At 46.2% G+C, this 142,743-nt stretch overlaps 4 protein-coding genes and 4 pseudogenes across 9 annotated transcripts; 5 read left to right on the top strand and 3 right to left on the bottom strand.

Annotated features, from left to right (window-relative positions):
- Positions 1-3,950: 3,950 nt before the first annotated feature.
- Positions 3,951-4,902, bottom strand: LOC137758768 (olfactory receptor 10H1-like; annotated as a pseudogene).
- A 24,493-nt stretch (positions 4,903-29,395) lies between these two features.
- On the top strand, positions 29,396-30,221 carry LOC137758767 (large ribosomal subunit protein uL18 pseudogene; annotated as a pseudogene).
- Positions 30,222-54,402: 24,181 nt separating this feature from the next.
- On the top strand, positions 54,403-55,343 carry LOC137758766 (olfactory receptor 1f45-like; annotated as a pseudogene).
- An 8,481-nt stretch (positions 55,344-63,824) lies between these two features.
- LOC137759045 (small nuclear ribonucleoprotein E-like) lies at positions 63,825-64,482 on the bottom strand (annotated as a pseudogene).
- A 7,315-nt stretch (positions 64,483-71,797) lies between these two features.
- TPM4 (tropomyosin 4) lies at positions 71,798-93,428 on the top strand. Of its 4 annotated transcripts, none has more exons than XM_068536812.1 (9): positions 71,798-71,965; positions 76,951-77,076; positions 81,394-81,527; positions 84,094-84,211; positions 84,777-84,847; positions 85,804-85,879; positions 87,667-87,729; positions 87,816-87,885; positions 88,899-91,948. In XM_068536812.1, the coding sequence occupies exons 1-9, from the start codon at positions 71,852-71,854 to the stop codon at positions 88,979-88,981; spliced, it is 855 nt and encodes a 284-aa protein (XP_068392913.1). In that variant the 5' UTR covers positions 71,798-71,851; the 3' UTR covers positions 88,982-91,948. The 4 variants fall into 4 exon arrangements, with proteins under 4 accessions (XP_068392913.1, XP_068392911.1, XP_068392914.1 ...); XM_068536810.1 differs by lacking the exon at positions 88,899-91,948 and adding an exon at positions 91,989-93,428 and having other exon boundaries at positions 71,805-71,965; XM_068536813.1 differs by lacking the exons at positions 71,798-71,965; positions 76,951-77,076 and adding an exon at positions 77,347-77,617 and having other exon boundaries at positions 88,899-91,936.
- Positions 93,429-97,175: 3,747 nt separating this feature from the next.
- RAB8A (RAB8A, member RAS oncogene family) lies at positions 97,176-115,807 on the top strand. Its single transcript, XM_068536809.1, is given in 9 exon segments — positions 97,176-97,310; positions 97,312-97,516; positions 102,197-102,257; positions 104,140-104,200; positions 108,286-108,363; positions 109,875-109,964; positions 110,543-110,608; positions 112,134-112,184; positions 114,454-115,807. Coding segments are annotated over 9 exon segments (840 nt in total). The 3' UTR covers positions 114,547-115,807.
- Positions 115,808-121,412: 5,605 nt separating this feature from the next.
- HSH2D (hematopoietic SH2 domain containing) lies at positions 121,413-127,942 on the top strand. Of its 2 annotated transcripts, none has more exons than XM_068534772.1 (5): positions 121,413-121,462; positions 123,285-123,374; positions 124,379-124,544; positions 125,075-125,209; positions 127,385-127,942. In XM_068534772.1, the coding sequence occupies exons 1-5, from the start codon at positions 121,413-121,415 to the stop codon at positions 127,940-127,942; spliced, it is 999 nt and encodes a 332-aa protein (XP_068390873.1). The 2 variants fall into 2 exon arrangements, with proteins under 2 accessions (XP_068390873.1, XP_068390871.1); XM_068534770.1 differs by having other exon boundaries at positions 121,413-121,537.
- Positions 127,943-129,796: 1,854 nt separating this feature from the next.
- On the bottom strand, positions 129,797-135,549 carry CIB3 (calcium and integrin binding family member 3). Of its 2 annotated transcripts, XM_068534768.1 has the most exons (6): positions 135,499-135,549; positions 135,249-135,283; positions 133,189-133,300; positions 132,067-132,214; positions 131,045-131,240; positions 129,797-129,818 (listed from the first exon to the last, which is right to left on the bottom strand). In XM_068534768.1, the coding sequence occupies exons 1-6, from the start codon at positions 135,547-135,549 to the stop codon at positions 129,797-129,799; spliced, it is 564 nt and encodes a 187-aa protein (XP_068390869.1). The 2 variants fall into 2 exon arrangements, with proteins under 2 accessions (XP_068390869.1, XP_068390870.1); XM_068534769.1 differs by lacking the exons at positions 133,189-133,300; positions 135,249-135,283.
- Between the last annotated feature and the right edge of the window lie 7,194 nt (positions 135,550-142,743).

Genomic DNA, 142,743 nt, shown 5'->3' with positions numbered 1-142,743 from the left:
ACTCACATCAGAGAGACGCAGGTTCAAATCCTGGCACATCCAGTTTCTTGCTATGTGATATTCATGAAGCGAATTAACTACTCTGAACCTCTATCTCAAATGGGGAATCTAATACTAACAGTACCTCACCTTAAATACCATCTTCAGCTCAAGATAAAGAGAACTTTGGGGGTAGTGTTTTGGAACTTCAAAGGGAAAGAAGGCAATTCACATGAAGTTGGAAAAGCAAATGTTGGGTAAACAAATATTTGCTGGGCCAAGCAGAGACAATGGGACACAAGGTGAACTCTGATCTCTAGGCCCTTTTTGTTTCCCCCACCACACCTGGCCCATATTCTTTGCAGCTATATCTGGTGATAGCTCTATTCCAGGACTTTACCTAAAGCTCTATACAAGCCCTTTACCTAAATGTATTCAGGGTGGAAACATGTATGAGATAATCACATAGAGAAAATACGATTCAATGATTCCTATCTGTTACAGGACACTTTGTCAGGTAACATTAAACCTGGAATCTGTTCTCCTACCAGAAACCAGGGTGGTCTAATTACTCCCATTACCATAAACCCATACGGCAAAGAGAAATAGAAGACGTAAGGCCTCCACCCTCCTCTAGGCAGCAACAGGTAGGTATAGCACAACTTTTGTGAGGCTACAAAAGACTAAGTCAGATTACAGCAGAGGAGAGCAAAGAACCCTAAATTTCAGCATTGCACAAATCTGTGCAATAGCAGTTAGAAACGCTAATAAGCAAACTCAGAAAAAGTCAAGGAAACCTCCACGTTTCAAGTGTGAATCTTGAGCAGCTGCAGAGAGACAGAGAAGTCTCTATAGTTAGGTCAAGGAACAAAGTCTCACCATGAGAAATCAGCTGCCGTATTAGAGACTGACATAGCACATGCGCCATTGGGGAACTCTTTGATGAACCACAATAATGAGTGCAGAGCCTAGGATGAAGGTGTATCCCATGGTCCTTCTGGCTTCATGATCCTCCATAGGGATGAGGGGGGATTTAAGGTTGACTATACTTCATAGTACTTATAATTTGTTGAAAATACGTGTATTCAAGAGAATAACAAATACTGTAACATCACTTATATGTAGAATCTAAAAAAGGTAAACTCATAAAAACAGAGAATAGAATGGTGATCACCAGGACTGAAGGGTGGAGAATTGAGGAGATGTTTTTAAGGGCACAGATTTGTAGCCAGTAGATAAATAAGACCTGCAGGCCTAATGCAGAGCCAGTAATTATAGACAATAATGCTGTATTATAAATTTCAAAGCTGATAAGACACTAGATCATAATTGTTCCCACCATAAAAAACATAATTATATGATATGATAGAGATGTGAGCTAACCCTACGGTGGTAATCATACTGCAATACATAAAGATATCACATCAGCACATTGTACACCTTAAATTTACACAATGTTATATGTCAATTATAGCTCATTTTTTAAAAGTTTCCTTGATAAATTTGAATTGTTTCAGACACAGTTATTTTAAAATAGCAATTTATAATACTAATGGACATTAGTTTATGGTGATATTGTTGTATGCAACAACATATATAATTAAAATGCACAGCAATAAACTATTCAAATTAGCCGAAGTTTAAAAAAAAGAAAATATGTGTATTCATGTTTGAGTAGTAACTATACATCATTTGTCCTAAAGTTGAGTCCAGTCTTTCTCTATAAATTGAGCAGTAAAACATCTCATGTTAACGTGAAGTGTGAGAACGTGGAAACAATTTCAGTCAAAACTGGGGAACCCAGAGCATTCTCCTTTGCAGAATATACTGCATGTTTCCTGCTACCCCTCACATACATTGTCTCATTACAGCCTACAACAGAGTATCAGGGCAAATAAACTCACATCTACTCTATCTGACAGAAGAGAAACTGAAGCTTAAAATAGTTGCAGACTCATCCAAGATCACAGAATTTAGTAGAGCCAAGCTTCCAATGTAGGTCTTTTCTGATTCTCAGGTCTCTCCACACAACATTTTCCTACAATGGGTTTTGTGGATCCATCATCCAGGGAGGACTAGCCCAGTTTCAAATCAAACACTCCAGCACCTTGAGAGCCTTTTAAACCACAGGTGGGTACTGCAACCCGCCATATACTGACCCATGCATCCTTGGGACATTGATGTAATATCTCTGTAGATTCAGGACTACTTCATGATTTCAAAATAAGTTTTGGTCTTGAAGGAATTCCTGAGTAACTCATGCACATTGAGCCAGGATACTCTGCTCCCTTGGCAGCAAAACCAATCTGGACAAGAATACAAGCTAGGCTCTTTCATTTTCTTCATTAAAGGCCAACTTGGCCTCTGATCCAACTGGTATCCAAATGGAAAAAGAACCTGGAAAGTGATTTGGCACCAACAAGGAGTCAGGCACCCAATGTCCTCTGCAAACTTATTATATTCCTTAGGCTATCAGCTTCCTGCAAACTTATTATATTCCTTAGGCTATCAGCTTCCTGAGGTCAGGAAATCTGTCCATCTTGCTCACTATCACACCCAGCACCAACATGGTACTTGGAAGATACAATTTATTAACAGATATTTCTTAAGGGGACCAATGTAATCCCCACAATACTGAAGAAGCCAGAATGTTGGCTATAAAGTTTACTGTGAGAAGACTCGTTGCCCTCCAAAGCAGAGGGAAACAGTTTGTGGAAAGCTGTGTTTGAAGTCAGAATGACCTGAGTTTAAGTCTTGCCGCCCATTTTCCCACCTAATTAAATGGATATCTTATAGATATATTCCACATTTCTGTAACTAATAGAATGTTTAGACTGGTGACATTTAAGATTGGAAAACATTAGATATATCCATTAATAAAGAACTGTTAGACAAATCTTGGTTCATTTATACATGGAACACAAGACAACTATTTAAGCCATTCAATCCTTGAACTTCATCAGCATCCTTTTTCCCTGGGGATCCCATCTAGTATCAGGGCTTTATGTACTTTGGGCACACAGGTGATCCTCAAATTCTTATCTTTATCCCTATCCAACTGACTACTGAATATCTCCAAGTGTATATCTAGGAGGCATCTCAAACTTAATGTATAAAAACCTTGGATGTTCTTGTTGGCATTATTATCTTTTCTCTACCTCTCCTCTCTCTCTCTCTCTCTCTCTCTCTCTCTCTCTCTCTCTCTCTCTCTCACACACACACACACACACACACACTTCATTCTCCCACAGTATTTTTTTTATCTCAGAAAACAGCAACTCAAATGTCAATCCCTTAGAGTCTTAGCTGCTCAAATATCATAAAGCCCTTCCCTAAACATACTACACAAATAGAACACCCTTGGCCATGTCCTTTCTCTCTTGATTTGCTTTACTTGACTCCCATGTGCTTATTACAAACTGGCATATATCTGTTTGTTGGATATTGTCTGTCTCTGCCCACTAGAACGTTGCTTTGGGGAGGTCAGGGACTCTTGGTCCATATTGTTCACTGTGGTATTCCTACACAGCATATGGTAGGCCCCCAAATATCTGTTGAACTAATTAATTTAGAAGAATGTTGGTAAATGAAAGTAACTGTGAGGTTCAATTTTTGTTCATCCAATGGGATGAGCAAAATTTTTTCAGGTTTTTTAATACTGTTGGAATGGGTGTGGGGTGCTGTATGTCCTTAGGCAAGTACTTTATTGGGTGAATTTTATGATACGTGAATTGTATCTCAATAAAGCTATTTGATTAAAAAATAAAACTAATGTCAAACACACAGACCATGAGAGGAAGAAGAAAGGAAAGTTAACATTTATTAAGCACCTAATATGTGATAACTCTTGTTGCACACACCCACAAATCTTTACACCAATCTTACAAGGTAGATTTTATTAACCCCATTGTACAGATGAGGGTATGGTCATACTTCTAACATATTTCTGAAACCACCTCCACACTGGTCACTCAGATGCTGGAGGGATAGAGTTTGCTGAGGAAGGTCTTCTTCATGGCGTTCTTCAGCTCCTTGTTCCTGAGGCTGAAGATGATGGGGCTGAGGAAGGGAGTGAGGACTGTGTAGGTGGTGCCCATCAGGGTGTCTCCTTCCAGAGACTGGGGACCCTTGGGCTTGAGGTAGATGACAGAGGCAAAGCCATAGTGCACGACCACCATGGTGAGGTGGGACGCACACGTGGAGAAGGCCTTGTGCCGGCCCTCGGCTGAGGGGGTCCTCAAGATGGCGGCCACGATGAAGGCATAAGAGAGGAGGATGAGAAGACAGCAACCCAGCAGGACAATGACACACACCAGGCCTACGACCGTGGCCGCGGTGGAGACGTTCCCATAGGCCAACTTCAGAAGAGGCGGCACATGGCAGCCAAAATAGTGGATCTCATTAAACCCACAGAAAATGAGTTGGAAAATGGCTGATGTCACCACTAGCCCAAAGACTGAGCCACCAACCCAGGACCAGGCCACCAGGCAGGCACAGCCACAGGGACTCATGAGCACATTGTAGCTCAGGGGGTGGCAGATGGCCACGTAGCGGTCGTAGCCCATGACGGTGAGCAGGAAGGAGTGGGTGAAGCCAATTGTGAAGAAGAAGAACATCTGGCTGGCACAGGCCATGAGGGCGATGGAGCGGTCGGTGGAGAGCAGGTCGGCCAGCACGCAGGGGATGATTGCAAAGGTGTAGAGGACCTCGGAGATGGAGAGGGCATACAGGAAGAGGTACATGGACGTGTGGAGGCTGGGCTCCCTCCAGATGGTGGCCATGATAAGCAGGTTCCCCAGCAGCGTGAACAGGTACATCAGCAGGAAGAGCAGGAAGAACATCAGCTGAAGGTGGGGGAAGGTGGAGAAGCCGATGGATGAATTCAGACACTGACGTATAGTTTAGCCTCAAAATAACAGCCATACCTGTTGAGAGAGAGAGGGAGGGATTCCCATGGGTAGGAGCTCAGAGTCTCTAATGAGCCCTCTTCAGGACTTCCTGGAGAGGCTCCTTCACCACTTCAAGCCATGGTTAGTCCATCTGCAAAGTAGTGTTCAAGGGATTTCCCTGGTGGTGCAATGGGTAAGAATCTGCCTGCCAATGCAGGGGACGCGGGTTCGATCCCTGGTCTGAGAAGATCCAACATGCTGTGGAGCAACTAAGCCTGTGGACCACAACTACTGAGCCTGTGCTCTAGAGCCCACGAGTCACAACTACTGAAGGCGGCGCACCCTAGAGCCTGTGCTCCGAAACAAGAGAAGCCACCGCAATGAGAAGCCCGCGGGAGGCAAGGAACAGTAGCCCCTGCTCGCCGCAACCAGAGGAAGCCCACATGCAGCAACGAAGACCCAATGCAGCCAAAAAAAATAAATAAATAGTGTTCATAATAATAGTGTGCCTTGAAGTTTAAATAGGATCATGCATCTTAAGGTGCATAGCACAGGTCCTGGTACATAGTGTGAATTAAATAGATTATTTTTATTATTACCATTTTTTTAAAATTAATCAATTTATTTATGGCTGTGTTGGGTCTTCGTTTCTGTGCGAGGGCTTTCTCTAGTTGTGGCAAGCGGGGACCACTCTTCATCGTGGTGCGCGGGCCTCTGACTATCGTGGCCTCTCTTGCTGCGGAGCACAGGCTCCAGACGCGCAGGCTCAGTAATTGTGGCTCACGGGCCTAGTTGCTCCGCGGCATGTGGGATCTTCCCAGACCAGGGCTCGAACCCGTGTCCCCTGCATTGGCAGGCAGATTCTCAACCACTGTGCCACCAGGGAAGCCCTATTACTATTTTTAAATCCCAGTGATAGGCAGTGATGGTCTCCCTTCTCCACATGTGGACTGACTCTCCACTTCAGAGCTCACCATTGCCTCTAGGCATTTTTCCATAAAGAAATGTAAAATTAAAGAAAAAGGCAACAATCCAATCTTTTGAAAGAAATTATTATGTTGGGATCCCTAATAAAAATTTTTAATTGGAAAAATCTCTTGCTTATTGGAGTTCCATCTTCGCAAATCCTGTGCTCACCACACTCATTATGCTGCCTATACTCTGGGCTATCTGCAAGGCTTAGTATTAAGTGGAGGCTTTTTCCCCATTTTTATACAGAACGCTACCATGTTATCCACATGAATTCAAAAAATTTGAGAAGTTGCTTTAAAACAGTGTTTTTAAAAAAAACCCTGCATTACGTTGGTCCCTCAATCTTTTTGAGCCTTTGTTTTCTCATCCCTAAAAGGAAATTGATCCTAATAATCCCTAGCTGACAAGCATTCAAGATTATGCACATAATGTGTCTTCCATGGCATCTGAAATCAAGAAGTTAAGATTGACCACCTAGAAGGGTGGGGTAGGGAGGATGGGAGGGAGACGCAAGAAGGAGGAGATATGGGGATATATGTATATGTTTAGCTGATTCACTTTGTTATAAAGCAGAAACTAACACACGATTGTAAAGCAATTATACTCCAATAAAGAGGTTAAAAAAAAAAAAGATTACATTCTATTGGAGGAAAACAGTCAGTAAACGAATACACAAATTAAAAAAAAAAAAAAGATTGACGACAGGTATAAATGACCAGAATCAGATTCTCTTACAATATAGCAACCTATGGTTTTTTGTCTCTTTTAATTGAGGAACTTAATGCATTTACCTTTTGGTAATTACTGTTGTTTTCAGACTTAATTGTGTCACTTCATTTAATACCTGAGCTAACATATATGTTAATATACCTAGCTAATATATACGTATACTTATATATGTATATTTAACATATACAAACACACAAAAACATGCACACAGTCCTATTCATTACACCAAATACACCCAAAGGCAAAAAAAACAAACAAACAACAAAAAAAACACCTAAAAACATGGAATTGTTATTGAAAAGGACCTTGTGTAAGGCCATAAAGGAAGTCTAGGTAAATTCCCAAGTGCCAATATTGCAAAGACCCAGGGTAGCTCTGGCAGGTACCCGCATCTCACTGGAGGAAGTGATGGTGAGCTTGCCCTGCTGGAGAGAGGGGCTGAGGAGGGCTTTTGAGTTCTCTCCTGGGCCCACTGCCCTGGCTGCTGGGCAGGTCAAGGCTGCTAAAGTTGTAGCCCAGCCAGATCTCCAAGCCCAGGAAAGGAGAAGGAGAAAGTGTGATGGTCTTAAGAGTTAAAGTTGGAATTGGGAAGATGGCGGAAGAGTAAGACGTGGAGATCACCTTCCTCCCCACAGATACATCAGAAATACATCTACACGTGGAACTGCTCCTATAGAACACCCACTGAACGCTGGCGGAAGACCTCAGACCTCCCAAAAGGCAAGAAACTCCCCACGTACCTGGGTAGGGCAAAAGAAAAAAGAAACAACAGAGACAAGAGAATAGGGATGGGGCCTGCACCAGTGGGAGGGAGCTGTGAAGGAGGAAAGGTTTCCACACACTAGGAAGCCCCTTCGCTGGCGGAGATGGGGGGTGGTGGGGGGAAGCTTCGGAGCCATGGAGGAGAGCGCAGCAACAGCGGTGCGGAGGGCAAAGGGGAGAGATTCCCGCACAGAGGATCGGTGCCGACCAGCACTCACCAGCCCGCGAGGCTTGTCTGCTCCCCCGCCAGGGCGGGCGGGGCTGGGAGCTGAGGCTCGGGCTTCAGTCGGATCGCAGGGAGAGGACTGGGGTTGGCGGCGTGAACACAGCCTGAAGGCGGCTAGTGCGCCACAGCTAGCCGGGAGGGAGTCCAGGAAAAAGTTTGGACCTGCCTAAGAGGCAAGAGACCATTGTTTCAGGGTGCGAAAGGAGAGGGGATTCAGAGTGCCGCCTAAACGAGCTCCAGAGACGGGCGCGAGCCGCGGCTTTCAGCGCGGACCCCAGAGACAGGCGCGAGCCGCGGTTATCAGCGCGGACCCCAGAGACGGGCATGAGACGCTAAGGCTGCTGCTGCCGCCACCAAGAAGCCTGTGTGCGAGCACAGGTCACTCTCCACACCTCCCCTCCTGGGAGCCTGTGCAGCCGCCACTGCCAGGCTCCCGTGATCCAGGGACAACTTCCCCGGGAGAACGCACGGCGCGCCTCAGGCTGCTGCAACGTCACGCTGGCCTCTGCCGCCGCAGGCTCGCCCCTCACCCGTACCCCTCCCTCCCCCTGGCCTGAGTGAGCCAGAGCCCCCGATTCAGCTGCTCCTTTAACCCCATCCTGTGTGAGTGAAGAACAGACGCCCTCAGGTGACCTACACGCAGAGGCGGGTCCAAATCCAAAGCTGAAACCCGGGAGCTGTGCAAACAAAGAAGAGAAAGGGAAATCTCTCCCAGCAGCCTCAGAAGCAGCGGATTAAAGCTCCACAAACAACTTGATGTGCCTGCATCTGTGGAATACCTGAATAGACAACGAATCATCCCAAATTGAGGAGGTGGACTTTGGGAGCAAGATATATTTTTTCCCCTTTTCCTCTTTTTGTGAGTGTGTATGTGTATGCTTCTGTGTGAGATTTTGTCTGTATAGCTTTGCTTTCACCATTTGTCCTAGGGTTCTGTCCGTCTGTATTTTTTTTTACTTAAAAAAATTTTTTTTTCTTAATAATTATTTTTTATTTTTTTATTTTAATAACTTTATTTTATTTTATCTTACTTTATTTTATTTTATCCTCTTTCTTTTTTTCTTTCTATTTTTTCTCCCTTTTATTCTGAGCCACGTGGATGAAAGGCTCTTGGTGCTCCAGCCAGGCATCAGGGCTGTGCCTCTGAGGTGGGAGAGCCAACTTCAGGACACTGGTCCACAAGAGACCTCCCAGCTCCACGTAATACCAAATGACGAAAATCTCCCAGAGATCTCCATCTCAACACCAACCCCAGCTTCACTCAATGACCAGCAAGCTACAGTGCTGGACACCCTATGCCAAACAACTAGCAAGACAGGAACACAGCCCCATCCATTAGCAGAGAGGCTGCCTAAAATCATAGTGAGGCCACAGACAACCCAAAACACACCACCAGATGTGGACCTGCCCACCAGAAAGACAAGATCCAGCCTCATCCACCAGAACACAGGTGCTAGTCCCCTCCACCAGGAAGCCTACACAACCCACTGAACCAACCTTAGCCACTGGGGACAGATACCAAAAACAACAGGAACTACGAACCTGCAGCCTGCAAAAAGGAGACCCCAAACACAGTAAGATAAGCAAAATGAGAAGACAGAAAAACACACAGCAGATGAAGGAGCAAGGTAAAAACACACCAGACCTAACAAATGAAGAGGAAATAGGCAGTCTACCTGAAAAAGAATTCAAAATAATGATAGTAAAGATGATCCAAAATCTTGGAAATAGAATAGACAAAATGCAAGAAACATTTAACAAGGACCTAGAAGAACTAAACAGGAACTAAGTAATGATGAAAAACACAATAAATGAAATTCAAAATACTCTAGAAGGGATCAATAGCAGAATAACTGAGGCAGAAGAACGGATAAGTGACCTGGAAGCAAAATAGTGGAAATAATTACTGCAGAGCAGAATAAAGAAAGAAGAATGAAAAGAACTGAGGACAGTCTCAGAGACCTCTGGGACAACATTAAATGAACCAACATTCAAATTATAGGGGTCCCAGAAAAAGAAAGGACTGAGAAAATATTTGAAGAGATTATAGTTGAAAACTTCCCTAATATGGTAAAGAAATAGTTAGTCAAGTCCAGGAAGCACAGAGAGTCCCATATAGGATAAATCCAAGGAGAAACACGCCAAGACACATATTAATCAAACTATCAAAAATTAAATATAAATAAAACATATTGAAAGCAGCAAGGGAAAAACAACAAATAACACACAAGGGAATCCTCATAAGGTTAACAGCTGATCTTTCAGCAGAAACTGCAAGCCAGAAGGGAGTGGCAGAACATATTTAAAGTGATGAAGGAGAAAAACCTACAACCAAGATTACTCTACCCATCAAGGATCTCATTCAGATTTGATGGAGAAATTAAAACCTTTACAGACAAGCAAAAGCTGAGAGAGTTCAGCACCACAAAACCAGCTTTACAACAAATGCTAAAGGAACTTCTCTAGGCAAGAAACACAAGAGAAGGAAAACACCTACAATAACAAACCCAAAACATTTAAGACAATGAGAATAGGAACATACATATCAATAATTACCTTAAATGTAAATGGATTAAATGCTCCCACCAAAAGACACAGACTGGCTGAATGGATACAAAAACAAGACCCATATATATGCTGTCTACAAGAGACCCACTTCAGACCTAGGGACACATACAGACTGAAAGTGAGGGGATGGAAAAAGATATTCCATGCAAATGGAAATCAAAGGAAAGCTAGAGTAGCAATTCTCATATCAGACAAAATAGACTTTAAAATAAAGACTATTACAAGAGACAAAGAAGGACACTATATAATGATCAAGGGATCGATTCAAGAAGAAGATATAACAATTATAAATATTTGTGCACCCAACATAGGAGCACCTCAATACATAAGGCAAATACTAACAGCCATAAAAGGAGAAATCGACAGTAACACAGTCATAGTGGGGGACTTTAACACCCCACTTTCACCAATGGACAGATCATCCAAAATGAAAATAAATAAGGAAACACAAGCTTTAAATCATACATTAAACAAGATGGACTTAATTGATATTTATAGGACATTCCATCCAAAAACAACAGAATACACATTTTTCTCAAGTGCTCATGGAACATTCTCCAGGATAGATCACATCTTGGGTCACAAATCAAGCCTTGGTAAATTTAAGAAAATTGAAATCGTATCAAGTATCTTTTCCAACCACAATGCTATGAGACTAGATATCAATTACAGGGAAAGATCTGTAGAAAATACAAACACATGGAGGCTACACAATACACTACTTAATAACGAAATGATAACTGAAGAAATCAAAGGGGAAATCAAAAAACACCTAGAAACAAATGACAATGGAGACACGCCAAGCCAAAACCTATGGGATGCAGCAAAAGCAGTTCTAAGAGGGAAGTTTATAGCAATACAAGCCTACCTCAAGAAACAGGAAACATGTCGAATAAACAACCTAACCTTGCACCTAAAGCAATTAGAGAAAGAAGAACAAAAAAACCCCAAAGTTAGCAGAAGGAAAGAAATCATAAAGAGCAGATCAGAAATAAATGAAAAAGAAATGAAGGAAACAATAGCAAAGATCAACAAAACTAAAAGCTAGTTCTTTGAGAAGATAAACAAAATTGATAAACCATTAGCCAGACTCATCAAGTTTTTTTAATGAAGTCAAAATCATAAATCTTTTTATTTATTTTTATGTCTTACTTTAAAAATTCTCTCCTTTCCCAACATTATAAGACTATTTTCCTATACTGCGCTCTGATTATTTTAGGATATATTTTGGGGATATAGTGTGAGGCATAATTTTTCCCATGTGGCCTTCCAGTGTCCCTGTAATCTGCCATGAGTCTTAGCTTTATATTTTTCATTTTCTCACTTCGTCATGCTATATTCTGGCAGAATTGATCTTCCAGCTTACCGATTCTCTCTTGTGTTCAGCTTGCTATTGCTCCCATCAATCAATTGTAGATTTTTCATTTGCATTACTTGTTGTTGGTTCTTTTATCATAAATAACTATCTTGTTTCATGGATATGACCTTGTCCTTTATCATTCTGAAGCTATTAAACGTACTTATTTTAAGATCATTTTCAGATTATCTATTATCACTATCTCTTGAATGTAATTTTTTCCATATGTTGGATTGGTTTTCACTCATGAAATTGCCTTTTTACTTGTTTTATAATTCTGGGTTGGTCACTCATTTTGGTGATGAGAATCTCATAGATTCATTCAGCACTGTGATGGTCTCTTTGTAGAGTGGCTTGTGGAAATGACTTCCCATCTTGAGGAGCATGGCTTCAGCCTGGCTTTGTAATGACACAATAAGCAGCCCTTACCTATTACTGTGAATCACTACCCTGCAATTCTTTCTTTCAGGGGTGACTATATAACTCCTTATTTTTCCTCTGTCATTACTACTTCTTTGTTTACACAAAAGTTTCTGAACATCAGAAGAACTTTTGAGCATGGATATTCATGTTGAGTAATGGATTCCTGAAGTTCTTAGAAGCTCCACAACACAACAACAACAAAAAACTAGATAAACTAAAAATCATCATTTATTTAAAGCTATTGAAAAGTGGTGGGTGCAAAAAGTTTAAACTAAATTACAAAGAGGGATAATCCTTTCATAGGTGAGCAAAGACTAGCAGCCACTTTTATACCTAAGACTGGCAGGAGTAATCAGGTAGAGAAGTTGGTTTGCTATAGGTGGAGAGATTTTGCTGAGACAAGGGAAAATTTTCCAATGTTTAAAGGTAATGTGTATGCTGTCATGACTGTTACTATTGATTGGAATCTGGGATAACCACAAACACAAAAACAAAAGTCCCTCAGTATGGCAATTTTCTCCCAAGAAAATTTTGCTGAGTAAGGAACAGTGAGAGTGGAGATGAAAAGCAAACACAAACTCACAGTGGAGATGAATCTGAAAGTGAGCTGAAATCAATTAACATTTTAACCCAACCCCCTGACACCTCAAATCCTCATAGGATCAAATGGATCATCTGCTCAGAAGTAGCTGGAAAGTTTGGAGTCAGGATAAACAGTATAGAGATCTCTCATGGCCTTATTTTAAAACACAGGTGAAATGTTCATAGCAGCATTATTTACAATTGCCAAGATATGGAAGCAACCTAAGTGTCCATCAACAGATGGATGGGTCTGATACTGTATATACATACAATGGAATACTACTCAGCCATAAAAAAGAATGAAATTCTGCCATTGGCAGCAACATGGATGGACTTGGAGGGCATTATGCTAAGTGAAAATAAGTCAGACAGAGAAAGACAAATACTGTATGACATCACTTATATGTGGAACCTAAAAACTACAACAAAATAGTAAACATAACAAAAAAGAAACAGAGTCACAGATATAGAGAACAAACTAGTGGTTACCAGTGGGGAGAGGGAAGTGGGGAAGAGGAATATAAGGGTAGGGGATTAAGAGGTACACACCATTAGGTATAAAATAAGCTACAAGGATATATTGTACAACACAGGAAATATAGCCAATATTTTATAATAACTATAAATGGAGTACAATCTTTAAAAATTGTGAATCACTATATTGTAACCTGTAACTTATATAAATTGTACAGCAGATATACTTAAATAAAAGAAAAAAACACAGGTGAAATGAAACTAAATAAAACTGGCCCAGCACAGTTTTGTTAGATTCAGTGGATCAGCCTTCTATGCTAGTCTCCCTGACAGAGGGAAAAAAGCATCATCTCTAGAAAAAAAAAAAACAAAGTTAGAAGAAATATTGTATAGTTCACTTTCTACTTCTCTTTTATTATAAATATCCAGCATGGAATAAAATGTATGAGACAATGAAGCAGGAAAACATGACCCATAATCAAGAAAGAAAAAGTCAGTATGACAGATCTATATATGACTGAGACGTTGGACTTAGCAGACAAGGATAATCCTATAAATGTTAAAGAATTTAGAAGTAAAATGGACAAAATGAGTAAAGAGATGGTGGATTTCAGCAGAGAAATTAAAGCTCTGAAAATGAACCAAATGGAAATTCTAGTAGGGAAAAAAACTGCAGTATCTGAAATAATTTATTGAATGAACTTAGCAGCAGAAGAAATAATCAACAAACTTAAAAGTCAAGAGAAAATATCTAACCTAAAGGAGAGAGATAAAAAATAAAACTGAGCAGAGAACCATAGACATTTGGAACATTAAAAAACAGTTTAATATACATGTAACTGAAGCTCCAGAAGGATGACAGAGAGATAATAGGGCAGAAGCAATATTTGATGATATTGAAAGAAATGGGTCTAGAACTGATGAAAGACAACCCACAGACAGAAGAATCTCAGTGAAACCCAAGCAGAATAAATGCATGGAAAGCCACATTGGGCAAGTTATAATCAAGATGCTGAAAAAACAGATGAAGAGAAAATCTTGAAAATGGCCAAAGTAAAAAGATACATTACATTGAAGAAAATAATCATAAGAATGACCAACCTCTCATCAGAATCAATGAAAGTCAGAAGACAATGAAATATTTGATGTACTGAAAGGAAAAATAACTGTCTACCTAGAATTCTATTCCAGCAAAAAATAGCCTTCAAAAATGAAAGTAAAGGACTTCCCTGGTGTTACAGTGGTTAAGATTCCGTGCTTCCACTACAGGGGATGTGGGCTCGATCCCTGGTCAGGGAACTAAGATCCCACATGCCATGCATGGTGTGGCCAAAAAAGAAAGAAAAGAAAGAAAGAAAGAAAGAAAGAAAGAAAGAAAGAAAGAAAGAAAGAAAGAAAGAAAGAAAGAAAGAAAGGAAGGAAGGAAGGAAGGAAGGAAGGAAGGAAGGAAGGAAGGAAGGAAGGAAGGAAGGAAGGAAGGAAGGAAGGAAGAAAGAAAGAAAAGACATTTTCAGACAAGTAAATACAGAGAAAATTCATCTCTAGCAGACCAGCACTCAATAAATACTAAACAGAATTCTTCAGGCTGAAAAAAAAAAAAAAAAGACAGCAGATGAAAGCCCAGATCTTCAGGAAAGAATGAAGAATATTCAAGAGTAAATGATTCATTAAATAAAAAGTGTTGTTTTTTCTTAATTAAAGACCATGTCTGTTCATTTGGGAAAATAAGGAGGCTTCCAGAAGCATTGGGAGAGCATAATCATTCAAATTACTCCCTTTCATGCCCCTTTCTTCCAGGTATTTTTTTTCATATTATTATTATTACTTTTTTAATCAGTCATCAATTTTATACACATCACTGTATACATGTCAATCCCAATCGCCCAGTTCAGCACACCACCATCCCTACCCCACCACAGTTTTCCCCCCTTGGTGTCCATGCGTTTGTTCTCTACATCTGTGTCTCAACTTCTGCCCTGCAAACCGGTTCATCTGTACCATTTTTCTAGGTTCCACATACGTGTGTTAATATACGATATTTGTTTTTCTCTTTCTGACTTACTTCACTCTGTATGACAGTCTCTAGATCCATCCACGTCTCAACAAATGACTCAATTTTGTTCCTTTTTAAGGCTGAGCAATATTCCATTGTATATATGTACCACAACTTCTTTATCCATTCGTCTGTCGATGGGCATTTAGGTTGCTTCCATGACCTGGCTATTGTAAATAGTGCTGTGATGAACATTGGGGTGCATGTGTCTTTATGAATTACGGTTTTCTCTGGGTATATGCCCAGTAGTGGGATTGCTGGGTCATATGGTAATTCTATTTTTAGTTTCTCAAGGAACCTCCATACTGTTCTCCATAGTGGCTGTATCAATTTACATTCCCACCAACAGTGCAAGAGGGTTCCCTTTTCTCCACACCCTCTCCAGCATTTGTTGTTTGTAGATTTTCTGATGATGCCCATTCTAACTGGTGTGAGGTGATAACCTCACTGTAGTTTTGATTTGCATCTCTCTTATAATTAGTGATATTGAGCATATTTTCATGTGTTTCTTGGCCATCTGTATGTCTTCTTTGGAGAAATGTCTATTTAGGTCTACTGCCCATTTTTGGATTGGGTTGTTTGTTTCTTTAATATTGAGCTGAATGAGCTGTTTATATAATTTGGAGATTAATCCTTTGTCCATTGATTCATTTGCAAATATTTTCTCCCATTCTGAGGGTTGTCTTTTCGTCTTGTTTATGGTTTCCTTTGCTGTGCAAAAGCTTTCAAGTTTCATTAGGTCCCATTTGTTTATTTTTGTTTTTATTTCCATTTCTCTAGGAGGTGGATCAAAAAAGATCTTGCTGTGATTTATGTCAAAGAGTGTTCTTCCTATGTTTTCCTCTAAGAGTTTTATAGTGTCCGGTCTTACACTTAGGTCTCGAATCCATTTTGAGTTTATTTTTGTGTATGGTGTTAGGGAGTGTTCTAATTTCATTCTTTTACATGTAGCTGTCCAGGCTTCCCAGCACCACTTATTGAAGAGACTGTCTTTTCTCCATTGTATATCTTTGCCTCCTTTGTCATAGATTAGTTGACCATAGGTGCGTAGGTTTATCTCTGGGCTTTCTATCTTGTTCCATTGATCTATGTTTCTCTTTTTGTGCCAGTACCATATTGTCTTGATTACTGTAGCTTTGTAGTATAGTCTGAAGTCAAGGAGTCTGATTCTTCCAGCTCCGTTCTTTTCCCTCAAGACTGCTTTGGCTATTCTGGGTCTTTTGTGTCTCCATACAAAATTTAAGACGGTTTGTTCTAGTTCCGTAAAAAATGCCATTGGTAATTTGATAGGGATTGCATTGAATCTGTAGATTGCTTTGGGTAGTATAGTCATTTTCACAATATTGATTCTTCCAATCCAAGAACATGGTATATCTCTCCACCTGTTCGTATCATCTTTAATTTCTTTCATCAGTGTCTTATAGTTTTCTACATACAGGTCTTTTGTCTCCCTAGGTAGGTTTATTCCTAGGTATTTTATTCTTTTTGTTGCAATGGTAAATGGGAGTGTTTCCTTAATTTCTCTTTCAGATTTTTCATCATTAGTGTATAGGAATGCAAGAGATTTCTGTGCATTCATTTTGTATCCTGCAACTTTACCAAATTCATTGATTAGGTCCAGTAGTTTTCTGGTGGCATTTTTAGGATTCTCTATGTATAGTATCATGTCATCTGCAAACAGTGACAGTTTTACTTCTTCTTTTCCAATTTGTATTCCTTTTATTTCTTTTTCTTCTCTGATTGCTGTGGCTAGGACTTCCAAAACTATCTTGAATATTAGTGGTGAGAGTGGACATCTTTGTCTCATTCCTGATCTTAGAGGAAATGCTTCCAGTTTTTCACTGCTGAGAATGATGTTTGCTGTGGGTTTGTTGTATATGGCCTTTATTATGTTGAGGTAGGTTCCCTCTATGCCCACTTTCTGAAGAGTTTTTATCATAAATGAGTGTTGAATTTTGTCAAAACTTTCTGCATCTATTGAGATGATCATATGGTTTTTATTCTTCAACTTGTTAATATGGTGTATCACATTGATTGATTTGCGTATATTGAAGAATCCTTGCATCCCTGGGATAAATCCCACTTGATCGTGGTGTATGATCCTTTTAATGTGTTGTTGGATTCTGTTTACTAGTATTATGTTGAGGATTTTTGCATCTATATTCATCAGTGATATTGGTCTGTAATTTTCTTTTTTTGTAATGTCTTTGTCTGGTTTTGGTATCAGGGTGATGGTGGCCTCATAGAATGAGTTTGGGAGTGTTCCTTCCTCTGCAATTTTTTGGAAGAGTTTGAGAAGGATGGGTGTTAGCTCTTCTCTAAATGTTTGATAGAATTCACCTGTGAAGCCATCTGGTCCTGGACTTCTGTTTGTTGGAAGATTTTTAATCACAGTTTCAATTTCATTACTTGTGATTGGTCTGTTCATATTTTCTATTTCTTCCTGGTTCAGTCTTGGAAGGTTATACCTTTCTAAGAATTTGTCCATTTCTTCCAGGTTGTCCATTTTATTGGCATGGAGTTGCTTGTAGTAGTCTCTTAGGATGCTTTGTATTTCTGTGGTGTCTGTTGTAACGTCTCCTTTTTCATTTCTAATTTTATTGATTTGAGTCCTCTCCCTCTTTTTCTTGATGAGTCTGACTAATGGTTTATCAATTTTGTTTATCTTCTCGAAGAACCAGCTTTTAGTTTTATTGATCTTTGTTATTGTTTTCTTTGTTTCTATTTCATTTATTTCTGCTCTGATCTTTATGATTTCTTTCCTTCTGCTAACTTTGGGTTATATTTGTTCTTCTTTCTCTAGTTCCTTTAGGTGTAAGGTTAGATTGTTTACTTGAGATTTTTCTTGTTTCTTGAGGTAGGCTTGTATAGCTATAAACTTCCCTCTTAGAACTGCTTTTGCTGCATCCCATAGGTTTTGGATCGTCGTGTGTTCATTGTCATTTGTCTCTAGGTATTTTTTGATTTCCTCTTTGATTTCTTCAGTCATCTCTTGGTTATTTACTAACGTATTGTTTAGCCTCCATGTGTTTGTCTTTTTTACGTTTTTTTCCCTGTAATTCATTTCTAATCTCATAGCGTTGTGGTCAGAAAAGATGCTTGATATGATTTCAATTTTCTTAAATTTACTGAGGCTTGATTTGTGACCCAAGGTGTGATCTATCCTGGAGAATGTTCCATGCACACTTGAGAAGAAAGTGTAATCTGCTGTTTTTGGATGGAATGTCCTATAAATATCAATTAAGTCTATCTGGTCTATTGTGTCATTTAAAGCTTCTGTTTCCTTATTTATTTTCATTTTGGATGATCTGTCCATTGGTGTAAGTGAGGTGTTAAAGTCCCCCACTATTATTGTGTTACTGTCGATTTCCTCCTTTATAGCTGTTAGCAGTCGCCTTATGTATTGAGGTGCTCCTATGTTGGGTGCATATATATTTATAATTGTTATATCTTCCTCTTGGATTGATCCCTTGATCATTATGTAGTGTCCTTCCTTGTCTCTTGTAACATTCTTTATTTTAAAGTCTATTTTATCGGATATGAGTATAGCTACTCCAGCTTTCTTTTGATTTCCATTTGCATGGAATATATTTTTCCAACCCCTCACTTTCAGTCTGTATGTGTCCCTAGATCTGAAGTGGGTCTCTTGTAGACAGCATATATATGGGTCTTGTTTCTGTATCCATTCAGCAAGCCTGTGTCTTTTGGTTGGAGCATTCAATCCATTCACGTTTAAGGTAATTATCAATATGTATGTTCCTATGACCATTTTCTTAATTGTTTTGGGTTTGTTTTTGTAGGTCCTTTTCTTCTCTTGTGTTTCCCACTTAGAGACGTTCCTTTAGTTTTTGTTGTAGAGCTGGTTTGGTGGTGCTGAATTTTCTTAGCTTTTGCTTGTCTGTAAAGCTTTTGATTTCTCCATCGAATCTAAAGGAGATCCTTGCCGGGTAGAGGAATCTTGGTTGTAGGTTCTTCCCTTTCATCACTTTAAGTATATCATGCCACTCCCTTCTGGCTTGTAGAGTTTCTGCTGAGAAATCAGCTGTTAACCTTATGGGAGTTCCCTTGTATGTTATTCATCATTTTTCCCTTGCTGCTTTCAATAATTTGTCTTTGTCTTTAATTTTTGCCAATTTTATTAATATGTGTCTCAGCGTGTTTCTCCTTGGATTTATCCTGTACGGGACTCTCTGTGCTTCCTGGACTTGGGTGGCTATTTCCTTTCCCATGTTGGGGAAGTTTTCGACTATAATCTCTTCAAATATTTTCTCTGGTCCTTTCTCTCTCTCTTCTCCTTCTGGGACCCCTATAATGCGAATGTTGTTGCGTTTAATGTTGTCCCAGAGGTCTCTTAAGCTGTCTTCATTTCTTTTCATTCCTTTTTCTTTAGTCTGTTCTGCAGCAGTGAATTCCACCATTCTGTCTTCCAGGTCACTTATCCGTTCTTCTGCCTCAGTTGTTCTGCTATTGATTCCTTCTAGTGTAGTTTTCATTTCAGTTATTGTATTGTTCATCTCTGTTTGTTCTTTAATTCTTCTAGGTCTTTGTTAAACATTTCTTGCATCTTCTCGATCTTTGCCTCCATTCTTGTTCCGAGGTCCTGGATCCTCTTCACTATCATTATTCTGAATTCTTTTTCTGGAAGGTTGCCTATCTCCACTTCATTTAGTTGTTTTTCTGGGGTTTTACCTTGTTCCTTCATCTGGTATATAGCCCTCTGCCTTTTCATCTTGTCTATCTTTCTGTTAGTGTGGGTTTTGTTCCACAGGCTGCAGGATTGTAGTTTTTATTGCTTCTGCTGTCTGCCCTCTAGTGGTTGAGGCTATCAAGAGGCTTGATGGGAGGCTCTGGTGGTGGGTAGCGCTGACTCTCCAGGTATTTTTTATTTTAATTTTAAATTCTGCATTATATCAGAACTTCTGTCCTTTTAGCAAAAGCCAAAAGGAAAATACTAGAAGAAATATGTATTTTCTCCCTTAGCATCTACGAGTTGTGCTAAATATTCTTTTAGTGACAAAAGAGAAGTAATACAAAAGATTTCTGAAGCGGCAGCACAGTAGTGTTTTCATGTAACTTTTTTTCGGTGTTTGTAATAATTTCCATTTGATCGTTATTTTGTGTTTTTGAAAATCAAATTTCTACTTATGTATTCCAATCAATCACTTATAAAAGTTTGTCAGAAAATCTTTTCATCCAATAATTTTGTTGCCTTTGTTTCAACCTAAACTTATTTGTCTTAGGAAACAATAGCGCAACTGACTCAAAGATAACCTCCCTAATGTGAAGGTGAAGGAAGTGAATGCCTCACCTAATGGAGTGAAAAATATCTAAACACATTCTTTTTTTTTTTTTTTGGCTGCATCGGGTCTTCGTTGCTGCACATGGGCTTTCTCTAGTTGTGGTAAGCAAGGGCTACTCTTCGTTGCAGTGCGTGGGCTTCGCATTGCAGTGGCTTCTCTTGTTGCGGAGCATGGGCTCTAGGCATGCAGGCTTCAGTAGTTGTGGCATGCGGGCTCAGTAGTTGTGGCTTGCAGGCTCTAGAGCACAGGCTCAGTAGTTGTGGTGCACAGGCTTAGTTACTCCATGGCATGTGGGATCTTCCAAGACCAGGGATCGTACCAGTGTCCCCTGCATTGGCAGGTGGATTCTTAACCACTGTGCCACCAGGGAAGTTCCTCTAAATACATCCTTGAAAGATAACAACATAAAAAAGTCAAGCAAAATTTAAAGAAAGCGTAGTTTTGTTTTCCTTTTTAAGTTATCACAGCTTTGAAGACTTTAATATTGAGAATTCCTGGGTTACTATGTGTTTCAGGTGTTCTAAACCTTCAACATTGTCTTGAATATGAATTGTGCCTTTTCTCTAAATGTGGATATATATGTGTGTGTGTGTGTGTATATGTTTAAAATGAACAATAAAAGTATTTTTTTCCTTAAAAAAAAAAGCCATGTCTGTTCAAAGCAGAAATAATAATAATGTTATTATGGGGGTTTTCTCATACAAAGAAATAGAATCTTTGACAACAATAACACAATAGCTGAAAGGGATATAAATTAAATTATACTGCTTTAAGATATTAACTTTATACAATATGTGGTATAAAATTAATCTAAGGACTAATGTGATAAATGAAGGATACCTATTGTATTCACAATAGCAATCTCTTCAAAAATAAATCCAAGAGGGGGAGAGTGGGGGCGGGGGGGCAGTGGTGGTGAGATGAACTGGGAGATTGGGATTGACATATATACACTAATATGTATAAAATAACTAATAAGAATCTGCTGTATAAAAAATTAAATTAAATTAAATTTTAAAAAAAGAACATTTAAATAAATAAATAATAAATCCAAGAGATACAGTTCAAAACTCAAAAGAGGAGATAAAATAGAAAACTTTAAACATGTTTAATTAATTGAAAAAAGGCATGAAAGTAAATAATAATAGATGATACAAATAGAAAACAAAGAGCAAAATGTTCGACCTAATGCATATTTTTTGCAGGTTTACATGAGTATTCAGTAAAATAGACCCATATGATGGGTCATAAATCAAGTCTCAATAAATTCCAAATGATTGAAATCACTCATAGTATGATCTCTATGACAGAATTAAATTAGAAGTTAATAAAATGGATAATTAGAAAAATCTTCAAATCTGTGGAAATTAAATAACACATTGTTTAAAAACAAAACTAAACAGAAACAACCCATGTGTCAGAAAAAGAATCATAAGTAAAATAATTTTTAATTTAATTATAATGAAAACACAGTATATCAAAATTTGTTAGATTCCCATTAAAGCAGTGCTTATATGGAAATTTATAGCTTTAAATGAATACATGGAAAAATAAGAAAGGTTTAAAAATAACGATCTAAGCTCCCACATTTAAAAAAAATAGATCAAATTAAGCTTAAATTAAGTAGAGACAGTAAATAGTAAAGATAAGAGCACAAATCAATATAGTATGTAGGAGACAAACAATAAAGAAAATCTATAAAGCTAAAAATTGGTTTCTTTTTTTTTCTTTTCTTTTCTTTTTTTTTTTCTGTGCTGTATCGCGTCTTAGTTGCACTGTGCAGGCTCTTCATTGAGGTGCGCTGGACCTTTCCTTGCAGTGCAGGCTCTTTGTTACACCACACAAGCTTCTCTCTAGTAATGGCATGTGAGTTTTCTTTCTCTAGTTGTGGCACGCGGGCTCCAGGGTGCATAGGTTCTGTAGTTTGCAGCATCGGTCTCTCTCATTGGGGCGCACGAGCTCCATAGTTATGGTGAGCGGGCTTAGTTGCCCCACACACCCGGCATACGGGATCTTAGTTCCCTGACCAGGGATCGAACCCACGTCCCCTGTATTAGAAGGCGGATTCTTTAGCACAGGACCACCAGGGAAGTCCCCAAATTTGGTTTCTTTAAAAGATTAATAAGATAAATAACTCAACAATATACTGACCAAGAAAAAAAAGAGAAAACACAAATTACCAATAACAGTAATGAAAGAGAGGCCATCATTACAGATCCTACAGACATTAAAAAGTGTATAGGCTGTATAATATTAACAACTATCTGCCAATAACATTGATAAGTAGATAAAATTTATTTATTTATTTGTTTGTTTGTTTGTTTATATTGAAGTATAGTTGATCTACAATGTTGTGTTACTTTCTGGTGTACAGCAAAGTGATTCAGTTATATATATTCATTTTTCAGATTCTTTTCCATCATGGTTTATTACACGATATTGAGCATAATTTCCTGTGCTATACAGTAGGACCTTGTTGTTTATCTATTTTATATATAATAGTTTGTATCTGCTAATCCCAAACTCCTAATTATCTCTCCCCTACCCCCTTTCCCCTTTGGTAACCATAAGTTTGTTTTGTATGTCTGTGAATCTGTTTCTGTTTTGTAAGTAAATTCATTTGTGTCATATTTAAATTCCACATATAAGTGATACCATATGGCATTTGTCTTTCTCTTTCTGACTTACTACACTTAATATAACAATCTCTAGGTCCATCCATGTAGCTGCAAATGCCATTATTTCATTCTTTTTATGGCTGAGTAATATTCCACTATGTATATGTGCCATATCTTTTTTATCCATTCATCTGTCAATGGGCATTTAGGTTGCTTCCATGTCTTGGCTACTGTAAATAGTGCTGCTATGAACATTGCGGTGCACGTATCTTTTCAGATTACAGTTTTCTCTGGATATATGTCCAGGAGTGGGATTGCTGGATCATATGGCAGTTTTATTTTTAGTTTTTTAAGGAACTTCCATACTGTTTTTCATAGTGGCTGCACCAATTTACGTTCCTACCAACAATGTAGGAGGGTCCCCTTTTTGCTGCACCTTCTCCAGTATTTGTTATTTGTAGACTTTTTAATGATGGCCATTCTAACCAGTATGAGGTGGTACCTCATTGTAGTTTTGATTTGCATTTCTCTAATAATTAGCGATGTTGAGCATCTTTTCATGTGCCTATTTGCTATCTGTATGTTTTTGGTAAAATTTATTTTAAAACTTTTTTCTGAAACTGACATAAGAAGAAATAGAAAATTTGAATTGCTCTATATGTACTAGAGAAATTGAATTTATAATTTAAAACCACTCCACAAATACTCCAGACCTAGATAGTTTTGCCAGTAAATTCTTCCAAATATATGAGGAAGAAACAATACCAATCTGACACAAATTCATCCAGTGATGATTTTAAAAAGGAACAATTACTTACTCATTTTTTGAAACCAGAAAAACCCTGATACCAAAACCTGACAAGGACATTACTAGAAAATAAAATTTAAAAATCAATATTTCTCATGAACATAGATGAAAAATTTTAAGAAAATAATAAGAAGCACAATCTAGTCATATATTAAAAGACTAATGTACCATGACCATGTGAGGTTTATTTCAGGAATGAAAGTTTGGTTTGATATTTGAAAGTTAATCTCTATAATTCACCACATTGAAAGAATGAATGAGAAACACATGTGATTATCTCAACAGATGTAGGGAAAGCATTTGACAAAATTCAATACCCATTCTTCTTTAAAAAACAAAACAAAACAAAAACAAACAAATCTCAACAAACTAGGAATAGAAGGGAACTTCTTCAATCTGATAAAGGATAGATTTTTTAAAAAACATAACTAACATCAAACTTAATGGTGAAAAATTTACCCTTAAGATTGGGAAGAAGGCAAGAATGTCTGCTCTCATCATTTATATTTTAACATTGTTCTGGAGGTTCTAGACAATGCAATAGAAATGAAAAAGAAATATAGTCATTAAAAATTTTAAACTGTCTTAGTTTGCAGACAACCTGATTGTTTATATAGAAAACAAAACAAAAAAATCTACAAACTACCGGAACTAATAAGTGAATATAGCAAAGTTGTAGGAGACAAGGTTAATATATTCAAACATCAATTGTATGTCCTCTTCTGGCAGCAAACAATTGGGGGGAAAAAACTTTGCTTATCAAAAGACACAATAGGACATTTAAAAAAGAACACTACTTAACATCAAAAATATAAAATACTAGCAATAAATCTAATGAAATATGTGCAAGACCACTACATTGAAAACTACAAAGCTTTTTTGAATAAAATATTTTTAAAATAAATGAGGAGATATAACATGTTCATGGATAAGAAGACTCAAAGTGGTTAAAATGACAATTCTCTCAAAATTAATTTATAGAGCCAAAGAAACCCCAACCTAAATCCCACCAGGATTTTAATAGAAATTCACAAACTGAACCTAAAATGTGTATAGAAATTCCAATGAGCTTGAATAAGCTGAGACAATCTTGAAAAAAGGAACAAAGTTTTTTTTCCCAAGGAACTGTGAAAACACACTACCTAATTGCAAGGCTTACTACAAATTTACAAAAGTTAAGACTGTGTCTCAAAAATATTAGGATGGACAAATATAGCAAACAACAGAATAGAGAGTCCAGAGATAGCCCCACACATGTACGGTCAATTGTTCTTCTACAAAGGCTCTGTGGTTAAGAAGAAAGGAAAGTCTTTTCAACAAAGTGGCTAGACTTTGAAAGAAACAAGACACAAAAAAGTACATAACAATTCCATTTATTTAAGTTTCAAAAAAAAGCAAAAATCTGATCTACAATGGTAAAAACCATAACAGTTGTTGTTCTGGTGATGGTAGGATGGGGTTGACTGGAAAGAGACAAGAGGGAAGTTTCTGGGGTGATGGGATTGTTCTATATCTCGATTGGGGTGATAATAACATAGGTAAATGCATTTGTCTAATCTTATCAAACTTAAGTGCTGTTCATTTTACTGTAAATAAATTTTACCTCGATAAAAAGAAATTTAAAAGATGGAGGAAAGGACAATGGGAACTGCAGGTCAAAGACAAAGAAACATAAAACAAAATAACACATTTGTACTTGAACAAACTCTTTGTTCAAAGTGTTTGGAGCTGTCCGGGGAAGGAGTGAGGATGAGGTGGCTATGAGACAAGAACCAGCAGTGATTGATCCCATCACTGAGAAGTTTTTCAAATATAGTAGATCAATTCATTCCTCAACCCCATTCACAATGATTCCTGACTCTTCCATAATGTGTATTCCAAAGCAATGGCTGGGGGCGATAGTGTTTCAAAATCAATTACAGTAGGTCATTTGGGAAGATTCTCTGGGGCATATTTCCCCACTGGGCATCTAGCCAGGCCCAGCTATTTCTTTCCTCAAGCATTAGAGCTGGGCAGTGCCCACCCACACACTGAAGCTTGCCAGGAGAATCTGAAAATAATTGCAATCAAGGGATGAAAAAAAAAAAAAATGAAGCAGAGTTTTGCTCCAAAACACAAATGGAAAACCACAAAATTGAAATCAATAAACGTTTAAAGAAAGGACTACCAAGTGAAATGTATCAACTTCGTTCATTGTTGTCTATAGTATTTATAAAAATTCCATTACAGCCCACTCATATAAAAACCTGCACACAAATATTCACAGCAGCCTTATTTGTAACAGTCAAAAACTGGAAATAACCCAAATGCCCTTCAACAGGTAAATGGGCAAACAAATTCTGGTATATCCATACAATGGTATACTACCCTGTATTCGTTTGCTAGGGCTGCCTTAACAAAGTACCACACAGTGGGTGGCTTAAACAATATAAATTTATTTTCTCAGAGTTCTGAAGGCCAGAAGTCTGCGATCAAAGTGTTGGCAGGGTTGGTTTCTTTCAAGGGCCATGAGGGAAGTACCTGTTCCAGGCCTCTAACCTTGGTCTGTAGATGTCTTCTCCCTGCATCTTCACATCATCTTCCTTCAGTGTGTACCTCTGTGTCCAAATTTCCTCTCCTTATAAGGACCACCAGTCATATTGGATTAAGGCCCATCCTAATGACCTCACTGTAACTCGATTACCTCAGTAGCGACCTTATCTCCAAATAAGGTCATATTCTGAGGTGTTGGAGGTTATGACACCTACATATGAATTGGGCGGGGGAGTGGGGGGTAAGGGAAATGACAAAATTCAACCCATAACACATCCAGTAATTTTAAAAAAGAACGAAATACCATGATACATGCAACAACTTGGACGGATCTTCAAGGCATTATGCTGAGTGCTAAAAACTAATCACAGAAGGTTACATGCTGTATGGTTCCATTTCTATGACACCTTCAAAATGACAAAAATTATAGAGATGGAGAACAGATTAGTGATTTTTAGAGATTTGTGGGGAGGGGGGGTAGGTGTGACTACACAGGGGAACAGTTCTGTATCTTGGTTGTGGTGGTGGCTACACAAATCCACATGTGGTAAAATTGCATACAACTATACACACACATTGTACCACTGTGAATTTCCTGGTTGCAGTCTTACACCACACGTATGTAAGAGTGAATACTGAGTGAATCTGAGTAAAGGGTACACAGGATTTTATGTACTATTTTTGAAACTTCTTGTGCGTCTATAGCTATTTCAAAATAAAAATTTTTTTAACTCACTTTAGTAATAAAGACTCATTCTCAGGTTAAAAAAATTATTATAGTGAAAATTATTTGTTTTTTGTTTTTCAGCTTCATGTGAAAATCTATGGATGCTCAAAGTATCCAGCTGAGGGTTAAATAAGTAATCTACTCATGACAGAAAATGATTTCAAGAGAAAAATTGTAATGATCATTTCCTCTTTTATAGAGAAAATAGATACATTTAACGTAAGTGCATTTTAATTTGCCTTATAGGAGGTGGCATGCCTGGTGGAGTGCATTACCCATATTTAACTAAACCAACCTTTATGTAATGGACAAGTAGCTTTAAAAAGTTCTTGAAAAAAATCCACAGAATGAAATTAATTTTAACAATGCAAACACCATGCTTAAGAAAATGACTGAGGGACTTCCCTGGTGGTGCAGTGTTTAAGAATCCACCTGCCAATGCAGGGGACACGGGTTCGAGCCCTGGTCCGGGAAGATCCCACATGCTGTGGAGCAACTAAGCCCGTGCACCACAACTACTGAGCCTGTGCTCTAGAGCCCGCGAGCCACAACTACTGAGCCCTCATGCCACAACTACTGAAGCCTGAGTGCCTAGAGCCCGTGCTCCACAACAAGAGAAGCCACCGCAATGAGAAACCTGCACACTGCAACAAAGAGTAGCCCCCGCTCACCACAACTAGAGTAAGCCCGTGCGCAGCAATGAAGACCCAATGCAGCCAAAAATAAATAAATTTTTTTTTAAAAAAGAAAAGAAAATGACTGAGCTAGGACCCTTCACTGGGAAAAATGTGAAGAAAAATTAATGCAATCAACTGCTTTGGCAAATTTCATATTCTAGGAATGACTCTACCAATACCTGCCATCCCACATGTTTTTCCTACAGTATGATGTGGACAATCCCTCATCGAGAAGAGAGGTCTAAGTTCCCTTGTCTTGAATCTGTGGGAGCCTATGACTATTCAGAGAGGTACTATGTGACTTCCAAGGCTGGGTCACTAAAAGTAGTACAGCTTCCACCTGGTCTTGTTGGGATGCACAGTCTTGGAACCCAGTTGCTATGATGTGAAGAAGTAAAGCTGTCACACGGAGGCACCACCTATTGGTGTTCCAGCCCAGCCTCAGCTGAGGTCCAGCCAATAACCAGAATAAACTGTACCTTCAAATGATTCTAGCTCTCAGCTTTTGAGTGGAAGAGATGAACTAACCATGACAAGCCCTGCTCAAGTTGAAATCCAAAAGCAAACAAAGACAATTTTATTTCTCCCTTTTTTATTTGAGTGCCTTTTATTTCTTTTTCCTGCCTAATTGCTCTGGCAAGGACTTCCAGTACTATGTTGAATAGGAGTAGTGAGAGTGGGCATCCTTGTTTTGTTTCTGATCTTAGAGGAAATATTTTCTACTTTTCACTGTTGAGAATTATATTAGCCATGGGCTTGTCATATATGTCCTTTATTATATCAAGGTACATTCCTTCTATTACCTAACTTGTTGAGAGTTTTTATCATGAAAGGATATTGTTTTTTGTCAAACACTTTTTCTGCATCTATTGAGATGATCATGTGATTTTTATCCTTCATTCTTTTGAAGTCATTTACCACATTTACTGATTTGCATATGTTAAAACTTCCTTGCATCTTAGGGATAAATCCCACTTGATTATGGTATATGATCCTTTTAATGTGCTGTTGACTTCGGTTTGCTAGTATTTTGTTGAAGATTTTTGCATCTATATTCATCAGGGATAGTTGGAATATTACTCAGCCATAAAAGAAAATCCTGCCATTTGTGACAACATAGATGAACCTGGAGAACATTATGCTAAGTGCAATAAACCAGACGGAGAAAGACAAATACTGTATGACTTCAATCATATGCTGAATCTAAAAAAATATCATACTATAGAAATAGAGTGGAACGGTGGTTGCCAGATTGGAAGGGAGAGGAAAGGGGAGATGTTGGTCAAAGGGTACAACTTTCAGTTATAAGATGAATAAGTTCCAGTGTGGTGACTGTAGTTAATACTACTATACTATATACCTGCAATTTGCTAAAAGAATAGGTCTTAAGCGTTCTCACCACCAAATAAAAGGTAACTATGTGAAGTGATGAAAGTGTTAATTAACTTGCTTGTGGTAATCATTTCACAATGTATACATTTATCAAATCATCCTGTTGTACACCCTAAATATATACAATTTTATTTGTCAATTATATGTCAATAAAGCTGGAAGGAAAAGAATTCTAGCTTTAAAAATAAGAAAGAGGAGTGGCGGCTAGGGCTTCTGTTCTCCAGGATGGGTTTGTTAAAGTTGTCAAGAATAAGGCCTACTTTAGGTGATACCAAGTGAAATTTAGAAAACGATGAGAGGGCAAAACCGACTACTATGCTTGGAAACGATTAGTAATCCAAGATAAAATTAAGTACAACACAACCAAATACAGAATGATAGTTCGTGTAACTAACAGAGATATCATTTGTCAGATTGCTTATGCCCATATAGAAGGAGATATGATAGTTTGTGCAGCTTATGGCGTGAAGGTTGGCCTGACAAATTATGCTGCAGCATATTGTTCTGGCCTGCTGCTGGCACGCAGGATTCTTAATAGGTTTGGTATGGACAAAATTTATGAAGGCCAAATCGAGGTGACTGGCGATGAATACAATGTGGAAAGCATTGATGGTCAACCTGGTGCCTTCACCTGTTACTTGGATGCAGGGCTTGCCAGGACTACTACTGGGAATAAAGCTTTTGGGGCCCTGAAGGGAGCTGTCGATGGAGGCTTGTCTATCCCTCACAGTACCAAACGGTTCCCTGGTTATGATTCAGAAAGCAAAGAATTCAACGCTGACGTACACCGAAAGCACATCATGGGGCCGAACGTTGCAGATTATATGCATTACCTGATTGAAGAAGATGAAGATGCTTACAAAAAACAATTCTCTCAATACATAAAGAACAACGTAACTCCAGACATGATGGAGGAGATGTACAAGAAAGCTCATGCTGCAATACGAGAGAATCCAGTGTATGAGAAGAAGCCTAAGAAAGAAGTTAAAAAGAAGAGGTGAAACCGTCCCAAAATGTCACTTGCACAGGAGAACGATCGGGTAGCTCAGAAGAAGGCAAGCTTCCTTAGAGCTCAGGAATGGACTGCTGAGAGTTAATAAACCAAACCACAATTTCTAGGAAGATTTTTCAGATAAAGACAGTAATAAACTTATTGAACGAGTGAAAAAAAAAATAAGAAAGAGAAAAAAATAAATAAATAAAAATAAGAAAGAGATTCATAAGTAAAATAAATGTTGGGGACTTCCCTGGTGGCACAGTGGTTAAGAATCCACGTGCCAATGCAGGGGACATGGTTTCCAGCCCTGGTTCAGGAAGATCCCACATGCCATGGAGCAACTAAGCCCATGCGCCACAACTACTGAGCCCTTGTGCCACAATTACTGAAGCCCATGCACCTAGAGCCCGTGCTCCGCAGCAAGAGAAGCCACCGCAGTGAGAAGCCCATGCACCACAACAAAGAGTAGCCCCCACTCACCGCAGCTGAAGAAAGCCTGCACACAGCAACAAACACCCAACATGCCAAAAATAAATAAATAAAATAAAAATTAAAAAATAAGTAAAATAAATGTTGTTGTTGTTTTAATCCACTAACTTTTGGGGTTATTTGTTACACAGCAATTGGTAACTGAAACAGCTGGGACAGAAGTCAGCCCCCACCCCACTCCCAAAAAAACCTCAAAAACATCAAAAAGACAATCAGATATGCAGGTTTTTATGCAGTACATTAGCCATGATATATGCCTTGAGGTATAAGCTAAGAATACTATGAAGCCCCCATAATTATAAATCCATCTAAATAAGATTTATTTCATTCTTCCTTTTGTAAATTAATATTTACAGGATATGGTTTATAAAATATTTAATATGATCTCTGTAGTAGAGGTACATAATTTATGAGTAAGCATAAATATGTGGTTCAAATGCTTTTACTTGTAAAAGTCTGTGTCAAAGAATTGTAGAGACCCTATCTAAGGATGGGAGCCATGGTGGGATTTTGACCAGGAGAAGGACACTATTGATTTGCCACCAATGACCCAGAAGCGCCAAAGGAATTCTGCCATTTCTAGGGCCCTTGAGGCAGTTTGTCCCCAAGATAAGTGCCTCAGAGATAAGGGTCTCTCACTGCTGCAGGCTTAGCAGAAGTGGAGGAAAAGAAAAAAGAAAGAAAGAATGAGTGTTGCTCTCTTTCCCCAAGAGGCTACATCCAGGAGTGGTTTCATTTGCAGCAAACATTATTTGGCATCTGTAACCCTAACAAGGCATTTGGGGGCTCAGGCCAGCATGCAGGGGCTGGGGTATAAATGCTAAAGGTCTTTCCTGAGAGACCTCAGACCTGCTTTCCCATCACTCAAAGCCCAAGACCCCGTTCTCCATGCAACCCAGCTTGCCACTCAGCAGATATCTCCAGATCCAGAAGGCAGAGATATATGTTCCACCTTCGGCTTACTGCCTGATATCACAGCTCACCTGCCAGGTAAGTGGGGAGAGAGGTAGAACAGGAGGAAACATAAAGAAAGAGCAGGAGTTCTGGAGTCTGCCAGATTTTAGTCCAGCAGGACTTAAAAAAAAACCCTTGAGGAAATAACAGCTAAAATCTTCCCAAATATGGCAAGAGACAAAGCCTAGAAACTGAGCTCAGTGAACCCCAAATAGAATAAACCTAAAGAAATCCAAGCCAAGATACATCATAATTAAACTTCTGGAAACTAAAGATAAAGAAAAACTCTTGAGACTAGTCAGAAAAATTATGCCTTATCTATAGGCGGAAAGCAATTAGAGTGAGAGTGGATTTCTCATCAGAAACCATGAGGCAACACTCAAGGAAATGGCACGATATTTGTTCAGATGCTGAAAGAAAAGAACTGTCAATCCAGCAAAATATCCTTCAGGAATAAAGGGGAAATTAAGACATTCTCAGATGAAGGAAAACTAAGAAAATTTATCTCTAGCAGACCTACTCTAAAAGAATATCTAAATGAAGTTCTCTGAACCCAAAGGAAAATGCATTCTGTATATGTGTGCATGCTGTACACGTGTATTCACAGAGATACATTTAGACAGAGGTACCCTCAGATGAGGGAACTTCATCTGAGTACCCTCATCAAAGGGTACCAACCCCACTTGTTTGCACCAGCAAGAATGAAAAAATAACATGCTGCTAAGTAGTTAAGATAGATGCTGCACCACTATGGAAAACAGCATGGAGGTTCCTAGAAAAACTAGAAATATAATTACCATATGACACAGCAATCCCACTCCTGGGCATATAGCCAGACAAAACCACAGTTCAAAAAGATACATGCACCCCTATGTTCATAGCAGCACTATTCACAAAAACTAAGACGTGGAAACAACCTAAATGTCCATCAGCAGATGAATGGAGAAAGAAGACGTTGTACGTGTATACGATGGAATACTACTCAGCCATAAAAAAGAACAAAATAATGCCATTTGCAGCAACATGCATGGAACTAGAGATTATCCTACTAAGTGAAGTGAGTCAGAAAGAGAAAGACAAATACCATATGATATCACTTATATGTGGAATCTAAAATATGACACACATGAACATACCTATGAAAGAGAAACAGACTCACAGACATAGAGAACAGACCTGTGGTTGCCGGTGTTGGGGGGAGGCAGCGACTGGGAGTTTTGGGGTTAGCAGATGCAAACTATTACATATAGAATGGATAAACAACAAAGTCCTGCTGTATAGCACAGAGAACTATATTCAGTATCCTGAGATAAACCATAATGGAAAATAATATTAAAAAGAATGTATATATATATGTATAACTGAATCACTTTGTGGTACATGAGAAATGAACACAACATTGTAAATCAACTATACTTCAATAAAAATTTTAAAAGATAGGGGAATTCCCTGGCAGTCCAGTGGCTGGGACTCTTAAGACTCGGTGCTTTCACTGCCATGAGCCCAGGTTCAATCCCTGGTTGGGGAACTAAGATCCCGCAAGCCACTTGCAGCATGGCCAAAAAAAAAAAAAAGATAGATGCTACAAGGTCTTTGTAATGAAAATCATGCAAACTTTTGACAGGTAGGATTCCCAACTTTCACTCAGGGCATCAGTTCTTATTTTAATTATGATTCTAACAATTGTAGTTCTCTTAAACAAGTTACTGATATTCCTGGAGCCTCAAGTCTCCTCGTTTGTAAAGTGAGTGTGTTTGTATAAAAGCTCCAGAGTTAGAGATCAGATATAAAAGTCCCTAACACTGTACAGCACACATAAAACACACAATACATAATAGCATTATTATGATGCCCATTGTTACCTGCTTCCCCAGCCTAGAGAAAAGAAAATAACAAATTAGAAAATATGTAAATGAAAAAACAAAGGAAAGATTTTGTCAAAGGAAACTTGGAACATCAAAAAGAAAGAACCTGGTAAGAGGGACCTCCCTGGTGGTCTAGTGGCTAAGACTCCACACTCCCAATGCAGGGGGCCCAGATTCGATCCCTGGTCAGGGAACTAGATCCCACATGCCACAACTAAGAGTTTGCATGCCTCAAACTGAACGGGGCGATGAAACTTCCGTGTGCTGCAATTAAGACTCGGCACAGCCAAATAAATAAATATTCAAAAAAAGAACCTGGTAAGAATAATATGAGGAAATATAATATACTTTCCTTCTCCCCATGGGTCATCTAAGTTGTTTGATGGTCGATGCAAAAATTATGACACTGTCTAACGCGGTTCTAAATGCATGTACAGGAAATATTTAATACAACATTAAAATCAGTAATCACTTTGCAATGGAAGCATACTCCCAGCCCACAGAGCTTTTCAAAGATGCTCATGCCATCATTACCAAGGCATTTCTCAATTCCTAATGGTGGGGGTATTCTGTGAAACCTCCTGGGGGCTTAGAGCAATGATGCGGAGTGGGAAGGTTGCACGTAATAAATATACTTTAACTTTTCTGTTTCCCTGTGTTCTTTGATTCTTACCTTTATGTCATACCAAGTTCCTGAATTTCAGTCTTATTAAATGTACATCACAGTGGTGTCCAAGTTTCTGTTAACCAAACTATTAGGATGATTCCTAGCTACTTGAACTCAGAATTTCTGATAATTGCATTCATATAAATAAATGCAGGCTCATCCAACACTATCTTCTCTCTTCTTCCTTGATACAGAACATGTAGACTTGCTCCCCACACATATTCCCCGGGTTTCTGTAATATAAATTAGTAAAAGTTTGTGACTATTTTGGTGTGAAACCATATTCTCCCAGATCAGAGACATCAGCAAGATGTCTCTTGTTATCCATATATATTTGGTTTCTGTGTTTCAATAAACAGAGTTTTGGTGTGACTTTGGAAATCAAAAAACACCATGGTATCAGAATCTATTGAGTTTCTGAGTCTTGGATAAGCGGAATAATGCCCTCCCCCAAAGATGCCCACACTGTAATCCCCAAAGCCTGTGAATATACTAGGTTACATGACAAAGAGGAATTAAGATTGAAGATGAAATTGTTTGCAAACCAGCTGACCTTAAAATGAGGAGATTATCCTGGATTATCCAGATGGACCCAAATGTAATCAAAAGTGTCCTTAAAAATTTGAGAACTGTTGAATTTGGGTGATAGGCATATCGAGGCTCATTATAAAACTCTCTCAGTGTTTGTATCCATTAGAAAGTTTTGTAATAAAAAATTAAATATATTTTTAAATGTTCGATGTCATGAAAGACTAAGAAAAGTTGAGGAACCAACAAAAGGTTTGGATGAAAGGAGACAAAAGAAACATGATAACTAGATGCACCTGATCCTGGACCAGATCTTGGATCAGAGAAAAAAATATTGCTATAAATTATAGACATTTGGGGGACAGTTGGAGACATTGGAATCTAGATTATCTATTAGACAAAAAAATTGTGTCAATGATTAATTTTTAGGACTTGATAAATTTACTGTAGTTTTCAAGAGAATACCCTTGTTCTTTGGAAATATGCAGTAAAAGTATTTAGGGATAAAGGGGCATTATGTCTGAAACACCCTCAAGTGGTTCAAGGGGGAAAAAATGTATATATATAGAGATGGAGCAATTTTAAAGTGTGAAGAAAAAAAAAAGGTTAACAATTGGAGAAACTGGAAAAAGGATGCAAAGGGTTTCTGGGTAATATTCTCACAACTGTTCTGCAGGTTGAAATTATTTTAATTTTATATTATTTATATTTTACGTATTTTAAATTATTATTTTAAAAGTGATCATTTCGTGGATGTATTTGTATGTCAAAACTTATCTAATTGTACACTCTAAATTTGTGTCATTTATTGTATGTAGATGATACCTCAATCAAACTCGTTTAGAAATAAAATTAAATGAATAAATAAAAGAATGCAGAGGGAACTTCTGCAAAGGCAGACAGGCGTGTGAAAGGAAGGCAGTGTCGGGAGGGAAGGACACTTCCTTCTAGTTAGAGGTTGGGTTTCATGGAGATGGAACAACTATGGGAGAAGAGTCAGGGTAGCTGGGAAGCCATCATGGCTGTAGGTTCACTTTTCTGCAGCACCACGTAGGGGATGATCTGCACCCTCACAGGGTGTGTTTCCCAGTTCGGACGCTGGGGGGCGCCAGTACACTGCTGCGCATGTACGTTTTCCAGAAGTCTTGGAAAATGCTCCAAGAACTGGAAGAAAAAATTTTAAACCGCACAGTTTGATGATGGAAAACATAAAAGCAAGGCTGAAAAATCAAAATCAATAAATATTTGAATGAACTGTCTTTTAAACTAGCAGGATGTCAACTTCATTCATTCTTGTCTTTAACATTCCTGCAAAATGTCATTAAGTTGGAAAGTTATTTGTGGGTTCAGAGGGCTGCGTTCGCAAGAATTCCTGCAGATGTACGATAATGCTGGGGAATTGTGCTGTATAGTGGCCCTGAATGTAGGAAAACTGAAGAACTTCCATTTACATTCATTTTTATCTTCCAAAAACTTTTTAAATAACAGTAATTAGAGAACGGACAAAAGACATGAACACTTGTACACTTCACCAAAGAGGATATACAAAGAAGGACCTGAAAGATGTTCAACATTATTAGCCATTAGGGAAATAAAAATTAAGGCCACAATAAGATGCCACTACACACCTATCAGAATGGCTAAAATAAAAACACTGACAAGAGCAAGTGTTAACGAGGATGCAGGGTAACCAGAACTCTCCTACTTTACTGGCGGGGATGCAAAATGGTACGGAAAAGAGTTTGACAGCTTCTTATAGACTTACACTTACCATATAACCCAGCAATCTTACTCCTAGGTATTTACCCTGGAGAAATGAATACCTGTGTACATGAATATTCAGAACAGCTTTATTTGTAATAGCCAAACGCTGGAAACAACTTCAATGCCCTTAAACTGGTGAATGTCTGTACAAACAGCAGTTCATCCATACAGTGGAATGCTACTCAGTACTAAAAAGGAACGGACTATTGATAACATATGACAGCCTGGATGGTTCTCTAGGGCATTTGCTGAGTAAAAGAAACCAATCTCAAAAGGTCGCATGCCGTATAATATTATTTACATAACATTCTCGGAATGACAGAATTGTGGGGGCTATGATTGCCAGATTATGGTTGCCAAGAGTTAGGAAAGGGTGGGAGTGTTGACTACAAAGGGGCAGCATGAGGGAGTTTCTCTGCATGATGGAACTGTTCTGTATCCTGACTGTGGTGTGGTTACATGAATCTACACAAGTGACAAAATTTCACAGAGTGTTTCAAAGCAATTGAGTGAATATTATAATTGGTGAACTCCAAATAAGGTTTTTAGTTAATAGTGTCGATGTTAATGTCCTGGTTTTTATAATTGTCTATAATCATGTAACTATACATAATATTTATATATAAATACATAATGCAAATTATATTTAAATACATTATATATAAATATATATAATCATATAATTGTAAGAAGTTTTTATTGGGGGAAGCTGAGTGAAGGATACACTGGACCTCTCTGTATTATGCTTTCCACTTCATGTGGGTCTAAAATTATTTCAAAATAAAAAGGTTTTAAAAAATAAAACTAGGGCTTCCCTGGTGGCACAGTGGTTAAGAATCTGCCTGCCAATGCAGGGGACACGGGTTTGATCCCTGGTCCGGGAAGACCCCACATGCCACGGAGCAATTAAGCCCTTGCGCCACAACTACTAAGCCTGTGCTCTAGAGCCTGCAAGCCGCAGCTACTGAGCCTGCGCACCACAACTTCTGAAGCCCGTGCACCTAGAGCCCATGCTCCTCAAAAAGAGAAGCCAAGTCAATGAGAAGCCTGGGCACTGCAACAAAGAGTAGCCACGGCTCGCCCCAACTAGAGAAAGCCCACAGGCAGCAACGAAGACCCAATGCAGCCAAAATAAATAAATAAATATTTTAAAAAATAATATGAACTTTACTAACATTCTCTATTTTGCTAGAGTGACTCTAAGCTTTCAGCTGATTTTGGTATGCATAACGCAGTTTCCATGTGCCAAGATTGGTAGACCTACAGGTTGTATTATCTATGTTTCTCTCAATCAGTCATCAAAAATAACTCCTGTGACATAAAAGACAACAGGTTGATCCTAATGCCAATCAAAAAATGTTGGCGGAGACACATTGACCCCTAAAATGTCTATCCTCTATGTTAGACAAAGAAATCAGTTGTGATTAGAAATAGCCAAACATTCTTCAACTGTCAAAAAGCATATTTGTGATAAGGATTTCTATCCATGACCCTTAATCATGAACTCTGCCTCAGGGTAACTTGAAGTATTAGCTACTATTAGTGTTACTGTTAGGGTGGTTTGGAAACAACCAAAAGTTTATTTCATCCTAATATCTTCTCCTTTTAACTTAAATTTGGGAGACATGTTTTATGTTGATAATGCTACTACCGTGGTGTGATATTTAGCTTTTAAATAAATATATGTATAGTGGGGGTATGTGCTCAAATATGTTTTACCAATAGATATGCAAGTTCTAAAATATTTGGAACATAAAAGATGCTCAAAATGATTATTCATCATGGAAATGCAAGTCAAAACCACAGTAAGATACCACTTCACCCCCATTAAGATGGTCATAATAAAAAAGACAGATGACAAGTGTTAGTGAGAATATGGAGAAATTGGAACCCTTGTGCACGGCTGGTGGAAAAGGAAATTGGTACAGCCACTGTGGCAAACAGAATTAAAAATAGAATTAACATATGACCCAGCAATTCTGCTTCTGTGTATATATACCCAAAGGAAGTGAAAGCAGTGTCGTGAAGAGATATTTGTACACCCATGTTCATAGCAGCATTATTTTTTTTTAAGTGGGGTATAGTTGTTTTACAATGTTGTGTTAGTTTCTACTGTACAAGCAAAGTCGAGTTTCCTGTGCTATAGAGCAGGTTCTCATTAGTTATCTATTTTATACATATTAGTGTATATATGTCAATCCCAATCTCCCAATTCATCCCACCCCCTTTTCCCCCCTTGGTGTCCATACGTTTGTTCTCTATGTCTGTCTCTATTTCTTAGCAGCATTATTTACAATAGCTAAAATGTGGAAGAAATTGCTACATGACCCAGCAATCCTGGTCCTAGGAATGTACCCAAAAGAACTGAAAACGGGGGCTCCAACGATACTTGTAAGCCAGTGTTCATAGCAGCACAATTCACAGTAGCCCAAAGGTGGAAACCGTTCCCGGTGAATTTAAGGTTCTTTCTTCATCGCAAAAGAATTTGGAGACAAAGCAGAAAGGTAAAGAAAGTTAGGTGAGAGTTTATTTAAGCAAGGATATGCTCTCAGAGGGAGAGTGGGCAGGCAGGTGAGGAGCTGGGTTTCTTTGGCAAGCCAGTTTGTATGCCAGGGGCATACAAATGAAGAGGCAGAATATTCACTGGGGAAGGAGGAGTTTGGGGGTCGTATTCCCTGATTTTCATCCCAGCTCCATCTTCCCAAGGGGAAGAGGGATTTTTGTCCCTTATTTAGCTTAGATCAGAAGTGTTGTGGTGTTGGGCTTCCCTGGTGGCGCAGTGGTTGAGAAACTGGCCTGCCAGTGCAGGGGACATGGGTTCGAGCCCTGGTCTGGGAAGATCCCACATGCCGCAGAGAGACTAGGCCCGTGAGCCACAATTACTGAGCCTGAGCGTCTGGAGCTTGTGCTCCACAACAAGAGAGGCCGCGATAGTGAGAGGCCCGCGCACCGCGATGAAGAGTGGCCCCCACTTGCCGCAACTGGAGAAAGCCCTGGCACAGAAACGAAGACCCAACACAGCCATAAATAAATAAATAAATAAATAAATAAAATTTAAAAAAAAAAAAAAAGTGTTGTGGTGTTGGTGCAGGATGGGTACATCTTATCCGTAAGGTTAATTTTATTGTGATGAGAGTATAATGAGCAAAAGGTTACATTCGGACGCAGGAGATTCCCTCTTTCCCCCTTTCTTTGTTTGCTACCCAGACACTTATCACCCAAAATGTGTGCTTTCCTGTCAGTCTGGAGGTTCCTGCTTTCCTTTGTCTGGATATTGATCCCCGATGTTTACAAGATATGTGATTTCCTGCCACCTGGCCCCTGCCCCCATTTCTCTGCTCATAACTAGCTAACTCTCTGCTGTAACAAAACTACCCAACATCCATCAGTGGGTGAACGGATAAACGAAGTGTGGTCCATTCATACAATGGAATACTACTCAGCCATAAAAAGGAATGAAGGGAACCTTCAAGATGGTGGAGGAGTAAGACGTGGAGATGACCTTCCTCCCCACAAATACACCAAAAATACATCTACATGTGGAACAACTCCTACAGAACACCTACTGAACACTGGCAGAAGACCTCAGACCTCCCAAAAGGCAAGAAAGTCCCCACGTACCTGGGTAGGGCAAAAGAAAAAAGAAAAGACAGAGACAAAAGAATAGGGACGGGACCTGCACCAGTGGGAGGGAGCCAGGAAGGAGGAAAGGTTTCCACACACTAGGAAGGCCCTTCGCAGGCGGAGACTGCGGGTGGCAGAGGGGGGAAGCTTCGGAGTCACAGAGGAGAGCGCAGACACAGGGGTGCGGAGGGCAAAGCGGAGAGATTCCCGCACAGAGGATCGGTGCCGACCAGCACTCACCAGCGCGAGAGGCTCGTCTGCTCACCTGCCGGGGCGGGCGGGGGCCGGGAGCTGAGGCTCAGGCTTCGGTCGGATCGCAGGGAGAGGACTGGGGTTGGCGGCGTGAACACAGCCTGCAGGGGCTAGTGCGCCACAGCTAGCCGGGAGGGAGTCCAGGAAAAGGTCTGGAGCTGCCGAACAGGCAAGAGACTTTTGCTTGCCTCTTTGTTTCCTGGTGTGCGAGGAGAGGGGATTCAGAGCACCGCCTAAACGAGCTCCAGAGACGGGCGCGAGCCGCGGCTATCAGCGCGGACCCCAGAGACGGGCATGAGACGCTAAGGCTGCTGCTGCCGCCACCAAGAAACCTGTGTGCAAGCACAGGTCACTCTCCACACCTCCCCTCCGGGGAGCCTGTGCAGCCTGCCACTGCCAGGGTCCCGTGATCCAGGGACAACTTCCCCGGGAGAACGCATGCGCGCCTCAGGCTGGTGCAATGTCACGCCAGCCTCTGCTGCTGCAGGCTCATACCGCATTCCAGTTATGACTACCTTACCCCTCCCAACCCCTGGCCTGAGTGGGCAAGAGTACCCTAATCGGCCTCTGCTTTAACCCCTGCCTGTCTAGGTGGGGAACAGATGCCTGAGGGCAACCTACATGCAGAGGTGAAGTCAAATCCAAAGCTGAACCCCAGGAGTTGTGCGAACAAAGAAGAGAAAGGGAAATTTCTCCGTGCAGCCTCAGGAGCAGCGGATTAAATCCCCACAATAAACTTGATGTACCCTGCATCTGTGAAATACCTGACTAGACACTGAATCATCCCAAAATTGAGGCCATGGACTTTGGGAGCAAATGCAGACTTGGGGTTTGCTATCTGCGTATGACTTGTTTCTGATTTTTATGTTTATCTTTGTTTAGCTTTTAGTACTTGTTGTCATTGGTGGATTTGTTTATTGGTTTGGTTGCACTCTTCTTTTTTTATTTTTTTATTTCAATAATTTTTTAAAATATTTTAATTTTTTTTTCGTTCTTTTTTACTCCCTTTTCTTCTGAGCCGTGTGGCTGACAGGATCTTGATGCTCCGGCCTGGTGTCAGGCCTGAGCCTCTGAGGTGTGAGAGCCAAGTTCAGGACATTGGACCACCAGAGACCTCCTGGCCCCAAGTAATATCAATTGGTGAGAGCTCTCCCAGAGGTCTCCGTCTCAACACTAAGACCCAGCTCCACTCAATGGCCATCAAGTTCCAGTGCTGGACACCCCATGCCAAACAACTAGCAAGACAGGAACACAACCCCACCCATTAGCAGAGAGGCTGCCTAAAATCATACTAAGTTCACAGACACCCCAAAACACACCACCGGATGTGGCCCTGCCCACCAGAAAGACAAGATCCAGCCTCATCCACCAGAACACAGGCACCAGTCACCTCCACGAGGAAGCCTCCATAATCCACTGAACAAGCCTCACCCACTGGGGGCAGAAACCCAAAACAACAGGAACTACGAAGGTGCAGCCTGTGAAAAGGAGACCCCAAACACAGTAAGTTAAACAAAATGAGAAGACAGAGAAACATGCAGCAGATGAAGGAGCAAGGTAAAAACCCACCAGACCTAACACATGAAGAGGAAATAGGCAGTCTACCTGAAAAAGAATTGAAAGTAATGATAGTAAAGATGATCCAAAATCTTGGATATAGAATAGAGAATATACAAGAAACGTTTAACCTAGAAGAACTAAAGAGCAAACAAACAATGATGAACAACACAATAAATGAAATTTAAAATTCTCTAGAAGGAATCAATAGCAGAATAACTAGGCAGAAGAACGGATAAGTGACCTGGAAGATAAAATAGTGGAAATAACTACCACAGAGCAGAATAAAGAAAAAAGAATGAAAAGAACTGAGGACAGTCTCAGAGACCTCTGGGACAACATTAAATGCACCAACATTCAAATTATAGGGGTCCCAGAAGAAGAAGAAAAAAGAAAGGGTCTGAGAAAATATTTAAAGTGATTATAGTTGAAAACTTCCCTAACATGGGAAAGGAAAGAGTCAATCAAGTCCAGGAAGTGCAGAGAGTCCCATACAGGATAAATCCAAGGAGAAACACACCAACACACATATTAATTAAACTATCAAAAATTAAATACAAAGAAAAAATATTAAAAGCAGCAAGGGAAAAGCAACAAATAACATACAAGGGAATCCCCATAAGGTTAACAGCTGATCTTTCAGCAGAAACTCTGCAAGCCAGAAGGGACTGGCAGGACATATTTAAAGTGATGAAAGGGAAAAACCTACAAGCAAGATGACTCTACCCAGCAAGGATCTCATTCAGATTTGATGGAGAAATTAAAACCTTTACAGATAAGCAAAAGTTAAGAGAATTCAGCACCACCAAATCAGCTTTACAACAAATGCTAAAGGAACTTCTCTAGGCAGGAAGCACAAGAGAAGGAAAAGACCTACAAAAACAAACCCAAAACAATTAAGAAAATGGTAAGAGGAACATACATATCAATAATTACCTTAAATGTGAATGAATTAAATGCTCCAACCAAAAGACATAGACTGGCTGAATGAATACAAAAACAAGATCCGTACATGCTTTCTACAAGAGACCCACTTCAGACCTAGGGACACATACAGACTGAGAGGGGATAGAAAAAGATATTCCATGCAAATGGAAATCAGAAGAAAGCTGGAGTAGCAATACTCATATCAGATAAAATAGATTTTAAAATAAAGAATGTTACAAGAGACAAGGAAGGATGCTACAGAACGATCAAGGGATCAATCTAAGAAGAAGAAATAACAATTATAACTATATATGCACCCAACATAGGAACACCTCAATACATAAGGCAAATGCTAACAGCTATAAAAGAGGAAATCAACAGTAACACAATCATAGTAGGGGACTTTAACACTCCACTTTCACCAATGGACAGATCATCCAAAATGAAAATAAATAAGGAAACACAAGCTTTAAATGACACATGATGGACTTAATTGATATTTATAAGACATTCCATCTAAAAACAACAGAATACACTGTCTTCTCAAGTGCTCATGGAACATTCTTGAGGATAGATCATATCTTGGGTCACATATCAAGCCTTGGTAAATTTAAGAAAATTGAAATTGTAACAAGTACCTTTTTGAAATTGTAACAGGTGTCTTTTCTGTCCACAACGCTATGAGACTAGATATCAATTACAGGGAAAAAAAACTGTAAAAAATACAAACACATGGAAGCTAAATGATATGCTATTAAATAACCAAGAGATCACTGAAGAAGTCAACAAGGAAATCAAAAATACCTAGAAACAAATGACAATAAAACACGACGACCCAAAACCTATGGGATGCAGCAAAAGCAGCTCGAACAAGGAAGTTTATAGCAATACAATCCTACCTCAAGAAACAAGAAAAATCTCAAATAAACAACCTAAGCTTACACCTAAAACAATTAGAGAAAGAAGAACAAAAAAAAACCCAAAGTTAGCAGAAGGAAACAAATCATAAAGATCATATCAGAAATAAATGAAAAAGAAATGAAGGAAACAATAACAAAGATCAATAAAACTAAAAGCTGCTTCTTTGAGAAAATAAACAAAATTAATAAACCATTAGCCAGACTCATCCAAAAAAAAAGGGAGAAGACTCAAATAAACAGTATTAGAAAAGAAAAAGGAGAAGTTACAGCTGACACCACAGAAATACAAAGGATCATAAGATACTACTACAAGGAACTATATGCCAAGAAAATGGACAATCTGGAAGAAATGGACAAATTCTTAAAAAAGCACAACCTTCTGAGCCTGAACCAGGAAGAAATAGAAAATATAAACAGACCAATTACAAGCACTGAAATTGAGACTATGATTTAAAATCTTCCAACAAACAAAAGCCCAGGACCAGATGGCTTCACAGGTGAATTCTATCAAACATTTAGAGAAGAGCTAACACCTATCCTTCTCAAACTCTTCCAAAATATAACAGAGGGAGGAACACTCCAAAACTCATTCTATGAGGCCACCATCACCCTGATACCAAAACCAGACAAAGATGCCACAAAAAAAGAAAACTACAGGCCAATAACACTGATGAACATGGATGCAAAAATCCTCAACAAAATACTAGCAAACAGAATCCAACAGCACATTAAAAGGATCATGCATCATGATCAAGTGGGATTTATCCCAGGAATGCAAGGATTCTTCAATATACACAAATCAATCAATGTGATAAACCATATTAACAAACTGAAGGAGAAAAACCATATGATCACCTCAATAGATGCAGAAAAAGCTTTCGACAAAATTCAACACCCATTTATGATAAAAAACTCCCCAGAAAGTAGGCATAGAGGGTACCTACCTCAACATAGTAAAGGCCATATATGACAAACCCACAGCCAACATTGTCCTCAATGGTGAAAAACTGAAACCATTTCCTCTAAGATCAGGAACAAGACAAGGTTGCCCACTCTCACCACTATTATTCAACATAGTTTTGGAAGTGTTAGCCACAGCAATCAGAGAAGAAAAAGAAATAAAAGGAGTCCAAATTGGAAAAGAAGAAGTAAAACTGTCACTGTTTGCAGATGACATGATACTATACATAGAGAATCCTAAAGATGCTATCAGAAAACTACTAGAGCTAATCAATGAATTTGGTAAAGTAGCAGGATACAAAATTAATGCACAGAAATCTCTGGCATTCCTATACACTAATGATGAAAAATCTGAAAGTGAAATTAAGGAAACACTCCCATTTACCATTGCAACAAAAAGAATAAAATACCTAGGAATAAACCTACCTAAGGAGACAAAAGACCTGCATGCTGAAAACTATAAGACACTGATGAAAGAAATTAAAGATGAAACAAACAGATGGAGAGATATACCATGTTCTTGGATTGGAAGAATCAACATTGTGAAAATGACTGTACTACCCAAAGCAATCTACAGATTCAATGCAATCCTTAACAAACTACCAATGTCATTTTTCAGAGAACTAGAACAAAAAATTTACAATTTGTATGGAAACACAAAAGATCCCGAGTAGCCAAAGCAATCTTGAGAAAGAAAAATGGAGCTGGAGAATCAGGCTCCCTGACTTCAAACTATACGTCAAAACTACAGCCATCAAGAGAGTATGGTACTGGCACAAAAACAGAAACATAGATCAATGGAACAGGATAGAAAGCCCAGAGATAAACCCATGCACATATGGCCACCTTATCTTTGATAAAGGAGGCAAGCATATACAGTGGAGAAAAGACAGCCTCTTCAATAAGTGGTTCTGGGAAAACTGGACAGCTACATGTAAAAGAATGAAATTAGAACACTCCCTAACACCATACACAAAAGTAAACTCAAAATGGATTAAAGACCTAATTGTAAGGCCAGACACTATCAAACTCTTAGAGGAAAACATAGGCAGAACACTCTATGACATAAATCACAGCAAGATTGTTTTTGACCCACCTCCTAGGGAAATGGAAATAAAAACAAAAATAAACAAATGGGACCTAATGAAGCTTAAAAGCTTTTGCACAGCAAAGGAAACCATAAACAAGACAAAAAGACAACCCTCAGAATGGGAGAAAATATTTGCAAATGAAGCAACTGGCAAAAGATTAATCTCCAAAATATACAAGCAGCTCATGCAGCTCAATATCAAAAAAACAAACAACCCAATCCAAAAATGGGCAGAAGAACTAAATCGACATTTCTCCAAAGAAGATATACAGATTGCCAACACACACATGAAAGGATGCTCAACATCACTAATCATTAGAGAAATGCAAATCAAAACTACAATGAGGTATCACCTCACACCAGTCAGAATGGCCATCATCAAAAAATCCACAAACAATAAATGCTGGAGAGGGTCTGGAGAAAAGGGAACTCTCTTGCACTGTTGGTGGGAATGTAAATTGATACAGCCAGTACGGAGAACAGTATGGAGGTTCCTTAAAGACTAAAAATAGGGCTTCCCTGGTGGCGCAGTGGTTGAGAGTCCGCCTGCCGATGCAGGGGACACGGGTTCGAGCCCTGGTCTGGGAGGATCCCACATGCCGCGGAGCGGCTGGGCCCGTGAGCCACAATTGCTGAGCCTGCGCGTCTGGAGCCTGTGCCCCGCAACAAGAGAGGCCGCGATAGCGAGAGGCCCGCGCACCGCGATGAAGAGTGGCCCCCGCTTGCCACAACTGGAGAAAGCCCTCGCACAGAAACGAAGACCCAACACAGCCATAAATATAAAAAATAAATTAAAAAAAAAAAAAAAAAAAAACTAAAAATAGAACTACCATATGACCCAGCAATCCCACTACTGGGCATATACCCTGAGAAAACCATAATTCAAAAAGAGACATGTACCACAATGTTCATTGCAGCACTATTTACAATATCCAGGACATGGAAATGTCCATCGACAGATGAATGGCTAAAGGAGATGTGGCACATATATACAATGGAATATTACTCAGCCATAAAAAGGAATGAAATTGAGTTATTTGTAGTGAGGTGGATGGACCTAGAGTCTGTCATACAGAGTGAAGTAAGTCAGAAAGAGAAAAACAAATACCATATGCTAACACATATATATGGAATCTAAAAAAAAAAAAATGGTTCTGAAGAACCTAGGGACAGGACAGGAATAAAGATGCAGACATAGAGAATGGACTTGAGGACACGGGGAAGGGGAAGGGGAAGCTGGGATGAAGTGAGAGAGTGGCATGGACATATATACACTACCAAATGTAAAATAGATAGCTAGTGGGAAGCAGCCGCATAGCACAGGGAGATCAGCTCGGTGCTTTGTGACCACCTAGAGGGGTGGGATAAGGAGGTTGTAAGGGAGATGCAAGAGGGAAGGGGATATGGGGATATATGTATACATATAGCTGATTCACTTTGTTATACAGCAGAAACTAACACAACATTGTAAAGCAATTATACTCCAATAAAGATGTTAAAAAAAAAAAAGAAGGAATGAAGCATTGGCACATGCTACAATGTAGATGAACCTCAAAAACATTATGCTGAGTGAAGGAAGTCAGTCACAGAAGGTCACACATTGTATGATTCCTTTTATATGAAATGTCCAGAATAGATAAATTCATAGAGACGGATTCGAGGCTGGGGGACGGGAAACGGGGAGTGACTGCTGATGGGCATGATGTTTCCTTGTAGGAGGGTGAGAATGCTTTGGAAGAAACAGAGGTGGCGGCTGCCCTACATTGTGAATGTGCTAAATGCCACTGAATTGTTCACTTTTAAATGGTTAATTTTAAGTCATGTGAATCTCACCTCAATTAAGAAGTAATGTTTGCAAAACATTGCTCCCAGCAGTAGGGAGCCAGAGACACAATCCAGTGGTTAGGCAGGTCCCCCAGAGCTGGGGGAATTCCTCTGGGCCAGGCCCTGCAGAGAGGTCCCCCAAAGAGGCCCAGAGTCCCCATGACCCTGAGCTCAGGAGTAAAGGGAAAAGCCCAGAACAAGATGTGGTCGCCCTTCTCCCCAAAGAGACAAGCCAGCAGGGACAGAGTGTGGAGCGGAAAATTAGCTGGTGACCTAACAAGACATGAGGGACTGAGCCTGAGGTGCAAGGATGGAGGGGTAAATTGGGTTCTGCCAGGTCTCGTGCTCCCTTCTGTGGGGCCAAAGACCTTCCTCCACGTTGCACGCAGCCCAGGAAACTCTCCCAGAAAAAACTGTGTCACCTCCTGCCAAATATCTCCAAGGCCAGAGGGGACACCTTCCATAGGTGAGTGGGGAGAGAGGGAAGCAGACAGGAGAAGAAAATAGCAAGCTGGGGTCTGCTCATCGCCAGCCAGGCCTGCTGTGTGACCTTGGGGAAGTGACTTTGCCTCTCTGAACCTCAGTTCATTTGTCTGTATAACGAGTACAAATAAAACGGGAAGCACCCTGTGTGTGCAAGCCCTGTTAAGAGGTTCCAGCTTCTGGGTCCTGCATGGCAGAATTTTAGGAGCTTTGGAACAAGAAAGACTGTGAGGTACTGGGTAGTGGATTATTCTCTCCAAGACTCCTCATCCTATAAATGGAGGTAAGAGTGCCTATCTTAGAAGATTAAGTAAGAGGAAGCATGTAGAACGCCTTGTCATGGTGTCAGGTGCACAGGAAGCATGTAAGAAATGTTAGCTGTTAGTAGCAGGGCGATAGGGAGCCAATGCAGGATTTAAAGCAAAGGAAAGTTTGGTCATTTCACCCTGGTGGCGGCCATCGCAGAGGTTGAACCAGAAGAGCAAGCCTGGAGCCAGAGAGACCAGAGAAGAGATGGGTTTGAAATCTCAGAGTGACAAGATGAGAATCTGGTAGGGCGCTGGGAAGGAGGGGAGGGGTAAGGAAGAAGAGAGGGGGCAAGGTAAAACTGTCAGGATGCAGCGAATGGGGCTGAAGGAGATTGGCTGCCACCAGATCTCTGGCCCAGGTGACCAGGCAATCAGCAGGGTCACTGCTAAGCTCAGGTACAGCAGAGGAACAAGATTGAGGGTAGACACCGAGCTAGGTTTGATAAAGGGTAGAACCAATCTGGGGGGGGCTCGGCAAAGATGAACACCCAAGAGGTGTATCTGTACCCTCAGGATGGAAGCTCGAGGGACACAGTGATCCTGACCAGAGAATGGGGTGGTATCCATCATTTACTTGCCCACCCATCCGGCCCTCTCTCTCCTAGTGAGTTCCTTGAGGATAGGTGGGGACGATGTGTGTGTGTGTGTGTGTGTGTGTGTGCACGTGCACACAATATTTCAGGCACGCAAAAAAGCACAGATCATAATTCAAGTTGGAACACAGCTATATTCATCATTCAACTTAAGAAGTAAAACGTCAAGTACAACTCTCCACTCCCATGCCCTCGTTTTCCTCCGTCTCTCCCCACCCCCCGCCCCGAGATAGCCAACATCCTACATCAAGTGTTTATCAATCCCATGCACATTTTTCGTCTTTACTACACAGGATGTGTCCACCAACAATATACTGTATAGAATTGTGCTGCATGTTTTTAAACTTTACATAAATGGCAATATTCTGGACACATACTTCTATGATTGTTTTCTCAACCTTGTGAGATTCGTCCAGGTTGGTGCAAGCCATTCCACATTTGTTCCATTTCTGTGACTAGAAGCATCTACCAAATTGGAGCATCATATTTGATGGATGCACCCCTATCATGGATGGATGCTTCTCTTTCCAAACCTCCTTGAACATGCCTCACGGTGCACCTTCAAGAGAATTCCTCTGTGGTGGAATCGCTGGGTTGGGAGGGGGACTCTGTCATCATCTCAGAATTCCTGTCCACAGCTTGGGGAATGCCTCAGTGAAGATGCCCAAAAAGGGGTCAATGAATCAACAAGGAAGTGAGACAGGGAGTGTAGACTTCCTGGGCAGGGGAGGAGAGAAACAGGGCAGCAGGCAGAGGGACCCAGAGAGAAGGTTCCTCTCCAGGTCCAGAGAACACAAGTCATTAGAGGACAGAGGACTGAGCAGCCACTGTGTGCTGAACTATAGGAGAGGGAAGGATTTGAGACGGTCTTGAAAGCTGGAGCAAAGTCCTGAAGGAAGAACATTTGAGGCAGAGGAAACAGCAAGTGCAAAGGTCCTGAGGTAGAACCAATCTTGGACAAAGAGACCTGCGTGGCTGGGAGACAGTGATATAAATGGAAATGGGGGAGGTGAGCAGGATCTAGACTTTGTAGAATTCGACATTTTTTTTTCACTTTTTTTTTTTTTTAAAGATTCCATATACAGTTGATACCATGCAGTATTTGTCTTTCCCTGTCTGGCTTATTTCACTTAGCATAAGGCCCTCAAGGTATATCCATGTTGTTGCAAATGGCAGGATTTCCTTCTTTCTCATGGTTGAATAATATTCATATATATATTATATGAATATTATATAAAACCACAGCTTCTTTATCCATTCATTGCATATATATAAAACCACATCTTCTTTATCCATTCTTCCATTGTTTCCATATCTCAACTATTGTAAACAATGCTGCAATGAACATGAGGATGCAGGTATCTCTTCAATGTCCCATTTTTATTTCCTTTGGATATAAGGAAATAAAAGAAGTGGAATTGCCAGATCATATGGTAGTTCTATTTTTAATATTTGAGGAAACTCCATTTGTTTTCCATAGCAGTTGCACCAGGATTTGGAATTTTACTCCAAATATTACTGGGAGGAAAGTACTATGTGAAGGACAAGATCGCATTTACTTTTGTAAAAGCTCCTCCTACCTGATTAATGGAAATATTATCATAGGGGCCAGAAGTAGAAATAAGAGCTATATGAATATCTGGGGGAAAGAGTATTCTAAGCAGAGGGAACAGCAAGTGCAAAGGCCCTGAGGCAGGAGCATCTCTGGATTATTCAAGGACCATCAAAGAAACCAGAATGAGCACAGGAGATGAGATCAGAAATGAGAAGGGAGGGACAGATTTGAAGGTGATTGTCACTAGGTCTCTTGCAGCTTTAAAAAAATAACGCTTTTCTGTTAATGTCAATAGCATTGTGCAAGGTGCTGAGTCCTCTCTTAGTTTCTACTAAACTAACAGAATTAAAATTAAAAGCAAAGTCCTAGCTCTCATAACCCTGTCTGAGATTTTTATATATTCAATACCTCTCTGTGCGATTAAGTCCTAGGAATGGTTTAATTGTCCTATTTATTGGATCAGCTTAATTTTATTAATATTTGTTCCACAGAGCTTCATGGATATACTTCGATCAACTTCTAGGATTCAATAAGCTTATCTTGTCCTCAAACAACAAGTTCATTTTCATAAGAGTTAGTAGAGGACCCCCTAAGAGTTTCCATCCCACGCCTGGGATTGATATTTATTTTCTTGGTTTTCAAATGGCATATCATTTCTATAATTATCTTACATTTCTCTTTCATCATTTTCTTTATTTGCAAGTGTTCAATACTTTTTATTTATTTCTTTCTGGAAAGTATAAATTTGTTTTCTTTTTTTTAATTTTTTATGTTATATTAGAGTATAGTTGATTTACAATGTTGTGTTAATTTCAGGTGTACAGCAAAGTGATTCAGTTATACATACATCCATTCTTTTTCAGATTCTTTTCCCATGTACGTTATTACAAAGTATTGAGTAGAGTTCCCTGTGCTATACAGTAGGTCCTTGTTGATTATCTATTTTTTTAATTAATTTATTTTGGCTGTGCTGGGTCTTCATTGCGGTGCGTGGGCTCTAGGGTGCACTGGCTCAGTAGCTGCATCGCGTGGGCTTAGTTGGGTATGTGGGATCTTTGTTCGCTGATCGAACCCGGAGCCCCTGCATTGGGAGCTCGGAGTCTTAACCACTGGACCACCAGGGAAGTCCCGATTATCTCTTTTATATACAGTAGCGTGTATATGTTAACCCCAGTTTCCTAATTTATCCTTCCCCCTCCCCTTTGGTAACAATACTTTTTATATATCAAATTATTGTCAGCTTTAACAACTGAAACATTCCTTTCTTGTAAGACTGAATGAAGTATTGATATCCCTGTTAGGACTGCATTTATTAAGTCCAAATCCTTAAAAAAAAAAAAAAAAAGCACACACATAATTATTTTCTAATGTTAACTCCTTTCTCGTAATTTTTATTGAGAAGAATTTACAAGACTTGACATGATTTTCAGGCTGCTCTTACAAGCTCCAGCCCCTCAGGCTGTCCATCTGGATCCAAATACTCTTCTTGTTTTCACTATTTCAATCCCCAGCTTTTTAGATATGTTGGTTTATTCTCTCTGTGTTTATTGGATGCATGGTGGCATACAGAAAATTTTACAGAAAATGTTTAAGGGGTTTCATTTGAATTATATCTTTTTTGAATCACCCAGAGATAACTGAACAAAGAGACTTAAATGAAACCAAATTAAAATATCCAGGAAGTTTTGTAACTTTTGCCTGAAATCCCAAATTTATATTATATCTGTATAAAAGTCAAGAAGGTCTTCATGTGACTATTTTTCATTGAGAAGGCATTTCTAAAACACCATCTGATCATCTCAGACATCATTTGACCACGTTTCAGAGTCAGTAAATGTAATTCTGTTTTTTACTTTTTTCCAATTTTATTTCAAATGTTCTGAAATAAATCACAACCTCATGTGATCAACAAACTTAAACTACCTTCACAGTCTTGAATTTCACTTTATAAATAAATTGCTGGGAAAAAAAAGTTAGTGACACTGATGAAACTTCATTGGTAATGGCTGAAATTTTACTGACCTGATGTAGTTTTCCAAAAAGGTATTTTCTCTTTCCAGTAAATGGGTTTTACCATAAGCAGGTGCATGAGTCAGAATGGCAATGTCATGCCTACATCAAAATTACATTTTTTGAAATTCTATTAATTTTTTCATATCTAAAAAGTCTCAATTACTTTTAACCATACACTAGAGTGTTTTAAAAGTCCTGTATTCCTTTCTAAATGCTTTCTGTCTGCTTTACCAACATATAATACTTTGACATAAATTTTTCCCATAACTTTCTGTTGTTCAAACACTTTTTAGTGTCTCACTGAATAATGATGTTTTTTTCATTTTTCCTCATTGACCACTACAAATTTTCTTTGTTTGAGCCCAAAATGAACAAAACATGATTGCTATTCAGATGAAATATTTAAGTATGAGCACTTCCAACTTTAATGAACGGTTTTGAATAGCACTTGGACCCAATATTTATATCACCTGTTACCATAAACTACCCATATTTTTTTTTTATTGTTTTTCATTCCAAAATTAAGTGTTACATTTTACAGTGAGTCTTACACAGTAACAAAACTGTTCCAGGTTGCTCAACTTCTGCAAGTATCAGATGTTCCAACACTGCTATTCACCGTGAATATCATTTCTTTTCTATTCTTCCACTAATACAGCAATATTTAAAGGGAACATTATCCAAGCTTTGTTGCCTTTTCATTCAGGATGCTTTCTTTTCATGTTTATTGTAAACTTTTGATTTTATAATTATGAGAATATTGCACACTGACAACTTAGACAAAAACTCCAATGCACAAACAATAAAAACCAAAGTAAATCTTAACTATTTAAAACCAGGACCAACCTCAAAATTTGAGGGTAATGATAAATTGGTACTTCTCCTATAGCACAGATAATTTTATAAGCACACAACCACACTGCTCACAGTGACAGTAGCCAAACTGACAAAAAGTTTTGCAGATGTTTCTCAGATGTTGTCCATGTATCAAAGCTCATTACAACATTCAACAACAGTAAACTTGAAAGTGTGTCTATATTATAATTTGTATTGTTAATTAATTTTACTATTCTTTGGATGTTCTTTAAGAGTATATTCCAGTCTCTGCCAAATCTTTCTAGATTTTAGCAATGGGACTAGTGTGCTGGTGCATACTGACTGTATACTAGCCTTGGATTAGCAATAGGAGGTCAAGGTTGCTCTTGACATGCAAGGACAGGCAATGTTTTTGAGGAGTATGAGATCTAATGGAGCAGAGAAAGCGGAGTTGTAGCAGGAGGGGTATTTGGGACAAAGAAGGGATTCCTTAAAAATAGAAGATTTTTTGGAATCCTTGCGTTTTAGTTTGAAATCTCCCCCAAAGCATGTTCTGAGTCAAGAACTTGAGTGCAAATAGTTTATTTGGGAAATAATCCCAGGAGACCCAATGAGTGTTTGGAGAAAGGAGGTGTGGATAAGTAGGTTCCCACTCTTGGCAACTGAGGGGTCATCTTTCTAGGGATCCTTGAGAGAACACACCCCAGAACTGCTTCACTCAGAAGCGATGAAGCAGGGGCGTTCACCCAACAAGGCCTGTCCCTCACTGGCCAAAAGTCACTCTTGGGGTGCCAACCCCCAGCACTTCCATGTTACCCTGTGTGCAGGCTGAGCCTGCTCTGGTGACCAGATGAAGCCTTGGGGCATAGAGATGCACGTGATGGAGCTGAGAAATGGTCAGTGTGCTTGGGAACTCTCCACCAAGCTCCAGGTGACATCCTGCAGGTGGGCTGTGGGGAATGAATGGTGTGTTCACTGTTGGAAATGATGCAGCAAATGGTGGGGGAGGGTCCTGTTGCAGGAGGGAGTGGGAAGAACTGATGAATGGCTGAACTAACAAGAGGGGATGAGATCCAGGGTGCGAAGGAGAGGCTGGCCTTGGCCAGGACCCTGGACAGCTCCTCCGTGTCATTTTTGATTGATTCAGGATGGCCTTTGAAGGGGCAAATCTCACCCTGGTCTCTGAGTTCCTGTTCCTGGGCTTCTCGGAGGACCCCAAGCAACAGCAGCTGCTGTTCGTACTCTTCCCGAGCATGTACCTGGTCACAGAACTGGGGAACCTGCTCATTATCCTGGCCATCGCCATCGACGTCCAGCTCCCATGTACTTCTTCCTGGCCAACCTGGACTTTGTGGACATTTACTTCACCTCCACCACCATCTGCAAGATGTTGGCCAGTCACGTGTCAGGGCACAAAGGGATTCCTTAGGCTGGCTGCCTGACCCAGATGTTCTTCTTCATGTGGTTCGCCCATATCGGCAGCTTCCTGCTGACCGCCATGACCTACGACCGCCATGTGGCCATCTGTCACCCTCTTCACTATGCCACGTCTGTGATACCACAGCTCTGTAGCCTCCTGGTGGCAGCATCCTGCACTGCAACCTTTGGGAATGCCTTGACCCACACGATATTCCTGACCCGCCTCTCATTCTGCACCCACAACCAGGTCCCCCATTTCTTCTGTGACCTCAGCCCTCTGCTGAAGCTCGCATGCTCTGACACCTTTCTCAACAATGCAATGGTGTACACCGTGGGCGCCCTACCCATCATCAACCCCTTCGTGGGCATCTTGGTGTCCTACACGCACATCTTTGCTGCTGCGTTGAGGATCCCGTCCACCAGAGGCAAGTGGAAGGCTTTCTCCACCTGTGGCTCTCATCTCTCTGTGGTGTCCCTGTTCTACGGCACACTCATCAGGGTTTATTTCAGCCCCATGTCCTCCCACACGGCCCAGAAGGACACAACCGCTACAGTGATGTACACCGTGGTCACTCCCATGCTGAACCCCTTCATCTACAGTCTACACAACAACGACATGAAGGGCGCCTTGGAGGCCCTCATCAGCAGGAGGCCAGTTTTTATTCGGTGACCACAGCATTGGAATGTCTGTCCAAATACAGCGCCCATCTGTTCTGAACTTCCGGGCACAGTGCCAGTCTTAGATAGTTCCTTCATATCACTCTTGGTTCATTTGTTTATTACCTCATCCAACCAACAGATATTTATTGAACATCTGTCACATTTTACTATTTACTGTTTACTATTTACAGTCTTTCAAGAGTCTGGCAGGGGACAAACAAAATCCCTGATCTTGTGGCACTTAAACTGCAGCCTAAAGAACACATAATGGTTAAAAGGAAGTACTCTGGAAACCAGAGAGACCAGGATTCAAGCCCCACGTTGGGTTAAGGGTCAGGTTAAGCTGCTATAAGAAAGAGACCCAAGACAAAAGCTCAGAAGTCATAAGATTTTTCAGACTGAACTCGGATTTTTTAGCAACATAGTTGCTTCAGAAAACTTAGTAGACATCTGGTCTAGTTGCTTCTAGCTAGTTCCATTGCTAGAACATTCAGTGTTCTTTTCTAGCCAGAGTTCTTGTGTCTATTTAATTTGCAGTATTTGCTTCATTGAACTATCTACATCTTTGTCATTCTCCATTAATGGTCATCTGAAACAATAGCCTTGGGCAGGAGGCAAGATCCTTGTTTATACTGTTTTGGGAGCGAGGAAGTTGTTGGCTCTTCCAAACTTGTGATGTTCCTGACTTTGAAAAGTGGCCAATTCTTGTGTAAGAGCATCTCTTTCTTGTGATTCCTTGCTGAAAGCAGCAAGGAGCAGCCAACTTACAGTGACATTCTAACTCTTTCCAATCACTTCTAGAAACACAGGCTTAGTAGACATATGATCTAGCTTTCAGGTAGGTGATCGCAGGTGATGACATTACCAAATGTTGTTCTTTGGCATAATGAGGGTCAGTTATCCAGTCTGCAATATATGTGACCTTACCAGCAGGTTCATTAAGCTAATGCACCTAATTTTTTATTTTTGTGATTGCAACACCCCATTTCTGATACTAATTTTTGTATTAGGTAGGATGAATAGCCTACTTGCTGTATTAGGTCTTCTATAACAAAATACCACAAACTATATGGCTTAAATAACAGAAATTTATTGTCTTACAGTTCTGGAGACAAGTCTGAAATCAAGGCATTAGCAGGTTGGTGTCTTCTGAGGCTATAAGGGAGAGTCTGTCCCATGCCTCTCCCCTCACTCCTGGTGGTTTACTGGCTATCTTTGGTGTCCCTTGACTTGTAGGTATCTGCCTTCATCTTTACAAGGCATCCTCCCTGTGGGCATGTCTATCTCCAAATGTCCCCTTTTTATAAGGAAACCAGTTACCTTGGATTAGGAACTCATCCTATTCTAATATGGCCCCATCTTATCTATTATATGCAAAAATTCAGACACATTCTGAATACTAGGGGGTTAGGATTTCAACACATAAATTTGGGAAAGGGATGTAATTCAATCCATAACATTTGCTAAAAAAAAAAAAGACTAAATGAATAATGGGGACCCCCCTGGTGGCACAGTGGTTAAGAATCCGCCTGCCAATGCAGGGAACACGGGTTCGAGCCCTGGTCTGGGAAGATCCCACATGCCACAGAGCAGCTGAGCCTGCGTGCCACAGCTACTGAAGCCCTTGCACTTAGAGCCCGTGCTCCGCAACAAGAGAAGCCATTGCAATGAGAAGCCCGCGCACCGCAACAAAGAGTAGCCCTGGCTTGCCGCAACTAGAGAAAGACCGCAGGCAGCAACAAAGACCCAACACAGCTAAAAATAAATAAATAATTTAAAAAAAATAAAATGAAAGAGTAATGGCTCAAGCAAAGTAGAAGTGTATTCCCCTCTCATGTAACAGTCAGAGTTCTATATCAGTGGGTGACTCTGCTCCTTTCAATCAATCAGAAACCTAGGTTCCCAATGTCTTATTTCTTGTCTATTTCCCTGAACATTATTATTGTCTGTGAGGTTGAAGCTGTGAACTCTGGATTAAAAAGAAGAAGAAGAAAGAAATCAGCGAGCACAGGGGAAGAAAGTCCCTGATCTTGAAGTGTCATGTACTTTTCACATTCCACACTGGGTAATACCTAGCTGCAAGAGAGGCTGGGAAATACGGCATAGGTGGCCAGCCATGTTGCTAGGCTGTGATTCTGTCATTACAGAAAAAGGGGAGTGTAGATTTTTGTGGAGAGCTGGCAGTCCACATTCTATCCCTCCAGGCACCAAATACATGAAAGCATGCTTCTCCCCACCCATAGAATCCACTTATACCCTGCCCTGAAGAAGATAACTTGAAGTCCCATCCAGTGATGCTTTCAGCTCAGAGTCCAAAATCTCTGCCTGATACACAGTCTTCTTCAGCAGAACAGAATGTTTATCCCATGATCTAATAATTTTTAAACTAAAAGTTTATTTATCTGGCCCTCCCTTCACCCAAAGTACAATATGAGACCAGCTACTGGTCCATCATAATGATCAAATCCCACAGGGCAGAATTTATTTAAGAATTCCCTGCTTATGAAGTGGAATAAATTCTTTGGCTCTAGAGGGGAAACCTCTTTGTCTGTTGTTCACTGCAGTCTCTGGTTTTGCCATCTGGGATGTTCTTCCTTGTCCATTACCCTCTATGGCCACTGTCAATGAAAAATTAATCAGTTGATCTAAGAAAGAAATGGAAAATTTTATTTGAGCCAAATTTGAGGATTATAACCCGGGAAGAGCATCTCAGAAAGCTCTGAGGACTGTTCCACCTGTTAGAAGTCAAGGCACAGTTATATAAGTTTTTTTGAGACAGAAGGCTGTGCATCAAAAGGTGTATTATTGACAGTTTACATAATCCAGATCTAAGTGGCATTGTGGTGGGTCACGTGACCCCTGATAAGCTCAAGAAGAAATGCTCTGTTTGAAGGAGTTCTCTGGTTGATGCTAGGAGAATGTTGTTCTTTACGGCAGGTATTCCTGCCAGTGGGGGAGGTTTGATGACGAATAATGCACATACACAATGCACAGTTCGGGGGAGAGACAAGGCCAAAAAGCAGAGGAGAATTTTTATGGTTAAATTTTGCTTGTCTTGCCATAAAGTATTAATTTTATTTCACACCACATTTGAAGTAAACACAGAAGGAAATACCCTTCTTGGGAATTCTACAGCCATCATCGCCTGATTCCTCTAATGCAAACTAGGGAACCTGGGTATTTTATTTATTTATTTATTTATTTATTTATTTATTTATTTATTTTTATTTTTAGCTGCACTGGATCTTCGTTGCTGCGCACGGGCTTTCTCTAGTTGCGTCGAGCAGGGGCTACTGTTCGTTGCGGTGCACAGGCTTCTCATTGCGGTGGCTTCTCCTGTTGTGGAGCACAGGCTCTAGGCACGCAGGCTTCAGTAGTTGCAGCACGCAGGCTCAGTAGTTGTGGCTCACGGGCTCTAGAGCGCAGGCTCAGCATTTGTGGCGCACAGGCTTAGTTGCTCCGCGGCATGTGGGATCCTCCCGGACCAGGGCTCGATCCCGTGTCCCCTGCACTGGCAGGCGGATTCTTAACCACTGCGCCACCAGGGAAGCCCGGGACCTGGGTGTTGTTTTAAGGCTCAAACAGGCACAGACTGGGTGCATGGTTTAAAAATAATTCTCTGGAACTCTTCACAGGCTATTTGTTCCCGGTCAGTAACCGCACCCGAAGCTTTTTCCCAGCCAAAGTTTTTGCATTCCTTGACTTACACGGGTCCCTTTGTCATGTGAATGATGGCTACCTGAGGTCCTTTGAAACAGAGGTCTTGGGTGGGAAGGTGTGTCAGTCTCAGCTAGGAACACCTGGGGTCACCCACCTGGACATGTAAGACTTGTGGGGACCCCCACAGACATTTCCACAACGAACCAGAGCCAATGGTGTGGCTGGGCTAGCCCTTGTGGTTCTTATGATTGCAAGACACCTCAGCAACAACCATTGGGGAACTTTGAAAAAAAGATTTCTTACAGGTCCTGGAGGGTACAGGACACACCGAGGGCCACACAGTGAGGTCACAGGTAGAGAGACAGCACAGACCTGGGGCTCTGCCTTTATTAGGGTCCAAGTGTGGGGTGCCTGGGGTGTTGCAGATTCACTCTTTATTGGCTAATTTAAAGCCTAATAACAAGAATTAGGGCACAAGAAGGGAGACATAGGGCCACGCAAGTGGTCAGGTATTTAGGTTACCCAGGGCTTTCTGAAAGGAGAGCCTCATGGGTGGGGCAGCCTAGTTCCTTATCTGGTTGTTTATCTAGTAGCTGTATCTTACAGCTGCCGATATGTTTATTCAAGATGGATGAATTACTATTTGGCCATAAAAAAGAAAAAAGTCCTGCCATTTGTGACAATATGGACCTTGAGGGCATTATGCTAAGTGAAATAAGTCAGACAGAGAAAGGACAAATACCGTTTGATCTCGTTTATACAGTTATATGTGGTATCTTTAAAAAACAACAGCAACAAAATGAATTCATAGATACAGAGAACAGATTGGTGTTACCAGAGGCAGGGAGTGAGTGGTAGGGTAAATGGGTGAAAGTGGTCAAAAAGGACAAACTTCAGGTTATAAAATAATTAAGTCAGGAAGTGTAATGTACAGCATGATTTGTATAGTTATTAATACTGTACTGTGTATTTGAAAGTTGTTAAGAAAGATCTTGAAAGTTGTTGAGAGGGATCTTGAAAGTTCTCGTCACAAGAGAAAAAAATTCTAACTATGTGTGGCGATGGTTGGGTTTTTTTGTTTGTTTTTATTAAAGTATAGTTGATTTACAATATTGTGTTAATTTCAGGTGTACAGCAAAGTGATTCAGTTATACACATATATGCATATATCTCTATTCTTTTTTTTTTATTCCATTATAGCTTATGGTGAGGGTTGTGCACTAGACTTATTGGGGTGATCATTTGGCAATATATACAAATATGGAATCATTATGTTGTGTACCTGAGTGCTGCCTGGGATAAGCCATTTCACCCCTCTGAGTCCCCATTTTCTCATATGTAAAATAAAGGTAATAACACCTAGTGCACAGGGATGTTAGGAGGATTAAATGAGATAATACAGTTCATGAATGACTGGCAAGCAAGATGACTGTAGATGTGAAATGAGGACTCTCCTGGCAGTCCAGTGGTTAAGACTCGGTGTTTCCACTGCCGGGGGCGCAGGTTCTATCCCTGGTCAGGGACCTAAGATCCCACGTGCCATGTGGCAGGGCCAAAACAATTAAAAATAATTTTTTTAAAGTGTGAAATGGATAAACACATTTTACTTAAATGTGTAGAAAGCACAATTGGTACATCGAGCCTGCACTATGATGAGGCCAAAGAAGTTATTTGAGTTTTTTTTTAATTGTCAGCTGGTAATAACAACATAAGGGTAACAAGATGAGGAAATGTTTTAGGACCACACTCCCAAACAAAGAACACCTAAAATAAACAAACTGCGTTGCCTTCTCAACAATTTCTCACTTCATTGATCATTTCTAGCTGGAGACACTTTTTTTTTAAGTTTTTAAAGTTATGTTTATTGAAGTAGAATTTACATTCAGTAAAACTCACTCTGAAATTTGACAAATGCCATCACCACCACAACCAAAGAGTAGAGCAGTTCTTCAGCCCTGTTGACTTAAAAAATATTCACAACCTAAAAGTTGAGAGTTATGTTTTATTCGGCGGGAATTTTTAGGACTTCAAGCCCGGGAAGCAGCACCTCAAGTAACCCTGAGAGAACTGCTCTGGGGAGGCAAGGGGGAAGCCAGGTTATATAGGAGTTTTGCAACAAAGGGCAGATAGTCTGAACATCGAAAGATTATTGTTAATTAAAGAAAACCAGATATGTCAAGTTAAGGTATTTAGTACTTTTCTATGTATGGGAAGATACAAGAGTCTGGGCTCACTGAAATCATTGCTTTGATATGCACCTCCGTTATCTGGGGCCAGTATCCTGTGTTTTCACATCCTGAGTTTCCTTAGGGCTCACCGTAGGGAGGGGCTGCAGTCTGATGGCTGCTAGATGGCAGGTATTCTTTCCTTCCTTAGTTCCCTCAGGGCTCACCGACTCACGTCGGAGGGCTGCAAGCACTGAAAACTGTGACATCCTTTGTTTACTGATATGGCAGGCAATATTCCATTTATCAGCCCTGACCCCCCACCCCAAAACCCTATGCAACAAACTCTTCCCTGATCCTTAGGAATGCACAGATCTGTTTTCTGTTGAAGGGGTTAAATTTAATCAATAAAATGATCTACTATAGAAAAAAATTGTAAGCACAAAGAAATAAGTTTTTAAAAGGATGCTTTGAAACATACAATCTTTAACGTAGTCAAAAGAATGGAATTTAAATATAATTTTTGTAAATTAAAGCAGTTGACAGAGTTCCCTTAAGATAGTTGTAGAATAAATAGCTAGTCTAGTTACTGTGTCAAGCTTCAGGCTGGGACCAGTTAGTAGAAAAACTATTTTATTTTATTTATTTTTTTAAAAACATTTTTTATTATTATTTGGCCCCGTCAGGTCTTAGTTGCGGCATTCGGGATCTTCGTTGTGGCAGGCAGGCTTCCCTAGTTGCAGAGCACAGGCTCTCTAGTTGTGGTGCACGGGCTCTAGAATGTGTGGGCTCAGTAGTTGCGGTATGTGGGCTTATTTGCCCCGAGGCACGTGGGATCTTAGTTCCCTGACCGGGGATAGATGGTGCTCAATCCCCTGCATTGGAAGGTGGATTCTTAACCACTGGACCACCAGGGAAGTCCCCTAGAGAAACTATTTTAACTAATGGAATTGAATTCTACAGAAGTTCTCTCAGGGGCAGATATATGGTCTTAGATATTTGGCACCTTCTCAGAAGTTTACCCTGCTACCACCATGAAAGGGACAAAGAAAGCAAAAACCTTTATTCTATAAATATCAATCGTTACATGTTCAAATACACTTTAACTCCTTGAAAAGCTTCTTTCAAGCAGCACAATTCTGTCTTTCAAGCACCAGCCCTGAAGTTTGTCAGCATCTTGAACTAGACCGAACCGAGTCACGTGCCATGGCCGAAAAGTTCTAGTTGAAGATACTTTGTTTTGTTCCGTTTTAATTTTATTGAAGTATAGTTGATTTACAATGTTGTGTTCATTTCTGCTGTACAGCAAAGTGATTCAGTTATACATGTATATTCTTCTTCATATTCTTTTCCATTATGGTTTATCACAGGATATTGAATATAGTTCCCTGTGCTCTACAGCTTGCTGTTTATCCATTCTCTATATAATAGTTTGCATCTGCTAACTCCAAACTCCCATTCTAATCGACATTTCTCCAAAGAAGATATACAGATTGCCAACAAACACATGAAAGAATGCTCAACATCACTAATCATTAGAAAAATGCAAATCAAAACTACAATGAGGTATCACCTCACACCAGTCAGAATGGCCATCATCAAAAAATCTACAAACAATAAATGCTGGAGAGGGTCTGGAGAAAAAGGAAGTCTCTTGCACTGTTGGTGGGAATGTAAATTGATACAACCACTATGGAGAACAGTATGGAGGTTCCTTAAAAAACTAAAAATAAAACTACCATACGACCCAGCAATCCCACTACTGGGCATATACCCTGAGAAAACCATAATTCAAAAAGAGTCATGTACCACAATGTTCATTGCAGCTCTATTTACAATAGCCAGGACATGGAAGCAGCCTAAGTGTCCATCGACAGATGAATGGATAAAGAAGATGTGGCATATATATACAATGGAATATTACTCAGCCATAAAAAGAAACGAAACTGAGTTAATTTGTAGTGAGGTGGATGGACCTAGAGTCTGTCATACAGAATGAAGTAAGTCAGAAAGAGAAAAACAAATACTGTATGCTAACACATATATATGGCATTAAAAAAAAATGGTCCTGAAGAACCTAGGGGCAGGACAGGAATAGAGACGCAGATGTAGAGAATGGACTTGAGGACATGGGGAGGGGGAAGGGTAAGCTGAGATGAAGTGAGAGAATGGCATGGACTTATATATACTACCAAATGTAAAATAGATACCTAGTGGGAAGCAGCTGCATAGCACAGGGAAATCAGCTCGGTGCTTTGTGACCACCTAGAGGGGTGGGATAGGGAGGGTGGGAGGCAGATGCAAGAGGGAGGAGATATGGGGATATATGTATATGTATAGCTGATTCACTTTGTTATAAAGCAGAAACTAACATACCATTGTAAAGCAATTATACTCCAATAAAGATGTTAAAAAAAAAAAGAAACTCCCAATCTATCCCTCCCCCATCTTCTTCCCCCTTGGCAACCACCAGTCTGTTCTCTACATCTGTGAGTCTGTTTCTGATAAGTTCATTTGTGTCATATTTTAGATTCCACATATAAGTGATATCATATGGTATTTGTCTTTCTCTTTCTGACTTACTTCACTTAGTATGATCATCTCTACGTCCACCCTTGTTGCTGCAAATGGCATTATTTTATCCTCTTTTATGGCTGAGTAATATTCTAGTTGGAGACACTTTGAAGCAGAGTAATATTACCTCCTTTGAGCATGATCTGCCCCAGGTCTTTTCTTGACTTTGTTTTAGAATGAATCCCTCAGCATCATCTGATATAAGGTTTCTGTACTCATTAAAACCAATGATACAGCCCTCTATCTGCATACTCACTTGCTCATAAAGCCACACTTGAGGGACTTCCCTGGTAGCACAGTTGTTAAGAATCCACCTGTCAATGCAGGCGACATGGGTTCAAGCCCTGGTCCGGGAAGATCCCACATGCCGCAGAGCAACTAAGCCCGTGCGCCACAACTACAGAGGCCGCACTCTAGAGCCCCCGAGCCACAACTACTGAGCCCACATGCCACAGCTACTGAAACCCACGTGCCTAGAGCCCATGCTCCGCAACAAGAGAAGCCACCGCAAGGAGAAGCCCACGCACTGCAACCAAGAGTAGCCCCGGCTCGCCACAACTAGAGAAACCCCACGCGCAGCAACGAAGACCCAACGCAGCCAAAAATAAATAAATAAAATAAACTTATACTAAAAAATAAATAAATAAAATAAAGCCGGACTTGAATCTGAGATCTCTTTTGCAAGTATCTGAAAATGTTGGGGTGCACTGTCACCTTCTACACTTTTTGGTTCTGACCATGGTACCCCATGGTGGGTGCTTACAATGACTAACCCACCTGAGATTTTTTTAAATGATAGATTTAAAGAAAAAAAAAAATCAAGAAAATGATAGTACCTTTGGTACACAGACATGGCCTTAGCAGCCACTGTTGATGAACCCTCCCCATATTCCTTCAACACACCCATAGTTCACCTGCAGACACTTCCCATCACACGTCAACGACTTCTGATACAGTGTTCTTGGCCCCGCGTGTGGCGGACCAGAAGCAGCAGGGTGTTAATGCCCAGGGTGTAGCCATCAATCACTGAGGGTCAAGAGTTGGTGGGCAAATACCCCCAGCCTCCTGACCTTTCAGTTGGATGACTCTAAGATGACTTCAGAGTAGACGTCAGAAGTGTTCAGAAGATCCCTAGTGGAACCAACCCCTGGTTGCCTGCAGCGGTAGCCACTCATGAATGTACGCCCTCTCCCTGTCTCCTTTCCCCACTCTCTCACCAGGCTTCCAGGAACCACCTCCCACAAACTCTTGTTTTGGGGCCTACTTTTGGGGAAACCCAAAGTAAGACATGGACAAAAGGGTAGAGGTGACGTGGGGATAACTGAAGTTTGTAAACTCTGAGATAGTGCAACTAAAACACTCGGTGCCTGGTGCATAGTAAATACTCAACAGATGCTATTAGTTGTTTTGTTGCTGTTGTTACTTTTTTAAAATTGTGGTAAAATACACATAACATAAAATTTACCATCTTAATCTTGTTTCAGTGTATAGTTAAGCAGCATTAAGTACATTCACATTATTGTGCAGCCGTCACCACCATCCACCTCCAGAACTCTTTTCATCTTGCGAAATGGGGACTCTTTCCCCATGAAACACTTACTCCCCATTCCCACCCCTCAGCCCCGGGCACCCACCTTTCTACTTTCTTCTGTCTCTGTGAATTTGACTACTCTAGGGACCTCATATAAGACGAATCATACAATATTTGTCCTTTTTGTGACTGGCTTATTTCATTTAGCATAATGTCCTCAAGTTTCATCCACATTGCCGCTTGTGTCAGAATGTCCTTCCTTTTTAAGACTGAATAATATTCCATTGTGTGGATGAACCACATTTTGTTTATCCATTCGTCCACCAATGGCCATCAGGTTTGCTTCCACCTTTTAGCTATTGCGAATAATGCTGCCACGAACGTGGGTGTACAGTGTTGTTACTTTGTATCATTTGCTCGTTAACTCATTCATTCGTCCAAAGTCACAAGACTTCCAATATGCCAGTGTTCATACTGAGGGTAATCTAGGAATCATTTCTATATATTGATAATTTGGGAGTGTAGAGGGATCTCTCTGAAAAATAGACTCCCTAAGACAAAGAAGGCAGCTTTTTTGGTTGCCTAAGCTGTTGGTCCTTCCTAAAAGGTTCTCAACAAGGAGGATGATTTAGGGCACACACCAAGGGGCACTGACAATGTATGGAAACATTTTACGTTGTCATGACTGGGGGTGGGGTGCTAATGGCATCTAGTGAGTAGTGTCCGGTGACGCTGCTCGACATCCCACGGTGCACAGGACAGCCTTATACTATAAAGAATGATCCAGCCCAAAATGTCAACAGTGCCAAGGTTGAGAAATCAACCTTAAAGAATGACATGCTTTAACTCCTCACGTCCCACTCTGCACCAGGTCAGAAAGGCAGCAGCAGAGGTGGAACCTAAACAGGTTAAATCCAGGATCCCTGGTGAGACATCTTGGTGACAGGTAGCGTCATAGAGAGAGCAAATAGGTATCTAGGACTGTGAAGGGTCTGAGACTTTACTCGTAAGCTGACAATTTAACCTGCCAGTTTCATGGATGCTGGCAGAAGATACGAGACTCCAGGGTCAGAGACAAAGGACTTTACTACTCACAGCACAGCAGGCAGTATGAACTTCATGTTTTTGCTGGTTCCTCCCAGGCGCCATGGGGACAATGCAGGTGCACGTTGGGTTTGCACCACAGCTGAGTAATTCTGAGCTCAGAAACTCCTGTCTTTTCTAGTGGGCTGTGAACAAACCTGCTCTACCTTTATCTCAGAGGGAAGCATTAACTTTGTTACATGGACAGCAAACAAACCTGCCCTCTGCTCCAGAGCAAGAAATTCTCTCTATCTTCCGGGGCTGCTTGCTATACAAACGTTCTTGAAAAGACAGCCAGAACGAAAGCTGTCCACATCCCTGCTTGTGAGTTGTATGGAAACACCCGGGACTCGCAGAGAATCATCTCCCAGTAGTGGTAGCTCTGACACCCAATGGAAAGCGGCTGTCATCTGCAAAGGTAATTTGGGCTGGAGGTCAAGCATATGAGGCTGTTCAGGGCATAGTACAGTGGTTCAGGGTGTAAACTCTGGAGTCAGACAGCCTGAGTTCAAATCTTGATTTTGCCATTTTCAGCTGTGTGGCCTTGAGCAAGTTTCTTGACCTCTCTGTGCTCCAGTTTCTCCCGCTGTAAAATGGGAATAATAATAGCCCCATCTCATAGGGTTATTGTGAAAATTAATATATGAGCTTATATCTGTGAGGCATTTAGAACAGCGCAGGCAGATTGAGGGAAATGTCAGTGTTAACCATGATTGTTATTAATTATTATGATGGTGCCATAAAGCTTGTGGTCATGCCTGTTTTTCAGCATTTGTGGGCCAGGTCTGTAATCCACACAGTTCCCCCTTGGAGTCTGCCTCAGAGAATTTGGGGAGGACACGGGACCCTTTGCTCCCGCCTCCCCACACTGGCTCCTTCCCTGGTGATTCTTAATAAACTGGGCAGCAGGGCTGGAGCAGTGGTGGTTTCAGGGTCCGGGGAAAGCAGACAGATTCAGGTTCAAATCTTGGCTTTGGCACAGTGCCAGCTGTGTGACCTTGAGGAGGAACTTCCCTGCTGAGGGGACTCCAAGTACACACTGCACAAGGTTCTCAGTGAAGGGTCGAGTTCCCCATCCCCGCCCACCCCGCGCCCACATGCTGCACGTGACCGGCTCAGCACATCTGTTGCCGCTCTGGGTCATCTTTAGCCAGTGCCATTTCGATTATCATCCTTGTCGTATTATTATTCAGTGAGCAAGACTCCATAGGATGCAAGCTGAGATCATCTTTGCTCTTTTCCTCCAGTACTCGGTAAATTCACTCTGGCCCCTCGGTCTCTCTGCGTGCCTCAAACTCCAGGAGAGATTTGGGGGTGGGGGGGAGAGGCAACCCCCTTACAGTCCTCCTTCAGACCTCACCTCAATTGCCACCTCCTCAGGGAAGCCTTCCCTGACTTCCACCCGAAATTAATCAGGTCCTCCTATACCAAGGGCTTCCTTCTTCCAGCACCTATGCATGGCGGGATGCGGGGGTGTCTTTCTCCAGCTGCTGAAGCTGGCGGTGGCCCAATATCAACACCCCCCAGGATCAGCCTTCAACCGACAAGGATGGGAATTGGTAGATAAATACCCCAGCTCCTTCACCCCTCAGGTCCTCAAACTCTGAAGGGCATGCTCTCTGCTGCCCCCCAGAGGTCCCTGGTGGCACTGTGCTCCAGGCTTCCAGAGTGGTAACGCCTCTCACTTCCCCACCCCTTACCTGTGTCTCTTTGGGTAACTTCCCAAATAAACTACTTGCTCTCGAATTTTTGTCTCAGGGTCTGCTTCTGGGGGATCCCAACCTCAGACAGCAGTTTGCCTTATCCTAACAAATTCCACAGTGGTTTGCAGGTATTGGTTGTCTCTCCCCACTGGGCTGAGTCATGTCCAGCATCATGTCTCCAAAGCCTGCACAGTGCCTGGCATGTAGTAGGTGCTCAATAAGTGACCCTGAGTCTCAGGGCTGTGAGGTGGCCTGATGGCAACACAGAGCTCTGCCCCCACCCCGGTCCTCAGAAGTCCCCAGTTGGAGAATGACGGTGCAGGAGGGCAGCTCACTCCTTCTGAGCTATAAATGGCAGGCTTCATCCACCTCATGCCCCAGGCCATGCAGCCTGGACAGCTGGACCAGAGTCCCCAGGGGCCAGGAACCCCAGATGACCCTTCCAGTCCTGGCCAGGAATTCTGGGGTGTCCCTGGGGCAGATACACAGAGAGAGCATAACTCCAGTGCTAAGGCTACAGGGCAGGGGGCACAGCTGGGCTCTAACACCATTCCTAGCCGCCTTCTCCCCTCCCCGGCAACAGATTCCACCTCCGGGAGCTCCCTGAGCAAGAGGCCATTCCAGGGACAAGGGTCTACCCTACAAGGCCATGGAGCGAGCCAGCATCTCCTGGGGGAGGGATCCCTTTTTGGAGCCGGTGGTGTCAGGCCTGGAATTAGCCACACCACCTGCAATGAGGCTGGTTCCAGGGTCTCCCGGGGGGACATCAGGAGTGGAGAGAGCTGACCTCTGATGACTCAGCCTGAGATAGTCAAGGGATGGGAGTTGGGGGGCAGGAAAGCATGGTGGGAGGTGGTGTCTTAGGACTTCTCTCCAGCTCTGTTCTAGAGTCAGCTGGGTCAAGTGCCAGCTCTGCCACTCACAAGCTGGCTGACCCTGTGTGGGTCACTCTGGGCCTCAGGTTCCTTTTCTATAAAATGAGAATAAAAACAGTCCGCTACCTCTTAGGGTCCAGGGAGGCTTAAGTGAGATGCTGCGTGCCCAGTGTTCAGTGTGGTGCCCCTCATGTGGTACTCGATCAATGAACAGTATTCCATGATCTATCGGGTGTCCTTTAATCATCACTGACGTTCTTCAAGATGCAATTATGATACCCTACTTTGATCATAAGAGGAAACAGTCTGCACAGCCAGGACGTGGGGCGGGGGTGAGATAAGGAAGGCGGACGGAGAACTGAGTTGGGGAGGGGTCTGGGTTGAGCTTTCTTAGCTCCCGAACATGGGGAGAAACCAGTGTCCTTGGAGCATGGGGCTGGGGGCGGGGGTGCAGGGGAGGTGTTCTCACCATGACAGAGAAAAGGAAGCTGGCTTAAGGGACAGTGAAGGAATCAGGAGGGGGCAGAGAGGTGCTGGGAGCTCTAGATCTCACCCCTCACACTCTCCAGCGGCGCTGCCCATTGCCCAGTCCCTTTATCTCACTCCCTCTGTGGCCTCAGGCAGGAAACACAGAAGCCTCACTACCTGCACTCCATCCCACATAGAAGTCTTTTTTTTTTTTTTAATATAGGTCTGGGTTTTTTTAATTTAATTAATTTTTATTGGCGTATAGTTGCTTCACAATGTTGTGTTAACTTCTACTGCACAGCAAAATGAATCCACCATACCTATACATATAACCCCTCCCTTTTGGATTTCGCTCCCATTTAGGACACCACAGTGCATTAAGTAGAGTTCCCCGTGCTATACAGTATGTTCCCATCAGTTGTCTATTTTACACATAGTATCAATAGTGTATATGTGTTAATCCCAATCTCCCAATTTCTCCCACCCCACCCCTTTCACTCTTGGTATCCATACATTTGTTCTCTATGTCTGTGTGTCTAGTTCTGCTTTGCCAATAAAGTCATCTGTACCATTTTTCTAGATTCCACATATATGCGCTAATATACGATATTCGTTTTTCTCTTTCTGGCTTACTTCACTCTATATGACACTCTCTAGGTCCATCCACGTCTCTACAAATGACCCAATTTCATTCCTTTCTCTGGCTGAGTAATATTCCATCGTGTATACCACATAGAAGTCTTGATGCAGGGCTGGGTCTGGGGCTGTGTCTAGGAGTCCAAGAGGGTTTCTTGGAGGAGGGAGGCATCTGATCTGAGCTTTGAAGGACGAATAGAAGTTTCCTAGTTAGAGAGATGGGTCTGTATGTGAATGTGTGTGAGAGAGTGTGTGAGTGTATAGAGCGAATTGTTCATTTTAATTAACAAGGACTTTCTGATCCTCTGGGGGGTGGGTGCATTCAGGGCACCACAGATAAGACCCAGGCACAGGCCTGCCCCAAAGCTGCTGACGGTCCAAAACAGATGATCAAATAATAACAATAATAGTAATGGCTCCCACATTCCAAGCCTGTGCTTCTGGGGCTCAGCACGTGAGAGGTATTCTGTGTTTCTCAAGTGAATGAATCAGTGAATACATCTTTCTTTCTTTTTTTTTTTTTGTTTGAATACATCTCTCTGAAGGCAGTGAGTCCTGCTCCAGTTGCTGGAGGGAAGGCAAAACAGGCAGAAGGGACCGAATATGCAAAGGCCTGGAGGAGGGGAAATGGCAGCCCTGCCTGGGAAGCAGTGGAAGGAGCTGAGCTGACTGTGGGGAGAGCTGGGGGTGGGGGTGAACAGGAGTCTTGAGTGAGGAGCCGCCTCCTGTTCCTGCCGGTGCTGGGGAGCCGTAGCCAGATTCGGAGTGGGAGAGGGAGGGGGCAAGATCTAAGGAAGGCATCAAGGGTCTGGTCGGGGCCCGCCTTGGCCTCCCAGAGTTTCCCGAAAGAAAGACAGCCCAGGTCCATCTCGCCCCTGTGAGCCGGATCCACAGGGGCAGGTGAGATGACAGAGAGAGACAGAGACATAGAGGAGGGGATAGAGAGAGAGGGAGAGATACAGAGAAAAGGATACTGAGAAAGTCTGAGAGAAAAAGACCCTAAGAGATGGGGAGACAGAGAGAGGGAAATGGAGACAGACACAAAGAGACAGAGAGATGGAGAGAGACACAGAAACAAAAAAGAGATGGAGAGAGACACAGAGACAAAAGAGATGGAGAGAGACACAGAGACAACAGAGATGAGAGAGACACAGAGACAAAAAAGAGATAGAGAGAGACACAGAGACAAAAGAGATGGAGAGCGACAGAGACAGTCAGTGAAAGAGAGACAGAGGGAGATGATGAGGCAGAGACTGGTCAGACAGGTGGGAGTAATCCAGGGAGTCTCCCAGGGGTGGTAGCAGATGGGATGGGGTCCTGACCCCCCAATACCTGGAGGGACCCAGAGCGGAGAAGAAGGGAGGACAGAAGCCCCCTCACCCCACCACACCCCTACTCTGCACCCACCCACAAGCCCTCTTCAGCCCGCCCAACCACAGATGGGGAAACAGACCAGCCGGCAGGCCGCCCTCATCCTCCTGGGCCGGCGCTGTGCCCGCTCGCCCACGCGGGACCTGTGTCACCAGGTTAAAAACAGAAACGGGTCGGGCCTTTTTTTTTTCCTTTGAGAAAATCCTAGACCCAAATAAGGCGAGGGCTGTGGGGAGGCCGGTGAGCTGGCCAAGTCCTCCTGAGCAAGCAAGCAAGTGGCGGCTGGCCCAGCCGGCCTGAGCTTGGGCCTCCTCCAAGACTCGCCCCGCAGCAGGGCGGCGCACCCCGGGGAGCCTATAAGACCCTCTCCACCGCCCTCGCCGCTCACTCGATCCAGCAGCCAAAGCCCTAGCCGCAGCCCTTCCTGCGCCTACGCCCCCCACTGCCCAGCCATGGAGGCCATCAAGAAGAAGATGCAGATGCTGAAGCTGGACAAGGAGAATGCCATCGACCGGGCCGAGCAGGCGGAGTCGGATAAGAAAGCTGCTGAGGAGAAGTGCAAGCAGGTGACGGACGTGCCTCTGCTGGGCTGCGCCGGGCAGCCCAGCACCCTCTCTGAGCTGGCGAGATTCTGGGGCCGACGGTGGGGGTCTGGGAAATCTTGGTACTCAGAGGTTGGGGGAGAGACAGGGGGTGATGATCTGGCTGAGAAAGAGTGATGCTTCGTCTTCCCTGGAGGGGTCCCTGGGCTGGGAGAGAGGGGGCCAACTGGACCCACTCCCAGCAAAGCCAGTGGGAGCAAAGCGAATGAGAGAGAGAGAGACTAAGAAGGCGTGTGAGAAAGAGAGGGGTGTTTGTGTGGGCTGGTTCTGTGTGTGCACATGTGAGGGTGTGCGGATGTGTGTTGGGGTGAAGGTATCAGTGTTGGGGGGTATCCTAGAGGGGGTGGTTTGGGGATGCTGTGTGTGTGAAAGGTATTTGTGTGTGTCTGAGCATTTGTGTGTCCACGTGTGTTGCGTGTGTGTTTCAGCTCTCTGGAGGGGTGAAGGTGACTAAGAATGTGTGTGCAGAGGGAAGCCTGCGCGCGCGATTGTTGGGAAGTGGGTGTGGAAGAGTGTGGCTATGTTGTGAGTCTGCGTGTGTTGATGGTGGTATCAGCATGGGTTTGGGCGTATGGGGGAGAGGCTAGCTGTGTGTGTGCTTGCGCAAAAGCTGACATGACATTAATGGAATGTGCGGGTGTCAGGGTGAGTGTGTGTGTGTGTTAAGGTGACTGTGTGTTTGGGCTGGCATGTGTGCGCGTGTGTCAGGGTATGTGTGTGCCTGTTGGGGTATCTGTGTGAGTGTGGGTGACCCGGTGCCCGTGTCAGGGCACACTCAGGTGTGACTGTGCGTGACAGCCCGAGGAGAGTGGCCAAGTGTGGGTGCATGGTGGGGCCGGCTGTGACCGACTGCTGGGGCAGCTGAGTGAGGGGCTGGGGGCTGGGGTGGGTAGAGATTTGAGGGTGAACCTGACAATCTCAATGTGTCTCTATGTATCTGGGGAGCCCTTGCTGTGAGCCTGGCAGGGGAAGGCAGGGGTACCTGTGGAAGGCAGAGGCCCCGGACCCAGAGCTTTGGGGACAGGGTTCCCAGGAGGCTCGGGCAACCGGGACACATCAGAGAGCTAATGGAAGTGTCCTGGGCTGGGCAGTCCCAAGGCCGTGGCTTGGGACAGAGCAGAAGTCAGTTGTCTGTGTCTGGGTGGCCAGAACTGCCAGTGAGAGGAGGGAAGGGGGTCCTGAGCCCTCCCACAGTGCCCTGCCCCACACGGCTCATCTGAACCCTTGGGGTCAACTGCCAAGCCCTCAGGAGCATCAGGGTCTCGAATAAGCCCCAGGAGGCGCTTAGGACGGTGCCACCAAGTGCCCAGCCCTGCCCATCCCCGTTGTCAGGCCAGCTCAGCAGGTAACAGTGCAGGCTCTGAGCTCAGGCTGGCCTTGTTCATAGCTTAGTCACTGAGCACCCTGGAGCAAACACCTTCACCTCTCTGTGCCTCGGTGGCTACATGTGTGAAATGGGGAAGTGAAAGTGGTGCCTCCCTCACCACCATGGGAGGACGAGGGGTGACTAGGCAGGTGGAGCCCTTGGCCTGGGACCCGGCACAGTGTAAGCACTCAATAAACTCAGGATTCTTTCCTGCCCTGCCCTACCTCCCCTTTGGGCCTCCCCATCCCCCAGTGTCCCGGGGCTGCCCTAGGCGCCTGTGACACATCCGCACAGGACAGCCCCACCCCAGTTCTCCCTGCCACGAACTCTCCTCCTCCCTCCCTGGCAAACACAAACACCCATCCTGGGCTGGCCCTGAGCTGCCGGCTTCCATCCATCATTTAGCCCTTACCAAGAGGGGCTTAGCTAGGAATTCAGAAAAAAGCAATTTTATGGCTCTAATTTGCACTAAGGTGTGAGTGACTGATAAAGCACACTCTACCAAGGCGCACACAAGTTCAAAAGGGAATGCTCCTCAAAGCGTCCAGCCAGCTGCATGGCCAAGGAGGCAGGGACAGGTTCTCTGGTCTCCAGCTGGATTTTCATTCTGTTCTTTTTTTTTTCCACAAAGCTGCCCACTGGGGTAGACTTGTGCTCAAATCCAGGCCAGATCATCTTCTAGCTCTGTAACTCAGGGCACATTGCTGCCCCTCTCTGAGCCCTCAGTGCTCTTATCTGAGAAATGGGGGCAAACAATGCCTTCTGATGGCAGGGCACCCAAGATTCCAGAGGTCCAAAGCAGAAGCCTGAGCCCCATAGAGCAGATGGCCAGTTCTGCCTGGGACAAAGGCAGGAGGTCGTGAAAGACTCAACTTATCTGGACTGCCTTGTGCTTCAGGAGGCCAGAGAGCATGGGTCTTAGGCCAGCCTGACCCTCAGGGAACCTGCAGCAAAGTCCCAATTCCAAGCCCTCTCTCTCCAGTATGGGAATGGGACGAGGAGGCCCAGCCTGCCCACTTCCTGCCCACTCCCCTCCCAGGGCAGTGACATCCGCCCCAACTGGCCTTTGACCCCACATCCTGCCTCAGCCCTGCCCAAAAGCCCCATTTGCAGGGACTACGGTACGCAGCCCATGACCCTCCTGGCCAAAGTTTTACAGGCAGGGAAACTGAGGCCCCAAGAAGGAAGCGACTTGAGGGAGACCTTGCAGGGTCAGTGCAAGGCTCAGCCCCCCGGCAAGGCACCACACACCCGTACACACTTTGTGTGTGGAATTCGGACAGAGGGAAAGGAGCCCGATCTGTGTCAATTTTATTTATTTTTCAGACCCAGCTCCAACCACTGAGGGGTTTGCAGTTGTGTCATTGATTCATTCTGCAAACTTCCCCCAGGGTTCTGTGGTGAACATCAGGCCCAGTCCCATACTGGGTGATGCTGGAGCCCAGAGTGACCTCAGCCCCAGGCCTGTCTTGCAAGGAGCCCCAGGCTGAGGGAGACAGAGCCAAACATGGAGGGACACCCCCTGCCTCAGGGGTCAGGGTTGGGCGAGAGGGTGGGACAGGGACTGGGGGCCCAGGGCAGCAGTGCAGGCCACCCAGGGGAGGGGGCTGGGTGTGGAGGGTCAGTGGGAGGAGGGCGTGATGGGCAGTGGGCACAGTATAGCCTACCAGTCAAGCAAATCTGTTTTGGAATCAGTCTGACAAGGGTTCCAATACCCTACCCGTATGGCGTTGGGCAGGTCCCTTTCTTGTTCAGGGACTCAGTTTACCCTTCTGTGACACGAGGCTTCAGTGGGACGGTACTTGTAATGTGCCTGGCACATTCTAACTGCTTCATAGGCGTCTGCCTACCTTATTACAGTCCCTACTCCTTGTTGTCCAAACATTGCCAGAAAAAGTCATCAGAAACAATCTCGACACCCAAATGAGCCCAATGCTGCAGAACCTGCCCTCACTTTTTCATGTTAAAAGAGCATTGTGCCTGGCACCCAGTTGGCACCTAGGAAATGCCGTACCACACAGATCTGGAAGGAAGTCAGGTGGACGCTGGGTCAAGCTGACCTGTCTTTAAGGAAACTGGCTCATTTTCTCAGTGAAAGTGGAAGTTCAAAAGCAGCTGCCAGGGCACTCAGAGACCACCACGTCAAGGCTTCCATTTTGCAGATGAGGAGACTGAGGCCAGAAAAGGGGACGGGGTCATACAGCTGGGATTTGGAGTCAGGCTCTCGGGCTCCTTGCCTAGAGGTCAAGCCAGGGTTGGTGGACCCTGTCTTAGGCCGGAGCTGCAGCCACCCTCCTCCTGCTCTGATTCCCCCACCCTCTTTTCCATTCCCCAGCTCAGCGGTAGGACACTCAGTAGCCCTGGAAATGGGAGGCTGAGTGGGAGGTTGGGATAGCAGCCCTTTTAAGAATTTGCACACACGCACGCATGCACGCACACACACACACACAGAACCTGGCACATTTTGCACATTGTCTCAGGAGTGAACATGAGCAAGTCAGGGAGGGATGCAGAAAAGCAGGCCTGTTATGAGGGCCTGTTCAGATGTGGGTTCCAATCCTGTTCTGTGTGATCCATGGAAAGTCACTCCACCTCTCTGGGCTTCCTGCTGTGAGGAGGAAGCAGGAAGAGGATGCAGGGCCCATGGGGCCTGCCTGCCCACCTTGGGAGCATGAACAGGACCAGGGGTCAAACCACCTGAGACATAAAGTCAGATCAAAGCCTGATCTGGACTGACCGCCCCAGCCCAGAGTTACTGCAGGGGAGGGAGGCGCACAGAGGGAGGGAGGGAGGGTGACAGAGAAAGCTTTCTGAGCTGACCCTTGACTGGTGTGGTGGGGGGTGATGGAGAGGTGAAGGGGTCTGTGGTTTGTACCCCATAGACCTGACCTTCTCAAACTGGGGGTGCCAGGAGGGTGGCAAGACTCTTGGGATAAACAAAAGAGGACTGAAAATGTGGGGAATGCAGGGGACACTTTTATTAAAACGAACGCATGCCAGATTGCAAGAATTTAAAAGATTTAACCTGAGCCTTCCAAGAAAGTGATCTTTAAGGAGTAGCTCTCTTCTAGTAAGCCCCCAAAGTCCAGGAGTCGGGGGCGGGGGCGGGGATTGAGCCTGTCAACCCTTCAGGGTATTTTGTGAGAACCACTCTCTTGGGCAATAGGGAACCATGGCAGGTTCTAGACAGAGGGAGGGTAAACATACTTAGGAAGCTCCTCTGGCTGCCAGTGTTGGGAAGGCTGAGGGTAGGGGGATGGTCCAAGCCCAGAGTATGAGACTGCCCTGCAAAATTGAACACGTGTTTGTAGGAGACGTGTCGGGACTTGTTTCCCAAAAGCTGTGATCCATTCTGCAAGAGTACTGGGGGACTCCAAAAAAGATAAGCACAGCTGGTCCCAGGATAAGGAAAGGATGTGAAAGTCATATTAACAGGTATGAGTGGTGCGTTTATTGAGCGGTGCGTGACATTGTTATCCCTGTTTTACAGATGAGGAAACCTGGACTCCTATGAATGCGGGGGACGCCCCTGCGCCGCGGGGACGTGGCCCCCAGGCTGATGCGTCCCCCTATCTGTCCCCAGGTAGAGGAGGAGCTGACGCAGCTCCAGAAGAAGCTGAAGGGGACGGAGGATGAGCTGGATAAATACTCCGAGGACCTGAAGGACGCGCAGGAGAAGCTGGAGCTGACGGAGAAGAAAGCCTCCGACGTACGTGCCCAGTAATGGGGGCGCCCGCGGCAGGGCCGGACAGGAGCCCCGGGGCCGGGCGGGCGGGAAGCGCTGGAGGAAGAGGAGGAGGAGGAAGAGGAAGAGGAGAAGGCGGTGCCTCCCGGCGCTTTCTCCAAATAAGTCCCGAAAGGGGGCACTTTCCAGCAGTTGCGGCCAGCGGTGCCGACGTCAGGCCCTCCCCCAGCGGTGCTGACGTCGGCTGCCCGGCCGGGTGACCTCATCGCCCCGACAGCGGCCGGGCCGGGGGCGGGGAGAGGCGGGGGCGGCCCTGGCGCAGGCAAAGGCTCTAGGGCCGGGGTGCGGCTGCTGCAGCTCTCGCCAGAGCCGAGCCGAGACGAGCGCCCGCCGCTGCCCGCCGCCCGCTGCCCGCTGCGTGCGCCTCCGCGCCATGGCTGGCCTCAACTCCCTGGAGGCGGTGAAACGCAAGATCCAGGCCCTGCAGCAGCAGGCGGATGAGGCGGAGGACCGCGCGCAGGGCCTGCAGCGGGAGCTGGACGGCGAGCGCGAGCGGCGAGAGAAAGTGAGAGCCTGCGCGCCGGCTCCTGCACCCCCGGCCGCGGCGCGCCCTCCTTTCTTCCCTTATCCCGGCGCCGCCCGCTTCCCGCGCTCCCTGCCCGCCCGCCGCTGTCGCCCCCCCCATTATCCCACCTTTGCACCCTCGGGCCCCGGCGCTCCCGATCGCGGACCCGCAACCTGGGACCCTCTGCTGAGACCCATTCCTCCATCGCCATCCTCCTTCCCTGGCCTGGGACGGGGGAGGGGGCGCCGCATCCGGGTCGGGCGGGGCCGGCCGAGCGGGAAATGGGGGGATGGGACGGAGGGGGGGGTGTACGCGATCCTGGAGTGGGGAGAGGGGGTAGGGGGCACCCTGCTGCCTGCCGACTCGCCGCTGGCGCCGGGGTCCGGGCGGGGGAGGGCGGGGAGCTGCTACTCCACCTAGGAGCGGGAAGTGAGAGTGAAAACGTTGAGCTTCCATTGTCTGGGGTTGGACAGGCCGAAACCGGGAGTGGAGCTGGCGTCGCACTTTCTCGCCTCTTCCGAGGTTTCCCGGTTCCTGCCGAACTTTCCCAGCTGTTCCCAGGGGCGCAGCGGCGACGTGTCTGCTCCAGACAGGGAGCGGAAGTTCAGTCCCGAGCCGCCGGCCTTTCCCTCCCCAGCTGGTCCCTGCGGGAACGCGGGCCGCGGAACCCGCCTTCCTCTAGAAGACCCTTGGAATGTTAGCACTGGGCCCCCGACCCCAGATCGTTTCGTGTGCGGCCGCTGCAATTTGCGGGGCTTGAGGCGGATAATGGGGCTGAATGAGGAGGGGGCCTCACCGCCCTCTCTCCGTCCCCTGATTGCCCCTTGGGACGGGACAGGTGGTGGCCACCAGTGGGACTGGAGAGAGATCTGTATTCCAATCCCATCTCATACCACTTGGTGTACTTAACTGCTAGGAGCGTGTCTCCATCTATAAAGTAGGGATGACAATAATGCTGACCCCTAGGATAGTTGGGAGGGTCTCAGGAGTAAAACCTCCCTACATGGCAACTGGCACATAGTACGAGCTCTATTCCTGGACTTTTTTCTCCCCTCGTTCTACCCCTAGAGGAGCTCACAGCCTAGTGGGGGGGCAAGGGGAGTCAGACAAATAAGGCTGATTAACATTGCGGGCGGGGTGTGTCTGCGTTCTGCTATGGGAGCATGACAGAAGCAGACAACCAGTGGGGTGGGCTTCAAAATGGAGGTTGAGCAGTCTTACAGAATAAATAAGAGTTTTCTGGGACAAGAGACTGTGCAAAGACTCAGAGGAAAGAAAGTTGGGGGAGAGGGTGGAAGCCCAGGGTCCCTGAAAGCTGGAGTGCTGGGACTCAGGGTGGGAACCCCAAAAGTGGAAAAAGAGCCCAACCAGATGGAACTGCCATGTGTACTGACAGGTCTGGGGAAGAGGCCCCCAGACTGTTTCCCTGCTGGCCAGAGTCAAAGCGTTTAATCCTGTAAGGGCTGGTCTGGCGTGAAGAGGCCTCAGAAACCTGGTGTAAGCCTCCAACAGTAGCCAGTTTGGCCTCTTTCGCACACGTAACCGGCATAACCCTCCCTCTGATCTCATCCCAAGTCATCTCTGGAGGACAATTACTTCTGCTTAAAAATGGCCCTCAGCTGTGAGCCAAGACTTAGGAGTGGGACAGTCCAGTATGGGAGGAGACATGTTTTTGGAAAGTTTCGAACTTCTTAAAAAGTTCACTTTTCAAAGCACGCTTCTCTTGATCAGAAAAGGGGAAAAGCCTTAAGAAGTTTCCTGGGCAAAAGGAATTGAGCCCAGGGGGGAAGGGGGGGGGCTACATTTTTCAGTCTCTTGTAGAGAAAGCCAAGAGCCGGCGTGTGGCAGACTTCTGGGTCTGCCTCCCGACAGCTGGTTTCGTTTAGATTTTTGTGTGATTAACCGACATCTTCCTGTTCCTTTGCCACATGTATCTAGCAAGCCTCTTTTACCTTATAAGGGAAATCCTTTGTAGCATGTAGAAGCTTTGATTGCAGGAAGGGGTGGAACCAAAAATGACTAGCAGTGACTAGCAGTTTTTCAAAAATACATATGTATGTATGTATGTATGTACATATATGAATGTATCTCAGAACTGTTTCGATTCCAGATAGTTGAAAATGTGCCAAAAGCTTGGTTGTCAGGATTCAGAATCCCCCACGTAAAGAGGCGCTCTTTTTTTTTTTTTTTTAAGACTACTCATGAATCAAGCACCTCTGCATGATCTAAAACGTCAGTTCCTTGACTACTAATGGGTATGAGGTTTCTTTTTGGGGTGACAAAACGTTTGGAATTAGATAATGGTGTTGGTTGCACAATTTTGTGAGTGTACTAAAAAAACGTGGGGTGGGGGGGGAAGTCAATTCCTGCCCCAGTTGCTGAAAGAGTTAAGATTCATATAATTTAAAAAGAATACAAAGCACCCACTCATTGGAAGGAGTGGGTGACATTTCTTAAAATGGTTCATCAGTGGTGTAAATGGATTCCCCAGACTGATGTTTCAGAGGAAGTTGCGATCAGAAACACCTGTGGGAGCTTCTGCTGCCTCTGCTGCTAGGACTCTGGAGCTAAGGAAAGTTTCCTGACTCTGTGCTTTTCAGCAACTCTGGCCTCATTCGATTACTCCACTGATTTTTACAGCCTTCCCCAATTCGGAGATTCTTTATTAATCTTGTTATGAAGAAGCCAGGGTAGCTTGATATTTCTCCCGTCGGTTGAGCTCCATTTTACCAATTCTCAATATTCCTAAGTGTGTGGCCTCGAAGCCCCCCCAGGACTCAGAGCACAGGTTCGGCAAGGGAAGGACCCTGGACTGGGGCTCAAGAAGCCGTTTCCTACCAGCCCTGTGACACTGAACCAAACTACTTCACCTCACTGGATCTCTCAGTTTCCCCAGCTGTAAAATGGGTGAGATATGTGGGGATTAAATGAGGTGAAACCATGGCAGTAAGAGCTGCACTTTGTGGGACTTCCCAAATGCCAGGTGCAATGCCATACCCTTCCTTTACAGTCCCCACAGAGGAGTGAGGCAAGCAGGCCCTGGGATAGGGAGACTCAGAGCAAGCCGTGAAACGACCTGCCCAATGCCACATGGCTATAAACTGGCAGAGCGGGGATTCTGACCTAGCACATTGCGATCCTGGAGTTCTTGCTTTTATGCACGCCACCATATTACCTTCCTTGTAGGTGAAAACACCTTGAAAAGCCACTAACAACATTCTGACATCTCTCCCATGCCTGTAACCAAGTTTTCTTTCCTTTCCTTTCTTGTATCTTTTTGTCCCAGCATCTCTCAGCCAGGCTTGGTTAAGGATGGCGTTCCAACTGGGCTGCCCCCAGCCTCCCTCCCAACTGTATGGCCAACATGTAACTGAGGCGTCCAGATTCTTGCATTTGTCTTGCCATTCAGGTGGCTGGGAGCAGACCTTATATGACAGGGTGAGCCGGTCACTGGTGGCCTTGCTCTCTAGATATACCATGGAGAGGCCAGCACCGTCCTCTTGGAACGTACCGCTTACTAATCTCTCTCTCCTGTATTGACTTGACAGACTGTCCTATTGTGGTGGATGTTTGCTGACATTTGGGGGAAAGATCATGCGGAAAATTCACATTCTCCAGATGAGACAGAGTGTGAATTCCTTATCACCTGGATTCCTGGGTGGGCTTTGGCAGGGGAAGCGGGTTAGCTGGGGGAAAGGGCACTGTGTGAGTGGAGGGCTCTTGCTGCTAGCTGACCTGTTTCCTTCTTAACCTGGCTGCACCTCTGACCTCCCTAGGCTGAAGGTGATGTGGCAGCTCTCAATCGACGCATCCAGCTCGTTGAGGAGGAGTTGGACAGGGCTCAGGAACGACTGGCCACCGCCCTGCAGAAGCTGGAGGAGGCAGAAAAGGCTGCAGATGAGAGTGAGAGGTAAGGACGCTTTGAACCCAGTGGCATTAGCGTTTGCTTCTGGGAAACGGGGATTGTGTTGTAGAGCGGACCTCCCAGAGCTGGGGTGAGAGTAAATGAGATCACACGGACATGCACGTGTGCACATACGTACAAATGTGTATGGTTTGTACGTAGGTGCAACGCCTTGTAAACCATCATGCTGTATGTAGAGGCATTTGATGTGGTGGTTCCAAAGGAAAACTAACAACAGGCAGAAGAAGGCAAAAAATGGGCACATATAAGATTGCAACTGCAACTGTCATTGGCAATCAGTTTGCAGAGCGCTGCTTCTCACATTCTCCCTGAAAGTCCCTGTGCATCTCGTCATCAGTGTTCTCAAGACATCAGTTTCCAGGGTGATGTGAGAAGGCGGGGGATGAAAATTTGGAATGGACCATCTACATAGATGATCGTTAGCAGTGCCTCAGGCTTTGGGCTACTGGACAGCTGTATGTCAGGGACATGCACAAACCAGTCCCATTAATATATTTGCCACTGACAGAGCTACGCTGCCTCCAGAAGGTACTGTGTCCTCCCGAGTGGGCAAGCTCTCTGGCACGCCTTGGCGCAGGCTCTGGAGGACTGAGGGCAGATTGTGTAATTCACAGAAGCAGCTGTCTCTGTGTGGCGGTAAATGGGTTCCTTGTGTGGTCATGGTGTGGGCTGGCCCATTGGTCCTCATGTATCTGCCACATCACCACAACAGAATTCTCACCGGACCCATCCACCATAGTTTTCTGGTATATACTCCTCCCAAGGGTTCATTCCCGATTGTACTGTTGTGACCATACACTGGAGATGCAGAACCAACTGGGGAATCTTGGAGATTGACTTTTCGAGTTGCCCAAGTGGGAAATTTCTTCCCGTGCAGTGGAATAGCCCTACCCAGGGCACAGATCCCTGCTTCAGCCACTTAATAGAGGGAGAGGGTGGCAGCTCAGGGCAGTCACAAGGAAGTGTGAAGGATCCAGTCACAAGTTGCTCATGGCTGTGCCTGGGGCCTAGATTAGCTGCTACCCTTGTTCACAGTCAGACCAGCCTGGCCAGATGTCTCACTTCTGTGACCTCCCCAAGGCAAACCAAGAGAGCCTGGGAAGGCCCCTCACTTACTGGTATCACGTTACCAGAGGCCTTTGATGGCACCCCTGTTAGAGACTGCTGTTTAGGTAGAAAGAATTTTATACTTGGGAGATGGAGAATCTAGATGTAAGTCCTTCCACTGCCGTTTACTATGTGGCCTTGGACAAGTCACTGTGATCTCTCCACTACTGCAGAGGGTTTTCCAAGCTTGATGATCTTGAGGATTGGTACAGACACGGAGAGTGTTCTGATAGTCAGCTGAGACTGGTAGTGACAGTCCGAATGAAAGTATTTATTAGAAGTATATGGTGGGGGTGGGGGTGGTGTGATGAATTGGGAGATTGGGATTGACATATATACACTAATATGTATTAAATGGGTAACCAATAAGAACCTGCTGTATAAAAAAATTAAATGATTCAAAAATTCAAAAAAAAAAAAGAAGCGTATGGTCCTCTGCTGTGGGCAGGCACGACACACATCGATACATTATCCTGCACTGGCCTCTTCTTTGGAAGTATCTGATCTTACCTTGTCCACCCCAAGCAGTGCAGGCTAGAGTGAGCTCCATTTCATGGTCAAAAGTTGTAGGAGACTTCCAGCCGTTCCCAGGACGCTGTCCTTTCCAAAGTGGACTTCAGTTCAGTATCCACTTCAGTTCAGGCCTTCCTCACCCATCACTTTGTGGGTACCTGCCTCTTACCTGGTCTTCCCACTGCAGTCCATCCATCATTCTGGTTTCCACTCACTCCTGCTTTTGAAACCCTCCTGTGGTTCCACGTCCCCTTGGCATAAAACTCTTAGTGTGTCACTCAAGCAGCCTATGGTCCAGCCACCCTGACCTCCCTGCCATATTCTTTCATTCCTCTGGGGCTTTCTTGTACAGCTCTGTCTCACTGAAGAATACCTTTCTCCTCCTTGTTCGTTTGTGGACTCTCTTCTGGAAAGTGCCTCGTCTCACACACACACACACACACACACACACACACACACCTCTGCTGCAGCAGAATTCATCATTCCAACAGCCAAGCTGGGCCCAGACCTCTGATCACATCGTGGTAACTGCTGGCGTACAAGTCCCCCATGTTACTAGTCAGTGAGAGACTCTGTAGGATGGGAGCATGGACTCTGGAGCCACATCGCCAGAGTATGAATCCCAGCTCTGCCACTTACTGGTTGTGTAACCTTAAGCAAGTTACTTGCTTAACTGAGCCTCTCTATGCCTCAGTTTCTTCCTCTGTGAAATGGGGATAATGTACCTACTTTGGGGGCGGGGGTTGTGAAGTTTGAGGCACTTAGTGCCTGGCATTTGGCAAAGATGAAGTGAATGTGAGCAGCTCTACAATTTCCTGTTTGGAGTATGGTTCTTGGTAGATGTCAGAGAAGTGTTTAGATGAGCAGATGCATGGAGGTGTGTGATGAGGCGGTAATGTATGGAAGTAATGACGAGGTTTGCTCCTTGCAGAGGAATGAAGGTGATAGAAAACCGGGCAATGAAAGATGAGGAGAAGATGGAGATTCAGGAGATGCAGCTCAAAGAGGCCAAGCACATTGCTGAGGAGGCTGACCGCAAATACGAGGAGGTGAGTGGGGGTGAGTGGGGCTGGTAGATGGCAGCAGCAGGAAGTGGGGAGGAAATGGATCTGTGATAGGGAGAACCCTGGGGCCGCCTAAAGGAAGTTCTTGGTCAGCTCAGCTGCCCTTCTGTGTCCACATCTGTTTTCCTAAGACAGCCACTTGGCTAGGAAACCATATCTTCCACGATGCCAAAAGTCCTGGGAAATTCTGTGACACTCACAAGTGGGGACTTAGACTTAATGGGGAAACCAAGTAATCAGATCCCTTTTTTGTCCTGCAGCTTGGTGTTAGACTAAAATGGGGAATTGTGGTCCCCAGTCGTGGGTCTTCAGACCATGAAAGCTCAGTTGCTCCTTCTGCCTGCCCTCATGGTCCCATCTCTTCCTTCACTTCCCGGGGCCTGAGGGAGAGAATTTAGATTTTCTCCGGGACCGTCTGGGTCGGAGCAGCAGCAGAAAGCCCCACGTCTCAGATGGTCTGGGCGTGGCCTTGCTGTCTGCACGGGGGAGGGCATCGAACTAGACGTGGCTCTTAGGGGTCAGTCTTGGTCGATCCTTCCTGTCTCTGCAGGTAGCTCGTAAGTTGGTCATCCTGGAGGGCGAGCTGGAGAGGGCGGAGGAGCGTGCCGAGGTGTCTGAACTGTGAGTGGCAGAGCAAGGCTGAGTGGCGCCCAGCTCAGCTCCGGGCCGGGGGGGGGGGGGGGGGTGGAGCTGGGAGGGAGTCGGTTGTGTTGGGAATGGATACCGGCCAGGGCCTCTGGCCAAGTGGACGGGCATCTGAGACTCGTTGCTCAGTGCCTCCTCTTTGCCTCCATGGCTGACAAAGAATGATGGGCGACTGTTTGTTCTTACTGCCCTGGGCAGTGCTGCCCACGTGTTGACTCTTCCCACAAAGGTATTGGGAAAGATGAGTGAGACAGGCAGTAGCAGAGAAGCCCAGAAGTCCCATTTTCCCAGAGAGGATCCTTCAGGAGGCTGTGCCTTCTTAAGGGAACACTGAGGGCAGGGTGCCATGTCGGTGTTTAAATGCCTTGTTCTTGATGTCATTGTTTGATTGGGACACATTCCTGGGGGGAAAGGTGAGAAGCTTGACCAGAATCCCCACGAGCTCCCCACCAGAAAACCAAAAAGCCTCCCCCCTCGGACTTGGGTGAGGAATCCAGCTGGAGGAATCCAGCTCCCCGGAGCATTCCTGCTGTGCTGAGAGAGATCTGGTTTCGAAAATCTGCTCCAAGCTTGCGTCCTGGAGTGTCCGGTGTAAACTCTGATTGCTCCCGGCCTCCATCTCATTCTTAAACACCTTCCGGAGTCAGCCTCATCAATCATAGATTTCACAAGTCCCTGTTGCCTCAGACTTGGCAGGAGCCCAGGAGTGCTTTACAAACCTTCCAAATACTCCTCGGCCTGCCGCGCCTTTGCCTGGCATGATAGTGTTTTGATAAACACACAGCGCTGTGTCTCAGAAAAACCCATTAACATTTTTCCCCCCCGCATTCCTTCTGGGGGCCCCTGGAAGTGCGATTCCTCCTTTTGAAAACTTCTTTTAGAGGAATTGCCTGATGTAAGATAAGACACAAAAATCCCTTGTCTTTGGGCAGAAAATGTGGTGACCTGGAAGAAGAACTCAAGAATGTCACTAACAACCTGAAGTCGCTAGAGGCTGCATCCGAAAAGGTTGGTGGTTGGCTTGAGCTGGAGGGTGATTTGCCGGACTTTCTTCTTTTCTTCCCCCAACGTACGCAGGAGCGTGCTAGCGTATCAGGGATCTGACCTGTATTTGCTAACAGTAGCTTTGGTGCCCAGCAGCCAGGTTTTTCCCCTACAGAGAGAGGTGTCCCGTGGCTAGATTTCCCCCTTTTAAGATGGGGTCTTAGCACCATCTTTTATCTCTACCTCCCGGAAGGTGGAGATGGAATGAGATTGGGACCTGGTCAGGCGCCTCTTAGGGAGATCTGAGCATCATCACGTAAATACAGAGCCTACAGAGCCTCTCAACTGAATCCCTGGGTTCCTCCAGAAATACTTTCTAGAAGGTCGAGCGGCAATCAAAGGTGGAATTGGGCTTTTTTAGTTGAAACAGTCCCCAAAGCAGTCATTACAGGAGAGAGCATTAGGAGCAACGTACACGCTCTTCCATGGCCTTCTTCCCACCCCCTGCCAACCCCTGCGGCTGAGTTCTGCATCCTCATCTCTTCCGCATTCTCCCTCCTCCTACTCCCGTCCAGTTGCATTGAACTTCAGTTTCACAAACATTCCATGTTGGTCACCTTCAATGCTTTGAACCTGCTGTCCACTCAGCCCGGGGTGGCCTTCCCTTTGCTCTCTGCTTGGCAACTCCCTATTCATCCTTTAGGCCCCTGCATGAGAGGCCCTCCCTGATTGCTCATCTAGATTAGGTGTTTCTCAGCTGTGTAGCCCCACCTACTTCTTTTCCTATCATGATGGTTGATCACATTTATCATAATTAATTGCATGCCTTCCTTGCTAGATTGTAGGTTTTAAGGACAGGGACTGTGTCTTGTTTAGAGCTGTGTCATTAGTCCTAGCGTTGTGCCTGGCGTGTATCTCATACTAGGATAGTTGGTGAATAAATGCAGACCACACGTGTATGCCAGATGCTGCCCTGGTCACGGGGAGAGATGCTACAGTGATGGTACGGCTTCTGCTCTTGAAGATCTCGAAGTCTAGCTGAGTAGAGGGGTTGATAAAGTAACAAAGTGCTGTGGGGCTTCAACAGAGGGACTTCGCAAAGTTGGGAAAGGTGTCACGAGGAGGTGACGTTAGAAAAGACCGTAGAGCGGGATGCTGGCCAGGAGCTCAAATTCCAGTCGGGTTCCAGTCATGGCTTGTCACTTCGTAGCCATGTGACCCTAGACAAATTAGCTAGCCTCTCTGTTACTCTTTACTCTTCTGTAAATTGCGATTGATGATATCTAGCAACATAGCAGGCAGTTAATGAAGGTTCGCTACTATTCATCTGAGTCGAGCCCTGAAAGACAAACATAACTTCTGACAGAGAGTAATGAGGAATGGAACATTCCATGCTGGGGGGCCCAGTCGTAGTCAAGGGCTGGAGACCAGAGAATACTCAGAATAGGGTTAGGAAGTGGCCAGCACCTTGGGAAAGCTGGTGGGAAGTGGGGTTGGAAACATAGGTTAGGCCAGCTGCTGGGGAGGGCCTTGAGTAGCCTATTTCCATTCAGTCATCTGCACCATCTTCATCACATGTGTATCCTGAGTTATCAGCTCAGATCTTGAGATCAATAGCATCCCAGAGGGATCTCCCCCAGATTCTCTGAGTTTTGCACCCATTTCTTCTGCCTGGGAAGGTGCCTGTCTCCACTTCTTAGGCAGGTTCATAGCTTCAAGCACACACTTTTCTCCGAGGAACAGGGAACATGCATTCTTCTGTGCTTTTTTCCCTTCCTTTTTTAAAAGCAGTGTTTTGGTCTCTCCCACAGTATTCTGAAAAGGAGGATAAATATGAAGAAGAAATTAAACTTCTGTCTGACAAACTGAAAGAGGTGCGTGTGATTTCCACCCAACTAGTTCAGGTTTCTCCTGCGGCTGGTCTTAAAGCAGTCATAGTGACTCCTTTCTTCTGCCCTAGGCTGAGACCCGTGCCGAATTTGCAGAGAGAACAGTTGCAAAACTGGAAAAGACAATTGATGACCTGGAAGGTATGAAATTACCATATAATTATGTTTGCTCTGCCTCCCTCTACACGACACGTCCCCAGACAGTTGGGGGGAATCTGGAAAGGCTGATTTGGGCTTTGTCCACTTTAGGATAGCGAAGTGCAGAGTGATGTCACATGTGGAAGTCTGGAGCCCTGGAATGGAACAGTGCAAATCAAATTCAGACTAGGGTCGCCATTTTTCAAGAACTAAAATATTTCTGCTTAATTAGTCCACATGTGAGTATAGAGACCCAAATATGGCTGATTCTTTTCAAGTCTTTAGAATTTCCTTTAATTTGCTCATTTCTGACACGCCTTGCATTTTTTAAATGCCTTGCATTTTTACAGAAGCTCTCTCCCAGAGAGTGCAAAGCTTATCACAGTATGAGAAAATGGAAATTCAGAGACCGTGGAGACCTGAATTAAGACTCCAGTCCGTGAGTCTGGTGCCCACATATCCCAGAATTTCTTGAAGAGTTCCATCTTTAAAAAAAATTGTCCCATGTTCTTCATGAAATGACCCAGAAATTCCAGAATCTTGGGGTTCAAACGAAATCTCCCAAACTGCCTGTCCCACCCAGAAAGGGTACAGAACTCATTCCTCAGACCATGTGTCCCAGTGTTTGATTTAGGAAGTGAGGTTTCCATATAAGGGAAAATGCCCCATTCCAAAGTATAGCCTTTGGACTGGATGACATCATTGAAAGTCAGAAATAACCTGGGGTGGGAGACTGGTGGGGAGAAGCTCTAGCCATTTCTAGTCACCACTCTTTTTAAAGGTTCATTATGGCTAACCCCCTGCAGAACTTCACACCACTTAGAAATCACTCCATAGATCTTTTGTTGTCTCTTTTGTGTTACACAGGACACAACTTTCTCCTAGTTCATGCTTTGTTTTCTCACTTTTTTTTTCTTCCTCTCGTTGCTCATGTGTGGCACTCCATTCCGACCCTCGCGCTCTGTACCCTGTACCTCTTCTTCTGAACTCTCTCCCTGGGGACCTCCGCCCTCTAGACGAGCTATATGCTCAGAAGCTCAAGTACAAAGCTATCAGCGAGGAGCTGGACCATGCTCTCAACGACATGACCTCTCTCTAAGAGGCGGCTGGGGTGCTGCCCTCTGTCCTAGCAATACTGAAGTCTGCCTTCTCACTGTGGTGCCTATACTCCTGTGGGCTTCTAGAAACTAGAAGCTCCAGTTTCCTGCCTCCTGGTTCGAACTTTCAAGCCTTCTTCTGCCGTGTCTGTGACTGTGTGACCGAAATAAAGGCAGGCAGTCCTCACCTTCATGCCCTCTCATTTTCATTTTCTCCACTTGCCGCTTTTGAGCCGTAGCTATGAGGCCCTTGACCATGATTGCAGCCAAAAGTGAGTGGTTCAAATGAAGAGCTCGTTTCAAAAAGAAAATTATGCCCACATGATTCTTTTCTGACAATGTAAAAACAAATGCCAACTTGGCCTGAGCTCTCAAATTTATTAGCTAACTGTATCTGCATGCCAATAGCAGTTTTTCCTTAAATAGAAATTCTGTTGAATGGAGTCTCATCCAACCTCTTGAGCAGCTTAATAGAGTCAGCAGAACTTGCAAACACCAGCAGGCTTATCGCTAAAAAGAGGCTACCTTTGGACAGGGCTTCATCTGTGGATTCAAATAGCGGCCACGACATTTTGGTCTCCTTAGTCCTCCTTTTCTCATGTTTTCTCTGTGATGTGCTCGGAGAGTGGTGCCTGGGGTTCCCTATGTCTTCACTGTTCACGGAACACCTCTCCAGCTCCCAGTCCTGGGAGGCAGTTCACCAGTGAAGCTCACCTCTACACCCTGCCCTTAGAAAACAACTATACAAGGGATTAAAGGGCATCCCATTAACAGGGCAAGGGAATGGAGGCTGCTGGAATGCCAAACAAAGGAAGTGAGGTGACTCTTTCCTGAGTTCCAAACGAAGTTGCCTGAGATGCTAACATCTATCTCCCCTCATACTTGAGTTAACTAGAACCAGGAACCTTGGTTTAGTGAGAGCTCATAAAGTTTGCGTGTGGGTGCTAAAAGGTCACACCTATGGTGACCAAAAGCTCATCAGTTTTCCCAAGAGAATCCAAATTTTAAATAGTCTGTCTGGTTCTCCCCTGCACCCCACCGCTGCCACCACCTTAAATTGTCCCAGAAACACTGACATTTTGATGTCCAAGCCGTCTTCCAGGCTGCCCCCTGAACCTGAAAATGGCATGAAAAGCTCCAGTTAGATCATTAATTTTTGGTCACTATAGCTTGTTATTCCTCATCCAGTAATTTTTTATTTAGGTGGGAACCTCTGTCACAATTCTTTAGATTCAGTCCTCCAAAATACATCTTCCCTAAACTACCCATGCCCTTCCACCTCCAACCTTTCTCTGTTCCTAACTGCTGTCCACCCTGAACTTCTGCATAAACTACTCCCCTCACATATTGCTATACATATGCCCCTGGAAAGATTAAACTGTGTAGGGGTAGGTGTTTTTTGTTTGCTCTCTCTGCATATCTGTTCCTGGGATTTTTCCAGACATATGTAGCCTCCACCCTTTGAAATCACTGCAGCCCTGTCTATCCAGTCATTCTGCATAACTAAGCACCTAGGTGGAACTTCATTTAGCGATTAGGGCTGTGGAGATCTACTTCTACCTGTTGACAGCGTGGGGGCCTGTCACATTCTCAAGGGCAATTAACACTATAGGGGAAAGTTAGTCTCAGACCTAATGACAAAGTAGATGCCAGGGAATCCAAGTGGCAAGGTGTGAAGTGAGGTCGGGATTTGGAGTTGGGAAACCTGGGTTTACATCCCAGCTCTACCATTTTAGCTGTGCAACCCTGAACAAGCTGCTTAGCTTTTTTGCAAAAACAAAAGTGATAGCTCAGTTGCTGAGGATTAAATGAGGTAATGGGGAAATTGGTTCACACATAGTAGGCCCTCAGTTACTTCTGTTAATCCAGACTGGACAGGCCCAAGTAACTGTCCTCTGAGAGAATCCTCCCAGATCATAGTCACTAGATTAGATTTTTTTAAAGTGCCACATCAAATGAAAGGTTCAGTAGTTTTAGTTGAAAGGCTGCCATCTTTCGCAGTCATTTTTATTCTTTCTGAAAATTTCCAAGCTGATCATATCACATTTTATGAGGCATTTTGCTTTCCTCTGGTATTTTAATAAGTCTTGGCCCTAGTCCTTATCAGCCATCACTCATTGCAAACCAGTTCTCTCTCATGCTCTGTCATGCACAGCCCTAGACGGCATCTTAGATTTTTGGGTTTTGTTGTTTTTTGTTTGTTTCATCAGCTCAATTACTTAATAATGTACCTATAGTCTGGCTTAAATTTCAATCATGTTGCATTTACCTGCAGTTTGACTACACTGCTATGGACACATAGAAACAATAACACAATTATGCCTGGAATTTAAACAGCCATTCCCAGAAGCTCCAAAGGAAAGATGGGTTACAGGATTATCTTTCCCTACCATAAGCTCAAGGATTAATTAACCAGCACTAGGGAGAAAATGTATTAAGTCATCCGTATCTTAGACTAAAATCTGTGTAGCATTTCATAAGTTCTGAAGCATTTCTCATTTGTTCCTCATAATAACCCCCATGTCACACAATGGTATTATTATCCCCATTTGATAGATGGGGAAACTGAGACCTAGAAAGGTTAAATGGCTTACTTCATTGGCCCAACTGGGACTTAAATCCAGGTGTTCTGACTCTAGGATTGCCAGATTTATCATATTAAAATATAGGACACCCAGTTAAATTTGAATATCAGATAGGCAATGAATAAATTTTTAGCATATCTCAAGCAACATTTGGGATACACTTGTGTTAAAAAATTTATTCGTTGTTTACCTGAAATTCAAATTTAACTGAGCACCTGTATTTTATTTTGCAACCCTATCCGGCTCCCAAACCTGGCATTTAGTGTCTACTAGTCCCTGGTGTTCTGCTATAATTAAAATGCAGAGTACTTTCTCTGCTCTTTCACTCTGGCAATGTGGAGTTTAGAAACCTTTTTTTTTTTTTTTTTACCTTTAACAAAGATGCTTATTAATTTATTTTTCCCTCATTCTTAATTCTCACCAGAAAAGCTTGCCCAGGCCAAAGAAGAGAATGTGGGCTTACATCAGACACTGGATCAGACACTAAACGAACTAAACTGTATATAACCAAAACAGAAGAGTCTTGTTCCAAAAGAAACTCCAGAGCTCCGTGTCTTTCTCTTCTCTTGTAAGAAGTTTCTTTTGTTATTGCCTCTTCGCTTTGCTGGAAATGTCAAGCAAATTATGAACACGTGACCAAATATTTTGTATCAGAGAAGCTTTGAGCACCAGTTAAATCTATTCCTTCCTTTTCCCAAATGGCACCAGCTTTTTCAGCTCTATTTTTATCCTTAAATTGCATTTATTCCTAAGGTAGGCAGGGTATTTCATATTGAGCATACTCTCTTAAGACTGAGGGCATTTGGCTCCTGGGAGAATAGACAACCTCACACTTTCAAAACACAGATTCCGATATCTAGTCATGGGTCAATTTAAAAGGTTGAAGAATATCCACCATCGGTCACACTATAGGAGGCCAGGGACCGTCACATTAAAATGGGTGGGGATTTTCCATCCAGAGCAAAACAGGGGGGTGGGGGTGGGATTACTATGGGAAGTCATAAGCCAGAGAGGTTAACCTAATCATCCTGGCTCTTTTCCACACTCCACCGTGCAGAACAAACATCCTCTGAGCAGTCAGCATGAGAATGCTTGGAAAAGAGCCATAATAATTACCCAAATGTTTTCAGAATAGATCCTTGATATGCTCTTCTACATGCTTCTTTCACTCTAAAGTTGTTCTCTGAGGAGCTGATGTCTTATTCCAATAATGACCCATGCTTATCTGCTCCGACAGGAGGCCATCCACTCAGCAGGAATGAATGTTGTAGAATTCAGTCCTGTTCAGAGAAGCCGTATCAAAAACACTGCTAGCATCAATAGTTGAGTAAGACTGTTTTTCTATAAACAAATATTGGGCAGAATGGCCCTCTCTGACAGCAAAGTAAAGATGAAAAAGTAATTGGCCCAACTTCATCTCCTCTATACTCCAGGGACTGGCAAATTGGAGATTTACTTATCTGGAATTTTAATTCCTTCTTCAGGACAAAGTTAATCAAAGACCAAGAAACTCCTGATTAAACTGGATATGGAGTATTTTGTAGGCAGGGCTGCACATTTTGTCTTTGTTATATTTCTGCTTTCTCAGTTAACATCTCAGAGCTGAAACATTCCACATTCCCCAGCAGTGTGGGAGCCAACTCAAGTTTACAATTCTGACTAAAAATCACCCTGCTTCTAGCTTATCCAAATCCTCTGCCCCTCACTCCTATTTATTAAGCATCACACTACCCAGGAGATACACTAGCAAACTGTGCAACTGAATAAAACCCACACTTTTCATTTAGATTCTTGCAACTGTATCATATGTAATAGTATCACTTTTTCTACATTTTGGTCAAATAAATTTTTACATAAACTACAATTTGTGTGAATTTTAGAGTGTGTGGGGACATACACAGCATTATGGTTTGACAAATGTAAATGGGATAGAAAGGAAAGATAACTGTACCAAGAACTCAGCAAATGTTATTTATTTGCTGTCTACCATGACTGCCTGATATAAGGATTATGATCTCTATATTACAGGTGAGAGCTCTTTGCCTTAGTAACTCAAAGCTCCTGTCCTTTGTTATTCCCAATCCTGCCTGAGCCAGACTAAAAGAATGTGAAAGGTTTTAATAGACAAGATAGGAGCAGGAAAGATGGTCCCTATCACTTGAGTCAGGAAAGCACAAGGCCTGCCTGGATAAGGTTTTCTCTGTGTGACATATATAAAGGAAAGAAGTAGGAAAGCTGGAAGGTAGGCGGGGTCCACATTGATGAGAGCCTGAACTGAATTTGGTCCGGAGTGGAGAGCCACTGATCAATAATCAATAAATAAAAGAGGGCTTCCCTGGTGGCGCAGTGGTTGAGAATCTGCCTGCCAATGCAGGGGACACGGGTTCGAGCCCAGGTCTGGGAAGATCCCACATGCCGCGGAGCAACTGGGCCCGTGAGCCACAACTACTGAGCCTGCGCGTCTGGAGCCTGTGCTCCGCAACAAGAGAGGCCCACGCACCGCGATGAAGAGTGGCCCCCGCTTGCTGCAACTAGAGAAAGCCCTCGCACAGAAACGAAGACCCAACACAGCCAAAAATAAATAAATTTTAAAAGAAATAAAGAAAGAAAGAAGTAAAAGAAATAAATTAGGAAAATCCACTTAGCATTCATTGCCAGGAAGGACTAGAGTGGGGGCAGACTAGAGACAGGAAGATCAGTTAGAAAGGTATTTCAGTTCATCCAGGACAGTGCTTGCCAGATTGGAATAAGAAGAAGTGATCTGAAGGAAAGTAATCTTTAGACTTGGCTTACTGGATGGCAGGAACTTAAAGAAGAAAGTGTCAAAGGTGACTGCAGTTTCACTACCTGAATTGCTTTGAGATCTGCCTTAAGATCTGATCTTGGGGAAGGGGATTAGGGAATCAAAAAGAAATGAAAGCCTTTAAGACACGAATGCAGTATGCAAACAATTTTTTTGTTACCAAGTACAATTAAAAACATTTCCTTCATTTTAATTCAACATTTAGCTGACACTGTGAGCTTGTTTAGGTGGTAGAGGCAGGGAATGTCGATGAATAAAGTATAATGTCCTCCTCTAAGTGCCCTACCACTGCTAGATTGAAGTTCCTCCTCTCCCTCCTCCCCACCCCCTTGGGCTGTAATCTAATCTCAGTATACTGTTTTAGTCATCCTGGTGCCTCAGCACCTATTATAAGTATTTAACGTTTGTTAAACTGACATGTCTCAGCTCTTGGGGAGTTCCCAATCCCATGAAGGGTGGGTGGAACAAAAGGTGAGGTTAGGACCAGATTGTGAGGAATATATCCTGCCAATAGACCATGGATGGATACTGGATAAATGTTTTAGACTAAGCTCACTGCAGGGTGGAATCTGGATTAGAGAACGATCAGGGAGAGCAGTGGAGAGATGTGATGATCCAACGGGCAAAAGAAATAGAAGAGCAAGGGACTTCCCTGGTGGTGCAGTGCTTAAGAATCTGCCTGCCAAGGCAGGGGACACGGGTTTGATCCCTGGTCCGGGAAGATCTCACATGCCACAGACCAACTAAGCCCGTGTGCCACAACTACTGAGCCCACGTGCCACAACTACTGAGCCTGCGCTCTAGAGCCCACGAGTCACAACTACTGAGCCCGCATGCCACAACTACTGAAGCCCACGTGCCTAGAGCCCGTGCTCCACAACAAGAGAAGCCACCGCAATGAGAAGCCCATGCACCTCAAGAAAGAGTAGCCCCTGCTCGCTCCAACTAGAGAAAGCCCGCGCAGCAACAAAGACCCCATACAGCCGAAAATAAAATTAACTAATTTTTTAAAAAAATAGAAAAGCAAGGTTTAAGGGGTATTTAGAACATCCTTAAAAACCAGGCTGTGAGGGATGAAAGAAAAGTATGGTGGCTTAGGTCTCACTCAGAAAAGTAATTCAAGACAAGCTAGTGTGAGTACAAGACGACAAGTTCAGTTGTGGACATGATGAGTTTGAAGCATCTTTGACAGATCCAAAGGTAGATGCCCAGGAAGTAGTTGGGACATGGAGGGATGGCTGGGCTATGGGTTCTCTGAGAATCACCAGCATGGAGACAGTAGGAGCCAAGAAGTGAATACGATCACCCCGGAAGCAAGAACAGACATAGAAAGAACCATGAGGAACACCAAGCAAACCCCCCCCCCCCACCAAAAGACTGCAATGGAATCCGAGAAGCAGCACCCAGAGAAGGGGAGGTATAGGTAATAAAAGAAACAGGCAAATAAAATGGGAAGGGTACCGGGCTTCCCTGGTGGCACAGTGGTTGAGAGTCTGCCTGCCAATGCAGGGGACACGGGTTCGAGCCCTGGTCTGGGAAGATCCCACATGCCGCGGAGCAACTGGGCCCGTGAGCCACAACTACTGAGCCTGCGCATCTGGAGCCTGTGCTCCGCAACAAGAGAGGCCGCGATAGTGAGAGGCCCGCGCACCGCGATGAAGAGTGGCCCCTGCTTGCCGCAACTAGGGAAAGCCCTCGCACAGAAACGAAGACCCAACACAGCCAAAAATAAATATAATTAATTAATTAATTTTAAAAAAAAATGGGAAGTGTACCAAGAAAAGGAGAACTGCCAGAGAAGGTGGTCAAGAGTATCAAATGCCACAGAGGCTGAAGCCAACCAAGTGGTCTATGGCCCTGGTTGAAGCTTTTCCTAACCAGAGCCAAATAAGCAGACGAATGTGCTGCAGTTGGAGGGAGGAGAGGCAGGGGCCATCTTTTTTAAGATCCTTGGGCAAGTCTCCAGGACTGACCCCAGAGTGACACATAGCGGTGACGCCACGCTGGTGGTGTGTGGCCCGTCTCTACGATGCAGGAAACCATCATGATCAAGACCTCAGCCTCTGAAGCTGGTCACTTTGAGTTCAAAAACCAACTTACCTGGTTAGTAGCCTGGGAAAGTCACTTAACCTATTTGGCCTCGGTTTTCTCACCATAAAACGGGGGGGGGGGGGGAGGACAATAATACCTACCTCAGTGGGTCGGGGTGGGGATAAAGTATTTCATGTATTTTTTATAAGTGCTAACAACACTGGCAGGCACAGAACCAGGGGAGTCCTGCGGGCCTCAGTACACAGCTTGGTGGCTGGGGCCTGGCTATCTCTAGGTAGGTCCCCTGGCCAGCGCCGAAGTCCCGCAGCACGTCTCGAGGGGACCTCGCTTCGACTATGACGGCGCCCCTATTCTCCTTTTCTCTTTGGTTCCCCCTGGCCGGACGCGGAGACCTCTACACGGTACCAACACAGCCACGCCGCCTTCCCGCGCTCGTCCCGATACCAACTGAGGCTGCGCGGGCCTTGAAGGGCGGGAGCCACAGACCCCCACGCGCGTGCGCCCTCTGCTGGCGCCCGACGGTCTTCCCGGCGCGCCGTGCGTACGCGCCCCAGACCCCGCCCCCGGGTTGAGGGCGCGCGGAGCCGTTGGCCAAGCTCCCCGCACTCCCCCTCTCATCGGGGGGCGGGGCCGCCCCAGAGTGGAGGGCAGAAGGAGGGGACACGGGCTGCCACGCCTCTACCCTGTCCCCATTTGAAGCCCCTCGACTCCTCACCGCTGGCCAATCGCAGTCCTCCCTGTCCTGAGCGCCGGCCAATGAGCGGCACGCTCGGGCTGCTTCCGGCTCCGTGCCCAGCTCGCCCCTTCCCCACATCTTCCCCAGACAGGCGGGGCGCGGGGGCGGGCGGCGTCCGCGGTGACGCGCGTCGGGGCGGGAGCCAATGGGGGGAGGGGTGGGATCGGCGCTGATGGACGGGCCCAGGGGCCAGTGGCGAGGCGCTGGCAGCACTTCCCGTCGGGGAGAGAGTGTAATATGGCGAAGACCTACGATTACCTGTTCAAGCTGCTGCTGATCGGGGACTCGGGGGTGGGGAAGACCTGTGTCCTGTTCCGCTTCTCCGAGGACGCCTTCAACTCCACTTTCATCTCCACCATAGGTAGGAGGGCCGGGGAGCGGCCGGGGGTGCGGGAGGCCCGGGCCGGGCGCGCCCCTGAGGGGCTGGGGCTGAGGGAGCGGCCGGGCCGGATGGGGAAAAGAGCAGAGGGTCGAGGGAGCCGGAGGGGAAAAGAGCAGTCGCCTGCACCGCCGTTTGGCGGTTCCCGGGCCATGGGCGGGGTGGGCACCAGGTGCCCATTTCGCAGATGGGGAGACTGAGGCACCAACCCTCAGCCTACTCAGGGAGTGTATGGCTTGGACGAGGTCTTGGCGCCCGTCATTTTGTTCTGTCCTCGCAGCATACCTTGAAGCAGTTCTTTGGGGTCCTCGTCTTACAGAAGTGGAAACTGAGGCGCGGAGAGTTGTCCATGGGGAAAGAACAGTGACAAGTGACATCTGATCTTACTGAGCGTTTACTGTGTGCCAGGCGCTTTATGTGCATTACCACACTTTCCAGTCCTCTGTGTCAGGTGCTGTTATGAGTTCGTTTCACAGTGGAGGAATTTGAGGCTCACGGAGGATACTGGACTTGCCCAAGGTCACTCGGTCTACAGGTGGCAAGGATGGTATTTGTACCTGGGTGTGTCTGACCCAAAACTCAAGGCTCAACCATCCCAGAGAGATGCGAGCACAGCTGATCCACTTCGAAGCCAGGACTCCAACCCAGACCTCTCCTGCTCTTTCCTCTGGAATATTCAGGGGTTGAGCCCCTCTCCCTGACCCTGTTTCCCCCATGAATGAATTTCTTCTGGAAGGAATGGTGAGAGGGAGTCCAGACACTTCTCCTGCGCGGACTTCCATCTCACTCGAGGGTGGCAGAAATGGCAAGTGACAGCTGCCTGCCCTGGGACCTGTCATCCGGAGGAGATGCCAGATAAAAGCTTCAGTGAGAAACCAAAATCAGCGGCTGCCACAGACAGCCCTGACTTCCCTATCGCTAGACCCAGGACACCGGTTGTCACTTTGCAGAACAGCCTTTCCTGCAGGGCCAGCCCACATTGTGGTTGAGCAGAATTGGCTTGTTGCTACCCAGTTCTGACATCCACAAAAGTGGAGCTGACTTCTTCCCACACCACAAAAACAGCCATTGCCCACATGAAAAGTTTGACCTGGAAGTAACACGCATCAAGCAGAGTGGCCTGTAAGCTACGCAGTCTTGCTCTGGAGTGGGGAAGCAGGAGAATGGTCCCCAAGCCCAAGAGCTGGAAAAAACCTAGGGAATGGGCTTTGCTTTACCCCTGTGTACCTTATCTTCCTAAACCCCACAATGAGCTGCTGATGCCATCCTTGCCATCCTCCAGGAGCTGCACTTTGCAAGACACTTAGCTGCCAGATGTAAAGAGAATTGGACTGGAAATCATCATGCCTGGGTTCCAGCTGCTGTTTGCCCTTGAACAAGCACTTCGCCTCTCTGAGCCCTGTTTCTTCAGCTTAGGAGTGGTGTTCTTTGCTTTGGCCATCGCCTGGATGGTGGAGGATCAGAACTGTACAATGAATAGGGGGTTGTCACCACTGCCAGAGACCATGGAGAGGAAGCAGAATGTCTCTTGTAGTGACCGCATCCTTCCCCTAGGCCCATGTCTTTCTGATTCCTGCCCTTCCCTAACTCCAAGGTCAAACTTTGGGATAGCCCGTGCGTCCCCACCAATCAGGAAGTGATATTGACTCCTGGTAGACTGTGGCTCGCTCTCAACCCAGACCTCAGTTTCCCAGAGTCAGAACCTTCCTAGTGAGATCAATTCGGGGGTTGAGTGGTTTGTCTGTTTTTTAATTCTTGACCAGAAAACCCAGTCTAGTCCTTTAGGGCTCTGAGGAGGCCAGCCTCCACTTGCAGATGAGGACGTAACTTGGGCAAGGTCGTCTAAGGAGGTGGGCGTGGCACTCGAACCCAGGTTCCCTCCCTCCCACCCCGGGATTCTCATTACATTTGTAGCCTTCCTGCAGGCCTCTGTCTTCCAGGAAAGTTTAATTCTCCCTGACCTTGAAGTTATGGCCTCATGACTCTTAGGCCTCGTAAAGTTTACGCTTCCTAATTAAATTTGGTGTGTTAAGAAAACCCAGGAGGAAGATAGAGCAGAGTGATGCTTTGGGTTCTGTGGACTGAACAGTGCTTCTTGATTTCATATGTCCTGTGCATCTGTGAGAGAAGCGGGGATATGTTTCAGGAAGAGTTAACACTGGGTGGCTTAGTCCTGAAATACAACCTGATGCATAGAGGTGATTCTGTATTGGCACTGAGTGTATCTCTGTATTTTCTGTATGGATCAGGGATTAAGTGGCTATTCACTGTCTGCCCAGGTTACATTTTGCTGAAGCCTATTCTCATAAGCTCCGTCAATCGATCATTTGTGGTGTGAACTTGGCCCCGTGGCTCCTGGAATTGGCTCTCCCCAGCCTGGCTCAGCCCCCAACTCCTCCTCAGGGCCCCATTCATTCATTCCTTCAGAGAAGTGGTTGATGTACGTGAAAGTGCTTACTTGGTAAACTGTGCGGCACCACGTAGATCCCGTTGCTCTTTATTTTTTCATCCAGCCATCTTTCCCCGGTGCCTGCTGTGCACCAGGCATCCGCCTCAGTGCAGGGGCTGCAGAGATGACTGGGATGAATCAGAGGGAAGCAGAACTGTAGCAAGGCCTGTAGTCAAAGTGTGTGTGCAGGACGGGATGATCGGCTTCTAGCAAATACGTACTCAGCCCCTGCCATGCATTCATGGAGATGCAACCATGAATAAGACGTGTGAGCCCCTGCCCTCCTGGAGCTTATGTTCTAGGAGACAAAACTCAAATACAGGCTTATATTCCCTGTGGTCCCCAGGACAGCTCCTGAGGCGGGCAGGGATGGAATTAGCATCCCCGTGCCGTGTTCTGAGGGGGTCAAGCCAGGCCTCAGTCTCAAGGCTTCACAGGCGGAGATTTAGAACCAACTCCTGGGGGCAAAGGCTGGATTTGGCTGTTACCCCTCCACGCAGGCCATTCCAATTGGCAAGTTTTGCTCCCATTTGCATGGAGCGAATATACAATGTCAGGGACAGTGCGTGAAAAAGATGCAGCCGGTGAAGGGAGAAAGGATGGTTAGGAAGGCTCCCCTGAGGAGGTGACTTGAACAGAGACCTGAGTGAAGGGAGAGGGGAGCCAGATGGCCATGGAATGAAAGAACGTTCCAGGAGGGGAAGGAGCAAGCGTAAAAGCCCTGAGGCTGGAACACGCTGGGGCATTGTGGCCGGAGAGGAGGGCAAGAGCCATGGGTGATGAGGTGACAAGGTTAGGAGCACTGAGGCAACTGTTTTCACTTTATTCTGGGGCTCAGGAGGCGGTGGAAAGGTTTTTAACTGTTTAACGGTTTTATTGTTGGGAATTCCCAGGTGGCCTCGTGGTTAGGATTCCAGGCTTTCACTGCTGTGGCCCGGGTTCAATCCCTGGTCAGGGAACTAAGATCGCACAAGCCACGTGGCGCAGCCAAAAAAAAAAATTCAAAGAAAAACCCCAAAACAGTTTTATTGACATATAATTCAACTCACCCATTTAAAATGTACAAGTCAGTGGCTTCAGGTACATTCACAGAGTTGTGCAACCATCACCACAGTCAGTTCCAGAGCATTTTCATTATGACAAAAAGACACTCCACAGCCCTTGGTCAATCTCATTCATCTCCTCATCTCCTCACATCTGCGCCCCCCTCCCGCCCCCCCCACCTCACCCCAGCAACCACTAATCTCTCTTCTGTCTCTCTGGATTTGCCATTCTGGATATTTCATATGAATAGAATTACATACTGTGTGACCTTTCACATCTGGCTTCTCTCACTCGGCATTATATTTTCGAGATTCATCCACGTTGTAGCATGTGTCCATGCTTCATCCCTGTTTATGGCTGAGTAGTATTCCACTGTAGGGAAAGACCACATTTTGTTTATTCATTCATCTGTTGGTGAACACACTGGAAGGTTTGGAGCAGAGCTTAGCTTGGTGACATGGTTGAGTGTGTGTTTTGGAAGCTGGGGAGGGGACTGAGGGGACAACGGTGGGAGCCTGGAGAGCAGCCGAGGAGGCTGAGAGGTCACCCTGGTCCTGGGGAAAGGGGACTAAAGCCAGAGGGTGGGAGAGAAGGAGGGCAGGGTCAGGAAGGCTTCTTGGGAGGTGACCTTCCAGCAGGTCTTAAAGGAGGAGAAGTTTGCCAGGCTGACAGGTGGGCAGGGTAGGGACCACCCACAGAGAAGGAACAGCACGTGTAAATGCTAGAGGCCCACCTGCATCGGGTACATCTCGGGGCCCAGCGTCCCGTGTGCTTGGAAGGCCAGGTGCGGGCGGCGGGAAGCGTGGGGCTCTGGCCCGGAAAGGGCTGTGGAGCCCACTTCACGAGGCTGCCTCCCGGGAAAGGGACGAGAACACAGCTTTGGCACCTGAGCTACCTGGGGTTGCCAGCCAGCTCTGCCCCTCACCAGCTTCACTCTGTGCCGCTCCTTTCTGCCCTCTGAGCCTCAGCCTCCCCTTCTGTGAGAGGAGAAAGCTGGCCGGGTGCCTCCAGATCGGTTTGCGGGATTCCGAGATTCCCGCGTGCCCGGCAGGTGCTCCAGAAACCATGGCAGCTGTTACCTGCACAGGTTGTCACCATCCGTCCTAGACACAGCTTGGGAGTTGGACTGACAGTGATGTGCCTTTTTTTTTTCTTTTCTTTTCTTTCAGGAATTGACTTTAAAATTAGGACCATAGAGCTCGATGGCAAGAGAATTAAACTACAGATATGGTAAGAGTCGTTTCCTTCATCAGCCCCTCACCCAGCGAGTGCTTCGAGCCAGGAGCCCCTGGTGCCCCGTCCCCCTCCCTGTGACCACGGCCGCCATCTCTCTGTGCCCAGCCCAGACACATCAGGCTTTCTTCAGAAGCCCCAGGAACGGTGCCCTGCTGGCTGCTGGGGCTTAGAGTCTGTGTCAGCCCTTCTGAGGACATAGCTCCCAGGCCCACTTCCGATGTGGGCACAGTCTGGGCCTGGGCTTCAGAGGCACCTGCTCCCATTGAACTTGGAGAGAGCCCTCCTGGTGGCGGTGAAGGCTGCCAGGATAGCAAGATACCACAGCCTGGTATTTCCTTCTAAGCCTATCAGCTCGCTGAAGAAGGCCTGACATCGCTTCCTCTTTTGTCTCCTGGGGACGCCCAGGCCTCACTTCCTAATACAGAGACCTGAAATCCCAGAACTGAAAATAAGCTGAGGCCAGGCCCAGCAGTGAGACCTGTTTCTGTTCTGCTCACCTGGGGCTGACTTCCCATGCTACATAAAGTCAGGGCATTTGTGAGTCCCCGTCACGGATGGTGACTCTGGTCTGCAGCCCACTGCGCTAGGAAGGCTGGGCTCAGATGGTCAGAGGCTAGGAGAGTCCTACCCTGCAGCCGCATCACTTGCAGGGAGGCACGAACCCTGAGCAAAAGAGAGAGAAGTCACATTTGGGAGAGTGGCTCGGTCCTTCCGGTCCAGGCACGTGCCTGTGGGTGGGAGGGGTGCCGTGAGATGGGCTGTGAAGCCTCCCTCCCTGCAGCGTGTCTCCCCAACTCAAGTCTCAGAGCCCGAACGCAGCCCTGCCTGCGCAGCAGGTCCCCTTGACTTCGGTGGTATCCGCCTCCGAACCTGACTTCAGAATCGAAATCTGGGTGTGGCCTAGCCAATCCTACTGAGCTGCGGCGGCGGCAGCCAGTCTCTGGCCGCCTCGTAAGTTACAGGGCCGTAGAAGTTCCTCTGTTTACAACACGTTGGCTCCCCAGCAGTCTCAGTGCCCAAGTCCAAAGTGACACTGTACCAGCAAGCAGAAGTTTTGATTTCTTTTCCTCCTGTCCTCCTGCTTCTGCTCTTAGCAGTCGCAGGGGGGTTAATGACTCTCTTAGAATTCTTCTAGAACAGTCATAAAGTAACTGATCATAACCGCTAACATCACCTGCTATTGGCGGCAGAAAGTCACCTTAGCCCCAAATGAGGTGTGTCTATACAGTCCAGACGTGCAGAGCCCTGCACAGGGGGAGGTGCAGGGCCAGAGGAGGAGCCCTGGGCCCAGAGACAGAAGACGTGGTCTTGCCCTGGCTCTGCCACTGACCACTTGTCACCTTTAAACCAAACACTGAATACCCTCCGTGCCAGGAGCTGGGCTAGGCACGGGTGTGTCTTACCCAGGTACCTCCACCGTACCCACGAGGACGGACTTTCCCCCTGACCTCCACCAGGATGGCGAGCGTGGAGGTGCTTCCTAAGCCCCGCTGAGCTCGACCAGCTCAGCCCACCAGCAAGGGCTGTGTTCCCGTGCCACGTGACCAGCCTCTTCCACATACAAGGCCCCAGATTTTCACAAATAATAACATCCAACCTTGGCTCTTCTGTGGCCCAGAAACTGGGGAAAATCCCCAGGACAACAAGATGTAGCAGAGGAGTCATTCTGCCACATCCCTAGCCAGGAGACATCAGACACCTGCCCAAGCCACAGTTTCCTTCTCTGTAATAATGGGGGGCTGCCCCACAGCAGGACGATGAATCAGATGACCCATGAGAAAGCTGGGCGTCCATACTGGGTAAATGCCCCTCATTCTCACTGTGACGATTGTTCTCTTTCTGTGTCGCTAATATCCCTTTTTCTCCTCATCGTTAGGGACACAGCTGGTCAGGAACGGTTTCGGACGATCACAACGGCCTACTACAGAGGCGCCATGGTATGGATTGGTTTGGCACGGGGGGGTTGTCTTTTGTTTTTTTTAAGTCAAAATGAACATCAGTGCGTTGGATACCAAAATCTGGATGTTTCTGAGGAGCCCGTGCTCTGGCTTCTCAGGGGTCCTTGGTCCCAGGTTAGTTTTAGGAAAAGGCTGTGTGCCCCACCTCTGCCCCCTCATCCTCCATACCTCCCCTTCTGGCTCCAGAGACAATACAGGGTTCAAGGAAACCTAATTCTCCAGGAATGAAGAAAGACACAGGAAGCCGGTTCTTCCAGGTGAGGTCAGAGAAATCAGAGCCAGCATGCCCCAACACTTAGGAGTGCTCATGCGGCCCATGTCAGACTCTCTGGAACTTGCTACTGAAAACTTGAAGATCATCCAGGAGCTGACTTGCTCAGGGCTGTTGGCCGTTAACATCTGTTGCCTGCGCCTGAGGCGGGGTCATGTGATAGGAAGACTCGTTCATCATCCCTCAAATGTGTTTCTTTTTTTTTTATAAATTTATTTATTTTATTTATTTATTTTTGGCTATGTTGGGTCTTTGTGCTGCGCGTGGGCTTTCTCTCGTTGTGGCGAGCAGGGGCTACTCTTCGTTGTGCGCGGGCTTCTCATTGTGGCGGCTTCTTTTGCGGAGCACGGGCTCTAGGTGCGCGGGCTTCAGTAGTTGTGGCTCATGGACTCAGTAGTTGTGACTCGCAGGCTCAGTAGTTGTGGCTCTTGGGCTCTAGAGCGCAGGCTCAGTAGTTGTGGCTCACGGGCTTAGTTGCTCCACAGCATGTGGGATCTCCCCAGACCAGGGCTCGAACCCGTGTCCCCTGCATTGGCAGGCGGATTCTTAACCACTGCGCCACCAGGGAAGCCCATCCCTCAAATATTTTTACCGAGCACCTTCTCCAGGCCAGGCCGAACTAGATGCAGAGGGCAACCTGGACTGGGCCAGGGTCCTATCCTCGAGAGCCCTGAGCTGGTCATGCACCTGCGAGGGGTATACAAAGCGGGGTGCTTGGGGGCCGTGGGGAGTGGGAGGCAGATCCCCAGGACCTCGTTCAGCCCGCTGGGTCATCCTCTGAGCTCGGTCTCCTTACTTGGAAAGTGGAACAGAGGAGTATGCTCCAGGCAGCTGTGAGGATACATGGCCAGCTCCCCATTTCCAGCTCCCACTGCACCGCATCCTTTCCATCATGCACCCCATCAATCAGCTATAGACCCGTTTCCTCCACTAGGCCGTAAGCTCCAGGACGGCTGGGCCACCTCTTGGTCCCTGCCACATGCACGGTGCCTGGGACCATGCTGAGTATGCGGTAGGAGCTCAGGAAATACTGGTGGACGGCAGAAATGAATAGAGGCATTAAGTATTTAGAGCATCCCACACAGCGTCTGAACATAATAGAAACTCAATCATGTGGGTTGCAACCTTAGTGCTCCTCATTAAAATTAATTTACGAATTTTCCCCTCACCTTGCTTTGCTCTGGTGGGGCAGGGGGCCTTGGGGCACTGGGGTCCTGGGGGAGCTTCTGCTGTATGGCCTCAGGTAGGCCCCATCCCTCTCTGGGTTGAAATAGCACCCCCTGCCCCATTCACCAAGCCTTTCCCTCCAGCAGGCAGTGGCCCCAGGTCTTGGCCATAAACCCCTGAGTGTGGGTGCCATATTATCCCCATTTTACAGATGAGGAGCCTGAGGCTCGGCACCATTCCAGGCCCTGCTTAAATTCACACATAGGGTAAATGTCTGGGCCGGTAGTGGCTGGCCCTTTCCAGCCCCGACATCTCAGCCAGCCCCTGACGAGGCTGGACTGAGCCATCTGTAAGACCTTGTGCAGCCCCAAGATGATTGTATCCTCCTAGACTTGCGCTAACCCGTACAGAAGCCGCTGGCTGTGTGTGGCTATTTGAAACCAAATCAGTAAAAGTAGGAAATCCAGCCCCTCAGTCGCACTGGCTGCATTTCAGGTGCCCCGGAGCCACATGCAGCCAGTGGAGACCGTATAGGACAGCACAGAGAACATTGGCAACGTTGCAGCCCCGTCATCACCTTTGTCCTTGTGGCAGTGGACCCTTGGGTCCCAGATTTGGGGAGCATCGGATGTCTGGTGTCCTGTTGTGTGCTTGCAAACAGATATGGGGAGCTGTGCCCAGACTGGGGCCAGGAAAATGGTCACTTGGAGCCCCGAGGGGAGCTTCGTGGAGAACCTGGAATAGGGTGACACTATGTTTTCCAGGGACTTCTGCTCTTTCCTGATAGAGAACTCTATTCACTGCCCCCGACACCGCGTAGGTAAAAATCTGGGACCTTGGAACCTTGCATACATGGTGCCAGCCTAGTGGCGGTGGTGGCAGAATCCTGGGCCATCAAAAGGGCCAATCCCTGGATAAAGGGGCAAAGAGCCCTCAGAGCCCTGTGGCGTTTCTTGCGCCTGACAGTGGGAGGCCAGCTGCTGCGCAGAGGCCCCAGTGATGCTCGGCTCACAGAGTCCATCCACCAGTGTCTGTACTCACTCTGGCCTTGGCTGGAGCACGTCACACGTCACGGCCACTAAAAGCTCCTCCAAGTCCTCCCGTCAGCAGTCTCTATTCAGTCTCCCCAAGAGACCACTGAATGAGGGTTCCCAGTTGGCATTTTTGAGGGGTTGTGGCTGCAGCAGGCTCTAAGGCCGCTGTGCATATCCCCAAGGTCACAGCGGGGATTTGGAATTGCAGCGGCTCGCTTGCCCTGTCTGTGTGGTTTTGTCATACACCCTCGCCCCTGCGGTTATCTGCCCAGCACACAGGGCCCGAGTTCTTACTCTGCAAATTCAGGCAGCCTCAGAGACGTCTTGGCCAGCACCAGAGCTTGTGGATGGAGGGCTAGGCCCTTGGAGCGGGTAGAGTGAGGGAATGGAGTGAGCCGGGCCTGGGCAGGACAGCTGGGGCCTTGGCACCCCGGGGCTGAGCCGCACGGGGGCTGGCGATAGTATTGCTGCAAGCTGGCTCACCACGCGTGCCCTGCGAGGATGTCCAGGGCAACACGGGGACTGTCGCAGGGTGGCCCTGAGCGTTGCTTGATCCTGATGAGGACCCAGGGAGATTCCTAACGGGAGCCAGTGTCATCAGCTCCTTTAGAGCTGGGCTAGAATCTTAAAGGTCACCTCTTTCTGCACCTCAGTTTCCCCTTTTATCAAGTGGGGATATTTGCCTTTCTCCTCGGCAGTGGTGAGATTGTGGGCTCAAGCAGAGACGGGTTCACTTTGCAGCTATTTCAGAACCCACGGACCGTCTCCCAGCTGCTCACGCGTTGGTTATGGAATCACAGAGGCCTCAGCATTGCCTGCCCCAGTGCTTGAAGCCAGCCCCGACTCCGGTGGGGTTGTTGGAAGGCACGTGGGCATTAGGGTGTGTCCCCCTGGGCTTAGACCCCAGTTGCGTCCTTTACTCTCCCTCGTGTGACTGGGGACAGGGACCTAGCCCCCCACCCCCCAGGCTCAGGTTCCCCGTTCTCACAGTGCAGACAGCGGGACCACCCGACCCAAGCCTGTGAGGCTCAGGGAGACCCAGTCGCAGTACCTGGCTCATGGTAGGCACCAGATGAGGGGTGAAGCTGGGGCGACCAGTGGAGGCGGCCCTGGCTGAGCCCAGGAGATGACTCAGGGCAGGGTGGGGGGCGAGTGAGGGTGTGGAAGAGGCGGAGCATAGCCAAGGGTTGGCAAGAGGTGGAGCCCGGTGGGCATCAGGGCCATGGAATACAGCCTGTAGAGCAGGGGGCTGCAGGATGCGAGGCTGAGAGGTTGGCCGCTGGGACCTCGCTGGCTGCCGAGGCACACGGGCCGCACTCATCCTGCCAGTAGTGGGGAAACAGCAGGGCTCCTTTGTAAGCACAGGTGTGGTAGGGTCTGGTCTGTGGGGTGAAGGGTCACATCAGTGGCCGAGGAATAGGGGACTGGAGCCTGGGACACCAGAGAGAGGCTAGTGGTGGAGCCCAGCAGAAGGAAGGGTCCCGGGGATGGTGTCCTGTCGGGGTCCCTGCTGCCCACCTTGCTGGGGCCTCCCCCTCAGAGTGCTCGCGGCTTGTCCAGAGCACGTGTCTCTGTCTCCCCCTGCTTATTAGGGCATCATGCTGGTCTACGACATCACCAACGAGAAGTCCTTCGACAACATCCGGAACTGGATTCGGAACATTGAGGAGGTAAGGCTTGGGGACCCCTCCCACGCACAGGAACCTCCCACGCATCCTCTCCTCAGCCCTCACCCCGGAGCTTCCTGGTTTACACATGAGGTCACTGAGCCCAGAGGCACCTAGAGGTAACTCGCTGGGAACAGAGTCAGGGAGACGGGGACCCACACAGTCAACCCTGGAGAAAACGCTGGCCCGGCCTCATCACAGAGCAACCCCGAGAGCCCATTTCCCCAGCCGGGCTGTCGGGTTTGGGCGACATCGAGGTCAAGGAAGAAGGATATCCAGTCACTGTGAGCATTTGGTGCTTTCTAGAGAAGGAAGGTTCTAGAGTTGGCATGACCTTTGTATTTGGTGGGTGTGGTGAGGGCATGTGTCAGGTTGCACTTTGAACTGCAACGGAGCAGGGTTTGAGCTGGTATGAGCTCTCTGTGCGCGTGCTCAGGCCAGCAGCAGCAGCTGCCTGTGGAAGGAGACCTTGAACCCCGAGGGAAGAGAAGGCGGCCAGCGCTGCCTCCCTGTCCCAAAGCCAGTGTCGTCACCTCCCCGCTCTCCACAGAGCTCACCCTCACCCCCCGAGCCTCCCTGGACAAGGTGCTTGTGGCTTGTGATGACTCACGAGGTGGGGTTCGGGTCTGAGAACTTGGCCCACCCATGAAGACATGGCAGAAGGCCACATCACAGCCGGCACCTGTGAGCGGTTGCACTGGGCCACCTCCCGATGACCCCGGATTTCCTGGCAGGAGGCTGCGCCTGGCCTGAGGAGGGGCCCCCTCACACTGGTCTCTGGGGAACTTCTGTGTTCCGGCCAGTAGGCGAGAGAGCCTTCCAGTTAGTAGGAAGTTAGGGAGCACAGGAGTGCGTTTCCCTGAGACCAGATCTGAGCTGCAGCGAGAAGGGCCTTTCTGATGGTCCAGTCCTTCAGGAAGCGAGGCCCACTGGGTTGGAATGTGGAGGCGGGTTGGAGGAAGGGACTGTTTTCAGGCATGAAGGCAGAGTTAAGGGAACGCCAGGGGATGGCAAAGCACAAAGGGCTGGTGGCGGCCGAGGTCTGCGCCCACCCCCGGCGCAGCCTGTTTCTGGAGCCCAGAACAGCGGCGCTGGAGCAGGGCAGAAGGTCCCAGGACAGCAGCTGGGGTCTCCAGCAGAGGAGCCGGGGAAGGAGGGAGGCAGGCAGGGGTCAATACCCCAGCCCCACTTGCCTCCCATAGGCCAGACCTGGCCGGGAGTCCGAGGACAGTCATGGTAGCCTAGTTGGCGTGGCCCATAGAGAAGCTGTCCTTGGCAGCCAGAAGGCGTGCGCTTGGTCAGGGTAGCAGCCAGAACCCTGAACTCCGTCCTGGTACTGGCTCAGTGACATAGGACAGGCCTCTCAGCCTCTCTGAGCTTCAGTTTGTCATCTGTGCAGGGTGTGCCTAGCAGCCCTGGCCCCATCACTCTGGTCTTGGGGGATGGGCTACCAGTTGGTTGGTAGTCCAGTGTGACCTTACCTCTCACCTCCCCCATCTGCCCCTCCCCTCCAGCACGCCTCTGCAGACGTCGAAAAGATGATACTTGGGAACAAGTGCGACGTGAACGACAAGAGACAAGTTTCCAAGGAACGGGGAGAAAAGGTGGGCATGGTGGCCGGCTTGGGCCTGGCACTGCCAGACACCTCGGGGCAGAGGGACCTCAGCGTCTGGGGTTCCCTTCATGGAGGCCAGCCCTGCCCTGCGCCAGAGGGCCCCCCGATTGCTCACTAATGGCGAGGCTGGGCTTTTGGGGAGACTCCCTTACAATCTTTCTGAGCATAAGATGACCCATCTTCCGGGATGCAGGGCTTGGCTGGGCACGCAGATGAGTCGGTTGTCCCAGTGGGGCACATGCCATGGGAAGGGAAGGTGGAAAGCACACGCCCAGCCGGGCTTCAGGCTAAAGACTGAAAGCAGCGAGGGCTTCTGGGTGTGCTCTGCTTGCTTCCGCACAGCGCCTCGTGGGACCCGTCGAGGCCGCAGGGGGCGGAGAACAGAGCCGTGGTTTGAGCCAGGCTCCCTCCACCCTCCTGCCAGGGACATTCACCACCTGCTCTCCACTGGTGGCTTGAGGGAGCAGGCCGCACTCTGTCTCTCTGCCTCGGCCCCCCTCAGGGCGCTGTGCAGAGGTCTGGGTGCCTGGTGGCTGATACTCGCATGTTTTTCTCCCTCCCTCGCAGCTGGCCCTGGACTATGGAATCAAGTTTATGGAGACCAGCGCGAAGGCCAACATCAACGTGGAGAACGTGAGTCCCGGGCCCACAGCGCCGGCCCATTAGGGCTAAGGGTCGGGCTGCACCCTCCAGGGAGGCTCTGTCACAGGGACTGGTCACAGCTTCGGCTGCCTCTTGGACAGACGGCTGAGAGGCACTTCTTGGGCGACATCGTGTGCCAGGCCTCTTGCAAGGCCCAGGGGGCCTGGGGGAACTGCCCCCACGTTCTGACATCAGCAGGTGCCGGCCCCAGCTGGGCACCTAGGACATGATCTCACTGGCTCTCGCGCAGCCCTGGGGAACAGGCGCAGTTTTGCAGGTGGGGAAACCGAGGCTCAGAGAGTCTCTGCGCTGGCTGGCGCCCAGGCCTGCCTCCGGGTTTGTGCTTTCATTCACAGCACCCGCACAGACAGGGTCACAAGCGCATACAGAGTAGGGCACCCTGACCGAGCCTTGGCCCAGGCCTCCTTCTCCTGTCCACCAGCAGCGCCAGCCCTGCAGCTCACCTGCCTTCTCCTCCGTTCCGCCACTCCCGTGATCTGTCCCAAATAGATCTTCCACGCCACTCCCAACCTCAGCCCCTGCGCGAGGCACAGAAGGCCCTCCCTAGCTGGCCCCATCCAGTGTGTGCCACCCACAGCTCAGGCCTCGCCCACCACTCTCCGTCCCTGGCCGCCTGTGCCTCACCTTCCTCCAGGCCTTTGCCACAGTTCCCACGCCCCCCGCTTCCCATCAGGGACCAGCCCATGAGGCCCCTTCCTGAGGAGGCCTCTGCCGTTCCCCAGGCCCTGAGGCCCACCACTTCAGGCATCCCCAGCACCCCGAGACACCCTCCGCGACAGAACTTTCCACGTCACATGGGTGTTTGCTAAGACTCTGCTTCTCGCCGAACCAGGAGCCCCTCGACTGCAAATGCTGAGGCCAACTCATCTCTGTATAAGGCCCGGAGCCGGGTTGGTGCCAGAGTGGGGTTTATAAGTGTTGTCCAGATGGGGGAAGAGAAGAAACGGTCAGGAGCCTGTGACAGAGACAGCAGCCTGGGGTCAGGCCTTCGCCAACCCTTGGAAGATGAACCTTTCACCCTACCTACCAGGCCTTCTTACTGGGCGAGGACCCAGAATGAAGCTCGTTTGGCCAAGGAGCCACTTGTCTTTCTGCCCTGCCCCTGACTGTTAAAAGTGGGGCAAAGTGGGCAGATAGAGCACAGGGGTCAGGGACGGAGAGCTCGATCAGTCAGTTAGCCACTGAGTGCCTTGAGACAAGTCGCTTGGGCACCCCCTCTCCAAGCCTCAGCTTCCTCTCTGACCAGCCAAGGGTGATCCCACCTTCCAGGGTCATTGGTTTAGGGAAAGTGGCGGTCCAGGTGGGTGGGGGTATCCCTGTAGGGGCAGGAGATGGGGCTGAACAGGTGAGACCCATGCCCAGGTCTCTGTCCTAACACTGTTCCCCCCACTGGCCCTGCTGTTGAGCCACGCCCTCTGTGTGGCAGCGTCCAGGAACCAGCAGGCCCCCACCTGCTTCCCACTCCTGGGCTACTAACTACGTGCTTATTCCACAGGCATTTTTCACTCTCGCCAGAGACATCAAAGCAAAAATGGATAAAAAATTGGTGAGTGTGTGTCCTCCCCGGATCCCCACGTGCCTCCCTGTTGGAGCTGGCTGGCATCGCTCTCAGTGGTGTGATGCATCCCCGGGCAGATCCTGCTTCTTAGGGCCCAGGTGCACCTAGTAGGGCATCTCTAGGAAGCGGGGTAGCGTTATCAGGTGTGGCGGGGACATCCACCCTGAACATGCCTCTCAACTTCATCTTTCCTCCGTGGCCCGGAGCTGCTCAGTACCAGGCGCTGCTCACTAAGCACACAAGCTAGCTGGGCACACCGGACCCTTTCCGTCCCTCTTGGGAGCCAAGCCTGCACGAAGCTAGAGGGCCTCCTGCAGAAAAGCCCCCCAGGCAGGCCCAGAACCACGGTCCACCCCGTAACAAGGCCCCCAAGCAAGGCTCGTGTCTGACAGCTGCCGGCTTTCCATCCTGACGAGTCCAGCAGGTCGATAGCCTTTTTCCTCCTTCCAGCCCCAAATTCTGGAGGTTGTGACAACCTTCAGTGGGTGCCGGGGCCCTGAGGCCTCCAGGAGGTCCTGCCTGAATCCCTCCGCATCCACCCTTTCATTCATTTCTAGCTTTTCTGTTTAGCACATGAGCAGTTTCACAGTCCCCAGCATGCAGCATAACTAGTGCTTTCTTGGTAGGGTCTGAACGCTGAACTATATTTTGGGCATGGTACCGGCTAAACGCTGTCGTGAGTCTTACTCCAAAGCCTCTGTCCCAGCGACCACTCTTCCCGCCAAGTGATGCTCCCTGGTGTCTGATACGAGAGCATGACGCACTCTTATTTGTGACCTGTTCTATGTCTGCGCATATAGGACTGCGTACACAATACAAAACGCCATTCAAGTAGTTCACGTCTGACTTAAAATGAGTGTCATTTTCATAATTCTAAGATGCTGTGAATTGAATTGCAAGGCACACGATCAATTTAGTAGCAGCTGTTTAGCCAAAACAGAAAAGAGTCTGTGTAAACCACTGTACTTTGAGAAGAATTTTCTTACAATTGTAATTTTCTTAGAATTCTTTTCTCTTCAATATAACAGTAAAATTTTGATTTTTAACCATCCTACTGACTCACTCATGCCCACCAGGAGTTACACTGAGCCTCATGGCAACACTTTGCCTGTGCTTTTGATACCGGCCTGTTGATTGCCTCCAGAATGTGCCATGTCCTTCCAAGGCACAGATTGTGAAGTGCTGATGTTCACCATAATCCTTGCAGTTTCTCTTTTTTTCTTAACTAAGTTGCAAATCACCAACAGTTAAATTCTGTTCATTTCCTACCACCTTTGTTTATGTTCAGAGTTGCAACCCCATACCACTACTATCAGTCTTCTTTTTTTTTTTTTTTAATGTAATTGACATAGGACATTGTGTAAATTTGGCACCGTGTAGGCATTCAGCAGTTACTGTTGAATAAATTCAGGTTTTATCTGAGAGCCGAAAGATGAGAAGGAATTAGTCAAAGAAACAGGGCTGAACCTTTCCAAACATGGTGATGTGAGAGAAAATAGGATTTCAGTTCCCAGGGTAGGCAGGGACCAGAACAAGAGGCTTCAGATGCCAGGCGACAGCACTGATGGATTTTCAACAGGGCTTGAGTTTAGGGCTTACCTCACCTGCAGAAGGGTGGAGGGTGAACTGTGGGGAGAGGTGGGGAGCCAGAGCCTTGGCACAGGGGCAGGGAGACCAGCCGGGTGAGTGAGTGGCCCTGGGATCTTGAACCCAGCCCTTCCAAATCCCAAGAGAGAGTGCCTGTCTGCTGCCCTCAGCTGCCTCACTGATAGGTGCTCAGCACAGATGGGTAGATGGATGGGAAGGAGGGAGGGGTGGGTGAATGGAAAGAAGGAAATAGGGAAAGAAGAGAGTGAGATGGGTAAATAAGTGGTTGGAAAGATGTTGAGAGGGTGAATGGAAAGGGGTGGATAGGTACGTGAATGAGTGATTAAAGGAATGAATTGTTGGAAGGAGTGATGGGTAGTAGATAAAAAGCAGATCTGTGGGTTTGTGAAAGATGAATTGTTAGTTGGAGGGGACAGCTGGATGGATGGGTGGATGGTTGGTTGGAAGGGGATGGATGGATGATGGATGGGAGGGCATGGGTGGTTGGATGGAAGGGGATGGATGGATGGTTGGTTGGAAGGTGACAAATGGGTACATAGGCTGGCAATTGGTTCGTTGGTTAGTTCATTAGTTGACTGGCTGGTTGGTTAAGAGACATAGAGCTCATGTTGCTCAGCCATAACCTCAGAAAACCTCCTGTGATTTTCAGGAAGGCAACAGCCCCCAGGGGAGCAACCAGGGAGTCAAAATCACACCGGACCAGCAGAAGAGGAGCAGCTTTTTCCGATGTGTTCTTCTGTGAGGAATGCCGCCTTACCCTGAGCCTCGCTCAGCCGAGCTGACTGTGCCTGTCCTGAGTGAGCCCCTCACTCAGCCGGGGCCCTCCCCCCTCACCACTCCCCGCCACGCCGCGGCCACCGGGCCCGTGGCCACCAGAACACAATCGAGAAATTGTTTATTTTAGTAACTGATCTTTTTCAACTCTGAGACGGAAGAAGTTAAGAATCTGCTGCCTTTCCTGCGACATCCACTGAATGGGTCCACGCACCATGTGAAGCTAGAGAGAGAGGTGGAGCCGCGGCACGGCCGTCAGTAGCAGCCCACACGGCAGGCCTCCATCTCTGGGCCTCGACATAGCTAGAGCCCCGCTGGAAAGCCTGTCCATGTCCCCCGCGACAGAAGCGAGGCCCCCAAAGGCCAGTGATAGCTCCAGGGGAGCCGGGCTCTGCACCCTGAGCGAGGCAACTCACATCAGGCCCAGGAAGCGTCTGCCCAACCAATCCAACGCCTGCTTTCACCTCTTCTCTCAGTTTTTGGACAAGTGACAGAAACCGTTATCTACTCCCCGCACCCCGCCCCGGCTCCCCCCACCCACCCCCATGTTAACTGTCAAACCAAAGGGAAGCACAAATTAAGGAAATCCTGAGGAAAGAAGCATGGAGTGGCCTTTCCTGTTTACAGCCAGGTTTGGTCCCGTGGTCCAGCCGGGCCTTGGGCATGGCCAGTAGGTCCCTCCACAGTCCCCACCTGAGCACTGAGGGGTCTCCGTGCATGCCACGGGTGAGCCCAAAATGCAACCACGCACGGCCCACCCTCGATCGGGGCACCTACTCCTCTTCGTCCTCCCGCTGTCTCCAAATCGGACGTTCTTTCTAGAGATTTTTATTTTTCCAGATCTGTAGTGTCAGGAGGTGATTCTGTCCTTGATTTCCAACAGCAGACCCAGGTGATCGGGAACACACGCACCCCCCCTCCCCCAACCTCTGGGACATGGCTGAGAGTGCGGGTGGCCTGCGGGGCCCGACTGCAGAGCATTCTGGGTGGGTTTTTAACTGCCGTTGCTCAGTTCTGTTTTGACAGCTCTGCCTTCCCGTAGAGACTGCAGTCGGGACCAGGTAACCAGGTCGGGGGGTGTCACCAGGGAGCCTTTCTCTTTCACTTTTTTTGAATTAAAACCAACATACCAGCAATTGTCTGCTCTCCCCTTGGTATCTCTTAACATGCTCTGTTTACATCGATAAATGCACTTAAGGAAAACAAATTAAAGCTCATTTTAAAGTTAACGGATTTTTATGTCCGCATTCTCTGTGTAGGTACACAGATGTGGCCAGATGTTGGGTTCACAGGATGCCCGCTATTTAAAACACAGCCCAGGTCAGCAGGGGCCTCAGGTCTGGACAAGATCAAAGTAGAGGTGGCAGGTTACCCCAGGCTGGAGGAGAAGGTCACCCCAAGCTCTGAGGAGGTGACACCGTTATCAAAAGACTGACTTGGGAAAATAAGCTTCCCAACCTGCCCCCTTCCCCAGACACATGCAGCACAGGAAAACGAGGAGGTGTCCCTCCCCGCAGCACCACTTCGTACACCACACCCCCGGCTTAACCCGCTCGGTCCACGTCAGTCCCCTTCATGCCACCAAGTGTCTCTCGTCTTGGTCCCTACCGCACCCGTTTTGCCAAGTTGAGCGCTCCACTCTGAGCACCCCCCTCACCTCTCAGGAAGTCTCCTCCCCATGATCCTGCTTCAGACCCACGGCACAACCAGGGGCTGAGCCTCAGTTGGGCACGATCATAGCTCCCACCTCATAGGATGGCTATGAAGAGCCCGCGAGAGGGCGCATCCCAAGCTAACTGCTGTCACATTGTGTCATCATATTCATATCCATTATCATTAGCATCATTATTTGTCTTGTGCCCCAAGAGAAAAGCTCACCTCTCTTTTTACACCTTGTCTCTAATGGGGAACAAGTCATCCAAGTAGCTTACAGCTTTGAGCTGTAAGTATTTGCCCCATAATGCCCCAAGTTTCCACCAGTGGCCCCCCCAACCAAGTCAGGTGGCATCCTTGAACTCCTCAGTCCAACCTTGTACCAACCTCTTGCTCAGAGAGTCATTACTATTCATTGTGTCTAAAGACTTTGATGGGGTGGCAGGTGGGGAAGCAGCTCCTCAGCTACCATCCTCTTGTACCGAGACAGATGACACGTTGGCTCTTTTTCTAATAACAGATTTATTGAGACGTAATTCACACACCATACAATTCAGCCACGGAAGTGTGCAATTCAGTAGCCTTTACTATATTCACAGCATTGCGCAGCCATCACCAGAGTCAATTTTAGAACATTTTTATCACTCAGTACCCATTAGCGGTCACTCCCCATTCTCCCTCCCTCAGTCCCTGGCAACCACTAAGCTACTTTCTGTCTATGGATTTGCCTGTTCTGGACGTTTCGTATAAATAGAATCGCACACTGTGTGGCCTTTTGCATCTGGCTTCTTTCACTCAGCATAAAGTTTTAGAGATCAGTCACGAGCTTCATCCCTTTTTATGGCTGCATAGTATTCCATTGTGTGGATGGACCATATCTTTTATGTGTTCATCCACTGATGGACGTTTGGGTTGTCTCCACCTTTTGGGCACTTTGCCTATTGTCTGCTTCTCAAGTGTGCCAAGTTTGTTCCTATCCCAGGGCCTTTGCCCCTGCTGTCTCCTCTTCTGCCAGCCTCTCCTGCATGTGGACTTCTGTGGCATCAGTCTCCCGGTGGAGTGTGAGCTCCAGCATGACATGAACAGGGCCTGTTTTGTCTTCTGCTTCATCCCCAGCACCTAACATGGTGCCCACAGTTGGGGCTCAGTCAGTTTTTGTGGAATGAATGAATAGAATGGAGGCGTTGGAGAACAAGAGAACTGTGAAATTGCGTCAAGCCCAGAGTTGACAGAGCCTAAGGGCTTCCCCACCCCTGACATCGACAGCCCCAGCATATCCCTGGGCTGAGACACCACTGTGGCCACCTACCCCGAGAGCCACCCCACATGGGGGCCAGTGAATGTGCCACTCACCAGCTGGGGCCTCCAGTGAGAAGCCCAGACCTGACTTTGGAAGGGTAAGGGGCTGACTTCAGAGGGGCAGGGGACTTGGAGTCTCCCAGCCCCACCATCTCCCTGCTGGTCCCCTTCTGGAATGTTCCTCTGAGGGCCATGTTCAAAGACTGTGGCCACCAAGAGATGGGGGATGATTCTGTTGTGACAGTCTCAGGGGAGGACATTAGTTTGGGAAAGACCGCATCCCCCCCAGGCAGGTCAGGGTAATCAGGGTGGTGCCCTCTGTGGTGGGGCCTCAGGGGTGTGGGCTGGAGGTGAACTGAAACACCTCATGTTTCTGGAGACTGAACTCTATGTAAATGAGATCCCTGATGGCCAGACTTTCTAAGTGACAAGGGTCTCTTGGACAATTCTGATCCCCTGCCCAAAGCATTGCTCCTCTCCTCGAGGTTGGGACCTGGTCCATTGGGCCGTGGAAGGCATGGAGGATCAGAGAGGTGAAATGAGTTGCCCAAGGCAGCCCAGCTTGTGAGATCTGGAGGCCAAACTTGCATCTACCCCAGCCAGGCACAAAGGCATCAGCTTAAGTCACAGGGAAGAGTCCTAGTATTGCTCTTAACTGAGCCCCATGCTGCATGCTTGAAGGTTGTCTTGCCTAATCGTCGTCACGTGACTAAGGAGGGCTATCTTCGTGCCCACTTCACAGATGAGGAAACTGAGGCCCAGAAGAGTTTGAGTGACTCACCCAAAGCCGCACAGTGAGTGAGTGAGAAACCAGGTTCCATGTGTCTCCTGTTTGAGCCTTACTGACCCGCAGGCTCCAGACAAGGCCAGCACCACCACCCCCAACCTCCGTCAACAACCCCAGGAGCAGGGGACGGTGATGGCATCCAGCTTGAGCCTGCAATGGGGGGGCTATCTAGACCAGCTGCACCAGGGTGATAGGTCCGCAGGGAGGCCCCCAGCTCAGCCACAAGGATCTGGGCCGTTTCTCTCTGAAAAGGGAGGAGGAAGTGGTTTTGCCTGTGTGCCGGGGACGGGTGAGGCAGCCAGCACGCATCTGGGGCTAGCTGATCTGTTAGGCAGGGGTTCCCATGCTCAGGGCCCACAATGTGTGTAGGGGCCCCCAAAATGTTTTAGTGTTTAAAAATCAGGAGAAAAAAATGGATACAATAATAATGAATATATAAAATAAATCCAGCCCAGGGTACGTTGGTCTTGATATCAAGGCGGTTGTAAAATATAATTTTAAATGGGTGTGTTCTTTTTTTTGTTTGTTTTCTTACAGAGCAAGTCATAATGTAGCCCTGTGGCACCCAGTGAGGCCTCAGCCTGTGCAGGCTCAATCCTGCCTCAGGGATTTTGCTTGTGCCGTTCCCTCCCCCTAGAGCACTCTTTCTGTGCAACAACCCGGCAATCAACTTGACTCCTACCTGCCCCCCCAGCAAGCCCTTTCCTCCAGATCAGTTAGGCCCCCCTCTGCGGGGTTCTTGCAACTCCAGTTCCCCCTTCCTGACAGGCTGTCTATTTTGAAACAATGACATTAATCATTTCTCACTTCTCTTCGTTTCTCACCAGGTTATAGATGCTGGGAGGGCAGGACCTATGCCTGTCTTGGGGTCACCTCTTTTGTTCCCTGAGGATCTGGCACACAATAGGTGCTCAGTAAAGGCTTGTCGAGGTCTGAATGGAGCAAGGGTGTCTATCCACCTGCATGCAGCTCAGCAGCTCGGTCAGACTGCAGATGGGGCAGGGAGGCGGTTGGGGGGGGTGGGGGGGTATCCTAGTCCCCGCCCAGGGCTCACCTACTTAAGGAAACAGGAACCGCTCGGGGCAACGCCCCACCCCGCTGACGTGCAGTCCCTGAACAGAAACCCAGGCTCCTGCAGGTGCCGCGGCACAGCCAGAGTGAGGGCCTTGGGCCCCCGCCAGGGTTCTCCCAGGTACGTGCCTATTTCTGTGCCCACTCCATGCTGGGTGAGACCGGGGCCCCCAGAGCCTCAGCCTCATCTCCACCCTTGAGAAGATAGCACATGGGGGCCAGGCTGGGCCAGAAGGAGGGACAGGGCTGGCGGGGTCCAGAGAGGCAGGAGGAATTTTCTGGGGGCACTGGTAGGTGACCATTGGGAAATAGAGCTGGAATTAGGGAAAGAACATTCCTGGCAGGGGCACAGCATGGGCAAAGACATGGAGAGGAGAGACAGCTTGATCAGTTTTGGGTAGAGCAAGGATGTGGGGATGAGGAGGTGAGGGAGGCCTCAATGCCAGGGTCAGAAGTTTAAAACAGTATGACTTCATTCATCAGCCAATAGCCCTGCACCCTCCTCTGTGCCCACCCAGTGCCAGGTGATGCTGGAGACCCAGAAAAATCCAAAAGAACCTAGCCCTGGACCCAATCCTCAAGAGCTCCTAATATGGGGGAGACAGAGCCAGACAGAGACACTCCAGCTCCATGAGGCAAGGCTAGACCAGAATGGTGGGGAAGGTGAGGGACAGAGAGGGATGCCCAGGGCTTTGTCTTAGAGAAGAGGCAAGAAAGCTGCCTGGAGGAGGGATGTTTTTGCTGACTCTTGAAGGATAAGTAAGAGTTCTTCCAGGTAGAAAAAAAGAACAAGCTTGTAAACATTACCTCATGCTAGGTCACTACTGGTTTCATGAATGTTCATTATATACATACAGTGCTTACCGCTGTGCCAACTGTACCCTCTCAGGTAATTACCATCATTAGCCCCAAATTGCAGATGAAAATTCAGGCACAGAGAGGTTAAGTGACTTGCTCAAGGTCACACAGCAGCTAAGTGAGGGAGCTGGGGTTTGAACCCAGGTGGTCTGCCTCTGATTAGGCTCAACTGATTTGTCACCCTGCTTCATTTAACATTTCTTAATGGATCTATTTAATTTCACTTGCTGCAGAATTCCTTTGGGTCCTTCCCCAGAGGGTGTGCTTGGTGTCTGTCTTCTGGCAGGAGAAAGTCAGTATTGACTGGGTTGATAAACGCATCCCCTCCCTGTGGAAACAGCTTGCTAACAAAAACCTTCTGAGATATTGAAAAGTTAGACCAGTGGGTGGGAGGAGAAGGGGCGAGCTGCAGTTTGGGGACAGAATTAAGGGTAAAAGTGAGGGGTCATGTGTGGACAACCCAGCAGGGCACAACCCTTTTGCTGGTTTTTCACTGACTTAATACTGTTTTGCAAATTGCTACTGTTTTCTTTCTGTTTTCCAGCTCTGTTTTCTCTGTCTTGGCTCACAAAGTCCTGTGGTACCTGAGCTTAAAACTGCTGAGAATGAGTGTGAATTAACCATGCACCTGACAAGTTATAGGTGTGCCATCTGTAGCCACCACTTGTGGTGACGATGGTGGCAGAAGCAACTGTTTGGGGCCACATCTCTGTAGTGTTTAATGAAACCATGGCAACCTTTTATGGCACCCACTGTGTACCTGCTGTTTCATTCATTCACTTATCATTTTGCCATCTCCACATCCCTCCCAGGACAGTGATATTTACTTAATATTTAAATAAACTCAGTTCTTAAATATATTTTTAAAAGGGACTTTCTAATACTTGTAGTAATGACATAATAAGAATAAAAGGAAAAGGAAAAATCCTTGGTGGGGGAGGGTGTTTTGGGACAAGTCAATGAATGAATGTGCATAAAGTGCCAGCACATAGTAGGTGCTCAAGAAACTCAAGCCAACTTCAATCCTGTTGCTCTGTCCAGCCTGGAGGACTTCTTAAAGGAGGAAACACCACGAGCTGCATGAATAGAGCAAAGGTGCGAGGTGGACCAGGCTTGACTCTCTTTCCTCCCTCCCATTCCCAGGTCACCCCTCACCCCTGGAAGCCATGACAGAGGCCAGAAAGCTGCCCCCACCACTGCCTCCAAGACTGGACTGGTTCGTGCAGACTCAGGTGGACCAGCTGACCTGTGGAGGGGTCCCTGAGTGGTTCCATGGTGCCATCTCGAGAGAGTAAGGACACACCCACACCTTCCACCCTGCCCTTCACCCTCTTCCCTTGTCTGCCCTGACTCTAGGCAGGTTTTTACTGCAGAATTCTGGGCTTAGCTCAGCTAAGTGTGTTAAGAGGGTGGGTGAAAAGAGCTCTGGAGTCCCAGACTTGAATCCTGCCTCCTCCATGGACTCACTACGTGACCTTGAGCAAGCTACGGGTTCTCAGCTTTCTCTATACAAGTGGCCACCAGACCAGTACTGCCAGGGACCTGACAGGCCTCCGCCCCCCACCTCACCCAGGTGGGGATGCAACCTCACCAGTCAATGATGGCAGAATGCAGCCTCGGAATCTTTCTTAACACAGTGCCCCAAACAGCTGCTCTCAGTCCCAACATGCACTTCCTACATCAGACTGAGCTCTGAGGACATGAACAAATCCACCTAGTCACCCCTAGGGGCTGGCTCTAAATAAATGGCTAGAAGAACATTTATTGCCACATTCTGCATGCAGGAAGTTGAAGAAACTGTGAAAGCCACAGAGAGGAGGAACTGGGCATGGTGTCTGAGTTCTGGGGTGCACCAAAAGAAATACAATGTGAGCCACACATTGCAATTTTAAATCTTTTTAGTAGCTTTGTTAAAAGAAGTGAAAAGAAACAGGTGGAATTAATTTTTATCATATTTTTTATTTAACCCAGTATATCCAAGATATTCTCATTTCAACATGTAATCGGCACTAAGTCCTCAAAATCCAGCACGTATTATATGCTAAAAGCACATCTCGATTCCCACCAGTCACATTTCAAGGGCTCAGCAACCACACGTGGCCAGTGGCCTTTGTATTAGACAGCTCGGGCCCAAAATCCCCATTCTGTCTCCTAGAAGGCCACATTACTCTTTGTGAACCCGGGATAATAGTAACAATAATACACTAAGTCCCCTACATACGAGTGAGTTCCATTCTGATAGCGTGTTCGGAAGTCCAATTTGTTCGTAAGTCCAACAGAGTTAGCCTAGGTACCCAGCTAACACAATTGGCTATATACTGGGTTGGCCAAAAAGTACGTTCGGGTTTTTCCATAAGATGTTATGGAAAACCTGAACGAACTTTTTGGCCAACCCAAACAGTACTATTGGCCAACCCAACAGTACTGTACTGTAAGAGGTTTATAATACGTTCGCATCTTTGAAAGTTCGCATCTTGAAGGTTCGTATGTAGGGGAGTTACTGTAGTGAACATCTTTGTGTGTTCTTACCAGCTGGCAGTTCCCACACTCACGCTGCATGCACGTCATCTGTCCTCAAGTGGGGCCCTGAGAGTAAGAGTTTACTTTCGCCTTAAGGAAGCTGAAGGTCAGAAAGGGACTGACCTTAACCAGGGTCACACAGCTAATGAAAAGCAGTGCTGGACTTTAAAATCAAATGCATCTAAGAGCAGCTCCTGCTTTATTACCTGTGACACCTTGATCTACCCAAAGGTGCCTCTGGGGGGTGCCTTCCAGGCATTGGGAAGGCAAGCAGGGGCTCTGAGAGATGGTCAAGGTCATCGGAGGCTTCCTGCCACCTCTGGGAGAACACCCCTGTCCCTGAATATCCCAAGGTCTGAAATAACCAAGAAAAGAAGGAGTGTTAGGCTGTTTGTTCACTTAGAAAACAGAAAAGTACAGGCCTCTCTGGCTCAGGGGGCACCAGTACTGGGATGACTGGTATACCGGATGTCTGGCCAGTATGCTCAGCCATCTCTCTCCTGTATTTGCCCTTCCAGGGATGCTGAGAACTTGCTGGAGTCACAGCCACTGGGATTCTTCCTCATCAGGGTCAGTCACAGCCACGTGGGCTACACGCTCTCTTACAAGTAAGGCCTGGGCTAGGGACCAGGGCAGAGACAGGAGGGCTCTGGGGCTTCCTTGGAGGAGCAAGTGGTGCTTCATACAACAACTTCTCAGTGAGCAACCAGTGCGAGGGTCTGGCCAGATCTAACTGAAGAGTAGGCAGCTGCAGGTCTGGCTGTAACCAGCAGACTTGGGCCTGGCGGTAACTGAGATTGTGTGTTTGAGAACAGGAACTGCTGGGGACCCAAGAGTGGCAGCTGCATTTCCCCTTACTACCCCTCTCCCCCACCATTTAAATGTCAACTCCCTGACTTCACCCAGGGGGACATGTTAAGGGAAACCAGGGCAGCCCAGCTCCTTAAGTTCTCAATGCCTGATCCAGCATCTCAGTTAGAGGATTCGGCAGCACAAACTACTTGTCAAAAGGATTCCAGGCCAAAGAAATTTTTTTAATGGACCTATTACAGAGTTACCCATAGAGGGAAAAGCTTAGGCCTTTAGTCACACAGTCCAAGGCTTGGCTCTGCCACTTAAGACACTGTGTGATCTTGGACAAGTTACTCACCCTTTCTGTGCCTCCCTCAAAGTCCTCATCTCTAACATAAGAATGCTAAAATTAATTCAGAGTCATGATGGGAGGATTAAATGGGACGTAATAAGCATGTAGTGGGCCATTAATAAATGCATCCGTTCATTAATAATGGAGCATTTATTGGGTACCTGTACCAGTTTTCATTGTTGTCATTTCTATTGATCATTTACCCCTTGCCAGGCACAGAGCTAAGCTTTTACCTGCAGTAGCTTGTTCCATCTTCACAAGAAGTCCTGAGGTCAGCCTTAGTAGCCCCATGTTATAAAGGGGGAAACTGAGGCACAGCGCAGTCACCTGCCAAGTGTCACATGGCTGGTGAGTGGAGGAGCCTACAAGGGAATCTAGGCAGTTGGGCTGTAGCCATGATGCTGCCAGGTCAAGGGCTGGGGGGGTGGGGACAGAATGATGGGGAATGCGATGGCAGTGTCTCCGCAGAGCTCAGAACTGCTGCCGCCACTTCATGGTGAAACTTTTGGACGATGGGAGCTTCATTATCCCTGGGGAAGAGAGAGCCCATGCCTCTCTACATGCCTTGGTCACCTTCCATCAGCAGCAGCCGTTGCGGCCACATGGGGATCTGCTGACGCAGCCCAGCCAGCAGGTGAGGGTTGGGACCCCCAAGGGCCATAGCGCCCTCCCAAGGGCCAAGCCCCCCAGACTCTTTTGCTCCCTCAGCCTCCTCAGCCTCTTGTGATTCTGTCATTCTTGTGGTCCCCGTTTCCCTTGTGGCCCCGCCCCTCCTGGTCCTTGTTCCCTGGCCCGCAGGCTGATTTTTTTACAGGAATTCATGTGCCAGGTATAACCTTGGCTGATCTACAGGAATAGCATATTTCCTTATAAGACTCAGTGGGTGGGGCCCAGCCCTCACAAGCTGCTGTGGGAGGGGCATATCTCCTAATAAGGATTGATGGGCATGGCCTAGGCCTTCAGAAGGGGCTGTGAGTGTGGCATATTCCTTATAAGGCCCAGAGGGCAGGGCCTAGCCCTCAGTAGCTGCTGTGGGAGGGGCATTCTTCCTTACAAGGTTTGTGGATGGGGCAACCTCTGAGCCCCCATTTCCAGGATCTGGGACCACAGCCCCATCCCTGTACCCTCCTTGGGACTAAGCTACATGTCCCCTCTGCCCCGCAGAAGGATCCAGCAAATGCGGATTATAAGGATCTCTTCCTTTTCTCCAACGCATTGGCTGAGGAAGCCACCAGCTCTGCTCTTGGCCTCAGCAAACATCAGAATCCCTCCTCTTGTCCCATGGCCCCACTTGAGGAGGTATGTGACAGAAAACTGGCACCTTCAATCTGGAAGGTGGGAGGTGGGGCAGGGGGATGCAGGAGCAGAGGTGGCCAACAGCTGCCAGAGGAGACTTTCTAGAATGAAGATTAGATCCCGTAGCTCCAAGCTTAAAACTTTTCAGGGAGACTTCCCTGGCAGTCCAGTGGTCAAGACTCTGTACTTCCAATGCACGGGGCGCGGGTTTGATCCCTGGTCAGGGAACAAGGATCCCACATGCCACGTGGGGTGTGGCAAAAAAAAAACCCCAAAAAACCAAACAAACAAAAAACTTTTCAGTGATTTCCCAAGGCACTGAGATTAAAATCCCAACTATGATCTCAGGTCCTGCTACCCATCACCAGCCCAACTTCAGCCCCTCTGCCAACCCTTCTGCTGTTCTGACACATCAAGCTAACCTCAGGGCCTTTGCATGTGCTGTGTGCTCTGCCCCCAGATTTCCCATGCCTGGCTTCTTTCACCACTTCTTCTTCAAGTATCTCTCTCCCCAGTCTCCAGACCTAAAGTAGCCCCTCTGCCTTCTCCATCACATCATCCTGTTCATTTGCAGCAGTGCAGTCTGTAAGATTTGAAAAGTCTTGTTTATTTATGAGTTTTCATGTTTCCTGCCTGCCTCTCCCATCAGACTGTGAGGTTTGGGAGGCCTGGGAATCTGCCTTGTTCACCACTGCTTCTCCTGTCCCTCAGAGAGGACCTGGCACATCAGTGGGTTTGCAGGTGAGGGTGGGAGAACAGTCAGGGAAGGCTTCCTGGAGTAGGTGGCATAGAGCTGGGACATTCAGGATGAGGAGGAGCCAACCACACACAGAGATGCAGGAAGGGCATTCCAGACAGAGGAAACAGCACATGCAAACGTCCTGAGGCTCAGCGTGAAAAACAGGAGAACAACAAAAGCCAATGTGTGGACAGAGTGGAGTGAGCAAAAGGGAGATTGTTGGGAGGTGAGGGGCCAGAGTCGGCAGGGATCAGTCATGCAGGGTCTTGGGGCCAGGGTGAGGAGCTGGGATCTGTTCCAGGTGTGCTGGGGAGCCATGAGAGAGCTTGAGCATGGTGGGATTGATGGTGTTCCCTGTGGCTGCCGGCTGCAGAAGGGGCTGTCTGGGGGCGGGAAGGAGGCAGGGACAGTATCCACGTGGGAGAAACTAGAAAGGGAGCCCTAAGGGTGGATCTTGCTGATGGCTTGGAGGCGGAGGGTGAGGGGAAGAGGGTCATTGTCATGGTTTGAGTCCCCCGGTCATCCATTATTTGGGAAGTGATCCCAGGAGGTGCCATGAGGGGAGCAGGAAAGTGGGTCAGGAGAGAGAGGGCCACCAAAGGAGGGTGCTGTAGTGAGCAGGTTACCCCTGTGGACCCTGTGGAACACACACTTCAGTTACCCCACCTTAGGGGCAAGGAGCTGTGGTACTGATCCTCCCTTCCATCAGTCATTAGTCAAGCGCTGTCTCTGGGAGGTTTTAATTCTCTGGCACCTCTGGTCTGCAAAGTGGCCAAAGAAGTCCCCAAGGCAGAGTCCCCACTGCTGGCGTATTGGGAGTGGAGCTGGGGGCACCAAAATGCTCAGGACAAAGGGATGTGGATGGGGCATTGACAGCATCTGCCACAAATGACACCCAAGTTTGGGGCCTGAACAACCTGGTAGATCAGGGGTTGGCAAACTACTGCCCAAGGGCCACATCTGGCCCACTGCCTCCTTCTGTATGGCCCGTGAGCTAAGCATGACTTTTATGTTTTTGAATGGCTGAAAGAAATCAAAAGAAAAATAGTATTTCATGACCCTTGAAAATCAGATGAAACCCACATTTCCGTGTCCATAAAGTATTATAGGGACACAGGCACGCTCGCTCACTGACGTATGATCTCTGGCTGCTTTGGCCCTACAACAGCAGAGGTGAGTAATGAAACATAGACTGACCTGCAAAGCTGAAAACATTTCCTCTCTGACCCCTTACAGAAAAAGTTTGCCAACCACTGAGGGAGACAGTGAAGCCCTTTACTGAGACAGGAAGGGTGGGGCGTGGGATCAGGTTTGGGGGTTTTCATTGGGACTTTCTTGGCCCCAGGATGTCTGGGTGGAACCCAGATCCCAATTTCTGGGGCAGATTCAGAGCTGTGGTAGGCGGGGTGGCCCCAGGTCTCACCTGATCCCGGTTTCAGACCTTCACAGACCCAGTCCTGCTCCATCGGCGAAAAGAAAGGAAGCCGTTAGCAGAGCCGGACGGGGCGTCCACGGAGGAAGCTACTTCGGAGGAAGCTTCCCCAAAAGCTCCTCTTGAGGAGGCCCGCCAGAAAATCTGGAGGAATCTCAAGATGCTCCCCGAGATGGGCAAGAAGGTCCAGCGGCAGCTGAAATCCCAGCTGGTGGCTGCGAGCTCCTCATCACTCTGGGACCCCAGGCCGTTGGTGGTGACCCATGGCTCTGGAGCTGGAGCAGGAGACTCAGCCTGGAAAAATAACGTCTACATAGACCCCTTTGTGGCCACAAGCCCCTCACAGCCCCAAGCTCCAAGAAACAGAGATGAGCCCTCCAGGAAAGCCTCAAGGTCGACCAGCTGGAGCGAGACAACCTCGAGGGTCAGGGACTGGCACCAGGCAGTCGTGAGGGCCCTGTCCTCACAGGCGTCCAAACCAGAGCCAAGGGGCTTGAAAGAACCACAGGACTGTCTCCCTGAAGAGTACCGCTCACCGCCACCCTTCGCCCCCGGGTACTGCTAGGTGCACCCCGGCTCTGGGACCCTCTCTGCCGGGGGCCGTTCACACCTGGACCTTTTGCTCTCTGCCATGACCCACTAGCCCTCAGGGACCTGAAGAATGTAATAAAGACATTGCTTGGGTCTGGTCCTGCGATTGCCAGTAGGGTGACCTGGTCATTTTAATAATAATTAGTAATAGTAATAATAATAATGTTACAGCAGTGGTGTCTAGGACACCTACTCTGTGCCTGGCCTCACACCAGACCCTCCATGTTCATTATTTCTTTTATGCCTCTGAGCAGGCCCATCAGGTAGGCTCATTCTGCACATTTTAAAGAAGAGACAGGAATTTCCCTGGCGGTCCAGTGGTTAGGGCTCCGTGCTCTCATTGTCAAGGGCCTGGGTTCGATCCCTCATCGGGGTACTAAGATCCCACAAGCTGCGCGACGCGGCCAAAACGATTAAATTAAATTAAAACTAAAAAAAATAAAGAAGAGCCAGGTTCAGAGAGGAGAAGAGGTGTGGCCAAGGTCACATGGCTGGGGTGTCAGCACCAGGATTCGAAGCCAGGTCAGTCTGAGCCCTTTCCCCACGTAACCTAGGCACAACTCATAGAGTACATCCTTGTCTGTAACAGGGCTGTTCATGCCTTCCTCTCAGGGTTCTTGTGCAAATGGAGGAGATGAAACTTGTGGAGGGCTTGGCACACAGTAAGCACTCCTGACATCAACGGCAGCTTTAGGAGAAGCATAAGAGGCCCTTTCCTTTAAAAAGGGAGAGGCAGCCTAGGGCTGTGGATGGGGATGGGCTCTGGAGGGAATCTTGGGTTGTGGGGCTGTGTGACCTTTGGTGAGTCACTAGGCATCTCTGGGCCTGTTTCCTCATCTGGAAAACGGGGAGAAGAGCAGTCCCTCTTTCTCAGGATGAACCAGCAGAATTCAAAGCACAGTAGGTGCTTAATAAATGGGGGTTAGGTTGGGAGTGGGCACCTTAGAAATGATACACAGTGGAGGTGTCTGGGAGGGTCCCTGGGGGCCTGGTCTCTGTTGCAGGAATGACCACTCCTTGGATTGACTGGGGACATGGAATGGGCCCCCGGGCTGACCATAGGTGGGCTGGGTATGGGGTTTCCCAAATCTGCAAGATGTAGAGGTCTGGGATCTGGAGTGAAGTGGGCCTGGGTTCAAGTCCACCTCTGCAGATGACTTCAGGGGTGGCCTTGGGCAAGTCACCCCGCTGCCTCTGAATGAAGTGTGAGTTCTCCTCAGCCAACCCTGCTGGGATGTCACAGGCAGCCAATGTGATGAAAGAAGGGCAGGTGTTTCATAAACTGTAAAGCACTGTGCCAGCCTCAGTGAATGACATTCCTGCCACCACACCCTCTCCAGAGGCCTCCTCTGGCGGTTCTAATGAATAAATGCGGAGGTGAAGCTTTAGTTCCCTTGAGGAATTCAGGGATTGAGGGGGAAAAAGGCGACTTGAGCAGTCGAGGGTAGGGTTGGGCCTTGGGAGGCCCTGAGCTGGGACAGCACAGGCCTGATCTCCACACCTCGCCTCTGCCCATCGAGACCCGCAGTGAGGCACTTCCAGCCCTCTCAGTGGAGAGACATCCAGAAGTCACCCCTTTCCTTGTACAAATGGGAAGATTGTGGCCCAGAGAGGGTGCAGCCACACCCAGGATCACATGGTGAGGACAGAGGTTAGATCCTTGGCCGCCTCCCTCTTGTCTGCCAGGCTTAAGTTGGGAAACATGTTTTCGGAGCAGCTGTGACTCAGTGATGTGTGTTTATTCCCGGAGCCCAGGGAGACCAGATCCTACAGTGAGATGAGGGGTCGCCCTGCCTTCCTCTGGCCCGGCTCCTCCTCCGCGGTACCCTCAGATGCGGATGTGGAAGGTGCTGGGTGCAAAGAGAAAAGGAGTCTGTCAGCAGGCAGAGGGTACCCTTCCTTCGTCCTTCTCCCCAGCACTCCCACTGGAAGTCCCCGAGGCATGCAAGGAGCCACGGTGCGGGGTTGGGGGGGAGATGGACCCCCTCAATAAACCCCAGGCCGTGGCCCTCCTGACCCCCACAGGGGTTGAGAGCACATCACTTTGGATCAGAGTTTACATCCTGGCTCTGCCCCAGACTCTAAGTGCGTGGCTACTCCTCTCTGGGCCTCAGTTTACTCCCCTGTAAAATGGGGATAATAGCTGTCCCTCCTTCACTGTGCTGTAATAAGGGCTAAAAAGAGGCAAATGTACAGCGTGGGGCATACAGTAGGTGCTCAGTTAGTAGCAAGGGATTCATCCTGGTGTCATTATTCATGTCTCTGTGGCAGGAGACCAGCCTTGCTTATCCAGGGTAGAGGAAGGAGGCCCTCTGGTCATGAAAGGATATCACCAATGATAACAGCCACAACAGCAACCATAAAGCACAGTTATTGAGCACCTACTGTATTCCAGGCACTGCTCTAAATTCTTTCCATGTACTAGCTCAGAGGTCACTCAACTTTTCTCTGCAAAGGGCCAAATAGTTGATATTTTCAACTTCTCACAATGACTCAGCGCCACCATGTAGCTCAAAAGTAGCCGTAGACACTATGTACACAAACAGGCATGGCTGTGTGCCAATAAAACTAGCAATGGACACGGAAATTTGAATTTCATATGGCTTTCATGTGTCATGGAGTATGATTATTCTTTTATTTTCTCCCCCAACCATTTAAAAATGTAAAAACCATTCTTAGTTCACGGGAGGTACAAAAACAGGTGGTGGGCCACCCCCTGTATTAACTCATTTAACCCATGCTATCCGCCCTACAGTGGGAGCACTGATTCTCCCCAGGGCTGCCAAGTGCTATTGTACAGTCTGTTCACTACAAAATGTTCAAGCAACTGAGGGCTGAAGTCCAACCATATTCCACTCACCCAAAGAGCTGTGTCCACCCAGAGGAAGTATTCACAGGGTCTCTAATTATCCCCATTTTAAAGACACAGGGACTGAGGCTAGGGAGGTCGGGAAAATTCCCCAAGGTCACAAATGAATGAACAGGGGGATTTTCACAAAGGGAGTCTATGAACCCATTCCATAAGAACCTCTCTCATACATGGGAACGGATTGTGCAGGGTGGAGAGGAATGTCACCTGAGGAAGTCCGGCGCCCGCAGGATCATGTTCTGGAAGTCTTCCAGGGACAGTCGCCCGTCGTGGTCCCCATCGGCCTCATCCAGCACCTTCTCACACACCAGGCTCACCTCCTCAGCGCTCAGCTCTCCCCGCGTTAGCTGGGTCACCGTCTGCTCCAGGTCCCACACGCAGATGTAGTCGTCGTTGTTAAAGTCTGCACAGCAGAACAGGTGGGGATGTGGTGGTGAGGGGACACAGGGGCAGGCAGGCTGGGCCAGTCATGGGCACATCTTGTCCCTGTCTTACAGAGGAGGAAACTGAGCCACTGGAGGGAACCCAAGACCCTAGGGTAATAGCTGGATCCTGCTTTGGAATTGGGCCTGGAACTCCTGGGAGGTCATTCATTCACTCAAGTATTTATTGAGCACCTACTATGTGTCAGGCGTGTGATAATTGTTATTCATTCCCTCTTTCAACAAGTATTTATTGAGTGCCTACTGTGTGCCAGGCACTGTGATAAATTTTCATTCATTCATTCATTCAGCAAGTATTTACTGAGTACCTACTATGTGCCAGGCACAGAGACAGATGGTGAACCAAAAAGACACTGTCACTGCCCTTGTGTCTCCTCAGAGAGAAAGTCAGTAAGGAGTGAACAGATGAATGAACAAGAAATTAAGCAGCATTGCTCCATGCAAGGAGAGAAATAGGCTGTGGCATGGAGAGTAACTCGGGGGCAGGGGTTACTTTTCACCAAAATTTCAAGGTAAGAAGGGGCCAGGGGAAAGGTATTCTAGACAAGGGCACAACAGAGGCAAAGACCTAGAGGCAGAAAGAGTTTCGTGTGTTGGGGAAAGAGCCAGGCCATTGTGGCTGGAATGGAGTCAGTAAACGGATGGGGTGGGGAGGTACCAGGGTGAGGTGATGGACAGGGCCACGCAGGGCCTCAGAGCCCTTGGGGAGACATTTGTGATGGCAGGGCAGCCCCTGGCCCGACCCGGTCTCACACCCACTTCCCCACCCCGGGGCCCTGCACACACCATAAATTTTAAAAGCGTAGTAGGCTTTGAGGTCGCGGGGAGCCATTTCACTCATCACAGAAAACATGTCCAAGAAGTTGTCCAAGGTCATGTGGCCATCCCCATCCTCGGAGAAGACCTGGGCGATCCTCTGACGGAAAGGGTTGTCCTAGAGACAGGAAGCAGGGAGCCAATCCCTGACCAGGACCTTGGCGGGAGGGTTCCGCATGGTTTCACTCTCAACATCCACCTTCCTGGGAACCTCCAAGTACCCCTCACCAAGACTCTCTTCCTCCCATGATCCCTGGAGAGGACTTCAGGCAACTCCAATCTCCACCCCAGTAGTCTGGGTGTCGTTAACCCCATTTCCCGCTTCAGAGGCAGTCACATGACCCGGGTGAGGCCAGTCAGGGATTTCCATTTACCTGGCAACCGTGATTGCCTCTGGGATGAGCATATGACTCAAACTTGCCAATCAGAGGCTGCCCTGGGAGAGTTGCTGAAAAGTTGGGGTGGAGGAACCTTATTTCTGCTTGTTGCAGAGCTTATGGGAGGAAATCTGAGGCAGCTGGTGTTTCCCTTCACTACCTCAAAAGAACAGGCTGCCTGAGACTGAAGCCTCTTCCTGGGAGAAGCTGAAAGATGGAGTGAGATTCCCAAGCATATCCTCAGAGACCCTGGTTCCAGCTGTATGTGATGCTAGGCCTCTTCCTGCATTTTTTGTTCATGTGATCCAACCCATTCTGTCCCCTGTGATAAAATAATCTCTATTCACAGTCCCTCACCCCACAAGTCCCCTCCAGAGTCACAAGCTATGGGTCAAACATCCAGCTGAGAATAACCCACATTTAATAGCTCCTACTATGAAAAGAAAAGCTAATGTTCCCTGAGTACTTGCCATGTCACAGGCCCTGTACAGAGCCCTTTACCTGCTTTATCTCATCTCATCTTCCCAACAACCCAGGGTTTAAATCCTGTCTATGTCATATCCTAGCTGTGTGATTATGAACAAGTGTCTTAACCTCTCTGAAATTCAGTTTCTTCATATGTAAAATGGAAATAATCACAGTACTCACCTCATAGGAATGCAGCGAGGGACATCCCTACTATTTTTTCCCTGCCTGCCCCATGGCCCAGGCATACCTTCAGCTCAGGCATGCTGCCAATGAGCTCGTAGGGAACCTTCACATGAGGGTAGCTGGTATAGTCGAGAGGGACAAGCTGGGGGGCAAGGTCCTGGTAGCGATAGAAGAGCCTGGTGTGGGGACAGAAACAACGAGATGGTCTGGGAGATGAGTGTGTGTGGCCTTGTCCCTACTCTCTCACTCTTGCAGCTGCTTACTCTACACTGAAAGATGCTGAGTCCCCAAGAGCCATTAGCCCTGGGCCCAAGCCTCACACACACAAAGCCAGACACAGGTGCCTCTATCACCCTGGGGACAAGGCCAAGGTAAAGAGAGGACTCCAGAGCTAGGGAAAACTAGAGTGCGGGAAGCAAGCCAGGGAGGAGGAAATTCTTCCTGGAGAAGGGGGCATTGATGCTGGGCTTTGAAGCATGAGTAGGAGCTTACCAAGCAGATGGGGTTGACAGTGGGAGAGTGTTTAAGGCAAGGTCATTCATTCATTCCCTCTTTCAACAAGTATTTATTGAGTGCCTACAGTGTGCCAGGCACTGTGATAAATTTTCATTCATTCATTCATTCATTCATTCATTCAACAAGTATTTACGGAGTACCTACTATGTGCCAGGCACAGAGACGGATGGTGAACAAAACAGACACTGTCACTGCCCTTGGGTCTCCTCAGAGAGAAAGGCAATAAGAAGTAAGCAGATGAATGAACAAAAAATTAAACAGCATTGCTCCATGCTAGGAGAGAAATAGCATTCACACTTAACGTTCAGAGAATCTGAGCCAATCTATGTATCTCTGGACATTATCACATCGTTGGCAAGGCCTCTAAAGGCCCACATCCTCACACTTTCCTTCTCTGCCTTCATAATGGGGGGCAGGGTTCTCTCAATGGGGCAGAGCAAACACAAAAATCTAATATTCAGGTTTTTCAAAAGGGTAAATGAAAGACATTTTGCAAAACACCAAATGCTGTACACACTACCTAGATGGTAGAGCCAGCTCTCCACCCTAATGCCCTCACCTGGTGACACCATACCATCATTGAAACATGTTGAGCAGTAGCCTTGTAGAGACCATCCTTGATGAGTCAGAGGTCCCCAAGTTGCTAGGGACTGTCTCTGAGGGGGACAGGAGCCCCTCGGTCACATGCTGGCTAGGAACTCGAGGAGGAGGTATCTGGAACTTCAGTCCTGGCTTCCTTCAGAGAATAGCCTGGGTTTGGGTTTGGGCTTCTGTATGGCCTTGAGTAAGTCCCTCTTCCCCTCGACCCCCTTTCCCCTCAGTAGGTCTGTCTGACAAGCGAGAAGCTTGAGGCAGACAAAATGTTAGTCTCGAACTCCTTGGGGCTCTACCCATCTACCCAGGGGCCTGGGGTCAACCTCCCCTGTCTGAACCTCAGTTTCCCCATCAGTAATCCAGTCGTGATGACCAGGGTGACCTTGCAAGCTGTCCTCACCCAGACAATGGGGCTCACTGGTGAAAGGTGTGTCCATCAATAATGGATGTCCTGTGCCCACACAGCTGGGGCCTTGGCCCCGATCACTCTGCAGCCAAACCCCAGCCAGCTTCGGTTTCACAGCTCCAAGTTCATGGGTTGGGGCCTCTGGATAACAGCTCCATGGGATGAGTGATGATGTAGAATACCCATCTATGCCTGTCGCGCTCACACCAGGGACCTGCAGCAGCCCTGGGGCCACCTTCTCACTCTCTAACATTGATGTCAACCCCACAGCCCAGAACTGGCTCTAGACTCTGCCCCTGGCCTCACAGCCTCTTCACACTGGCCTCAGGGGGATCTTTCTAACATGCTGATCTGCATCTCCCATGCTCACACACTCTCTATGGCTCCCCGCCACCGTTGGGAGAAAGCCCAAGCTTGTCAGCCTAGAGACATGACAACAGGACCAGATGTGACTTCTCAGCCTTCCCGTCTCTGCATGCATCCACCGACCATGCACGCAATCCCCCCATTAGTGCTTTAACCCTTATGAAGCATTGAGTGTGGTCAAATTGCAAATCAAACAACGTATAGAAAGTTTCCAGCTCTTCCTCCCACCTCCCTCGACTGACCTCATGATTTCCTTCCTCGTGAAGAAGGTGCAGTCCTGCGGAGAGAGATGTTGGCTTGACCCAGACCCTGCCTGAGGGGGCCTCCTTCCTCTCCCACAAGCCCACGCCCATCGCTGCCCGAAGCCACACACAGAACCGCCCCAGAACGCTTGCTGACTGCACACCCAGGACGAAGGGATGCTGTCCCCATTTCTTGGGCCAGGAAACCAAGGCTGCCAAACCCACCGAGGGCCCGGCCCATCACCCCTACCTGATATGCTTCCAGCTGCTCATGAGTAAAGACTGTTTGCTTGTTGCCCATGGTGAAGACCACTGCCAGGACTCTGGAACAAGCTCCCAAAGCCCCCAAACTCCTCGGGGCCACACCGGTCAGCAGGCTGCTGCGTACCAGTGTCTGGGCAAATCTCCCTGCCCTGGTTGTCACCTGCCCACCCTCCTCATCACCCCCAGCCTGGGTGAGACTCAAGTTACAGCCGAGCTCTCTGGGCAACAGCCTGAGTATGTCCACGGCCACCAGAGCAAGGAGAAGGGCTTTGGGAGGTCACAGGGTAGCCCTCAGTGGGGAGAGCACACCTGCCACCACCAGGTGAGACCGGGGGTATGGGGCACCTTTGAGAGATGGGCAGGGTGGTGGAGAGGCTGCCAGCACACCCCAGGTCAAATTCCAGCTCTTTACCCACTAGTTGTGTGGCCTTCGGCAAGTCATCTGGCCTCTCTGAGCCTTGTTTGTAAGATGGAAATTATATTAGGACCTACCTCATAGAGTTGTTCTGAAGATCTAATGAGATCATTAATACAACCCCCCAAAAAGTATTTGACCACTGGATACAAGCAAGTTCTAGGCACATAATGGTAAACAAGCTAGATGAGGTCTGCATTGGAGGTGATGGTGAGGATGATGTTATGGCTTGAGAAAAGCAATCCAATGTCTAAGTTTGGGTTAAATAACGCCAGAGTTCTTTATTGCAGGACTTGTCAGAGGCTTTAATATGTTAATGTGCCCCATGCATCCTCAAGGGGTAAATACAATGTAGCAGCTCCCAACCTTATTAAGACTCAGAATCCTCTTGGGCAGAAAATCTGGGGGTTGAAAGTTCCCAGCCTGGCACTCCCTGCCCTTCTCACTCTGGATCTGGCCTCCTTCCACTTTCCTCTCCTGCTCAGCCCGTTCCAGCCCCACACCCCAGGCCCCCTGAATCACTCTTGAGTCTTCCCCTTCCCTCATCCCCACTCTCCCTGGCCTGGACCATTGCAGTTCCTCCCACAAGACTCCTCTGGCTCCTGCCTCAACTTCCATACTTTGCCCCAGCGTGTGAAGCCATCTTGTAAAATATGACTATGATCAAGCTTTAAAGACCCCTCTGAAGATGATTTTTTGGGGAAAAAAACCTGACAATACCAAGTGTTGACAAAGATGTGGAGCAACTGGAACTCTTATACATTGCGGGTGTGATGCAAAATGGTACAGCCACTATGGAAAATGGGTTGGCAGTTTCTTATAAAGTTAAACATACACTTACACATGACTCAGCAATCCCACTGCTGGGTATTTGTCCAGGGGAAATGAAAACCTATGTGCACACAAAAACCTGTATGTGCCCACGAAATAGAGACAATATTTGCAAATCATATAACTGGTAAGGGACTAGTGTCCAAGCTATATAAAGAACTATTAGAAGTTTACAACAAAAAGACAAATAACCCAAGAAAAAAATGGGCAAATGTTGGGGGGAGGGAGGGATGAATAGGTGAAACACAGAGGATTTTTAGGGCAGTGAAACTACTCTGTATGATACTATAACAATGGCTCTGCATCGTTACACATTTGTCCAAACCCATAGAATGTACAACATGAAGAGCAAGTTCTAATTAAACTATGGACTCTGGCTGATGATGGGTCAATGTAGGTTCACCACCTGTGACAAATGTGCCACTCTGGTGGGGGATGTTGATATCTGGGGAGGCTGTGCATTAGTGGGGCAGGAGATGTAAGGGAAAACTCTGAATATCTTCTTCTCAATTTTGCTGTGAACCTAAAACTTCTCTAAAATCAAAGTCTATTAAAACAAAACAAAATGGGTAAAGGATTTGAATAGACATCTCTCCAAAAAAGATATACAAATGTCCAGTAAGTATGTGAAAAGATGCTCGACATCACTAGTAATTAGGTAAATGGAAATCAAAACTACAGTGAGATACCACTTCACACCCACTAGGATGGCTATACTAAAAAAGACAGACAATAACAGTGTTAGCCAGGATGTGGAGATATTGGAAACATCATACACTGCTGGTGGGAATGTAAAATGATGCAGCCGCTTTGGGAAACAGTCTGGCAGTTCTTTAAAAATTTAAACTTATAGCTACCATATGACCCAGGAATTTTTACTCCTAGGTGAAGAGAATTGAAAATATATGTCCACATAAAAACTTGTACGTGAAAGAAAAGTAGAAACAACCCAAATGGCCATCAATGGGTGAATGGATAAAGAAATTGCGGTCTATCCATACAACGGAATATTATCCAGTCATAACAAGGAATGATGCACTGATTCATGCTATGACGTGGATGAACCTCAAAACCATTATACTGAGTGAAAGAAGCCAGACACAAAAGGTCACATGTTGTATGATCCCATTTATATGAAATGTCCAGAACAGGCAAATCCACAGAGACAGAAAATAGATACATGGTTGCCAGAGGCTGAGGGAGTGAGAATGGGGAGTGACTTCTAATGGGTATGGGGTTTCTTTTTGAGGTGATGAAAATGTTCTGGAACTGAATAGTGGTGAAGGTTACACAACATTGTGAACGTACTCAATGTGACTGAATTGTGCACTTTAAAGGGTGACTGTTATGGTATGTGAATTATATTTCAGCTTTAAAAAAATATTTTGTACATAAATTTTTATAGCAGCCTTATTCATAACCTTCAAAAACGGGAAACAGCACAAATGTCCTTCACCTGGGGAATGGATAAACAAACTGTGGTTTGTCCATACAATAGAATACTACTTAGCCATAAAAAAGAATGAACTATTGATATGCACAGTGTGAATGAATCTCAAATGCATTACGCTTAGTGAAAGAAGCCTCACTTCCTTCAAGTGAGTCAAGAAGACATCTACTAGATGATTCCACTTATGTGACATTCTCAAAAAGACAAGACTATAAAAACAGAAAATATATTAATGGTTGCCAGGGGCTGGGGGGCGGGAGGGGGAACAAGGGAATTTTGGGGGGTGATGGAACTGTTCTATATCTTGATTGTAGTGTTGGTGACATAGCTGTATTCATTTGTGAGAACTCATAGTACTGTACACAAAAAGCGTGAATTTTATTGCCTGTCAATACATTTTTTAAATGAAGACAATAACAAAACTAATTTTTAAAGACCTCCTTGCTCCCCATTGCCTCAGGATTGAAGTCCAAATTCCTATGCCTGACCCCATCAAACACTTTGTGATTTGGTTATGTAACTCCCCCCCAATTAATTAATGTTCAATTAATGATTGAACATGTACTGTGTGCCAGGCACTGTCCTAGGTCCTGGTAATACATTCGTGAAAAAAATGAGTTCCTGATCTCATGGATCTCACATTCCAGTGAGCAAGCAACCAAATAAACACATAATTAGTCAGGAGGGCTAAGTTCTAAGAAGAAAAATAAAACAGGGCAGAGATAGAGAGAGATGAGGGTGAGCTATGTAGATTAGGAAGGGAAGGCACCTCTGTTGGGGTGACATATGAGTAGTGACTGGAAGGAAGTGAGTGGGAAGTAAGCTGAGTGGGAAGAGAGTCCTTGGCAGTGGGAACAGCAAGTGCAAAGGCCCTGAGGCTGGAGCAAGCATCACACAGTTGAGACAGAGCAAGCCAGCCAGTGCTGTATGTAGGGGCTCAGCAAGCACTAACTATGATTAAGCTAATTAATAACTGTTAATTAAGCTTCTGCTCATGTCTGCCATTAGAGGCTGCTTCTCTGATACACCAGCTCCAATGATGGAATTTTTTTCTTTTTTGCATTTCCAAGAAATCATTTTTCATGGTATAAATAAATAAATTTTATCTTGGCATAGATCAATTTCAGCTTTATTATGATAAACTATATGCAACAATACCTTATAGTATATCCTGGACTTCAACCATGAGGCAATGGGGAACAAGGAGGTCTTTTTAAATCTCCTTATAATATAGGCTATAGGACTTTCCTGGTGGCACAGTGGTTAAGAATCCGCCTGCCAATGCAGGGGACATGGGTTCGATCCCTGGCCTGGGAAGATCCCACATGCCACAGAGCAACAAAGCCTGTGCGCCACAACTACTGAGCCTGCGCTCTAGAGTCTGTGAGCCACAACTACTGAGCCTGTGTGCTGCAACTACTGAAGACTGTGTGCCTAGAGCCCGTGCTCCACAACAAGAGAAGCCATTGCCATGAGAAACTTGCGCACCACAAGAAAAGTAGCCCCCGCTCTCCACAACTAGAGAAAGCCCACGTGCAGCAAAGAAGACCCAACACAGCCAAAAAAAAAAAAAAAACAATAATAATATAGGCTATAGAACTCAGAATCATAATAACAATACTGCATGTCACTAATCATCAGGGAAATGCAAGTCAAAACCACAATGAGATATCACTTCACATCTGTCAGGATGGCTACTATCAAAAAACAAAAACAAAACAAAACAAACAAAAAAACACAAAAAACAAGTGTTGGCAAGGATGTGGAGAAATTGGAACCCTTGCACACTGTGGGTGGGAATGCAAAATGGTGCAGCCTCTGTGGAAAACAGTATGGAGGTTCCTCAAAAATTAAAAATAGAACTGCCATATGATCCAGCAATCCCACTTCTGGGTATACATCTAAAAGAATGTAAATCAGGACCTTGAAGAGAGGTTAGCATTCTTATGTCCATTGTAGCACTGTTCACAATACCCACAATATGGAAACAGCCTAAAAGTCCATCAATAAATGAATGGATAAAGATGTGGTATATATATAAACAATGCAATATTATTCAACCTGTAAAAAGAAGGAAATTCTGCAATATGTGACAACATGGTTGAACTTTGAGGATGTTTGCTAAGTGAAATAAACCGGTCACAGAAAGACAAACACTGCTTGATTCCACTTATATGAGATATCTAAAATAAATTCTTGGAAGCAGAGGGTAGAAATGGTTGGCAGAGACTTGGGGGAGGAGGAAATGAGACGTACTAATCAATAGGCATAATGTTTCAATCATGCAAGATGAATAAGCTCCAGAGATCTGCTGGACAACATTGTATCTCTAGCCGACAATAATGTAGTATACACTTTGTTAAGAGGGTAGATCTCAAGTTAAGTGTTCTTACCACAATAAAATAAAATAAAATACATGCAACTACCATATGACCCAGCACTTACACTCATGGGCAACCCCCAGAGAAATGAAAACTTATATTCACACAAGAACCTATAATGGCTATTTTATTCATAATAGCCCAAAACAGGAAACACCTCATTTGCCCTTCTTCATTGTAATTGAACCAAACTTGGGCCTGCTTGCCTGTATGCAGCAAACCCAATCTACTGACACCAGGTCTTGGTGAAGGAAAGTTCGGTGTTTTTTGCAAGGTGCCCAATGCAGGGCCAAACAAGAAGAATGGGCAGCTCATGCTCAAAAGACCTGAACTCCCTGATGGCTTTCAGGGAAGTGTTTTTAAAGGCAAGGTGAGGGAGAGGGTCATAGGGTATGGGATCAGCTCGTGTATGTCCTTTTGATTGGTTGGTGGTGAGGTAGCAGGGCGGTATTTGGGGAATCTCAATCATCAACCTTCTGGTTCCAACCGGTCTGGGGTCTATGTGCTGGTGGTCAGCATGCAGTTAATGTCTTCCATCTGGTAGGGGTTTTAGTATCTGCAAAACAACTCAAGGATATGGCTCAGAATATTATCTATAGACCTTGAGGAGGAACCAAAAGTCCCTTACTTTGTTTAACGGCTAAACTATTATTATTTTGTCTCACTTGACTATTTTCTTTTGTTTCTGCATCTTCTCACTTCTCTGATTAAGTTTGCTCTTTGGAACTTGGGGAAGGCGTAGGAGGCTAAAGCTTGTCTACAAACAAGAGGTGGAGGACATGGGGTGTGTTCCCAGGAAGGCCCTGCAGGGTCCTGCTCAGTTTCATCATCACATCATACCAGGAGCTATACCATGTCAACAACAACGTTGGCTTTGGTCACTTGGAAGGCGATATGTCCCATGTTTTCCCACCATACCCTATGTTTTTTCCCTTTCCATACCCTATTCTTTGGAAACAGTGTGGACTGTCTTAAAGAAATGCTCCTTACAGGAGTCCTTGATGGCATAGAGGGAGATGTCATGTGATAAAGCACAGGCATTGACAACCTAGAGTTGGAAAGTGATTTTGAAGAGTATACTCTGAATATGAAGACATTTAGGAAGCCTTAACTGATTTACTGGTTTTCTTTGTATGTATACACAGCAGTAGCATATAATGAAAATCTCAAGACTCTTTAAAAGGATATAAAATAAAATTTCTAAGGGATCGAAAGCATTGTGTCATAGTTCACTTGTCACATTTTCCCTCTTAGAACACAAATTATCAATGGGGGTAATACTGCCCCCAAGGGGGTGAAAATTGGTTTGGGAGGAGGAGGTGACAAAAAAATCTTAGATATTTCAGTGGTTTGTGGCCCTCCAAAGCTTAACCCTCCCTGGCAAAATCTTATTCATCAGCATTTAACTTCTCTCATTAAATTAAATTAAAATGGTCTCTTTAGGGGGTAATAAGGGGGGGAAAAATGTTGAAAAACACTTTCTTAAGGTTTATAAAATAGTGATGCATCTAATTTGAGTGGATGGCCTCATAGTGGTTAACAAAAGCAAGGATCAAACACTACTCAGTGTGCATTGGATTATGTCTGTGCCTCAGTTTCCCGACCTATAAAATCAGGATGGTTTACATAATAGGGTGGCTGTGAGAGTAAATTAGATGATCTCCATATGAGTCCATATAAAGTATTAGCTGTTGTTTTTATCATCATCATCACTCCCATTTTATAAAAGAGGAAAGAGAAGCTCAGAGACGTCAGGCCACTTGCTCCAGGGCACACAGCCTTGGAAGTGCCAAAAAGGAGCTCCAACCCTGCTGGGTTGGCTTGGGGAGGACAGATTTCCACACCTGAATCTGTCCTGTCCCTCCCTGCGGAGTTGATTCTGTCGTGGACAGCCCCACAAGTAGGCTGGCATCACTTGGTCACCCCCATTCACTGGCACAGGGAAGCCCGTTCTTTCTTTTTCTTTTTTTAAAATTTGTATTGGGGTACAGTTGATTTACAATGTTAGTTAGTTTCAGGAGTACAACAAAGTGAATCTGTTATACATATACTTACATCCACTCCTTTCTTGGCGATCTCATCAATTCCGGTTAGCCAAAGGTTGAGCGTATGGTTGGAGAATTGGGCAGTCGTTTGCTGCCCCCTGCAGGTAGA

This window comes from Eschrichtius robustus, chromosome 2, assembly GCF_028021215.1.
Source record: "Eschrichtius robustus isolate mEscRob2 chromosome 2, mEscRob2.pri, whole genome shotgun sequence".
Classification (NCBI taxonomy): domain Eukaryota; kingdom Metazoa; phylum Chordata; class Mammalia; order Artiodactyla; family Eschrichtiidae; genus Eschrichtius; species Eschrichtius robustus.
Note: the sequence above shows the minus strand (reverse complement) of the source record. Positions and strands in the feature narration are given on the sequence as shown.

Excerpts from the sequence above, each read along its gene's own strand:
- TPM4 (XM_068536810.1), top strand. The coding sequence starts at position 71,852 with ATGGAGGCCATCAAGAAGAAGATGCAGATGCTGAAGCTGGACAAGGAG. Across the intron at positions 71,966-76,950 it reads CTGAGGAGAAGTGCAAGCAG|GTAGAGGAGGAGCTGACGCA; the intron begins GTGACGGACGTG and ends ATCTGTCCCCAG. Across the intron at positions 84,848-85,803 it reads CGTGCCGAGGTGTCTGAACT|AAAATGTGGTGACCTGGAAG; the intron begins GTGAGTGGCAGA and ends GTCTTTGGGCAG.
- CIB3 (XM_068534768.1), bottom strand. The coding sequence starts at position 135,549 with ATGGGCAACAAGCAAACAGTCTTTACTCATGAGCAGCTGGAAGCATAT. Across the intron at positions 132,215-133,188 it reads GCAGCATGCCTGAGCTGAAG|GACAACCCTTTCCGTCAGAG; the intron begins GTATGCCTGGGC and ends TCCTGTCTCTAG. Across the intron at positions 129,819-131,044 it reads CGGGCGCCGGACTTCCTCAG|CACCTTCCACATCCGCATCT; the intron begins GTGACATTCCTC and ends CTTTGCACCCAG.
- HSH2D (XM_068534770.1), top strand. The coding sequence starts at position 121,413 with ATGACAGAGGCCAGAAAGCTGCCCCCACCACTGCCTCCAAGACTGGAC. Across the intron at positions 123,375-124,378 it reads GGCTACACGCTCTCTTACAA|AGCTCAGAACTGCTGCCGCC; the intron begins GTAAGGCCTGGG and ends GTGTCTCCGCAG. Across the intron at positions 125,210-127,384 it reads CCATGGCCCCACTTGAGGAG|ACCTTCACAGACCCAGTCCT; the intron begins GTATGTGACAGA and ends TCCCGGTTTCAG.